The sequence below is a fragment of the Balaenoptera acutorostrata genome, chromosome 5 (assembly GCF_949987535.1).
Source record: "Balaenoptera acutorostrata chromosome 5, mBalAcu1.1, whole genome shotgun sequence".
Classification (NCBI taxonomy): domain Eukaryota; kingdom Metazoa; phylum Chordata; class Mammalia; order Artiodactyla; family Balaenopteridae; genus Balaenoptera; species Balaenoptera acutorostrata.
In genome coordinates, this window is record NC_080068.1 from 47,224,123 (window position 1) to 47,368,301 (window position 144,179).

General features: G+C 36.4%; 1 protein-coding gene across 1 annotated transcript; it reads left to right on the forward strand.

The window, feature by feature from the left end:
• The first annotated feature begins 136,358 nt into the window (after positions 1–136,358).
• On the forward strand, positions 136,359–138,020 carry GK2 (glycerol kinase 2). Its single transcript, XM_007165602.1, has one exon. It carries the CDS (start codon positions 136,359–136,361, stop codon positions 138,018–138,020), a length of 1,662 nt encoding a protein of 553 aa, XP_007165664.1.
• Positions 138,021–144,179: the final 6,159 nt, after the last annotated feature.

A 144,179-nucleotide genomic window follows, 5' to 3' on the forward strand; every position in this document is an offset into this window, starting at 1 on the left:
CAATCTGTATTGCTTTGCTGTCCATTCTACCAGAATATTAAGAGGGAAACTCCAAGTTGTTATTCAATTGACTGCTGATTGTTCACTTTCATATCTTCAGGGAATTTCACTTTTAATGTCACTTTTATGATAAGCAGCATATGGCCTACTACGTGAGCTTTGGAAGAGGGAAGACATCAAGAAAAGTCAATAAGGGCTAGAGGGCCGAGCCTCTGCAGGAAGTGAGTAGGAAAGGGAAGAACATATTTTGACTCCTCTTCATACCACACTGGCTCTGTTCCTTTGTTTCTGGGTGACAGAACAATTAAAATGGAAACTTTAGCTCCAAAGGATCCAACAGGGATAGGTCACTACGTATCACTCTGAATATTCAGACACCAGTTCTGTGAGACTCATTTATCCACAGTGTGAAACCAGAATCCAGAGGGCTGAAGTTCTCACACATCTCTAAATGACAATTTGTTTTATACTAAAAGGCTAGTATTAGAGCAGCTATATTAATTATCAAGCATACCGAAGTTTATATATTACTCTGTTTTCATTTTGATTGGCAAAGGGGGTATGTGTGGGGTTCTTTCTGTGTTAGCAACCAGGAAAGACCAAGGTGACTTTGGTGAGGAAGTTGCCTTGTGATACTATCATTATCAGTAATTAGCCACAGTTAGTAATCTTCTATTAATCAAATCCACATCTGGAAAGACTTTCACTAATTCTGTGAGATGAACAGTGATGTTTGCAAAATTTAAAGCATGAGAGGTAACACTGCATAACTTTGAAAGCCAACACAAAGGAAAGGAGAGAAAACCTTATCATTAATGTTTAGATAATCTTATTTAATTAAATCTATTCTCTATTAAATTATATTTAACATTTATATATATGAAAGAGAATGATTACAACTATTCTCTTTGACAAAATTGGAAGCTCCAAAATAAAAATTTTAAGTTATTTTATATCCATTTTCTCTCATATGCTAGTTAACAAGATACAATCTAGTAAATGCCTAAGCATATTGTAAATCAATAGGCAAAGATGAAAATCTCAGTTGCAAGGCCTGTGGGTATAATCATTAGCATTTCTAGGAAAGGGAAAAATTTCCAAGCTCTGAAGAAGAATGGAAGTTATATTATTATTACTGACCTAGGAAAGGGGAGATAAAACGTCTTGTAAAGAAGAAGCTGAGTAGCTCCTATTCTCCAGTGCCCCCAGTCAAATATTCTGGGGATATAGGCACCTCTGTAGGGATCCACTATAGGCTAGAAGATATAGAATTCTCCACTGATAATGAGAGAGAAAGGATTAGAACATGACAGCAATCTCTTCAGCTCTAAAGAGACTAAGACTGGCAGAAAAAGAAAAAGATTCCAAGAGGTAGCAGTTCATTAAAAAAAAGTCTAGGATTAGAAATATGCACTTTCAAACATAGATCACTTTCATCCCCTGGAATAAATCTGGCCTTTTGAATCATTGGGTTTTTTTGAGGTATAATTGATATAATATTATATTAGTTTCACGTGTGCAACATAATGATTCAATATTTGTGTATAGTGCAAAATGATCACCATAAGTCTAGTTAATAGCCATCAACATACATAGTTACACAAAAAATTTTTTTCTTGTGATGAGGATTTTTAAGATTTATTTTCTTAGCAACTTTCAAATATGCATGACTGTATTATTAACTGTAGTCATCATGCTGTACATTGCATCCTATGACTTATTTTACAACTGGAAGTTTGTTCCTTTTGAGAACCTTCACCCATTTCACCAAACCCCAATCCCCCACCTCTGGCAACCACCAAACTGTTCTCTGCATCCAAAGCTTGGTTTGTTGTTGTTTAAGTTCCACATATAATTGCGATTATATGGCATTTGTCTTTCTCTGTCTGACTTATTTCACTTAGCATAATGTCCTCAAGGTCCATCCATGTTGTCACAAATGGCAGGATTTCATTCCTTTTTATGGCTGAACAGTATATACACACACACTTCAGCTTTATCCATTCATCCACTTGTGGACACTTAGATTACTTCCATATCTTGGTTATTGTAAATAATGATACAATGAACGTGGGGAGGGGGCATATATCTTTTTGAATTAATGTTTTCATTTTCTTCAGATAAATATCCAGAGGTGTACTGCTGGATCATATGGCAGTTCTATTGTTAGCTTTTTGAGTAACCTCCATACTACTTTCCATAGTAGCTTCACCAATTTACTTTCCCACCAACAGTATACAAGGGTTCCCTTTTCTCCACCGCCTCACCAACATTTGTTATTTCTTGTCTTTTTGATAATAGCCATTCTAACAGGTGCGAGGTGATATCTCATTGTGGTCTTGATTTGCATTTGCCTGGTGATTAGTGATATTGAGCATCTCTTCATGTACCTGTTAGCCAACTATGTTTTCTTTGGAAAAATGATGACTCACTTAATATTAGCCAACCGCACTACCCCATGCTTTATTTAATTATACTAGCTCCTGATCCAAATCTCCCCCAAAAAACTACATTTAGACCTAAATTTAGCACAGCACCTACAGTCTATATGCTTCTATTCTAAATATAGTGGAAAGAGCACCACACTTAACTCAGTTGACCTGGATAAAAATCTTAAGTCAAATCATTTTCTAATCAGGGAACTTTGGGCAATTAATTAAACCTCACTAAGTCTTGTTTTTCTCCTCTGGGTCTTCTGCAAAGGTCAAGTCATTTGATGCTTTTTAAGTTTCTCTACAAATGAAAGAATGATGTTCTTATAAAATGAAATAAAGGTCTGAAAATTCCTCCGACAATCCTAGTAATGCATTACCTATCATTTCATTCTCTTTTTAGTCTATTGCTGTTTCTTTTTCCTGTGGGAACACATCTCAGTTATTAAAGTTAATGACAACATTGGATTGAATATTTCTATTTTTTCTTCATTAACTAATACTCTTATTAAACTATCCATGGAACTATCCATTCCAAAAGATTATCAATGCTAATGTTATTGTTATTATTATTTTATGATAAATACATCAATGTACTTAAACTATATTCTTTGTTTTACTCAAAAATTCAATAGGGGTTTAAAAATATCAACCTTGGGAATTCACTGGCCATCCAGTGGTTAGGACTTTGCGCTCTCACTGCTGAGGGCCTGGGTTCAATCCCTGGTCAGGGAACTAAGATCCTGCAAGCTGCACAGCACGGCCAAAAAAAAAAAAGAAAAAGAAAAAATCAACCTGGTTTCCTAGCCAGCTGACATCATTGTAAGCCATTCCATTCCTGGTATTAAAATATGTATAATGGTTTCAAATCATTTAATGTAGTAAATGCACACAGTAAGATGTGTAGTATCTTTCCAGAGCAGCCTTCATTATAAACCACACTTGGCAATAAAAAGAAAGTACCTCTTCCCATATGCCCGTGGTTGACAAACACAGCTCCTGAAGTGTCCACTAACTTCAAACACTTGCTCCCAATCTCACTATCTACAATTTGTGCTTTCATCTCATCCATTTAGCTCAGTAGTCCAGTATTTCTTAGGACCATCTACTTTTCACTTAAATATTCCTTTGCCTCACTCTCATGTCTTGGCATATATACAAGGAACCCTTAATATAACACTACTCCCAAATCGCTCCCATTGTTGCCTCAACTCATTCAACAAATATTTAAGAGCTTAATGCTTTAAGGGGTAGGGATACAGTAGTGAACAAAGCAACAAAGATCCCTGCCCTTATAGAGGTTACAGTCTCTGGAGGAAGTGGGGAGAGAGACAATAAACAATAACCTAATAAATAAGTAACTATTTAATATGTTGAATGATAAAAGTGATGAAAAAATAAAATAGACTAAGAATTGGGAGTACCAATTTTGGTGGTGTTAGGAGGAAACAGAGTGGTCAGGGTAGGCTTTGTTGAGATGCTGCAGCCTGTGCAAAGCTTTGAAGCAGTGAGGAAGTAGATGTCACAGATATTTGGAGTGAGTGTTTCTCCAAGGAAGTATAATGTTGAGTACAATGAAGGGAGAATGGACAAGGTAATTGGGAGTACACACAAAGGGGACAATTTTAGTGATTTGCCAATAAATATTAACTAGATAAAGAGGGAAGTAAATACATGAGACATGAGAAATAATAAAAAGTTGGTAAAACAATTAATTGTACATCACACTGGGAATGAAAGACTATAGAAGTTGGAATTCTTGAAAATAGAGACTGGAAATACAGGAGTGATCAGAAAGTGACATGCTTAAAACCAAGAGAGTAGATGGGTGCATTTCTTGGCACTGATAGGATCTAGGATATGACCATGAGCAAAAAGTCCTAAGGTGAGGGCACGCCAGGCTTGTTCAAGAAAAATCAGAAGCCAAAGGGAACTTAAGAAAGGAAATAAAATCTTTAGGGACAAAGTGTCTAGCACAGTGGCTATCTGGGTTTAGATTTGTAATGAGTAATTTATGGCTTGCTTTTTCTCAGAGTGAGGAACAAGACAAACTGGGTCCTGACTTCTCAAATATTCTCTTCTCTATATCTAAATATTTGCCTATACTATTTTTCTCTTACTATTCCCTTCCCCTACTAACTCTAACTGAAACTTGGCTCTCTCCTGAAGACACACATTTCATCAGAGCATTCTTTCCCTTACCCCTCATCACCATGGCCATGGAGGTGTGGTATGTGTCCTCCTTGCTCCTAGTGGCTAGTTCCAGACTACTGTCTATTAATAAAGTCTACTTAAAATAAAGTCTAATAAATATTTTAAAAACTTAGTGGTTACATCAAGATTAAAAACATCTTGTCTCTGAAAGATACCATCGAGAGAATGAAATAACAAGCCACAGAGTGAAAGAATATATACATACTAATAGCCACAATACACAATATATAAACAAAGCTCTTAAAACTAAATAAGAAAAATAACCCAATAAAAATAAGCAAACCACCTGAACAGACACATCATAAAAGAAGACATACAAGCTTCCCATAAGCACACAAAAAGAAGTTCAACATCAGTAGTCATCAGGAAATAAAAATTTAAACTACAATGAAATAACACTACACACCTTAGAATGGCTAAAATTTAAAATATTAACTATATTGAGTGTCTGCAAGAATGAGGAGAGTTCAAACCTTCATACATTGCTGCTGGGGATGTAAAATAGTACATTGCTTTAGAAACAGTTTAGCAGTTTCTTATAAAGTTAACCATACATGTATATTACCCAGCAATACCATTTCTAGGTATTTACCCAGGAGAAATGAAAACACATGTCTCCACAAAGACTTATAAACTAATGCTCATGACAGCTTTATTCAAAAAAGCCCCCAAATGGAAACAATCCAAACGTTCAATAAATGAGTGGATAAACAAATTGTGGCATATAATATAATAGAACATTACTCAGCAATAAAAAGGCATGAACTAATAATACATGCAGCAACATGGATGAATCTCAAAAACATGCTGAGTGCAAGAATCCAAACACAAAAGAGTATATATTGTGTGATTTCATTTATATGAAGCCCTAGAAAAAACAAATCTATTCTATGATGACAGAAAGCAGATCAGTGGTTGCCCATGTCTGGGAGCTGGGCAGATTGCCTGGGCAGGGGAATAGGGGAGTATTTCAGGGCATTGTGTCTTTTTCTTGATTCCCTTCTCTATATTTTGTGTATCTACTATAGGTTTTTGCTTTGTTGTTATCATGAGGCTTACATAAAACATCATATAGCTACAACAGTTTATTTTAAGCTGTTAACAATTTAACTTTGATCACGTACAAAACTCTACCTTTTTACTTCCCTCCTCCCCAAATTTTATGTTTTTGATGTCACAATTTACCTCTTTTTAATGGATATTGTATATCCATTAACAAATTACAGTTATTCTTAATACTTTGTCTTTAACCTTTATACTAAAGTGACTAACACACCACAATATTACAGTATTAGAGTATTCTGAATTTGATCACATACTTACTTTTACCAGTGTGTTTTATATTTTCATATGTTTTAATGTTACTAATTAGCATCCTTTTATTTCAGCTTGAAGAACTCCTTTCAGCATTTCTTGTAAGGCAGATCCAGTGATGATGAACTCCCTTAGCTTTTGTTTGGAAAAGGTTTTTATCTCTTTCAGTTTTGAAAGACAACTTTGCTGGGTAAAGTGTTCTTGGTTGGAAGTTTTTTATCTTTCAGCACTTTGAATATATCATTCCACTCTCTTCTGGCCTGCAAGATTCCTGCTGAGAAATCTGCTCAAAGCCTTATGGGGATTCCCTAATATGCCAGGAATTTTATTTTCTCTGTTGCTTTAAAATTTTTCTTTGTCTTTGATTTTAGAGAGTTTTATTATAATGCACCTTGAAGAAGATCACTTTGGTGAAATTATGGGTGGATCTATGAACTTCATGAACTTGTATATCAAAATGTCTCCCCATATTTGGGAAATTCTCAGCCATTATTTATTTAAATAAGCTTTCTGTCCCTTTCTCCCTCTCTTCTTTTGGGACTCCAATAATATACTGATTATTTCTCTTAATGGTATCTCATAGTTCACTTAGGCTGACTTCACTCTTTTTTCATTCTTTTTTGTTGTTGTTCTCTTCAGACTAGATAATTCCAAATGGTCTGTCTTCAACTTCACAAATTCTTTCTTCTATTTGATCCAGTCTGCTACTGGTGCTCTCTACTGCATTTTTCATTTTATTTATTGTATTCCTCAGCTCTGGAATTTCTGTTTGGTTCTTTTTTATTATTTCTATCTCTCTGTTAAACTTCTCATTTTGTTCACATATTACATTCCTGATTTTGTTGAACTGTTTTTCTGTATTTGAGTGTAGCTCATTGAGCTCTGTAAAACAATTATTTTGAAATCTTTATTGGGAAAATAAAGATGTGTCATGTTTCCTTAACTTTTCACGGTGTCATGTTTCCTTAACTTTTCAAGTTCCTCAAAGCCTTGCATTGCTGTCTTTACATCTGAAGAAGCCATCAACTCCTCCAGTCTTTACTGACTGGCTTTGGGAGAGAAATACCTCTTTTCAGCCTTGTTGAGGATTCTGAGGCTTTCTCAGATCTTTACTATGGATACACCTGCTCTATACTTCTTGTTCCCTTATGCGGGGGATTTCATAAGATTCTGTGCCTGCAAAGTCAGGCCAAGTGTTGACAGCTTCCCTTTTGCTTACCCTAGAGTGGTGCTGAATGCTCAGTTTGTGCACTTTCTGCAGAGTCAGGCCAGCTTTCTGTGCATGCTCACCAGCTATCTGCAAAGGCTTGCTCTTGCCACCCTTAGGGACATGCGCAGAGAGCAGCCATGAGGTAGGGGAATATGTGGGTGAAGCACATGAAGCACTGGGGCTGCCTGTGGGACAGTTGAGGGGATCTTCAGGCAAGGCATCCCCTGGCTTGTGGGCAGGCTTCCTGATGGGGGTCTTCGATGAACTTAGTAGTATCCACCTCCCCTTGATATGTTTCACTCAGAGCCCTGGCTGCTGTTCTCCCAGCCGCTCACTGCTCCCCAGTCATGCAGCTCACAACTCAATACTCTGGCTTGTGTGAGAAAGAAAAGGGCTTCTTTGGCAGAGTCCTGCACCAAGAAACCAGGCGTTCTCACTTTTCCCTGTCAGAGAAATCATGGGCCAAGAAGGTCTCTCTTGGCACTAAGCTGTGCCATCTTGGGGAAGGAGTGATGTGAGTAAAGTGACCCTGTTCTTCTTATCTTCTTCAACGCATTCAATCTCAGACTGTTTTTGCTCCAATGGTGTGTTGTAACATCTCCACTGGACTCCTGGACTTCCGCAAAGGCCCTCTCCTATGTGGGTGATAGTCAAACTACATGTTCTTTGTGGGGAAGATGGTAGAAAATGATTTAACCATGTTGATGATGTTGCAACACCATATATTTTCTATATTTTAATTGTGGTGAGGGCTACATGGGTATATAAACCAGTTAAGCTCATTAATATATACACTTAAAGTATATACATCTTATTGTATTTAAATTATACCACAACAAATTGATTAGAAAAAGACTCCTCAATGGTTGTATTAATAAGACTGATGCTTTCAAGTGACTAAATGCTTAGTCTTAAACTTGAGCCAGAAAGGACTTTATTGGTTCATATGACCAAATATATAAGTCATAGAACCAAACTATATATATAAGAAAGGCAGAAGGTAAGCCAACCTCAAATAAAACAAGAACCAGGAATTTAAATGCTGACAAGGCTCTTCATTTCTCCTTTCAGGAGTATCTCTATTTGCTGTCCTGGATTTCCCAAGCTGGCATAAACAATACAGCTGACATCTCCTGAACTTAAATTGTTACAGCTTCATGACCAGGAAAAATATCTTTCCTACTCATTCAAATTTGAAAAATCTGGAAAAGGACCTTGATTGGCTCAGCTTGGGCCATGTGGCCAGTTCTCGACCAATCACTGTGGCTAAGGATTTAGAATACTATGACTGGCTCAGATTGAGGTGATTCCTTAACCAAATACTCTCATGAGAAAGGCAAAGTTATACAAAGAGAAAAATGGGTATTTTTAGAATGCACATTAAAGTCAGAGGCAGGGGAAAGGAAATGTTTTCAAAGATAAAAATAGCACAAACAAGGTTGCTGAATCATTTAAAACTAAAAATCTACTTCTATTTATTTATCCCATAGTGAGCATTAAGGAAAAATATTTAAAATTCTCTAAATTAGTGTCCAACTGGGACAGCCAATTCATAATGTATTTATTTTCCATCTCTAAACTTCTTATCTACCAAGAATGTGAACATTTTAATTTGCCACAAGTTGGTCAGGTTTTTCTACACATGTTGTGAAGGAAGAGAACAATTATTCCTATAACTGTATAATTGCTTGGTTCAAATAAAGAGATGAACCAAGTCCCTTCTTACTTGCATATAGTAATATTGCTACACTGCTGGATTCCTTTTCATCAGCTGGGTTACATTCACTGCAGATGATACATCTGACTTTAGAGCAGGTGTTGCAGCAGGCCTGGCCCAAAGCATCCTGATGCTTATCATCTGGACAGTTTCCAGCCACAGATTGGACTTTGAGTTTTTGAGGAGATTGTCAGGGAGATTGATAGTGTGAGCCATATTGGAATTACCTATGATAAATGACACAATTTCCTCCACTCTTCTCAAAAGACAAGCTGTGAATCACAGGACTGTTCAGTTAAACTTGATGAGTATCTCCTTCCATGTGGAAGATGCCTAAAAACACATTTGCATCCAGACTGGGGTCAGTTAAACAAATCAGAGCACCTAAGCTTCACTGACTCACTATTGGGGTACGGAAACCAGCTAACTGAGTACAATCCAAGATTTGCAAACCTGAAGGATATTTGTGGTAAAATTTTTTTCTGTGATTTAATTTGACAACTGTTACCTCTTTCATGCTCATCACTGTCTCAGGTTTTATTAGTTAGCTTAGGCTAGGCTGCAGTAACAAAGTCTGAAGTCTCAGTAGTTCAATACAATAAAATTTCAGCGCTTAACTTATTTAACATCCCAATGATATTGGTGATGTGGGGAGGGGAGGGACAGTGGTAGAATCTGCAAGCAGTCATTCAGACACACAAGACTTTTCTATCTCAGTGCCTCCAAATTTAACAGGTCCCCAGAATCACTGTGGAAGAAGAAAATGATAGATTAAATTGGGGAAATTTTAATGGGACAGACCTAGGAATAATATCTATCAGTTATACCATATTCTTTGTGTAAAATGGTATTATATATACCTAAACTAACTGCAAGGGGGAAGAAAATGTAATTTAGCTGTATGCCAAGAAAAAAAGAAGGAAAAGGAAATGGATATTGGTTCTTATTAGCAATCTTTGCCACGGAGGTACTACAGGAATACAAATGAGAAAACAGCAAGCCAACTGAAAATTAAAATCTCCTAGAATGACGTCATTGATTTTTCATCCACAAAGAAGTTTGATGCTTCAATTTGTTTCTTTTCTGCTAGTGGATAAAGTTCCCTTCTAGAATGGGTAAGACTATTTCTCAAACCACAAAGGAAAAATATATTAAAATCTCTAAAATTCAATATTACCAGCTCAACTACCATAGAGAACAATTAAGTAATTTGCCACCGTTAAGTATTCTTAAGCTAGAAGGCAAGTAAAATGCAGTTAATAGATTTGTCAAGCAAGAAAGGGTTCATTATAAAATTTTCAGTACATTCGAGAAAAGAAACCAGTAATACCATCCATTAACTATTTTCTGGCTATCTTGGTGGGGTTATAGATAATCCTGTTTTCTCTTAGGTCATTCATTATAAATTGTTTTTCTTAGTGAAATTTCACTAAGAAATTGTCCTCTGCCCCCTCAACCGTCTGAAATTTAGAAGCGTAAGTGATCTTTTTATGGCCAAGTGCAGTGGGAAGCTGGGAAAGCAGCTTACTCCTACTACTGCTTCTGGAATGTCAGAGGAGGCATTTGTCATGATTGTTGGGGCTTCAGTAGGAAGGGCAGTAATGTTCATGCTGGCCCTGACTTTTCCCACCATAGTTTTCCATGACTAAGGATGTGAATTGTTGTACCACATCATCTAACCTTATAGCAATATACTTTTCCTGGCCATATTGATGGGTTTATAGATAATCCTGCTTTCTCTTAGTTCATTCATGATAATTTTTAAGTGAAATTTTACTAGGAAAAAGAAGGAAGAGGGAATAAGAGACATACTAAAGAGAAATAACATTTGAGGGAAAGCAAATATATATATATCTCAATGCTCCTGCAGACTTAGATTTGTTATACACATTCAATCCACAGCTAGAAAAATATAATATAGTATTATGCCATATTTGCTAAGTGCCTGCTTTTCACCAGGCATTATTCTAAATATGTGTCTAATGTATACTTGACACCACTAGGCCACAAGGTCTCCTCTGTATTGCAGAAGTGAAGCTGGGAAATTTGTTTCCCAGAATCCTCCTTTTGCAAGATTTCTGGTTCAAGTTTGCAAACAATAGAAAACTGAAGGCAATTAGGAAGATTGAAGTAAAGAAGTTCTTATTCTCCAGAGGCAGTTTCAGCCAAACTTTCGGGTCTTCTGGTGAGCCCTTGAAAGTCACCTGCATTGCTGCTGCAGACAGAGAAAACTGATGAAAAATCCTCAAAGAGTCTTAAGAATTGCAGCAATTTCCCTGAGAACTTCCTTCAGAACCATGTATTTTGATACTTTAGTCTAAGATCCCCAATGATAGCTTCCCTGACCTTAGAGGCAGTTTCCTTGACTTATAATGGGGGCTTGTGGGCCAATAGCCTTGAAAGCCTCTACTTTGATAGTAAAACCTTTATATCTGGGATACGTATGATGACTTCTGTTTTACTGATCCCATCCGACTGATACAAATAATTAAAACCACCTTGTAAAATAGACATACAAGCACATCACCTTTATTTTTTCAGATGAAATAAAAGCTTAAAGGATGTAAATATCCTGTCAAGGGTTGCATGATCAGAATTCAAACCAAGTATGTTGACTCCAGAGATCATGTTCTTCATTCTAATGCTATACTCTGTCAAGTCAGTACCAATGAGGGACAGAAACCACTTTATAATAGAGCAATAACTCAATAATTTCCAATGTGCATCTTCCTAATCAGGCACTATGCTTCTCCTATTTTTTCTGAAAATAAAGCAAAACAAAACAAAATAAAACAAAAAAACCCTTCCCTTGAGTTTCTCTCCTACAGTATCAATACAAACAGTTTGAATTAATTTCTTTACCATGGCTACAATCCACCAAATTTATTGGTAACTATTGAACTTTCTAGGTTTATGGACTTGCTCTCTATCACCTTGCACTGTTGGATGCTCAAGCATGGTAGTTTCTGCTCAGCTGGTGGTTACAACTCTGTACACACACACACACACACACACGTCATTTTTTTTTCAATAATTCTTTATCATAGAAAATTAAAATGTGATTAGCAATTGCACATGATGACATTGCAAAAGAACTTGGAATATTTTCACCAGTGGAAGAAATGGTTCAAAAGTCAAAAAGAGAAAAAGAAAAAAAAATCTTATGATGCAAAGTAATCAGGATAAAAAAAACCAGGGTTCTCAGCTTAGAAAAGGTATTAATATTTGGGGAGTCTCTTTAAACTACAGTTTCTTAAGAGAATTCATCTCTAATTTTCTACTTACTTGCAGAATGAAAAATAAAGCATATGTGCAAACCTGAATTGTGTGCAAGAAAACCTGATTCATCACAAGTCTGCGATCATGTATTTGGGTATATAATCTATAATAACACATTTAACTTTGTCTGCTTACTAAATCTCTTAGAAGAAATAAACACATGACTGAAAAACTCTTTTCTCTGAGTCTCATAATTAAAACCAAGTTATAATTTTAAATTCTAAAAAAATTGTACTTTAAATGTTTTGAATAATAGCTTCTAGTATTCTTATGACAAACCCCAATTAAAGACAAGGTAAAATCTTCATTCCAGATGAGATAAAGAGATAATCAGTTATTCCAATTTCTTTCCTTGTGCTTTTCAATATTTTTCCTTGAATTTTCATAGGGGTCTTCATTAATATCCTCATTTAAGAAAAATGAGGACATTGAAACAATACAAATTTACTCAGAATCATCGAGAAATCTAGAATGGAAGCATATCCAGTTTCATTCCTCTTTCCCCACCGATAAAACCACAGGAATTCTGAGCTTACAGGATATAGCCATACACAAGGGTAAAAACTTTGCCATAAACTTAGACAGAAAAATAGAAATATTTACTTATTCACAAGTTTATCTGTTGTTCTCTGTATATAATCACGTATTCAATATTTTCCAGCTCTTTCCAACAATATACTTAAGGTGGCAACTGGGCTAACATCACTCCATTAAAGTCCTGGATGGGCTGATGTTAATTCCATCCCATGTTCATTAGATCATACCGTTATCACCTTGTCCTAAAATTGATTCTGATGGCAAATGTTTTAAGGCATTTGTAATGTGAATGCAAAACTTCAGATGTTAGCGTTTAGTTGTTAAACTTGAAGTAGGGCTCCCACGCCCTCGCATACAGGGAGGGTTGTTGCTAGCCCATACTGTGCCTTTGGGAGAATAAGAAGAAGACCTCCTCTCTAGCGGAAGGCAGCCCTGTAGCTGCACGCCTTGGCAGGCAGTCAAAGCCATGGTGAAAGTAAGAAAAATATGTCCCTTGTTCCCAGCAGATGCAGGCCCATATCAAGCACGTGGCTTGGCAAGCAGAGTATGAGCTGTGTTGCAGCTCCCATTGGCTCCCTGCATGGAATAGTTGCACAAGGTGTAAACAGCACAACTATAAGCAGTGGTTTTGAGTAAGCACCCTCTCTTACTACCAAAGTCAGTAACCAGAGTATCCCCCTAAACAGCCTCACATCCCCACTCTAGACCCCAGACCTTCTGACTCTGCATCACAAAGCATTCAATGTCTCTTCCTTAAAAGAATAAAATCAGTTGTTAACTTTAATTATTGCCTTGTAAAATATCAATACTTATTCGTAATATTTTCAATTTTCAATTAGCTTATCTTATAAATCAGAGAGCAATTCCATTGCAAATAAATAACTTTTACCCTTACCTGTGCCCTTTGATTCTGATCAGGAATTTATTGATTGATTGATTCAATTAGTTAGCTCATCTCTCGTCATCTCTCTACCTAGTTTCCTTAGATAATTATTCCAGGTATTATCTACTTTCAGTTTACTCTCAAACCCAAACTCTTCCATCCTTGTCACTGTGAGTTGCCTCATATTTTGCTTAAATGAGACAATAGTACAATCATATACGAATCAATTTTGTTCTCTTTTAATTAAGAATACCTCTACATTACTAGTGTTTTATGCATTCCTTTTCTTTCTGTGTTAAAATTTTTGAAGTTGACATTTGAAGACTGAACCTCAGTGTTTACTGTTTGAACACAATTGTATTTAAGTGCTCATATATGCCAGGTCCTGTGCTATGTGATGGGAAATGTTGGTGAAAGGTTTTGACAGGCTCCTTCAGGAGTATACAGTTTGATGGGGAAGTAGACAAGTCCCAGGCAACTAATGATAATATCAGTACAATGCGAAAACTGCTCTGACAGAAGGTATGGGATGTTGTGGAAGGACAAATCATAAGTATCCACACCAGATTTGGTGAATCAGGAGACTCTTTAGAGAAAGTGTTGGGACTTGCCTAGCAGTCCAGTGGTTAGGACTCCACACTCCCAATGCAGGGGATGTGGGTTCCATCCCTGATTGGGGAACTAAGATCCCACAGGCCACACGCACAGCTGAGCAAAAAAAAAAAGCATTATAGGAAAGTGTTGATCTCTGAAGGATGGGGAGGAGTTGGCTAGGCAGAGGGGATGGAGGAAGAAGAGTAGGTTGGAGATTCCTAAGGAAGGGAAAAATATGTATAAAGACCTGGATAATTGTGATTATCTCTGGATATAATTCTACAACTGAGAGATTCATAGAGCTAAAGCGAGTTCAGTATAATTGCAGTATGGAATACCATGGAGGAATAGTAAAAGAAGAGAAATTAGAAGTAAACAGGGGTAGATGGCTCAAGGTCTTGCAAGTTATGTTTTTTTACTTTTAGGTTTTTACTTCACAACTTGATTTCAAAATTATAATTTTTCATTGTTCATTTAGCAAATATTTTTCAATCATACTATGTGCAGATTCTACTATGCATTAGACATTTAAGATATCGATACATTTACCATACGGTAGACTTTGAAGATTCATTAGTGAACAACAGAGCAAAAATCCCTGCATTGGTGGAATGTATATTTAAGAAGAAAGCAGTATGTCTTAGAAATAAGTAAATTATATAGAATGATAGAAGCATGGCAAAAAGAAAAAAGTAGAATAGAGGCAGGGGATTGCGAGAGGCTGGGAGCTGCATTTTATGCACAGTGGTGTGGGTGGACTTCATTGAGTGTCTCTTCCCTCCCTTTCCGTCCTCCCTAATTTAGTTGAGAGCGTCATTGCCCACACTGACAGTCAAATTGAAATGCATAGGCTGGTAAAGCCTTTGAGATCTTTTCCCTCTTTTGTATTCCACCGCCCTAAACCACAGCCTACTTACCTCTCATTCAGATTATTCAACAAACTCCTACAGTTTCTTCTTCTTTATGCTTTCTTGATTATAAATTCTTCTTCACCCTTAATCAGAGTTTTCACTACAAATGACAAATGTAGACTTGCCACTCCTTTGTTCAAAAACCTCTGCCACTTCTGTATTGTCTGCAGATGAACATCCTGACACTAAGTATGGCATTCAAAGTCCCTCCAGTCTGCCATCTGGCTAGCTGTAGGACCTCATTTTCTAAAATTTTTGTTGTGTAGGTTGTGATTTAAGCCCACCAGACTAATAAAGCTCTAAACAAAGCATCGACTTTGTCTTCTTTTGGATCTTGTTCCATAATGTTCGTGATTGATGACTCCATCTTTCTCCTCACCATAGTTTCCGCTGTTAAATTCTCATCTATCTCTAAGGCCAGCTGAAATTCCCCTTCGTTAGGGAAGAGTTTCCTGCTTCCTCCCGGTCATTCCAAATAAGTGTTCCATTTTATGTTCTCCCATGGGATTTTGTTTAATCCTCTTTTTTGGCATCCAGGTTTTGTATTTGCATTCTGAAAAATTCTGTCCGTGATTATTACAGACAGAAGACATGAGAGATATCGGACTGTAAGCATCCTCAGGACAGGAACCGTCCTGTTACTCTTTGCCCCATGCTACCCTGCTTTTTACCTGGTTCAATATTTTCTACTTTGAGTGAAGGCTAAATAAGTGTTGGATTTATATTATTTTCTTAAACTCTAGTTTAGAAAGGAAGAGGTTTTTTTTTTTATGGAGGTCAATGTATTAGCAATCTTATTCATAGAATTGACATGATGGGTAAGAGCATTTTTAACAAGCATCTTTTAATAATTATAAATGCCAGATTTCATCAGAAGCCTAGAGCAAGTATTATCACTGTGAGACAAACTAAATGCTACATGTGTCAATATTTACACAAGCAGATTACAACAGTGTGGTCTCATCAGTTCAGCTATTGTGTCTTGTAAGCTTAACTAAATTTTAAACTCTGTAAGGAACTGCATTTTCCCATGAAGTTATTAAAAGGTAGATTTCTTTTAATTAAACTCATTTGCATGACTAAATTAGATTTAATTACTCTCATTCATTTCACTAATACCTTTCTTTGATTGGAGAAGGAGAACTTTTATAATTGATTAAAATAGGATGCTCTGGCCTTCTCTGTTGATCCTGGAGAATAGTTCTCATTTATGCTTTTAAACGACCAGTGGAACAGAGATTTCTTTGATCTAGTTCTACTACAAACACCCTCCTTGAACCTGCGGTGGCCAGGTGGCCACACAATCACGCTGCTCCTCAGTTTCTCCATCAAATATGCACTGTAGTACCAAATGCAATGGTATCTGTTTCGGCCTCCAATGCAAAGACAAATGGTGCTTTTGATGTGAAAGTGCTTGAAACATTTGTATACGTTCTAAACTATGAATATTGGTAAAATTATTAATATCAGCAGTTACAGCTTTTCCTTTAAATTTTGCCTAAAAATGAAATTCCTCATTACCTTTTGGGTAGTAGTCATTGTTTTCATAATCTCAGATTATTGAATACTATCACATTCATTGATTCACTTATGCCTGCATGCATTCACTCAATGCAAATTTGTTTTCATACAATATTCCAGACGTGATTATCCTTGGATATAATTCAACAAACCCATAAGAAGTCCAACAACTCTAATAAAGCATGTTCCTCCCTCAGGAGTTCAGACATGAGAGAGAGACCAGTAATGTACAAAAAATGCATTTCAATAAGCACGGTAATAAAATCACATACAAGGTTCATGGTTGAAAAGGGGAGATTTTCAACTCAGCCTGGAGGTATTTAAAATAGCTCTAGTGAGATAAATTTTAAAAGATGGGAAAGGAAGGTTATTCTAGGACAAAGGAATTCTGTGTTCAAAGATATCAAGCAAAAATAGAATGACACATTTGGAAAACTCTAGCGTAGTTTGGCTTACGTTTTGGATTTGAGTGCGAAGTGAGAGAGAACAAGTTTGGAGAAAAATTCATCCGGTGGATGAGTTGGCTTAAAGCAGATGAGTAAAATAACTATATTTACCATATTTATGTATTAGAAAGATAATGAGGTAGCAATATGGAAAATAGATTAGAGGGAGGTAAGCCCAGTTAGGAGGTTCTTTAGTTTAAAAATAATATATTTCTGGGACTTCCCTGGTGGCACAGTGGTTAAGAATCCACCTGCCAATGCAGGGGACACAGGTTCGATCCCTGGTCTGGGAAGATCCCACATGCCGTGGAGCAACTAAGCCCCTGAGCCACAACTACTGAGCCTGCGCTCTAGATCCTGCGAGCTACAACTACTGAGCCCATGTGCCACAACTACTGAAGCTCACGCGCTCTAGAGCCCATGCTCCGCAACAAGAGAAGCCACGGCAATGAGAAGCCCGCGCACCATAACGAAGAGTAGCCCCTGCTCACCACAACTAAAGAAAGCCCATGCGTAGCAATGAAGACCCAAAACAGCCAAGAAAAATAAAATAAAATAAAATAAAATAAATAAAAATAATATATTTCTGAAATGACGTAATAGCAATATATTTGGAGAAGAAAAAACAAATATAAATATATTTCATGGGTTTTTACAAGATAGAACTGAAAAGCAGAAGTTTAAAATTTTCTATGTTTCCACTTTGGATGATTTTTTAGGTAGTGGTGGCATTACTGAAAACAATAAAAGAAACATTTTGGGGTAGGAGTATAAGGAATCCTGATTTAAGTTTGGGGCATGTGATTTTGAAATACCTATATTCATGAAGACAAATATATTTGTCTGGATCTTAGAATAGTGATACAGAAGCAAGATATAGATTTGGGAGTTCAAATAGAGGTTTTCTGTTTGTTTGTTTGTCTGTTTGCTTTAAATCTGTTCTTTACTTCCTTTTGTGAACATATCCCTTTCCTACGTTACTGATTCTGGTTTGACTATCGGTCAAGGGCATTTGCCTCCCTTCTCAGGGTTGAGTGTACGTGACCCAAGCCAAGCCAACCAGAAAACAAAACTAAGTACTGGTAAGGATGCTGGGGGAGAGGGACTAGTGTTCTTTTCAGCAGGATCATTAGCTGTAAGAACAAGCAAGTCCAGAGTAATTAAATAGCCAGCTTTGTCCTCATACAGGTAAAGTCTGCAAACAAAGCCAATACAGAAGGAAAAAAAGGTAACAGATTAAGAAAGACAGAGGTTTGCTTATATTTTTGAACCACTGGGTCCAGCCAAGCCTTTAGGTAACCTTCCCCTGAATGTTTTAGTCATGTGAGCCAATAAATTTGGAGTTTTATGCCTTATGCTTGTTTATGTTTTATTTCTGTGATTTGTATCCAAAAGAGTCTTAACTAATTCAGGGGTTTTCACCAAGAGAGTCATAATTCACACTGTGGGAATGAGTGCCCTAGCTCAGATCAGAGCACAGCAAGTGAGAAGAGAAAAAGATCAAGGTAGTGTAATCAGGAGGAACATGAAAATTAAAAGGTAGATGGAGGGGAAGAATCCCATACAGAAAGCTGGGAAAGATCAATTAAGAGGCCAAGAAGAGAGTAGTATAACAGAAGCCAAGGAAGCAAAGCCAGTGTCAAGAATAACGCAACAGGGAGAGGTAAGGTCACATTAAATAGGACAAGACAGATCAACATGTGTGTAGGATTCAGCAATCTAAAGGTTTTAGAGGACTTTGTCTGAATTGTCTCAGTAGAGTGGTAAGTGCAAGACAGATGGAATAGACATGTGAAAGTGAAGTCAGCGAACTGGATTTATCTTCCAAAAAGATTGTCTGTAAAGGGGAGTGAGAAACTGAACCATCTACATGGGAACACGGGCTAGAAAGAGGGTTTCTTTTTAAGTCGGGAGAGATGGCACCTCTGCATATGCTAAGAGAAAACACTATTTTCTCCTGTTCCCTATTGTTTAAATACAGTACTTTTTTACTGTAGTAGGAGACTTATGGAGGTTGAACACACATAAAATGCCAGGTAGATAAGAACGGTTGATAAATACGAATTAGAGGTGTGTTGGTCTCTTTCATTCACTTATTTAAGTCCTAGAGGTTCCCATATTTTGATACTTCATTTTTCTTTCATGCTAAAAAGTAGAATAGCTTGTTTTTCACCATACATACTATGCCGTGGCAAGGCATATTTTCTCTCTTCCATCCATAACAGAAGTAGGAGCTAATGGCTGACTCATTCATACATATTTAAAACAATACAGTTTATTTGAAAAACTGTTTTATTACTGAACAGAACTGTATTTCCAGCAGAAGGTTGTCATGACCCATTTTAATATATCTGTCTTAGCTTGAGTTAATTTGATTTATTTCAATACTAAGCTCAAAGCTTTGCATTAGTTGGTGACAGTTCTACTGATTAGATGTCATTTTTTTCACCCTTTTATTACAGTGTTCAAGTTACATCTAATGAGCCACTTGGACATGTATTTACCTGTCAGTTTCATCTTTTTCTAAAGACAATGACAACAAATATGGAAAAGAAAATTCATAAGGGAAAGCGCAACACTGCTTCTTAAGTATTCAGTTTTTAATAAGTGGCCTATTATTCATTAAAAATAGAAAGAGCCTCAAACCTTGCTTGAAATAACAATGTTCTAAGAGGCTTTTCTGACTCTGACTAGGAAGCACGTGGAGGTGGGCACCTTCCCTTCCATCTGCATTTGGGTATTAGGCTTGGGGGTATACAGTCATAAAAGGGAATGTGTCATGAAAAGAAATGGAAACAAACAAATCACAATACCAAAAGGAAGAAAAAAAATCCCTCAAACCACACTTTCACAGTCCTCTATTTATACTAGCACATTCTGGGAAAATCACTCAAAAACCTGTTACTAATCATTTAAACCTTAGGCTGTCGACACTTTTCTGCTTTGCTAGCCAAATAGTCATGTGCAGCAGCCAGAGGGTTAAAGAGCCAGATTTCCTGTCCCATGCTGTAGCTTTGTGTGAGCAATATGGAGGACCTCATCATCACCGCAGAGGTTCCTGTTGAACATGAAGGGGTCTATCCAGGCAAAAATATGTGCAGCCTTCTGGGCCAGATTTGCTCCGGAAGGGCTTCTAAAGTTGGCTGTGCAGTGGGCTAGGCTGTCCAGACCTGCTGTTCTACAAAGGCCAAGATTCTCCCTCTGTGTGCCTAGATCTCCAGCCAGCAGACCATACACAGCCTGCTTCGCCTGGGTCCAGACACACTCCAGATCTATGAGAAAGTCTTTGTGTTGTTTTTGGAAATACAATATTCAATCTAATATAAATTAGATGATTTGGATTTGGATAGACCCAAACCGTAAACGTTTCAATTTTCGCATAGAAATAAAATAAATGAAACAGAACACAGAATTAGTCCTAAGATTTAGACTGTAGAAGACAACACAATTTTCTATTTCTTGACTTAAAAAAAACTTACAGTCCGTCAACTGTACAACAAATTATGTCTCCAGTGGCCTAGGTGCAGTAATTTAATTGTATTATTTTAATGGAAGATTTTTGATATGCTGATTGTTAAGTGCTGTATTCAATTTCTTTAATAAATATGTTAGGAGGGTTCCATGGCAAGGGAATGAGAAAATAACCCTCCTGAGATCTCAGTCAACCACACCTGTTGTACTTTGTGATCTAGAGTGCAGAATTCTTGATTTTAATTTTCTTTACCTCTGTTCATTTGACTCATTGTCATCCATGCTTGATTAACAAAATAAGGACAAAAATACTGAAAGTGGTAATATCTTGTGGACAGTTATTAGTATTTTCACTCCATTAAAAAAAATCAAACTTCAAATTCTGTTTGTTGAGAAATCTGCCCACACTATTTCCTTCTATAAAGTTCCCCAGTGAAAGTCCAGATTTTGAAAATCTAGTCTCTGACAGAACAAAAGGAACAGAAACCTATAAAAACAAGCAAGAGAAAAAGCTCAAGGTTTGTTTCACACACCACCTATGCCTGAGGATGGTTCTCTTCAATACCCATTGTGGTTCAGTCACCGTGACAAGAAATTTGAAAATAAGCTTTGCAGGTAAAAACAAAACCAGTGAAACATTTGATTCATCTTCGCCAGCTGAACATCGTACCTTGTTTGCTCAGAAATCTGACTGAATTAGATCAATATGTGTCACTGAGTCTCTTGCTGTCATACTCAATGCTCAGTCATCTAGTGGAGACGAAATCTGACCCAGGATTAATATAAACTACTGTGGGTCCTTGGAGTCAGACTCAAAAACTTAGATTCCATCATGCCCTCAATTTTCAAATGTGTTTCCTGTGAAGAAAGGAGTACTGTTTAAAATGTTTGATAATCTGACAAGGCCATAAGGCTTAATGGAATTGATGATTACACACAGATGGACGATTAACTCTCGAGGTTTAACGTTGGAAAAAAAAAAAGTAACTGTGCTGGATTGCTACTTAATGGAATTACACTGCCCATATGGAAAAGAACTATACCCTAAATATACCCAGAATGATGGAACAGGTGGCAGAATCTGGGCAAGACTGCTTGGAATGCACAAAAGCATTCTGAACTTGTAACTGCCAGAAAAGATTTCTGAAGGAAAAAAAAAAGAGGGGGATCTTTGAAACCATGTTAACTTTCCTACATTTTGGAAATGTAAATTGCAAAAATAATTAGAAAACTGAACCCCAAAGTATAATTATTCCAGTAGTAATGTTTTTTAACATTATCTTTTGGAAACCTGCAAACTATGCTGTTTGTGACTGAGGTAAATGTTGATGTATGGATTATTAATTAGGTCCAACATAAACTCAGTGAGGGCAGAAACCATATCTGCCTTGATAACAGCTATATCCTCCAGAAGATACAATTGGGAGAATGAGATTAAAACTATTAACTAAAGGAAGGATTAAGCGTAATTTCTAGATTTCATATTCTTTAATAATGATTTACGTCCCCAACTTCATGGATAAACAAGAACTGCATATGGGAAAATGATGGCGGGATATGAACACTAGTAAGCATTTACACGTAAATAAGCAAATGATAAGGTAGCATAATTCCAATTAAGAAACAATTGCTGAAAGAAGGTGACTTATTTGTGATTTTTTGCTCCAACTCAGGAGGGGATTTATTTTAAATATTAATAAACTTTCAAATAACAGAAGGCTCTGTCTTCTGGGCATACAGGGTGTGGGGATAGAATGTGGAAGGCCTTCGTAGTGATAAACTTAGTAGGTAATCTGCACTGAGTACTTACTCTGTGCCAAGAATGAACTGCTTTATGTACATCAGTTTACTTAATTCTTAATATGACCCTTTAAGTTATTTCCCATTTTACAGATGAGGAATCTGACTGAAGGGCATTAGGTAGGCTTCCCAAGGTCACAGAACTAGTAGTTGATGAAGTTGGTACTAAAAAAGAGATTGGTCTTGCCAGAGTTCTTTCGCATATTAGCATTTTGGTCAATGCCCATTTACCATGATCTCTCCCTGCTTCTGTGACTCATTTCTCTAGTTTTGCACATGTCTGAGCATTCTTGGACTCCTCTTTGTACCTGATGCCTTCCATAAGGCTTATGGATCCACACTGTTTACCAGGGTGATATTAGGACCTTTAGAAAAGCATAAGGATGGAAGAGACGAAGAAGGAGAACTACCTAACACAAAATAGTTAAGAAATTAATACTAAATGATAAAATGAGGGTGAAGAAGTTCCTCAGCACTCTGTTTCTCCCCATAAGCTTCTAATTTTTCTTTTCTTTTTGAAATATTAAATTCTTAAAAAACTTCTTTTTTGGTGCCTCTGCTTTGTTGATGTCTTAAGCACATGCTTGTTAGACCCACTGGGAAATTTGGCCAAACTCTATTTTGGGGACTACTGAACAATTCTGAAAAATTATGAAAGAATCATCTTGATTAAATCAATTGTGGCATTTTATTACATCATTTCAATGATTAATACTTTCAGATCTCTGTTATGACTCTACCATAAAAATGGGACACACTTATGTGTCTACACGAAAAATAATTTTGGTACAACTACCTAGACCAGTTGCTTACTGGGTATGTAGACAGAGCTGCTTCTAGCTGCTTGTTCTTAAGCTTTCCACACACGAGGCTTTTATACATTTTGATATATGTATATTCAAAATAAATTTTTTTATACTTTGTTCTCTACCCAGAGAAATTTTATCACTGATGAGAGACAAGATAAAACAGTGGAAAAAAAATCCTAGCCCAGTGAGGCAATCTCCTTTCGGTTTTTAATACTTTATTTTCTGCTAATTAGTTGTAAACCTTGATGTTTTAACTGTTCTGGGTATCAATTCCTCTCTTAAGATATTTATCCTACTTACATCATAGGAATTCTGAAACAAATTAAAGAATGAAATCTGTGAAATTGTTTGAAAAAGTAAGAACAGTACATGAGCTGTTGAAGATTGGGGCCTATGTGCTTTCCTTCCCTAGATAATCCTGTATAACAGAGGTGCTCTATTGACCTCTATTAGTGATCAATGAAGAAAATTCTTGGCCAAATAGATTTTAAGATGTTTGAGGGCAGGGGGCATACTTTATAGTGGGGCCTCAAAGAATGCTGACTTTGATAAAGCATTCAAAAAACAATTGAATAGTGTACAGAATGATGAAATGCAAGTAATTTAGGTAGAAAATACATATGTAACTTCTCTTCCAGTTGCACTATTAGCATAATAGTCTGTGTTATTATGGAGATATCTTCATGGAAAATAAAGAGCATCTGTATCAAAGGAATCTAGATTATTCTTTACCTGTATGACTGATCTTTCTCATTCTGTGCCTATATAGAATTCTTAAATTGACTGAACACCAATTATAGTGTTTTTCAAAAAAATATTATTATAGCTTCTAGTTCTACATCAGGTACTTCTTCCATGCCCTAACAAATAGCCTACTGCTATTACGGTGCAGAATAAGGGAAATATGTTGATGGAGACTAGTGTTGAATCATGTCTTTATCCTTTTGGCAACTGATAGTTGTACTTTTAGTAAGATATCTAGAATCACTCTTTAATATCCTTAAGTTATTTAATATGTAATCAAATTGGACACGCTTTATTAAATATCCTATTAGTTGTTTTTAAATGGCAGGTTTGTTTGATTTATTCATTTTTGATGTAATATTTTTTTGCCTGATAGAGATTCAATCTGGTGATTGTAACGGAATCATTACCAGACATGGCTTTCTTATCGAAGCAGAGGGAAGAGCATTTGTACCTTCCTGTCCAATCAGAACTCAATGTGGCAAATTAGGAATATGTGCTGTGGGGAGATTGGGGGTGGAGAAAAAGGCAAGAGATTGAACATATTGGCTATTAATGCTTTTGAACCAATTCTCATGGTAGTTTACACCATAGCCTTCAAAACCCAATGATGAGATGAATATGGACATGGCATGTCAGATGTTTCCTGTGTAGAACAAGACTTTCCTGACAGTAAAATTGCTTCAAATCACATGCCACAAATGTGACTTGGTCTTGATTGCTCTTTCCTCATAAGACAACCAGGTCAGACCAAAGCAGGATAGCCATAATTAAGTTAGAAACAGCCATAATTGTCAGTAACTGTTTTCACCCCACCCTCCATGTAAATGTTGCTTTACACTGGGTAATTTTCTGCTTTCTCCCCTTCCTGGTTCTACTATCCTCCCTACACTCCAAAAACACCACTCCAACCATGCATTATTTACCTCTTCATGCTTTGGTTCTAAATCTCCTAAAAGTACATTCTGAAATTGCATGCTTATATCTGCATGTTATGCATACATATATGAAGATTGGGGCCTACATGCTTTCCTTCCCTAGAGAATCCTGTATAACAGAGGTGCTCATTTGACCTAAGTGATCAATGAAGAAAATTCTTGCCCAAATAGATTTTAAGATGTTTGAGGGCAGGGAAGTACTTTATAATGGGGCCTCAAAGAATGCTGACTTTGATAAGAAAGCATTCAAAAAACAGTTGAGTAGTGTAGAGAATGATGAAATGTGTGTATATATATTTATATAGTCTCACTGGGCACTCACCAGTGTTACACACACACACACAGAGTACAGAAAAAGGAAGGAAGAATATCTCAAATCATGACAGGCAACCTCCCCAAAACAAAACTGTGAATGTCAGGCCCAGGGAACCTAGCGAAACAAAGTGCTCCCAATTTTAGTTTCCTTTGAAGGTCAGCAATCTGTGGCTAAAGACTAACACTCTTCTCTAATCAAAATCTTCAAGACAGTTTTTGTTCAGGTATGCTTAGTCCTTTTTCTGTAGATGATTTTAGAATTATTTTAAGGTCCATAAAAGTCAGAGTCTATGGAACCTCCTGTTTCTGAACCCACAGCAGCAGTTTGAATAATAACTCTTCATACAATAATCAATACCTATAAAATTCCAACATGGTTTAATTCAAATTCTGGAGTTCCCCCCTCATGTGGCTCTAGTGGATCTGGTGTTTCACAATAATCTGCCTGAGTCGTATGTGCAATGCCACTCTTTTAATCTGTGTGATTTGTTCTAAAACTACGGGGGATACGTGGAGTGCATTGATACAGAGAAGCAAGAACTGTGAGTCCTATCACCTCTCTGGGGTCCAGTTGTGGGCATGTTAAAGGTTTTATATATTAAGAATATTCATTATATTTTTACTAATTTACCATCAGAATTTCTTACTGGTCTCATAACTTCTGGGAACAAACTGCATAAAACTCAGCACAAAACTGTGGTACAAAGTTTCTTTGTGCTTCTATTGTCACATGTCCTGTTGGTATCCTAAACCCAATATGCTATATAAAAAGTATACTACTATAAGGACGATATTAGGCAAATTGTTATGCCAATATAATGTCACCAGTATGTTGCTATGTACCTGTATTTGAAAATAGAACAGGATGGACATACCAAGGCCCATGACATGCCCAAGAGCAAGAAGGAAGTAAGGTCTTCTAAATACTAATCCAAGTTTAAATATACTACTTGAGGTCTGTTCATTTTAATTTTTAACTAAAAGTTATTCTGGGATTTATTTTGTTATTTTTTTGGCTTCTTTTTCTTAGTTAAATCATTTACTTGGAGATTTAAAAAACTTATTTTCCTTTGCCAGTTATTGATTATTAAATTGTAGTTCTCAGCTTGTGACTGCAATAACAGATGTCTCCTAGTTGGAGTGATATCACAAGATTCCTTTTGAATGAATGTAAGGAAAATATACCACTATAGCAGAGCAAAAGTTGTGTGTCTGCTAGACAGCTGAAGAAGTCTATTCAGGATACAACCTAAACTAGAGATTGGTCTTGTGTTTCACTTTAAATCGTTGAATGACTGGATTAGAAATCCAGGAAACAGACATGGAGAGTTGATAATTTCATCCATGTACTTTTCTTTTGAGATTTTTAACTCACTCACATTAGTAAAAAATAAAACGTAAAGCACTTATCTTTAATATCCCTTAAAAATTGTTATTGTACAAGTATTTATTTATTAGGAAAATTGAAGCTGTCACCTCAGATCTCATTCATTATTTTTCACATAGCTCACCTTCTGAGGTGAAACGATATTTAGGTCTGTCTAAGCTCAATCCTCTTCAATATTTACCTATTTAACTTAATACTTATTGAGCACCTTTTTATGATATAAAATGTATTATAACATAGCATCAGCCTTGTATATTGAGTATGCTATATAGAGAGATAAATAATATAGATAGATAGATAGATAGATAGATAGATAGATAGATAGAGAAATAGATTTATAAAACACAGAAATGAATATATAAAAATAAATATGATAAGGTGATAATACAGTGTAGGTATTAAGATAATAGAGAATTTATTTTAAAATGCTTTTTATTTTAATACATTTATCTTGTTATTTAACAACCATTTATTTGTGAGCTTGGCAATAAAGTTGTCATAATTCACAAATATTGTGGAAACTTCAGAATATAAATTATTCCTAGATTCTATTCGGTAGTTGAATGCCAATTAATGTCCTATGTAACAGCTCCATTTTAAGCAAGTCACAAAAATATCTCCACCAACCAAATCCTCAAGAAGATCCAATCATTCATTTTTTTCATTTTGAACAAACTTGTCCAGTTTTAAGCTTTTCATACTGTATTTTTTTATTCTCCAATTTCAGATAATTTCTATTATCCCTTTCTCCAAACATGGTCCTTTTCTTTCTTTTTCTTTTCTGAAATGGTTATATTTTCTTTTGGACACTCTGAAAGCTAATGCAAGTTCTATACTGATAAATAAAAAGGCCAAAATTTCCAGATTTCCCCATGAACTTCTCCACTGTTGTCCATATTGTTCTAATATAGTTCTCTAACAAACAAACAAAAAAACCAACCAATCCCAGAACATAGTACAAAAAGAGGGAAGAAAGAGGTTGACCCTCTCTTACCATTTGTGATAAAATCTCTGCGCAAAACAAAGCTCCCAGAAGTTATTATTTCTAGTCCATCAGAAGTCATATTATCGGATACTATCTTGTTTGAAAATTCCCAACTTCTTTGTTACTTAGTGAAGGTCCTACAGCCACTTCACAATGAACTATATGACAAGCCATTAATAGCTTCATTCTGAACCCACCAAATAACTTCATGTCCTGTCACAATTCCATCAGCTCTCATTAAAAATGCAAATTTGAAACTGTTTGCAAGGAAAATATGTGATCCATTTTTAGTATGCCAGAGTGTTCGACAAGGTGCTGAAAAACTAGAAATGGAACACTGATTAAAATTTAACATAATATTTTCTTAAGCCAGTACTAGATTCAATACACTGTAAACAAACACACACACACACACACACACACACACGAATAAGAGAAGCCTAACTCTCAAAGATGGAGAAGATTTCAAAATGGTAACATGGGCTGTGTTTTTAAGATGGATGCATAAATAAAACAGTAAAGTATTTTGGTGAAAGGAGACAGAAGGACTGAGGGGTTAGGAGAGACATGCAATTAAAGGAAGCTTTAGGACATAGATGACATTTGGGTTTGGTCTTCAGGGGAAGGCAGTGGGTGGAGAATATTTCAGGCAGCAGAAATGAAATGAGCAACAGAAGTAGAAAAGTGCAAATGCCTAACAAATATTTACTGAACAAAATAATCCTAATGACAGTCAAATCTCTTTATTTAAAAAAATTTTTTGGCAATGAGTTGGATCTCCCCACTATAAAGTCTCCTGAACCTTTTGTGTGTTGAGTGTATTTTGTCACCTTTTTATAATTGATTTCTGCAGATAAAGTGGATGTTTCCATATCCACCCATCTGCTAATCAGGGACCACTTTGAAACTGAGTATAAGGAAAAAGAAAAATAAAAGAGGCCATGAAGCTGTGTTACATCTTGAAGTGCATTAAAATATAAAAACACAAAATAAGAACATACTCCAAATGACTCATTTGTTTTTCAGGATTCCGCAACTCAGTGACAACAACTGGCAGTATGATAATTTCACAGTGTCATCCTGGTGAAACATAGGGTTCCCGTAAGAATACATTTCTATCTCCTTCAACATCACCATTAAAATGACTTATTTGTTTCTGATTAATTAGGACCCAGTTTCTTCCTTCTTGGCATTTCATTTTTCCTCCTGTTCAGTCTATCTGGACAGGCTAGATCTGCGTGGGCACGCACCAGTTTGTGAGATTCTGGATCAGAACTCAGTGGCTTTGCAACAGTGATAAACCTAACTTCTGGTAACTGAGAATTTGTGTTCCAAAGTGCCACAAACCACACGGTAAGATGCCACAAAAAGGAGCAATAACTAGGTCATGTTTTTGGCAGTCTTCATGAAGCAGTAGTTCCAATGCTGGCTTGCCAGTGATTAAATAGAGCTGAGAAACATTTTATTTCCTTATCTTCCTTTAGCAGAACAAAAAAGCTCAGATTAACTGATGGAGAGTGAAGAGAGAAAAGGAAAGCTCTTTGGAAAGGAGGAGTTGAATTGCCAACTACCTAAAGTCCAATTATTTGTGTCCTGTAAGAATAGAACTCGAATAAGGGTACACGCCATGGGTGTAGATAGAATGGTGTGTGTGTGTGCATGTGTGTGTTGGGGGAAGTGTTTTGTTGGGATGAGGTGGAGGTGAGAGTCTTCTTTCACGTCTCCACAATCCTGCCATTGTGCAATGGTTGACTGTCAACAAAGTCTCCAGAAAGATGCCATTTCCTAGGACTTTTCATTAAATAATTGTTAGGTAATTAGTAATATACTTGTTATTCTGGAAAAGCAAAACAATATGCTAGATTTGGTGGTATAACATTAAACTCCAGGAAAGGCTAAGCCTTTTCTGGGCAGAAATTACTCTCTCGGAGGCATGATCGAAAGTTCAGCTTAGCATACCCCAGGCATAAGTGAAACTGCTGTTCAAATTTGCCCTGTGCAAAGACATAACCAACTTTTTAGTTCTGAATATATTCTTTCCAGTGAGTTCATGATTCCCAACAACTAAACAATGAATATGCAAGAAGGCGAAAGGCTAAGATAAAACTGAAGAACAAACATTTGGGAGAGAGCATTAAGGAAGCTAATTGACATGCTTTGTAAAATGTCAGAATGATTACCTTTCTAGGTGTTTAGAAAAGAAATTATCTTAAAATATAACACTTCTTTCTCTCCTCATCCTAGTAAATCCAGTCGACAGGATTTAGCACTGGGAAGAAGCCCAGAAGGTTTGAAATTCTGTAAGAAAAAATGTGTATTTTTAGAATTATGGTAACAGCTGCTAAGAAATGTATTTCTATTTTGTAGTAAGTCTAAGCTGCCTAACATAAATGTATGGTAGAGAAAGATAACATAGATAAGGCAAGTGAAGAGAATTATAGCAAAGTGAACACTATCTTTGGTTGTTGTGGAAAGAAAAATTGAATACTAAAGATGGCATTTTCTCAAAATAAAACTATAAATTGTATATCTATGAGCTAAAATTAGATAGCTAGCCCCCCCCCCCCTCTCTCTCTCTCTCTCTCTCTCTGTGTCTCTCCCCCTACCATCCTATTTCTTATCTATTTTTAAAATTTTTTCCTAACAGAATCTTAGGGAACATTAACATAATAGTATAGATCTTAGTAAAAATCACCTTCTGAAGTCCCCAAATATGCTACCACCCTGTCAAATATACAATATGCTATCAAATTATCACATTAAAAATCTCATTTAAGTATCCGTTTAAAGGTGTTTAGATAAAGCTCTGACTTAATAAGTGAACCATTTTACAAGTGACTAAATAAGGTAACTATTATTTTCTTATGATGCAATTTTTGTTTCAAGTTTATTATTAAAGAATAGAGTAAAAAATAAGAGGAAACACGTATGCATGTCAATCCTTTCACATATAGGTATAATTCTTTAGATTTTGTTTCACGTGTGATTGGATTTGTTGAAAAATAATAAGATCGCGTACTTGGGAAATGGTTATCTATCATCGAACATAATATTTGTGTTATGTTTCTAAACCCTGGGCTTCTTTTACTCTTAGAATTGGTGGCAGGAGCCACTCCTCCCAACAAAAGCATACAGGCTCTTTTTCTTTGGGGACTTTTTCATTCGATCTTTACTGGGAAACAGCCTGGGGTTGGCATCAAACTGAGATACTGGGCATGTGGTTTGTGACCTAGGGACTGCTATAAAAATTTAATGTGTTATTTCATTAATTATATTAATAACACATTGTCATTATGATTAATAACAATTACTAAATGAACACTTGGAAGGCTCAATGTTTTAGAAAGTTCAAGAAACCTCAAAAATGCTCTTAATAATTATTCAGTGGTTTAGAATAACTCACTTTAGTTAGCTCTAAACTTTGCTTTCCTAGATTTTCTTGGAAATGTTCTGTAGTTTTCTCTGAAGTTGATATACACATATAAAAGTCAGCACACTATATTTCTCTCATTCATATTCCAGAAGATAGAACACATTTCCATCATCAGCTACCCCTCCTTCTACTCCCTTCCCAACTTTAATTCAAATGTTTACTTTCACTCTCTTTCTCTCCCACTGTCCTTCTGGCTAACTGGCTGGTACTCTTTCTCACTCTTAAATCCCTTCTCTTCATTGTCATGTACCACAGATATTTGGGAAAGCATTCCTCAAAGGATCCACAAAGTTACTTGCAATCTGTTTAAACACACAGCCCACCTCCAGCTCCCAGGATACAACCTATCCCAGATTTTATAACATCATCTTTGGCCCCTACTGGCAACAGGAAAAAAGTAATTTAAAATAGTGTTGTTCATATATGGCCATAAAATACGCCCAGGAACCACTCTAAAAAGAAATACTGTGCTCAATCTGGTACCCTGGGAAAAGATGAGTATGGGGAATCTTTTCTGCTCCTTTAGAGCAGGGACCATGTCTCACTTCTCCTTATATCAGCAGCATCTATCACAAGGACTAACACAACAGGAAATGGTCAGGTATCTGTTACACCAAATTTAATTTAATTGTTTCCAATTCAATTCTGAAATATAAATTGAACATTTTATGAGTCTTATTTTCCCAATCAGTACTGTTTTCTGAATTCCAAAACATTTCTTCCCCCAATGCGTTACATTCTTCTACAGAAATCACAAAATATAGGATAAGGGATGACAAGCTGATAGGCAACAATAGTCCTTTGGTTAATAATCCAAATAATATCTTTCATATATTGAGTATTTCTATATGTCAGGCACTGTTCTAAGTGTTTTACATATTTACCTAATTTAATTCCTAAAACAAAAGCATAAGGCAAATACTATTATTGTCCATTTTAAAGATGAGTAAATTCAGACATAAAAAGGATAAGAAACTTGCCCAAAATCATGCAGGTAATAAGTGATGGAGTGGCATGTGAATCAATGAAACCGAAATTGAGAGTGAACAGGTTTAAAACTACAGTTTCAGGTTTATACGACAAATTTTACTTCCACATTATATAGTAACATGTGTTTATTACCTCAAAAAGGTCACAAAACTTATTTATTTAAACTTTCTTATTATGTACTCTTATGACTGCCATAATATTCACAAGGAAAATATAAGTTAATAACATAGAGATCTCTGAAATACTAAAAATAATAAATGATACATCTGCAGGCACAAAATATCTATTTTCAGAGATACACTTTATGAATGAGATGGAGAGAAGAGGTAGGAAAAGAATATTCATGAAAAACTTGAAAACTGAAAGGTTGTTTGGGAGATCAGACTTAATTGAAAAGAGCAGATTGAACAAATGGCCACAATTCTTCCCCTCCTTGAACTGAGTCCCTTACAAAATAACTTTGCCACTCCTTCCATAGAGAGGACTCTATTTCTCCATCCCTTATGTCTGAGCTGTCAGACTTGTAACTTGTAACTGAGCTTGTAACTTGATTTGGCCAATAGAACGTGGAGGAAATTAAGGGTCAGTTCTAAGATTAGGTTTCAAGGGATTTTCCATGATTTCACTCTTGCCCTTCAAGTCCAGCAACTGCCACATGAGCAAGCCCTGTCTAGGCTGCTGAATGTTAAGAGAGCAGCACAGTAGTGTCATTTGCCCCACCCAACAATCAGCCAATTTCCGGAAGTCGATCCACCTACTGACATGTCCTTTTAACATAGATGCATGGGAGATTAACCAGGCCTGTCCCAGATCAACACAACAGCCCGTGTGATGCACAGACTTGTGAAAAATAATAAACTGTTATTGTCTTAAGCATCTAAGTTTTGGAGTGGTTTGTTATATAGTAATAGATAACTGATTTAGCACATATTATAATTACTTAGATATTAAGAGTGCTGCTTTAATATAAAAGTGTACCTGCTATTTATCTGGACCGACATGACAATCTCACTCTTTTGTAACTGCTAAAACTTTCCTAAAAAACATCAAAATAAGAAGAAAATTTGCTTATATGACAAATTTCATCTTTGCTGTCTACGGCAGTGGCATTGCCCATAATGATTTGTCATGCAATTTTATTTTCAAAGCTCAAAATTAATTACAAACATGAAACAAATCATGGTGTTAAGACATACATTAAATACAAATTAGAATCTCAAAATGGATAATTTACAGCTTGGAAAATTAATTGATTAAACCCAAAGTGCATAAAAATAATTGAAAAAACTGAGGAGTGAACAAACCAATGACAATGTTATCCAACAAAATAAAAAAGAAAATATAATGAGCAAAACCGCATCCAAAAAAATCAGTAGTTATAATTAAACCATAAGACCCTAAGTGGAGATAAGTTGAAATCCCAATTTGGGGAGCATTACTATTATATTACAGGGTTAAGCAGATGACACAAGAAATCAAAACTTGTCTCTTCAGCAAAGTCAAAGTAAAAACCATAATGGTGGCATGAAAATCAGTCATAAGTTTAAGAAATACAAAATATGTAATAGACATTATACCTTAAAGCATTAAAGCAGCACTACATATATATAAGTAATTCAATATGTGCTATATCTGTTATCTATTACTGTCAATTCTATTCCTTTCAATGTTCTTTTAGCCTGGCTTTTGTGAAAGGCTATATCTATAGAATTTGTTCAAGATATTGTCTATGACCCAGAACTAATACGAGAAATAATGCAAATAACAACATAGCATTTTCACACTGAAGAGAATTTTGTCCTAAATCTAATCATTTTTAGTCTCATTTTTTATTGAGTACTTAACAATTTTTCTCTTTTTATTAGAGTATAGTTGATGTGCAATATTATATAGGATACAGGTGTACAATATAGTGATTCACAATTTTGAAAGGTTATATTCCATTTATAGTTATTATAAAATATTGGCTATATTTATACTATTTTAAGGCTAGAGAAGATTTGGAACAAATATTACAAAGAATTTAAACATGGTTGTTACAAAGAGTCACATAAAGAATCCAATACAGATAAAACATTTTAAGCACCATAGTTTGAATAACAAACTATTTTCAATTTTGTCTAAAATCAATATTACAAAATTGAAGTAAGCTAGGTTTTCATCAGTTTGCCAAAGAATTAAATACTTCATTCCATAGTCAGGGTTTGGCAGCTTTTCAAAAGAATTGTGCCAGTAATTCATCCATGAATTTTGGGTTGATCCAAAACAGATCCTAAGACCAGAACTTACATTCAGATAGTTTACTTTGGACTGATCCAGGAAGCAAAACTGAAGGAATAGGGAAAATGAGCAAGGAAGGGTAAAATAAATCCATAAATATATACTAATTAGTTTTTTGTCATTGTTGGCAACCAGGACTCAATCCTGCGGGGACAGTCTTAGGAACATGGTAAAACGTGAAGTCAAAAATTACAAAGAAAGTGGTCAAATTCTATAGAATCCTTAGACTCTCAGTCCCTGTGGAAAAACATGATGACTACAAGTACCATGTCAAATGAAACAAGCAGTTGTAAGACGATAAAAGAAAGGAATTACTGGCTTAGACGGCAGAACTAAGAAAAATGACCTACACATTCTACTAGGCTAAATATTTGTGCATTTATTCATTCACTTTTTTTAAAAAGCAATTTATTTATTTATTTATTTTTAACATCTTTACTGGAGTATTATTGCTTTACCATGGTGTGTTAGTTTCTGCTTTATAACAAAGTGAATGAGCTATACATATACATATATCCCATATCTCCTCCCTCTTAGGTCTCCCTCTCACCCTCCATATCCCACCCTTTCTAGGGTGACACAAAGCACCAAGCTGATCTCCATGTGCTATGCGGCTGCTTCCCACTAGTTACCTATTTTACATTTGGTAGTGAATATATGTCCCATTCGCTCCCTCACTTCATCCCAGCTTACCCTTCCCCCTCCCCATGTCCTCAAGTCCATTCTCTATGTCTGCATCTTTTATCCTGTCCTGCCCCTAGGTTCTTCAGAAGCATTTTTTTTTTAATTCCATATATATGTGTTAGCATACAGTATTTGTTTATCCCTTTCTGACTTACTTCACTCTGTATGACAGACTCTAGGTCCATCCACCTCACTACAAATAATGCAATTTTGTTTCTTTTTATGACTGAGTAATATTCCGTTGTATATATGTGCCACATCTTCTTTATCCATTCATCTGTCGATGGACACTTAGGTTGATTCCATGTCCTGGTTATTATAATTAGTGCGGCAATGAACATTGTGGTACATGACTCTAGTTTGAATTATGTTTTTTTTCAGGGTATATGCCCAGTAGTGGGATTGCTGGGTCATATGGTAGTTCTATTTTTAGGTTTTTAAGGAACCTCCATACTGTTCTCCATACTGGCTGTATCAATTTACATTCCCACCAACAGTGCAAGAGGGTTCCCTTTTCACCACACCCTCTCCATCATTTATTGTTTGTAGATTTTTTGAGGATGGCCATTCTGACCGGTGTGAGGTGATACCTCATTGTAATTTTAATTTGCATTTCTCTAATGATTAGTGATGTTGACCATCCTTTCATGTGTTTGTTGGCAATCTGTATATCTTCTTTGAAGAAATGTCTATTTAGGTCTTCTGCCCATTTTTGGATCGGGTTGTTTGTTTTTTTGATATTGAGCTGCATGAGCTGCTTGTAAATTTGGGAGATTAGTCCTTTGTCAGTTGCTTCATTTGCAAATATTTTCTCCCATTCTGAGGGTTGTCTTTTTATCTTGTTTATGGTTTCCTGTGCTGTGCAAAAGCTTTTAAGTTTCATTAGGTCTCATTTGTTTATTTTTGCTTTTATTTCCATTTTTCTAGGAGGTGGGTCAAAAAGGGCCTTGCTGTGATTTATGTCATAGAGTGTTCTGCCTGTTTTTTCTCTAAGAGTTTGATAGTGTCTGGCCTTACATTTAGGTCTTTAATCCATTTTGAGTTTATTTTTGTGTATGGTGTTAGGGAGTGTGCTAACATGTACCTGTCCAGTTTTCCCAGCACCACTTATTGAAGAGGCTGCCTTTTTTCCATTGTATATTCTTGCCTCTTTTATCAAAGATAAGTTGACCATACGTGCATGGGTTTATCTCTGGGCTTTCTATCCTGTTCCATTGCTCTATATTTCCATTTTTCTGCCAGTACCATACTGTCTTGATTTGTAGCTTTGTAGTATAGTCTGAAATCAGAAAGCCTGATTCCTCCAGCTCCATTTTTCTTTCTCAAGATTGCTTTGGCTATTCGGGGTCTTTTGTGTTTCCATACAAATTGTGAAATTTTTTGTTCTAGTTCTATGAAAACTGCCAGTGGTAGTTTGATAGGGATTGCATTGAATCTGTACATTGCTTTGGGTAGTATAGTCATTTGAACAATGTTGATTCTTCCAATCCAGGAACATGTCTCTCCATCTCTTTTTATCAGCTTTAATTTCTTTCATCAATGTCTTATGTTTTCTGCATACAGGTCTTTGGTCTCCTTAGGTAGGTTTATTCCTAGGTATTTTATTCTTTTTCTTGCAATGGTAAATGGGAGTGTTTCCTTAATTTCTCTTTCAGATTTTTCATCATTAGTGTATAGGAAGGAATGCAAGAGATTTCTGTGCATTAATTTTGTATCCTGCTACTTTACCAAATTCATTGATTAGCTCTAGCAGTTTCCTGGTAGCACCTTTACGATTCTCTATGTATAGTATCATGTCATCTGCACACAGTCACAGTTTTAGTTTTTTCTTTTCTGATTTGGATTCCTTTTATTTCTTTTTCTTCTCTGATTGCTCTGGCCAAAACTTCCAAAACTATATTGAATAATAGTGGTGAGAGTGGGCAACCTTGCCTTGCTCCTGATCTTAGAGGAAATGGTTTCAGTTTTTCACCATTGAAAATGATGTTGGCTGTGGGTTTGTCATATATGGCCTTTATTATGTTGAGGTAGGTTCCCTCTATGCCTACTTTCTGGAGGGTTTTTATCATAAATGGGTGTTGAATTTTTTTGAAAGCTTTTCCTGCACCTATTCAGATGATCACATGGTTTCTCTCCTTCAATTTGTTAATATGGTTTATCACATTGATTGATTTGCATATATTGAAGAATCCATGGATTCCTGGGATAAACACCACTTGATCATGGGGTATGATCCTTTTAATGTGCTGTGGAGATCGTTTAGGTGGTTATCTGAATCCCCTCTCCTTGCGCACCCTGAAACAATGGTCTCTTGCCTCTTAGACAGCTCCAGACTTTTTCCCAGACTCTTTCCTGGCTAGCTGTGGCATCCTAGCTAATGGGTGGTGTTGTGTTCCTGGCTTGCTAGTTGTTTGGCATAGGGTGTCCAGCACTGTAGCTTGCTGGTGGTTGAGTGGAGCTGGGTCTTAGCATTGAGATGGAGAACCTGGAAGAGCTTTGGTCATTTGATATTACATGGAGCCGGGAGGTCTCTGGCGGTCCAATGTCCTGAACTGGGCTCTCCCACCTCAGAGCCTCAGTCCTGACACCTGGCTGGAGCACCCAGACCCTGTCAGCCACATGACGCAGAAAAAAAGGGAGAAAAAAGAGAAGAAAGAAAGAAAAGAAAGAAAGAAAGAAAGAAAGAAAGGAAAAAAGAAAGAAGGAAGGAAGGAAGGAAGAAAGAAAGAACAAAATAACATAAAGTTATTAAAATAAAAAAAATTTTAAATTATTAAAAAACAAATCCACCAATCCACAAGGGCTAAAAACTATACTAAAAAAAAAAAAAAAAAAAACAACGGACAGACAGAACCCTAGGACAAATGGTAAAAGCAAAGCTACACTGACAAAATCACAAAGAGAAGTATACACATACACACTCACTAAAAGAGAAAAAGGAGAAAATATATATATATATATATATAAAGGAAGAGAGCAACCAAATCAATAAACAAATCTACCAATGATAAGAAGCTCTAAATACTAAATTAAGATAAACATAAAACCAGGAACTGATTAGATGCAGAAAGCAAACCCCAAGTCTATAGTTGCTCCCAAAGTCCACTGCCTCAATTTTTTTTTTTAACATTTTTATTGGAGTATAATTGCTTTACAATGGTGTGTTAGTTTCTGCTTTATAACAAAGTGAATCAGTTATACATATACATATGTTCCCATATCTGTTCCCTCTTGCGTCTCCCTCTCTCCCACCCTCCCTATCCCACCCTTCTAGCTGGTCACAAAGCACCAAACTGATCTCACTGTGCTATGCAACTGCTTCCCACTAGCTATCTATTTTATATTTGGTAGTGTATATATGTCCACATATACACTACCACTCTCTCACTTTGTCCCATCTTACCCTTCCCCCTCCCCGTGTCCTCAAGTCCATTCTCTAGTAGGTCTGCATCTTTATTCGCTTCTTGTACTGCCTCAATTTTGGGATTATTCATTGTCTATTCAGGTATTCCACAGATGCAGGGTACATCAAGTTGACTGTGGAAATTTAATCCACTGCTCCAGAGGCTGCTGGGAGAAATTTCCCTTTCTCTTCTTTGTTCACAAAGGTCCTGAGGTTCAGCTTTGGATTTTGCCCTGCCTCTGCGTGTAGGTTGCCTGAAGGTGTCTGTTCCCCACCCAGACAGGACGGGGTTAAAGTAGCAGCTGATTAGGGGCCTCTGGCTCACTCAGGCCAGGAGGAATGAGGGGTACGGAATGCGGGGCGAGCCTGCTGCGGCAGAGGCCAGTGTGACGTTGCAGCAGCCTGAGGCGCACCGTGCGTTCTCCTGGGGAAGTTGTCCCCGGATCACGGGACCCTGGCAGTGGCGGGCTGCACAGGCTCCTGGGAGGGGCGGTGTGGAGAGTGACCTGTGCTCGCACACAGGCTTCTTGGTGGCAGCAGCAGCCTTAGCGTCTCCTGCCCGTCTCTGGGGTCTGCGCTGATAGTCATGGCTCGCGCCTGTCTCTGGAGCTCGTTTAGCTGGTGCTCTGAATCCCCTCTCCTTGCGCACCCCCAAAGCAATGGTCTCTTGCCTCTTCGGCAGGTCCAGACTTTTTCCCAGACTCTCTCCCGGCTAGCTGTGGCACACTAGCCCTCTTCAGGCTGTGTTCACCCAGCCAACCCCAGTCCTCTCCCTGGGATCCGACCTCCGAAGCCCAAGCCTCAGCTCCCAGCCCCCACCCATCCTGCCGGGTGAGCAGACAAGCCTCTCAGGCTGGTGAGTGCTGGTCGGCACTGATCTCTGTGTGGGAATCTCTCCGCTTTGCCCTCTGCACCCCTGTTGCTGCGCTCTCCTCCGTGGCTCCGAAGCTTCCCCCCCGCCACCCCCCATCTCCACCAGTGAAGGGGCTTCCTAGTGTGTGGAAACTTTTCCTCCTTCACAGCTCCCTCCCACTGGTGCAGGTCCCATTCTGATTCTTTTGTCTCTGTTTTTTCTTTTTTCTTTTGCCCAAACTAGGTACGTGGGGAGTTTCTTGCCTTTTGGGAGGTCTGAGGTCTTCTGCCAGCGTTCAGTAGGTGTTCTGTAGGAGCTGTTCCACATGTAGATGTATTTTTGATTTATTTGTGGAGAGGAAGGTGATCTCCACGTCTTACTCCTCCGCCATCTTGAAGGTCCCCAGCTCATTCACTTTTTCACAAACATTTTCCAAGTGCTGATTATGCTAGAGGACATTTATCAAAGTCCTTAGTGGTCAATTTAAACTTATTCTTGCACAGTAGACCTATAAACACTTCTTTTACACTCTATTTAAAACTAATGTGATTTCTGAACTTATTTATGCTATCATTCAGATATTGTTTAGTGAATATCTTTCTGGCAGTGAGTTCTCATTAAAAACTCTGCTACGAAGGAAATTCAGGGAAGAAAGGACAGTCTTTTTGTCAAGTGGTATTGATACAGACATCCATACGCAAAAGAAAAAAAAACCTTCAAGCTGTACCTCATACCACACACACAAATTAACTAAAAACAAATCACGGACTTAAATGTAAATCTGCAAATGATAAAACTTTGAGAAGAAAACTTAAGTGAAAAACCTTTGTGCCTTTGGGGTGAGCAAAGTTTTTTCAATATGATGCAAAAAGAATGATCCATAAAAATTAAATTGATACATTGGGCTTCATCACAATTAACAACTTCTGCTCTTCAGAAGATAACTTTAAGAGAACAAAGAGCAAGCCAGAGAATGAAATATTTGCAAAGCATATATCTGATAAAGGACGTGTCCAGAATATATAAAGAACCCTCAAAACTCAACAATAAGAAAACAACCCAATTTAAAACTGGGAAACAGATTTAACAGCCATATTACTAAAGAAAATATTAGGATGTCAAATAAGAACATGAAAAGATGTTCAACACGATTAATCCATGGGAAAATACAAGTTACAGCAACACTGAACTACTACCACACACCAATTAAAATGGCTAAAATTTTAAAAACTAATCATACTAAGTCTTGGAGAAGATATGGAGGAATTAGAGCTTCCATACACCGCTGATGGGAATGAAAAATGGTAAAAACCACTTTGGAAAACATTTTGTCAGTTTCTTAAAAAGTTAAAAATATAACTACTGTGCAATCCAATCATTCCACTTCTATTTTCCCAAGAGAATAGAAAGCACACATCAATAGAAAGAATTGTACATGAATGTTTATAGCAGTTTTATTTTTAAAAGCCCCAAACTGGAAACTACTGAAATATCCATTGACAGATGAATAGATGGACAAACTATAGTATTTCTGTATAATGAAATGCTACTCAATAAAAAGGAATGAGCAATAATACACACAACAAAATGGATAAATATCAAAATAATTCTGTTGACCGAAAGAATCCAGACAAGAAAAGAGTGTCCACTGTATGGTACTGTTTATATAAAACTCTAGAAATGACAAACTAATCTATAGTGATAAAGGTTTCCTCAGTGGCTTCCTGGTGAGAGGGAGTGAAAAGAATGGAAAGAAAGGATTTGAAGGAGACACCAGGAGAAATTTTGAGGGTGATGATATGTTCTTTCTTGATTGTAGTGATTATTTCACAGGTGTAAACATTTGTCAAAACTTTTTAAATTGTACATTTAAAATATGGGCAATTTATTGCATGTTAGTCATATGTCAATAAAGCTGTTAAAAAAAAAAAACCCAACTCTGTCCTGGTCTAGGTTACATCAAACACATATGAAAATTAGTGACCTTACTAGTCATAAAACTATTGACAAGGCCAAGCTGAGAAAATTTGGTTGTGACTTGAGTCTCTGCAGGGCTGAAAAAAGTATGCCCTGAGAAGGGGATATTGAATGACACAGTTAAAAGAAACCCAAAGATAGAAGATAATAGTGGACTAGAGATGACAGAATAGGTAGGAAGCCCCAAGGAAAAATAATATCTATCAGAAACACAAAGAGATTGGCTCCTGTCCTGACATTTAAAATTATGCTCTGTGCCCTCTTTGACCGCTGTCTCCTGCCCCACGTTGCTGCTATCGAAATGGTAAATATTGCCATTTCAAGAGAACAGTTGTTGTGGTTTTTTTCCCAATGTACAAAGGAATATAGTGGCAATATGAAAATGCCTAGATTTGCAGAAAATGACTTCTTTGTTTTAGAATTTGAAATGGGATTTGGTGAATAAACTTGTAAATGTTCAGGGAACTTTATCCCTGAGATGATTCTAAACATCACATTTGATAGCTCAGCTGTCAGACTGGGTGCGTCATGTCCTATTTTCCAAAACCAGTAAGGTAAACCTATTTAAATGATTTACTGAAACACTGTGGTCAGTGGTTGCCTCCGGAGAGAGTGTTCATTTCTTACATAGGGCTGTAAAACTTTAAAACCAATCCGTGCTTCTTCCTGACATATAGCTTCAACACCCATTTCTCTTTCAGCTAAAGCTCTTTCTTCAATTTAATCCTCCTTCAGACTCTTTTAAACAGAGTGTAATACCATATTTTGCTGTTAAATCATGAAAAATAATAGAATCTCTACCCTTTTTCAAGAGTCATTGTCAGATAGGTAATAGGTAATATACCACTTGAGTCAGTAATTTCGACTATTTGTATGCATTTCAGGTTTGCCAATTACCCTTCCAAGCTGTAAATTGCCTATTTTGAGAGCATAATTTGATTTTTAATGTTTGTCTTAACAGCCTGATTTGTTTTGTATTTTGATTTGTTTCACATTTTAGTAATTAATTTTGAGCTGACAATGTCTCTTCTAAAAGGAAGGTGGGGATTGAAAACCTTTTATAGCTACAGCAGTTTCATACTAATGTAAATTTCTGTCTAGTGCCATAGACCTTAAGCAAAAAATGTCAGGCTCCCTCTTCTTTTCTTTGGAAAGGAGTCATCACTTCTTTTCCAGGAGATATGCTAGCTTGAATTTCAAATACACACTGCATAAAACCCAAGTTTAAACACATATGAATAAGCAAAATTGGCCATAAGAAGTATATTCAAAACAGAAGTGATATTTTTCAAGTCATCAGTCTAAAAATAAATACCAAAATGTGTCTTGGGGTTATGTAAATGTATTTGGCCTCAGATGTTCTCTGATATTCATTCTCCATCTTTAGCCTACTGGCATAAACTGTATGGAGAAAGCAAATCTCTCATTCTGAGACACATCTTGTAAAACTTCTCCTTAAAATTACTTGGGAAACACAGCACTTCTGACTTAGATCTATGGCCTTTAATGCCCTCAGGGGCATTCTGAGTTATTTCTGTGGGATCCGACAAGTCTTTTCCTTTGACAAAGTTTTGAGAAAATGAATGTCAATGAAGAAAAATTAAGAAGGGTAAAAGTAAAAGAAAGAGAAGGAAATAGTACTTGAGAGGAAAGGGTGAAATAAGGGATACTCAGGAATAGAACTGGAAAGAAAACTGAATAGTAAAACTTTCCATTATTTGTAAAACATGTGAGGGAAATCTCCCCAAATTATTTAATAATTCCCTAATGAAACCAAATTACCAAACTTTGAAAAAGTCGGAATTCTGCTCTAATTTTTTGCCAGAGCATAGAAAAGCTTACGTCTTTTAACTGGCAGGCAAAAGAGGATTTGAATTGTCACTTTTAAAAACATTCACTATCAATTTAGGACATAATATATGTGAGAAAAACATGTAGAATTTCATCCTGTTTACAATACAAAAAATATGCATAAATCACAAAGAGAGAGTGATGTCTGAATGTAATGGGTGTTCCAGAGGCTGAACATTTTTAAAATTTCAAGTATTATTTAGAAGTATTGGACAATGTAGACAGAACAGAAGAGCAATGTTAATGAACAGTCTAGAACGCAAATGTTCTCTGAGAACTATCTGTTGGATAGTTAACATTTTACCTCAATTTACCAATGCAAACATCTCATAGAAAAAGTGCTTGTGTTTTAGGAGTGGAGAGTGAACTTGAGATCTGTTGGAAACTAGCTTTTTGTTTTAACTAAACTTTTTATTTTGAAATAATTATAGATTCACATGCAGTTCTAAGAAATAATTTAGAGAAATTGCATTTACCTTTCCCCAGGTTTTCCCAAAGATAATATCTTGAAAAACTACAATATCACAACCAGGATATTGACACTGATCCAGTCAAGATACTACAGAAACTTTCATCACCACAGGATTCCTCATGTTGCCCTTTCATACCCACACTCACTTCTCTGCCACCAGACCCCCTCTGTAATCCCTGGTAACCACTAATCTGCTCTATATTTCTCTAATTTTATCATTTCAACAATATTATATAAATGGTGTCATAAAATAAGGAGCATTTTGGAATTGGCTTTCTTTTCACTCATCATCATTCTCTGGAGAGGTGTCAAGGTTGTCGTAACGTCATGGCTGAGTCATATGCCATGTTATGGATCTGCCACAGTTTAGTTAACCATTCATCCATTGAAGGGCATCTGGGTTAGTTCTGCTTTTACGGTATCATGGATCAAGCTGTTATAAACATCAGTGTACAGACTTTTATCTTAGTTTACATTTCCCTGGAATAAATGCCCAAGAGTATAATTGCCGGGTTTTATGGCAATTGCATGTTTAGTTTTTAAGAAACTTTCAAACTGTTTTCCAGAGTGGCTCTACCATTTTACATTTACACAAGTAAATATGAGTGATCTACTTTGTCCACAACTCTGCCAGCATTTAGTGTTGCCACAATTTTTTTATTGTAACCATTCTAATTGGTTTGCAAGGATATCTCCTTGTGGTTTTGATCTGCATTTCCCTAACAGCTAACGAAGTTGAATATATTTTCATGTACTTATTTGTCAATAGTATATCCTCTTCAGGGAAATGACTGTTCACATCTTTTTCCTGTTTCTATATAAATTACCCATTTTCTGACTTTTGAGTTCTGAGAATTCTTTATATGCTTTAGATGCAACTCCTTTGTGAGATATGTGGCTTTCAAATATTTCTCCTAGTCTGTTGCTTGTATTTTTATCCTCTTAACAGGGTCTTCCACAGAGCAAAAGTTCATAATTTTGAGGAAGTTCAATTTATCAGTTTTTTCCTTTTAGGAATCATGATTTTGGCGTCAAGTCTAAGAATTTTTTGCCTGGCCCCAGATCTAAAAGATTTTCTCCTGTTTTTTTGTTTGTTTGTTTGTTTTTTTAAGCTTTATAGTTTTATATTTTACATTTAAATCCATGGTCTATTTTGAGTTAAGTGGCAGTTTAGGTATGAGGTTTAGTTACCAGTAAAGTTTATTTTTTTGTCTAGGGATTTTCAATTGCTGCAGTACTATTTATTGAGAGTTATCTTTCTTCCATTGAATTGTACTACAGAATGAATGTCTGTGTCCCCCCAAAATTCATTTGTTGAGACTTAATCTTGAATGTGATCATATTTGGAGAAGGGTCTTTGGGAGGTGATTAGGTCGTGAGTGCAGAACACTCCTGCATGGCATTAATGCTCTTATAAAAAAGGCCCCAGGGAACTACTTTGCCCCTTCTGCCAAGTGAAGACACAGAAGACACCTGTCTATGAACCAAGAAGTTAGTCTCACCAGACACTGAGTCTCCTGGCACCTTGAACCTGAACTTCACAGCCTCCAGAACAGTGAGAAACAAATATTTATTAAGTCACTCAGTCCATGGTATTTTTGATATAGCAGCCCAAATAGATGAAGATGGAAATTGGTGGGGTACTGCTGTAACAAATAGCTAAAAATGTGGAAGCAGTTTTGGAACTGGGTAAAGGCTGGAAGAGTTTGGAGGTGCATACCAGAAAAAGCCTACATTCCTGTGAATGGACCTTTAAAAGCGATTCTGGTGAGAGCTCAGAAAGAAAACAGGAGAGCTGTGGAAAGCCTCAGTCTTCTGAGAGAACACCTAAGTAATCATGAGAAGAATATTGGTAGAAATACGAAAGGTAAAGGCCATTCTGATGAGGTCTCAAATGGAAATGAAGAACATATTATTGGAAAATAGAGGAAAGCTGATCCTTTTCATAAAGTGGCAAAGAACTTGACTGAGTTGTGTTCGTGTTTTAGTGTTTTGCAGAAGGTAGAACTTGGGAGCACTGAAATTGGACATTTAGCTAAAGCTATTTCTAAGCAAAGTGTTGAAGGTACAGCTTGGTTCCTCCTGATTCCCTACAGTTAAATGCAAGAAGAGAGAAATGTTTCAAAGATGGAATTGTTAAAAAAAAAAAAAGAAAGCAGGCATAAGGATTTGGAAAATTCTCAGCCTATCCATATCTCAAAAAATGAGAACACCAAGGGTATGGCCAAGTAACTGTTTGATAAGATTAGAATGAATCGGCCATCTCAACAGAAGCCAAGAGCTATTCTCCAAAATGATGGAAGAATGATCCTGAGAGTGATTCAGACATAATCAGAGCTGCCACTGTCATCACATGCCCAGAGTGCAAGGGCCCAGGGGCCAACACATGAGACCTCAGCAGGTGCTGCCTCACATCATGGGCTCTGCTCCTTCACCCCAGTTCCTCAGTTGCCCAGGTGTGGCTCTAGTAGGCCTCAGTGCAGAGGAGGTCATGGTGGCCACTCCTGCGAAGAACACAGACAGCAACCTTTGGCAGCGTCCTCAGGACACTATTTCTACCAGCATATATAGGGCATGGACTTGAGGGGCACGGTTGCCTCCACCTAGGTGGAGGGGTGAGGTCCCATCAAAGAGCCACCGCGAGGCTGGGGCACAGGTACAGAGCCACTACGTGGCTATCCTGCCAAGCTATTATTGGTGTGGCGTTGTCACCCGAGTGGGTCTGGAAGGCAGAGCATCAAGCCAAGGAGGATCATTTTCAAGGATAAGGCTTAATGTTGCTTGCCCTGTTAGATTTTGAACTAATTTAGGACCCGTTACCCATTTCTTCTTTCCTATTTTTTCCTTTCGGGAAATGTCCGTCCAGTGCCTGACCCACACCACTGTATTTTGGAAGCACGTAACTTGTTTGGTTTCACAGGTGCACAGCTGGAGAGGAATTTGCCTCAGCATGAACACTTTGAATCTTGCATTCTCTTTACCTTAGATAAAATGAGACAGATGATAATAATAACAATAACCAAAACAATAACTGCTACAAAAACAATGGTCTGCCTGCCTTATAAGCTTTGGTTCTCAATTTCTAGTCAGTGGGCCACTTTTAAGAGCACTCCATAGGTAGTTCTCTTATTTGTTAGATGTTTCTAAAACAGCATCTTGATCCTTAAAAAAAAGCCTCATAAAAGCATTGTCATTAATACATTGTTAATTCATATTCCTGGTTATAACAGTTGGATATCCTGTCTTCAAGTAGCTGGATCTCCATTTTTCCTTCCTTGTGCATTCCTACCCTCATTTTCATAAGGTAAACACATTCTTTGTTTCTCAGAATGATCCTTGTGCCTCTTCTCCTTGTAAACAAACAGCTCTTGGAAGATAATTGCTAGGGAGTGAATGTTTGTGCTCCTACCCCCACCAAATTTACATGTTGAAACCTAATTCCCATTGTGATGGTACTTGGAGGTGGGACCTCTGGGAGGTGATTAAGTCATGAGGCTGGAGCCCTCATGAATTCGATTAGTGCCCTTATAAAAGCCACTCCAGAGAAATCCCTCCCTGCTTCCTCCGTGTGAGGTTACAGTGTCTAGGAAGCAGGTCTTCACCAGATACTGAATCTGCCAATGTTATGATCTCGGACTTCCCATCCTCCAGAACTGTGAGAACTAAATGTTACTTGTGCATAAGCCACCCAGTCTATGGTATTTTGTTATAGCAGCCCAAATGGACTAAGACAATAATAGACACTGGAGAAATGTTTGTTAAATTGAACTAAATCAGGGTCCACAGTAGTATAAGATGGTATTATGAGTATATCAAAATGACTAAGTTAAACACAAAATAAACTACAAAACTTCCCTTATGACTAAATCTATTTTCCTTTTCACTCACCCCTCCTTCTCACAAAAATATTTTGAGAATGAGACAAATCAGAAATCTAAAACAAATTATTTACCTAAAATTTTTTATTTTCCTATCATTATGGAGAAATTAGGCCAAAGCAAATAACTGGCAGCATTTTTTAACTTGCTACGTCCTAAATGCTTTGTTATTTCTGTATGTCTGTATTTAGAAATTTATTAAATTCCTGTATTTTAAGAGAAAAAAGATATGTCATGATTCAAGCTAGCAATGTTGTAGAGGTCAAGATGCCCCCAAACTTAACACTCATTGATTATTCTAAGCATGTCAGTGATTGTATCTATATGGCCTTGTGGACTCACAATACTTGTATTCAATAAAATAACATAAGGATTCAGTTTAGGTGTTTGTTTTTAGCCTGTATTTACTAAGTATGGGAAGAAAAACTCATCTTTTTTATCTCTGAGTAAATTCATTTTCTTTCTTTCTTTGACATTTTGTTACAAAAAGGGATTTCAACTCAACAGAGGAATATGCTTACCACTGATATTATGCCTAGTTAATCATTTCTCTAGAACAAAATGAACTGTGTATCCAAGTCTCCTCAAACTTTCAAGCTTATTTCAATGTGTGTCACTATAAGATGAGAGAGCCTGTCAACATTAACTTCTTCTTCCTAAACAGGAACACTAGGATACTCGTTTCTGGTTGAAAATTTGGGTTTCTGAGCTGTCTTCCTTCAGCCCCCACCCTCCAACACAGAACATGCCTGACATGAAACCTTTACTCCTGAGTCTTTTCCCACCTCATTCACCTGACAGCCTTCTCCACAACAGACATCTTATCAGACGTGACTGATTGCTGTAATCTGTACTCTGGGCAGCCATTAAGCAAATTACCTGAATCATTGCAAGGATTAGTCTCATTAACACATGATTAGCATCAAATTAAAATAATGAGTGTTTAACTTCTGATGTCTTCCAGTTGTTTGAACAGCTTGATCAGCCACACCAGGCTGGCAGGGAGGTGAAGGTGTCAAAGAGCCACAGACAAAAAGGGAGGCTACATTGTGCAAGACATAGTACAGCTAGCCAGCAGAAGGAAGAAGATCAGACTCAAACTGTTTGGTTGAAAGGTTTCCTCCAAACAGCAAAAATGCTGGGTCCAAAAGAAGGTTTTTTTCCCTCTCTTTCTCACTGACACTGCCAGCCATTTATCTGGAGCAAGGCTTTACATACTAATGATGCACTACCTTACCCCTCCCACATCCCGGATATCATTTCTGTAGGGCTTCCCTTTCCCAGAAAGCATGAAATGCAGCTTCTCTTCTTCCTTTCCCAAATTTTATCAGACTTAAAAATAAGACCCCAAAAGTGCTAGAATTACAGTAGACTGAGGATCTGAGCACAGTTCCCACAATTTTTTCCTTGGAAAAAACTAAACAAATATCAGAACAAGAGAAAGCTTGCATCATCTCTGGAAACTATGAAGAGCACCACTCTCTTAGTTTCTCACTCTGTAGAGAATTAAAAGAATCTCTGCTAGATCTTATACTCACATGGAAGTTTTGTTGGAAGCCTAGAGAACCAACTCACTATTTTCCTCGCCATAAAAGATCAGCATTTGAGAAAAGCAGTGGACAGGTTACAACGGCCTTTCAATTCCAAGACTAATGGCAAATTATCTGTCAGGTAGATAGGCAAGACAACCAGAGAGCCTGCATGGTCATCAGGCTTCCTGCATGAGCAGGTGAATGAAATAAGCAAAGAGCTGCTGTGATAAATTTCTTAACATGAGAAAGACAATATTATGAAAGGCACTGAAGAAATCCAGAATGTCACCCCAAAACATACCTCTTTGACATAAAAATTATTTTAAGTTGAAGGCAATTAAGAAATGGCAAATGCAGGAAAAGCTCTCTCTACCCTCCCCTTTTTATTGCCTAAAGACAGGATATAAATTTTCCTTTACTGGGCAGGCCTTGACTGTAAACGCAGAGATGACACCAGAGAAATCAGCAAACATATCTTACTCCTTTAGTTTCCTCCCATACAGTTACCTTCCCATAACTTGCCACCCTTAGAAGCCTGGAACTACTTTCCTTTGTCCTGTCATTTCTCTACAGATTTATTGTTCTTTGTTGAAGATTCTATATAAGCCAGAATTCTAAGCCACCTCTTTGAGTTACTCATCTCTGTGTACTCTCATGTGTTACACGCATGATACACATTAATAAACTTGTTTTTCTCTTGTTAATTTGTCTTTGTTACATGGACCGTATGATAAGTAGAGGAAAATTTCTTCCTCCCCTACAGAATAATCTAAGATCAAGAAAAAGTATGAAAATTACTACTGCTAATGTAAACATCTGCAGTTAGGTATACATTTCTCAGTCATATGGCCCCATAACCCCATGAACCATAAAGAGACAAAAAGCAGAATGAATTCAGATTAGACTTTTTCTTTCCAAAACTAAATGCTAAGAAAATTGCTTACAGAGTTTTGAGGGGGAAAGACTGAGATTCAAGGCTCATATGCCCATAAAAGTTGTTTTCAGATATGTTAGAATCACAGGCAATGTCACTCAAAATTCTTTGTGGAAAAAAAATTATTTAACTATATACTTAAATCAGCTAAGAAATAAATACCAATAAGAAAATAGTCATTATTTAGAATTTAAACATAGTACTATCAAAATAAAATACATAATATTGAACTAATAATTAATAAACTAGACCTGAAACCTGAGATATATAAGCAAAACCATAATGTGAGGGATAAATAGAAACCAGAAAAGCATGCTAAATGTATCATCTGAGCTGGAGGGGTGTGAATGATAATAGTTACTGTTTTACTCTTTTCATTGATGATAAGAGAAAAATGGATTCAAGTAAGTTTTAAAACACTTAGAATTTAGGAAACTATGCTTTCTGTGCATGCTTCCCAAATCTCTATAGAAAAAATAAATTTAAATGCAGTATATACAATAGACAACAGGTGGAAAGGAAATAGAAACAAAATAGAAATCTCTGACAAGATAAAAAGTAAAAATAATAACATCATCATAATTAATGTAAAAGGCTTTAGCAGCTCAATTAAAAGTAAAGACACTCAAACTGAAAGTTTTTGGGTTTTTTTAAGTCTTTATTTAACAGAAAAGGACCAAAGGGTAAATGGCACAGAAGTGCTAACTGAAGTTTTTAAATGGCAAAAGTATATCATATAAATACAAAGAAAGCAAGAGTAGCAATAAAATACTTATTATAAAATATAATAAAATTCACGATAAAAATTGGCAGAATGGAAAAAATAAAAGCTGAATAATAAGGTAGCAAAAAGTATAAAGCAAAAACTTATTGTGAATGTTTAGTACAAATTAGATGAGACATGAGAAAAGTTTAATATTAAAATTTGAGCCAGGTAAATTAAAATAAGCATTAATATGTTCCAAAGGGACATTTATACAAATCACTGCCACAGAGTACAATTTAATTAAATTACAAATTAATTTTTTAAAATTTAAATGAAAATACAAAACCATTTCAAGATTTCAAAAAGGTACACTCCTACCTAAAGAACTCTTAGGTAGAAGAGACGTACAATGAAGTTATTAAACACAGTTCAAAAAAAAAGTCTACTCTAATGACATATAGCTAAAGCTATATTCATAGTAAAATTCCTAGTCATAAATGATTATAATATTGTTCAAGAAAGACTAGAAACAAATGGAAAACTCAACATCAAAAACTAGACAAATAATAAGACAGGTCTCAATAATGCGGAAACAAACCTTAATACTCAATAAAGGTGAAATTTTAAAAACTCAATAAAGCTGAAATTAAAAAATTAACAAACATAAAAATAATAGATAAGAAAAAAGAAAAAAGTAGGCTTTATCTATAAACCCAGGAGCAATATCCTTTAAGAGTCAGTAAAGCAGACTGACATAAGGTTACAAAAGAGAGAATGAGAGAAGCAATATAACAATCCACAAAACCTGGAATAATAATTGAAATATAAGTGTAAGCATAATAGAGATTTAAAAATTAAAAAGATAACTTTTTATAACACTATGCAAGTAAACATAAATTTCTAGATAAAACAGATTATTTTCTAGGAAAAATATAAAACAAAATTAATTCAGGGGAACAAAAATATGGAAATAAATAGGTAGAGAAAAAAACTGGAAAACTTATTCAAAAATTCACCAAATACTCAAACTTACTAACAATTAAAGAAGGTTAAGTAAAAGCATGTTATATTATTTTCATCCATAAAATGTCACAGTTTTTTTGTTTTTAATTGTTAATGTCCAGTAATTATGAGCAGCAAATACAGAAAGTGATCCCTACCTTCCTGGAGCATCTTACTGATTTAACAGATGATGAAAATAGATAGATGATAAGTAGACAGATAGATAATAGACATATACATACATACAGGGACATATAGATGTGGAGTATATACAGAAGACTATCATCTCTGATGAAGTATCTCAGAAATTCTTTCCCAGTAACTTTTGATATCTCCACATTATAACTCCCACATAGAAGCTGAGGCAGCTACGGCTTCCTTTGAAGGCAAAGACATAGCAGAGAGAAAAAAACTCATTGCTAAACCTTGGCTTTCCGAACACGTTTGTAAGAAGCATTAGTCCTGAAAACCAGATTTCCAATAGCAAGCACCTCCTGCACCTAAGGAATCAATGGTTTTTATTTTTAGTTCCTCCAATTCTCATTTAATATTGCTAACCAGATCTAGAAGAGCTGAAACCACTAAGGTTTATTTTTTACTTGTTAACCATAGCCAAAGAAAAATTGCAGGATGAGTAACATGATTAAGAAAAAAAAAAATTTCTGTATTCAGGCAAGGAAATGGATAAGGAAGAGACAAGCCAGAGCATTTACATCCTAGTATGGGTCCTTCTCCTTGGTATGCTCCTGGGGACAAAAATGTGTCTGTGTGTGTGTGCACACACGTGAAAGCACACATATGTGAATAAAGGAAGACACCCAAATAAATCTGGAAATCTCAGAGCATAAGGGACTTGGGCCCTATCGTCCATCTTGGAGATTAAATGAGAGAGGGCCTTCTGTAGAATAAAAATAGTGCCATGGCTATTTTTACACAAGCTGAAGGCAGTTCCTGACCTTAGGAAACATGAAAGAGATATGAAAAATGTCCTATCCTCTTGAATAGTGGTGCAGAAAGTATTTGAGAATTAACTACCAGTAGGTATGTCACAAGCATGTTGCATCATGGCAGCATGAGTATCACCCAGTGACAGAGGCCATGGGGTGGACAGCCCAGAGTTGGGTTTCAGTGGCATTTCTAACTGATCTCAAAGGATAAGTACAACAATAAAAAGAAGAGTAGTAGTCACATCAGAAGAGGGGCACCATGCAGAGAGAGCCAAGAGCAAATCACACCAGCCACAGATATTCCAAAGCAAAATCCAGCAAGATTCATGGAACAGCACATAAAATGGTCACTTCCCATGTCTCATATCAAATACCATAATGATACATATATAGTTTAGGTGCTCAGACACCTTCTCAGAAATGCAAAAAGAAATAAAACAACCTATGAACCGAAGGAAAGCTCTGATAAAGAGTTTCAACTTTGAATTAACTGAATTTTCAAGTACTGAGCTTAGTAACTTCCTGAAAGAGACAAAAAAGATAAACTTGAAAGGATTGAATTATGTTTGATTGACAAGATTAATTTTCTGTGAATATTACCCTCACCAGACCATAGCAGAAGTGGGGGCTCGTGAGCAAATCAAATTCAGTTACAGAAAAAATAAGAAAATTACATTTCTACACTCCAATGATTATAAACAATATATGTTAAAGATACAGATATTCCCAGAATGCTATTAACTTTCTATTTCAATTGCTGAAATTGACAAGATTCCATGGCACCAGCGAAGAATAATTCCCAGGAATCTGTAAGCTGAAAAGGGATTCTGGAGCCTACACATGCCTGGGGACAATCAAATTTCAACAAGCCAGAAAAGAAAGACCTTGTTGATCACCACAGGCATTCAGTTGTCATCACAGAAAGGCCATGCCTTATATTACAACCTCTCTACCCCTGCATTATCCTACAGATCACACCAGCCCCAGCCCTACCCTAATAAATCTTAAAAATTAGACTCAAAAGTACAAATCTGATCAAAAAGTAAAGAGAAAATTAATCATGTGCCAGAACAAAAAAGCACTAATTAAAGAAATATAGCAAACTACTGAATCAAAAATTCTAAGCCTGCCAAGAAACTATAACCAGTAGAAACATCAGTCAATAGAAACAGAACCAGCAGTAACAGAGATAATACAATTAGCAATAAGGACTTTAAAGTAGCCATTACAAAGAATTTAAAAGATAATTTTAATGAAGGTACAGATGAGGACTCTCAATATGGAAATAGAAACTTAAAAAGTATATACAGAAGTTCCAGAACTGCAAATATTAATATTTGAAATGAAAAATTCACTGTTTTGTCTTAGCAGCATATTAGACACTGCAGAAAATAAGATCAGTGAACTTGTAGACAGGATATTAGAAATTATTCAAACTGAAGTACAGATAGAAAAAAATCCTGAAAAGGATGGGAGCCCACTGACCTTTGGGACAATGAGACAGTTAACATACATATAATTCTATTTCCATGAAAAGATGAGAGAGATTGGGGCATGAAAATTATTTGAGGGAAAAATGTCCATATATTTTCAAGATTTGGTTATTTAAAAAAAAAAAAAACACCACATATCCAAGAAGCTCAATGAATTGCAAGTGGGACAGATGCAAAGAAAACCATACCAAGGAATAGCATAATCAAAGTGATAAGCAAGAATAAGAGAAAAATATTAAAAGCAATCAGATAAAATATATTATTACCACAATAATACAAAAAGCATGTGGAAATAAGTACAGTTAAAATCTATCATTTAAAAAATAAATGTTGGACTTCCAGTTTCCAGCTCCACATGTAAGAAACTTGGAAGTTGCCACTCCATCCTAACAGCAAGTAAAAAGCTGAACAGACTGAAAAGTCAACGACTCTTTTTGGATCCATAAGAGAGGTAAGAACACAGTGAAACACTGTCCCCAAGATCGAAGAGACAGGTGAATACAGGGAGTCAAGGCTTACAAGAACAGAGATTCACATGTGGAAATTATAAGGGCACTGCTACAGCAGGAAAATCTGAACTGTGATTGATGAATTACTGGAGGCTCAGTTTGGACAACTCTGAGAATTAAAAACTCTAGGAGGATCTGGTCATATGAGGTTTCCCACAGTTTTCTGAGTTTTACCTCCAGAAGCTCAACAGGTTCTCCCAGTAAATACCGGGGGAAAAAAATCCCCTGGGGCTTCTGACAGGAGGGAGGGGAAGAAAAAGCATTTTGAAATACATCAGAACAGTCTGTTCTTCTTAACAAGTCCTGCCTTCAGGAGAAACTAGTTAACCAGCCAGAGCCTAACTTGCTGTGGTATTATCAGAGCACAACTGACCTGGGGAAAAGGAAATACCCAACTCCAGTTAGCTCTAGTCTTCCACATGGGAGAATGAAAATATTCAACTCCAGCCCATGTGAGACATCCTGTCCCACCTAAAGAGGGCAAAACCCCCCTGAAAAATACTTGTGAAGTTACCAGTTCAGAAGAGACTCACTAAAGGACTAAGACTTAATCATAGGATTATAGAATGCTCCCCCACCTCCCATACCCTACCACCACCTCACTGTAAGGAGTTTCTTTTACCTGGTACATCACGTCTGACTATCAAGAAAAAAACTATGATTATATATCAATAAAATAAATGACAGAAATGATACAAGGGATAAAAGAGAAGAATTAGGATTATTTCCTCATGATAAGATACTCCTACTGCCTATGAAGAGGTTCAGTGCTATTTAAAAGTGGACTTGGGTTAGTTGTAAATATATATTGCAAACTCTAGGGCAACCACTATCAAAAGTGAGAAAAGAAGTATAATTGATATGCTAAGAAAGGAGAGAAAATGGAATCATATAAAATGCTCAATTAAAACCACAAAAGGCAGAAAAGAATGGAAAACAAAATAGCAACCAAAAACAGGGGCAACAACAACAAAAATGGTAAATAATGTGGTAAACATTAATCCAACTATATCAACAGTCACTTTGAATATCAGTGGTCTAAATGCGCCAATTAAAAGACAGAGATTGTGAGAGTGAATCAAAATACGACCCAACTATATGTTGTCTCTAAGAAACCCACTTTAAACATAAAGACACATATAGATGAAAAGTAAATGGATGGAGAAAAATGTGTCATGATAACACTATTCAAAAGAAAGAAGGAGTAGCTATGCTAATTTCAGACAAAGCTGACTTCAATACAAGGAAAGTTATTCCTATTTATCTCATACAATTCTGACATTAATTCCAGTGTGTGTGTTTTTCCACATCGCCAAGCAATTCTGTGACACCAGCTGGGAGTCCCACAATTCAACTCAGTTCTGACACTATCTACCTGGCATAGCATCAGATCCACAGTTTAAGGGTTCAGTCCTACATGACTGCCTCCCACCCTAATTCAGACACCAATCACCAGTCCCGGTTGTCACCTGGGCTTCTGACCAACTGGCTATAGATTGGAGGCTCACATGACCTCCTTGGGTTGGATTAATTTGCTAGAGCAGCTCACAGAACTCAGAGAAACATTTTACTTACTAGATTACCAGTTTATTATGAAAGGACAGAACCCAAAAACAGCAAAGTATATGGGAAGGGGCATGGAGCATCTATTCTGCCTCTGAGCACACCACTCTCCCATCACCTCCATGTGTTCACTAGACTGGATGCTCTCCAAACCCTGTCCTTTGGGGGTTTTATGGAGGCTTCAGTACAGAGACATGATTGATGAAATCACTGGTCATTGGTGACTAACTCAATCTCCAGCCCCTCTTCTCCTCCTGGAGGTCTGGGGGTGGGACTGAAATATCCAACTCTCTAATCACAAGGTTGGTTCCTCTGGTGAACAGCTCCCATCCTTAGGTGACCCATCTTTCCAAAAGTCACCTCATTAACATAACAAAAGACACCTTTATTTCATCACCTAGTAATGATAGAATTCAAAGGGTTTAAGAACTCTTGTGCCAGGAACAGTGACAAAAACCAAATATATATTTCTTATTATAAATTATAATATCACACATGAAATATCCAGAACAGTCAAATACATAGAGATAGAGAGTAGACAGGGGTTTCCAGGGACTGGGGTGGGAGGAGAATATGAGGAGTGATTTGTAATGGGTAGAGTTTTGGAGGTGATGAAAATGTTCTAAAATTAGATAGTGGTGATGGTTGCACAAGATTGTGAACATACTAAAAATCACTGAAGTTATGCAACTTTAGAGGTAGACCGTATGTTATGTAAATTATATCTCAATATGGCTATTATAATAAATATAAATAAGTAGAGGTATGCATCATAATCATGGGTTAGATGACTATTTTAAAGATGTCAGTGTTCCCAAATTAATTTATATATTCAATGAAATCAAAATACAAGACTTTAGTGAGAATGGATGAGCTAATTCTAAAATTTATAAGAAATTGCAAAGTATCAAGAATAGCCTTGACAGGGGCTTCCCTGGTGGTGCAGTGGTTGAGAGTCCGCCTGCCAATGCAGGGGACAGAGGTTCAAGCCCTGGTCTGGGAAGATCCCACATGCCGCGGAGCAACTGGGCCCGTGAGCCACAACTGCTGAGCCTGCGCGTCTGGAGCCTGTGCTCCGCAACAAGAGAGGCCGCGATAGTGAGAGGCCCGCGCACCACGATGAAGAGTGGCCCCCGCTCGCCGCAACTGGAGAAAGCCCTCGCACAGAAACGAAGACCCAACCCAGCCAAAAATAAATAAATAAATAAATAAATAAATTTATTAAAAAAAAAAAAAGAATAGCCTTGACAATCTTAAGATGAATAAAGTGAATGAATTACATTACCAGATATCAAGACTTATTAAGAATTCACAGTAAGTAAGACAGTGTGGCATACAGGTATAAACAAACAGATCAATAAAATTGAATAGAAAGTCAAGAAACAGACCTACATATGTTTAGTTACTGGCTTTACGGCAAATGTAAAACTGCAGTGCAGTAGGGAAATAATAATGTTTTGTCAATAAATGGGTCAATCAGATATTTATATAAACAAATTTTGACCCTACATTACATCATACATAAAATCTATTCCATATGGACTCTACATCTAACTTTGAAAGTATGACAATTTTAAAATCTATGGGAAAAAACATAGAATAATTTCTTGATCTTAGGGTATGCAAAGTTTCCCTAAACTGGAAACTAAGCACAAAAGGAAACAGAAAAATAACATTAATCACAAGTGAAAAAAAGTTTCCATTGGAATGCATTGAAACTAAGAACTTTTGCTCATCACAAGACAAAGGGAACAAAAATACCAGCCACAGAATGAAAGATAGTATTTTTAATAAATCTGACAACAAATTTGCATCAGAATATATAAACATTTCTACAGATCAATGATGCAGGCAACCTAACAGAAAAAAATAAATGGCAAAGGACTTGAACAGGCACTTTACAAAATAGGACATAAAAATGGCAAATAAACATATGAAAATGTACCTAATTTCATTAGTCATGAGGAAAATGCAAATTAAACCTACCATGAGGAATTTTCACTTCTGGTGTGGAAAAATGAGAATCTAATAAACTGATCCTTCTACAAATATTATCAATAAACTTCTGGACAATATAAAAAAGATAAAACACTAACTGAAGGCTCTGGAGACTAAACACAAGCAATCAGATTTTAGAAATTATAACTGAGAGTAAGTGTCCGGCATAGAGTCAGTTAAAATTTATTGTAACTTTTCCCTGAGAGAAGCTGAAGTTGAAGTGGGGCATACAGGAAGGCCAAAATGGCCATAAAAAGCCTGTAGTCTTTCTGGCTAGAATAAGGTACCTTCCCTGGCAATCAGAGCCACCAACAGGCAAGAGGAAGCCATGGGGAAGAAAAAAATATCGGAGAAAAAGAAGTCCAAGATATGTGTTTAAACTCAGCCCCAGTCTCTGGCTGATCTCTAAACTATGTATGCATAGGGTAAACAAAAAGCAGCTTGCAGCTAAGACCCAAAGAACTGAACTGAGAGCTGAACTGCTGTCCCCACAGTCATCACACTGTACCGTTAATTCATACTAAAACAAAAATGTCAACAGTCTTTAGAGCAATACAACAAAACCCAGAGTCTTCACAGCATAAGATTCAAAATGTTCAGGACACAATCCAAAAGTACTCAACATATTACGAGCAGGAAAATATGTCTCAGTCTCAAAGGAAACAACTGTCAATAGACAGAAAGTCTACTGTACAAATGTTGGAATTATCAGACAAAATCTTTGAAGAAACTATATAATTATGCTTAGTGAGGTAGGAGAAAATATCATGAATTAAAACAGAGGAAAACTCAGAAATAGAACATATAATAAAGAACTGAATGAAAATTTCAGATCTGAAAAATATAAAATCTGAAGGCTGAAAAATACACCAGATTGGCTTAAGAGTAAATTGGACATGACAGGTGAAAGTTAGTAAACTTGAAGCAAAATCAATAGAAATTAGACATTTTTAAATAAGATAATTTCAAAGATAAAATATACAGTTAAGCGAATCCCAGAAGGAGAGGAGTGGGAAAATGAGCCATAATATTTTTTTGAGGAAATACTAGTAGACTCCCCAAATTTGGTGAAAGATATGAATGAACAGAATCAAGAAGCTCAAAAAATGCCAATCAGAGTATAGTGTTAAGAAATTTATTCTTAGATGCAAAATAAACCTAATTTGTAAAAACTGAAGAGAGAAAATCTGGAAAGTATATAGGGAAAAAAGGATACACTATATGCAAGGGAAGAACAATTGAAAAATTGTAGATTTCTCATCATAAAAAATAGAACAACACCTTCAAGTTTTTGATACTAAACAAAACAAAACAAAAATACAATGCCAACCTAGAATTTTATATGCAGCAAAATATAAGTGAAATAAAGACGTAATGAGCTAAAGCAAAAAACAAAAAAATCCTACAATAAATACTAAGGCAAGTTTTCACCAGAAGTAAAATGATACCAGACAGAAACTGGACTCCTAAGAATGAATGAAGAGCATCAGAATATATGAATATGGGCATAAAGGATAGTGAGGCATGTGTGGAGTTAAGGGCCAATACAGTTGATATGTTTCTAAATTTTACATAAAGTGGTAAAAATCTTATCTAACATGACTGTAAAAACATAGGCATTTATATTGTAATCCCTAAAGCAATCAATAAAAATATAATGCAAAAAAATAGCTAAAAAAACCCAAATTTAAATGGAATTCTGAAAAATATTTAAATAACCAAAAGCAAGCAAGAAAGGTATAAGAAAGGAAAAAAAACAAAAGAGAGAAATAGAAAAATGACAATAATGAAATTATAAACCAAAACTCATATCAATAATTACATTAAGTTTAATGGACTAAATATTTTAGTCAAGAGATGGAGAATGTCAAAATGGATAAAACAGCAAAACCAACCATACGCAATAAAAAGATGACCTTTAAAATTAAGATTAAGATATACTGAGTGCAAATGGATGGGAAAAAAATGCTACGTGGTAAGCACAGGAAGGACGCCCACATTAATATGGTGCAAAATGTCCCAGTTCAGTTTCACCCCACCCAGACCAGCAAAGCTGAGATGTATAGACACAGCTAGGAACAAAGAAGAAAAGCTGGAGCTATTAATAGCAGACACAGAGCAGGAGCAATCAAGGTCCACAGAGATCTGCTCTGAAGATAAACTCAGCAGATTTTGCCACTAAAGAAGGGCCAGCACAGCCACCGTGGAGCCCTACATATTTCACCAGCTTTCGCCCCGTGGGTATTCATATTAGTGGACACCTGAGCCTCTCTGTTCCCTCCCCTTCCGCTCCTGCCAGAGCGTCGGAATCACACCAGCGGCCACCTCAGGCCTCTGTGGCTGCAGAATGCAGGACACCAACCTAGACAACTCCAGCTGACACTCACTGCTGTGCACGGGCTCCGGGTTAGCCACTCCAGCTGTGCAGCTGCATGCCACCAGGGTGATGCCTGTCATCAGCTCCCCCTGCAGTGCACACTGTCAGGAGATAAGTGAGCCACCACAGGAGAGCACGCTGATAGCCAGAGCCCCTGCAGCTGCCACAGTGAGCCTGTGGTTGGCCCTGGCCCTTGATGTCTGCTCTGGCTGCCTAAGTGTGTGTCTGCAACCATCCCTTGCCATTACATAGGCCCACGCAGTGGTCCCCACATCTGAATGTGTGCACAACACCGGCTCTGCCCACCACTGCGGCCTGCCCTTGTCCCTTGCTACTGGAGCCAGAGGCGCTGCCGAAGACCCTAACAGCCCTTGCAGTCACTGTGGACCACCTGCAGTTCTCACCAAGGACCTCACAGTTGTCCAGTGGTCTGAGCAGACAAGACATCATGTCCCCCTGGAACCAGTACTGTCACGTGTCCCCACATTTGGCACCCTGCACTGGTAGACCCGGGGTTAAAACATGCTCAGCGTGCCCCTCATCTGTGGTGAAAGTCTTCCCTTACAGAAGTCGGTCTATAAAGCCTGGAAGAGATAACTGCTTCTTCCAATGTGCAGACACCTACATAAGGCAATAGGGAAAAAAAAGAATCAGGGGAAACATGAGTCTATCAAAGGCATAAAGTAAACCTGCTGTCACTGTCCTCAAAGAAATGGAGATACAGAAATTACAAGACAAAGAATTCAAAATAAGTGTTCTAATGATGCCCAGAGAGCTACAAGAGAACACAGATAAACAATTTAATGGTACCAGGAAAACAATACAATAAAATGAGAAGTTAAACAAAGATATAGAAAACATAGAGAAGAAACAAACAGAAATTTTGGAGCTGAAAAATAAAATGACAGAACTAAAGAATTCAGTAGAGAGATCCAATATCAGCCTTGACCACACAGAAGAAAAGAAATCAGTGCACTAGAAGACAGATCAATACAACTATTCAATCAGAGGAGCAAAAAGAAAAAGGAATGAAAAAAGCCTACAGTGGAATTTTAAGGAAAGAAATCTTGTCACATGCTACAACATGGATGAACCCTGAGGTCATCAAGAGAAATAATGTATGGTCATTGGAGTCCCAGAAGAAGAGAAGAGAAGGGTTGGAAAGCTTATCTAAATAATGGCTGAGACCTTCCTGAACCTGGGGAGAGAACTGGACATAAAGTTCATGAAGCTAATACTTACTACTAAATAGTGCACTTAAAAATGATTACGATGGTAGATTTTATGTTACGTGTTTTTTACCACAATAAAAAAAATGCAAAAACAATCTGTGGTAATTAATCACATGTGTTTGCTTTGGGAATTAGGAATGCCTGTGAGGAGGGCCCCACAGGTGCTGACATTGTTGTATATCTTCATGGAGGTGTTGGTTACACAAAGAGCACATTAACATTTTCATTTCTTATTTGTGCACTTTTCTGTGTATATTAAAATTCACTAAAATTCAATAGAAAACTAAAAGTCAAAAGTTTGCTTAAAATAAAATATGTAAGAAATGGACTTATTTGAACCAGTGCATCATATTAATAAATTTGCATGTTTTCCATTTTTCCCTCTAGGACAAAAGACAACATGAAGCCATACAATTACCCACTGGTTAAAACATCACTGAATAACTCAAGTTTCATTTTTATTTAAACGAATGCCTCATATCCCTCATGCCTACATCCTTTCTGATTCAGTTTCTCCAGAAAACATACCATCTGTTTCCATAGAGGTGGGTGAGGGTTAACTGCCTGACTACTTGGCTGGGGAGAGAAGGAAGGAGCAAGGAGCAAAAACCTAGATTTCTTATTACTTCTTAGATGGACTTTCAAATAGTATCTTTGATTTTATCTCTTTTCTCCACTCTTGCCTCCCCTGGTATCACGTTCTTCCAATATCTGAGCTTATTCTGGCCTAATTCTGGGAAAATTACTTGCATTTTGGCAAGTGCCTCACCTGTGAGGGGCACTGAGGATGGATGTTCCCCAGTTCTGCTCAGTTCTCACTCTTCCAATCTGCTTGGGCTACAAATGCCCCTCACTTCTGTATATTGTTTTCCTTGTGGTTTTAGACAAGTTTCAAGAGAAGAGGATATAAAATTACTTTCAAAATGGAGGTTTCCTATTATATCATTTAAAAAATGAATCTCTAAAGCATTGAAACAAAGATTCGGTTTATCAAAACTCAATTTAAAAACAATGTTTTCAGAACATATATGATATCTTTCCTGGAAGTGTTCAAGGCAGGCAATGTTTCAGGAATATTTGTGGTTCAGATTTTTAAGAATTTTTTTCCCTTAATACCAACAAGGGGTGGAAATCAAAGTATAGAATTAGATGTCTCCAAAATCATATGATTTGGGGCCCTGTTAGCTGTAAATAAAGGTGACAGCTACACATAGGCTGGTCACTAATTCATAGTTTAAATGGCTTTCTACGATTTAGCCATAATCTGTTATAGATCATAATTTGTTTTGTCTTCATGAGAATCAAAAAAAAAGCCTGAGTAAATAATACACAGGTGTTTTATAAAACCTCTTCATCCTAAAACATATTTAAGTTAGCCAAGCAAATTATTCTATATCTCTTGTCCATAAATTGTGTTAAGATAAAGATTCCACTTTGCTTAAAGGAGAAAGCGGTGGGGTCAATATGATGAGGTAAATTGCTTATCATGTTAATTCTTTCTGATTTCTTTCACTTCCCTCTTTCTTTGGGAGTACTGATATCCAGTTGGTCAGATTTTTAAGACTATAAGTTTCTACTAGGCTAACATTCATAGTCATTCTACCTTTTTATTCAAAAGCAAGTCTAATCAGACCATTTGAGATTAACAGAAATTGTGTGAATAATTTGATGATTTGGGTATCCCCTAAAATTGGAAAAATAGCGAAGCTCTCTTTCAAATATGGACAAAGATAGTCATAGGCAAAATGTCTTATGAACAGAATTGTAGTCACGTGGGCACATGTAGGCAAATCATTTAAATCACCATAACAACATACCAGTCACATTAAATAATGACCAGAAACAATCTCCAAATCATAGGTAAAATATTTTTTAAGTAGTAGAGTTTGCTGTTCTATTAAATTTTCATTGGCATGAACATAAAAACATTTCAATGTAAGAACATATAAAAGTAACTGAAAACAAACTAACAAGCAGTGAACACTCTCTCTCCATCTCAAAAAGATACAGTGGTTCGTTGGTCCTTAAACATATTCAAATTCAATGAATATTTATTGAGTTGGTTTTATGTGCCAGGCATTGTGCTAAACACTAAATATCCAAAGATTAGGAACCTAATCTTGATCTAGAGAATCATGTAAACTGTAGGATAAAGTATTAAGCCTTGGGAATGCTTTGCTCAGTCGTGGGGAGCCAGGAAACTTCTTGGATAAAATGATCCAAATCATTCAAACTTCTGAAGGATGAGTGTTAGCCAAATAAAGAAATTCAAGAAAAAAGAAATTATGAACAGAACTACAGAAGCATATAGCAATGAGAAGTGTGTGGAACAAGGGTATTTGATAAAATTACCTATTGTATTTTATTTCATTGAACTAGTACTTTTATTTGCTTACTGTGTGCCAGATCCTGTACTAGGCAGTGAGAATCTGACAGTGAATAGGATAAACATCTTCCTACCCTCATGGGGCTTCCTATCTACCTAACTTAGGACATCTTATTTTAAGGAATTTTCGTTTCTTGATTACTTTAACATTCACAAGTCCACTCTTTCAGGTATAAGTTGACATTTGTTTAATAAGTTAACATATTGAGGAGAGGATATAATTATCATCACATAAAATTGGAAATATGATTTAATTAGAGTTGTCACTGCAATTTTAAAAAATTGATCTAATGAAAGGGTTGGCCCTGAGTAGAGAAGAATCAGGAAACTTCGGAAGAATTGTTTTGTTTTCAATGAAATATCACATTTTCTCAGCTCTAACTCCAAAACAAATCAACATAAGGTATTTAGTATTATTTATAATTAATTACTATAAATAACTTTCTATAAGGACTGAAGAAATTCCTATATTGGACAATCTCCTTAATTATGATCGTGTCTTATTACCACATTTAATTCGGTTATAACCAATTTGGCAAAACAATGTGATTATGAATAGTTGGAATCAAATGGTAATTAGAATTGTAGTCACTCCTTTTGAGACAAACAGGAAAATTGACAAGGTTGACAGACATTTTATTAATGCATATTTACAAATCACATATTGATATGCACAAATCAGTACAGAGCTTGTCACTTTACATTTGTGAGTTTTAATTTCAAAATAGTTTCTGTGGAGCAAATGTATATAGCTTTTATTTACAACAACTATACCAAACATCCTTAGGAGTTTTGTTTGACTAAGCCAAATCTGGTCTCTAGAATCAGGTTTAAATGCTATATGGTAGAGATGAGAGAAACGATTGCATGAATTGTAATATGTTTATGTTAATAGAGATACCTTAGATAAAAGAAGTATATCAGATTAGAAAGAGATCACTATTAAAAGGTAAACTGATTTCAGATTTAAATTGAGTTAGTAAAAGGGAACAACCATTTTTAAAAGTCACAAAATGTTCTTATAAAAGTAAAAAGTTGCTCCTCATCTCAGCCTAATTGAAAGCAGCATTTATTGAGGCACAAAGACGCTTTAAGCCACAAAACAGTAAGCCTCATAACAGAAAAATGTATGAACGTTTAACTATGATGGCATGTACAGCAAATGATTGCAATAAGCAGGGAGAAGTGTTCTGTGTGATGCTCCTGTGATAAATATTCATGGAATGGAAGATACTAAAACCACAGCAGTAAACTCTCTTGTCACCACTTGAGTTTTGATCTGTCTCCATTGTCTAGAAATGTACATGCTGCAAAATTCAGGGAACGGTGTTTAAAAAAGAAATGTGGTTCTGTCATCTGTCCACCCTCTGTCTTCCCCATTACGGCATATATTACCACATCATTTGCTTATCAGTTCTTCTCATCTCCTCTTCATTATCTCTTTTGAATACAAATGTCATATATTATGTGCCTATATTAAATTTCAACCTGAAAGAATTTTCAGTGTTTATCAGACTGCAGGTAAACGAGACTTCTGTGCTTTAGTTAAAGAAGAGATGTGATGTCATTACATAAATTGCAATCTGAAGTTACTTATGGACGGCGCTTTTTTTACTATTATTATTGTTCCTGATTTACTGACTCCGTAAAACATACTAACATATTTATCACCCAGAGGAAAGTGCCCTTGCTGATTAGAAACATTGTATAAAAAAATCAATCCCTCAGATAACAGAAAGTACATTTAAAATTTTGTTTTGCTCTCAAGAATTCTGTAAAGAGTTTTGAGAAGAGACTGGTATGAGTCAACATAAAACTTGCTCAAAAGGGCTCAAGAACCTTTGGTTAATTGTGATGCCAAAATGTGGTATAACTAGTTAACCATCACTAAGACAGATGAGCAATCTCAAAGATAACCAACATAGATGCATTTCTCTACTGTGCAAGGTCACCTAATGTCCCCTAATATAAGATCAATATCATCCTTATCTATACAGTTGTGAAACAGATGTTCCCTTCACCAAGAATCACTTCCAACTGGGGATTAGTAACAGAGGTCGAGAAAAGAAATCTAAAAATCCTGTTAAGAATGCACCCATTTTATAGATGGAGAAACTGAGGTTAAACAGAACTATAAAATTTAAGAGGTAAGAGGGAGTTTAGGGATAAGTTAGTGTAAGCTCCTCATTTAACTAAATGAAAATAATATTGACCAGGGAAGTTAAATATTTCATCCAAAGACATGTGTTAACTAAACTGAAATTAATCAGAAGAGGACTAATAAAAGCCTTTGGTAACTTAGTATATTATTAAATTCCACATAATTATAGGCATACCTTGGAGACATTGTGGATTTGGTTCCAGACCACTGTAATAAAGCAAGTCACAAATTTTTTTTGGTTTCCCAGGGCATATAAAAGTAATGTTTACACCATACTTCAGTCTTCAGTATGCAATAGCATTATGTCTAAGATTGTCTTAATTTAAAAATACTTTATTGCTAAAAAATGCTAACCATCTTCTGAACCTTTAGTGAGTTAGAGTAGTAATACCAAAGATCATTGATCACAGGTCACCATAATAAATATAATAATAATTAAAAAGTTGATATATTGTGAGAATTACCAAAATGTGACACAAAGACGTGAAGTGAGCAAATGCTGTTGGAAAAATGATGCCAAAACACTTGTTCAACACAGGGTTGCCACAAGCCTTGAATCTGTAAAAAACGCAGTATCTGCTAAGCACAATAAAGTGAAGCACAATAAAGTGAAGTGCAAAAAAACAAGGTATGCCTGTATCTAGTTTATCCTGAATATTTCGACCTATGTATGAGATCCTTTACTAGCTTAGGACCATTTTCTTAAATACTAAAAATATGGTTAAATCAACTATTAGGTGGTGAGGTCACAAATCAAACAGGCAAGTTAAGATTTTAATTCCAGAATCAAGGCTCCATCCAGCTCAGTAGGACACATGGATCTACTGAAAACATTTGACACCCTGAACACACTTTCTGTGCTTCATTTCATTTAGTCTAGAATTCTCCTACTTCTGGCTCTGATTAGAGAAAGCATGTAGAGGGGCATCTGGAGAGTTCAATTGAGAAATGAAAAACATAATTCTCGTTCTCCACTAACTTTGTTTTTTGTTTTTTTTTTTTTTTTATTTATTTTTGGCTGTGTTGGGTCTTCGTTTCTGTGTGAGGGCTTTCTCCAGTTGCGGCAAGCGGGGGCCACTCTTCATCGCGGTGCACGGGCCTCTCACTATCGCGGCCTCTCTTGTTGCGGAGCATAGGCTCCAGACGCGCAGGCTCAGTAATCATGGCTCACGGGCCCAGCCGCTCCGCGGCATGTGGGATCTTCCCAGACCAGGGCTCGAACCCGTGTCCCCTGCATTGGCAGGCAGACTCTCAACCACTGCGCCACCAGGGAAGCCCCTCCACTAACTTTGTTTTTAATGTTAGATCAAATTAAGTTTCAATTGTTGAGTACAAGGAGGATTCAGTAAATAACTACAATACAGATTTTTTATTCTTTTTTGACACAAATTTCTCTATTATCATAGAAGAAAACAAGTAATGCCTAATGAAGCATGGTCTTCTCCCTTTGTTTCATATCTCAATTTTATTTGTCAACCTTGCCAAGTTATGGTAGTGATTCCAGAAGCTACTTGAAAGGCACCAAATTATTCCACAAAAGAATGGAACTCCTTGTGTATTTTGCCTTCTTGTTCCTTTCTTCACTAAAAGACAGAGAATTGCTTCAATCAGGTTTCCATGCCCTATTTTCTTGGAATTTCCCCTTTCTCCACCACTCACTTCCAACTGTTCCCCAAGTCTTGAGTACATTATAACTTGACCAAAAACTATGTCAATCTTCAGAGATGTATTTCTATCCACCGGGAAGTAAAGGGTTTTTGTTCTGACCCAAACATTCATTTATGAAAATTTTACTTTAAACATCTCATTGTACAAACACATGTGCTATCTTCATGCCCCACACTTTAAGGTTAGGCCCTGAGAAAAGCAAGAAACTTGCTGAATGGAACCTTACAAAGAGGATTAGAAAAAAAATCTTAAAAAATAATTTTAAGGGGAATAAAGAGAACTAGGAAAGTTCAGTCAGTTTCTGTCATTTGATGTTTTTATATAATTTGTACATGATGGAGCCCAGATGTTACGTTACAACAGTCTAAGTGCTAAGTGCTAATATCACTTGGGCTGTTCAAATACTCGATTTGCATTTTTTAAAAATCTCTGAAACTAAATCTGGTGCTTATTGGTGATATTATCTAAAATCCATTTGAATAACTTAAACTTATTCCTACCAAACCTGTACAATTCTGTATGTTTTATTAACTAGAATACTAATTCTTTTAAAAATAGAGCGTGTTTAGTATGGCAATGCTCTTACCAACATTATTTAGAATAGCCAGAAGTTGGATACAACCCAAATGCCGTTGATGGATGAATGGATAAACAAAATGTGGTATATACATACAATGGAAATTATTTTCTTAAAGAAATGAAATTCTGATCCATGCTACAGTATGGATAGATCTTGAAGACATTGTGCCAAGTGAAATAAGCCAGACACCAAAGGACAAATACGGTTTGATTCCATTTATACGAGGTACCTAGAGTGGTCAAACTCATAGAGACTAAAAGTAGAATGGTGGTTGCCGGGGATAGGGGAGGGAGAAATGAGAAGTTACTGTTTAATGGGGACAGAGTTCCAGTTCAGAAAAATGGAAAAGTTCTGGAAATGGATGTGGTGATGGTTGCACAACAATGCGAATATATTTAATGCCACTGGACTGGACACTTAAAAATTGTTAAAATGGTAAATTTTATGTTATGTATATTTTGCCACCATTTTTAAAAGTGTGTTTAATTATTAATAGAGCTTTGTATTTTAAAACTCACTGATTCTAATAATAACAGCTGTAGTTACATGTCACCCTTTAGCAAGGTAGATAATATAAGTTATCTTATTTTCACAGATGGGGGAAATGAGATGCAGGATAAAAAGATCCATAAAACCTCAGAGGCCAACCCTTTAGCAAGGTAGATAATATAAGTTATCTTATTTTCACAGATGGGGGAAATGAGATGCAGGATAAAAAGATCCATAAAACCTCAGAGGCCATTAGAGTCTAGATTAGAACATAGTTCTCTGATCCCTTTTTTCTTCCCAGCATAAAAAATTATGCTCATAACCCAAAATATGACTCATTTTTTTGTGAAATTGAAGTTCTTTCTTGACTCTTCCCTCTGGGCTACAACCCTACCTCTAATGACTAATCCCTTATAATTCAATTCATGCATTACCTCAAAGCCAGGGCCCATTCCAACTTCTTCCCCATGCTCAGCCCAGTGTCCTGAAAATTCTTCCATACCCTCTCCAACACTGGGGTGAACCATGGATCACTCCTGATCTCTCCCTCAGTATTGGCCATACTCTTCAAACCAAATTGGCCTGGCCTTCTTCTGCCTAGATTAACCTAATAAATTAAACTGGGTTCAATTATGAATGAATGACATGATAATATAGTGATTCCTTCCAGAAAATGTATTTATTATTTTTCCAGGGTTCTCAATTCTTTGATCTAAAGAGCCAGTTAATTTGGGGATCTCCACATTGAGTTAATCCTTTGTAGGTATAACTTTTTGTGCATAAGCAGCATTTGGTATCACCTTTCAATTCCACTAAACCTTAGGCTCAAAGTCCAGTTTACACACTGATCTCTTAGTCTTTAATGATCTCTTGTAGTTCATTCAGTATCATTATTGAGGGCCCATAAAGATAAAGGGGGGCCCATGCTGGGTAATGTGGAAGCTTCTCTGCCTCCTAGAATCCTACAGCTGTAAGAGACAGGACACATGCATTAGAAATGAGAACTATCAGAAGAAGGATGCAGATAGAGTGTTACCAGAAAGGAGAGTATTTTTATATTATAAATCCAGAAAGAATTTATGAAGTAGGTGACTCTCAGATACCCTGTGGTCTCAAAATGATTTCGTGTTTTATATGTACTAAGGTAATTGTCTTAGTCCATTTGGGCTGATATAAAAAAATACCATAAACTGGATTATAAACAACAAACGTTTATTTCTCATAGTTCTGGAGGCTAGGAAGTCCAAGATCAAAGCACCAGTAGATTCAGCGTCTGGTAAGAATCGGTTTTGTGGTTCGTAGATGACTATCTGCTCCCTGTGTCCTCACATGGCAGAAGAGGCAAGGGAGCTTTCTGGGGTCTCTTTTATAAGGGCGCTAATCCCATTCCTGAGGGCTTCATCCTCATGACCTAATCACCTCCTCAAAGCCCCACCTCCTAATACTAACACATTGAGGATTAGATTTCAACATAACTTTGGGGGGATATAAAAGTCAGCCTAACAGCAGTACTTTATGTCAAGAATACTTTTGCAAAATGAAATAACTTTTTTTCTTCTTTTTAAATATATTTATTGCTTAAAGATACATAGTTGACACTTGATATTTAAAATGGCATCTCCCTGGGCTTCCCTGGTGGCGCAGTGGTTAGGAGTCCGCCTGCCAGTGCAGGGGACACGGGTTCGAGCCCTGGTCTGGGAAGATCCCACATGCCGCGGAGCAACTAAGACCGTGTGCCACAACTACTGAGCCTGCGCGTCTGGAGCCTGTGCTCCGCAACGGGAGAGGCCGCGACAGTGAGAGGCCCGCGCACCGTGATGAAGAGTGGCCCCCACTCGCCACAACTGGAGAAAGCCCTCGCACAGAAACGAAGACCCAACACAGCCAAAAATAAATAATAAATAAATAAATTTATTAAAATAAATAAATAAAATGGCATCTCCCTAATGGTTTATTTTGCATTTCTTTAGTCACAAGTAACAAGGAGCATCTTTTTATAATTGATAAGCCATTTGTACTTCCTTTTTTGTGAACTATCCAATCAAGTCCTTTACTAAGTTTTTTTTTTAAGAGAAAAGAGAATCTAGAAGCTGCAGGAAACTCACCAAAAATCTAATTGACATCTGTTTAGTGAATGTCCCAGCTTGATGATACATACCTAAGAAATAATTCATCTTTAAGAAATTCCAAAAAAAAAAATTTCTATAATTTTGCATCTACTTATTCATCCATTTGAAGATCAGAATTCTTGGTATGAAGTAGGGCTCTAAGAGGAAGGAATGAGTCTTTGGGGAAGAGGAAGGAAAGGGTAATAGAGAAGGGGATCAGAGAAGTGAAGAAGGAGTGAGGAAAATATGAAAGAGAAGGAAGAGGACGGGATAAAAGGAAGAGGAGGATGGGGAGAAAGGACAGGTTCATGGAGAAGACAAGGGAAGGAAGAAAAGTATACCTCTGTCTGAACTAATTTCTGCCCCACTAGAGTAGTGATGTTAATAATGTATAAAATTATTTTATGTATAGTCTTCCTGAATTTTGCTTTTCAAGCTATAGGTAGAAATATCGGGAGTTTTAGTATATACTCAAAACATGTATATCCTTTCTTCTAAGGTTAATATCTACAAGCTTATAGTTTTCTGGGATGTTTAATTGTTATCGCTTTCTTATTTGGCATAGAATCATGAATAAGCAAATACAATTTAGATCTCGTAAGGTAAGTCATTTTAATACTCTTCACCAGATTCCTTCTGTGTTCTTGTATTCAAATCCTTATGGATGGGGTTAAAGGACAACTCATATTGCACTCTGGCCAATAACAAAGAATGTGCTAAAAAAAAAGTCCAGTGCATTATTATCATTAGTGTGAGCATACTTTGAATTAAAGCAGGAATTTAGTCATTTTTATATAACTCACAAAGCTTACTAAGTTTTATAAACTTCTTATAATTTTAATTATTCATCTTTATTTGATGGGGTTTTTTTTCTAGTTGCTGTATTTAGTGTTTCTCTTTAAGTTCAGTGACAGAAGCAGCAGCAGCATGAGGTCCACACTTTATCCACCTGTGCTTTGCAAAAACCCATGACTATTCCAAGAACAATCCATTTCTGAAAGAACAAGATTAACCAGTTATTAGGCTGTAAGTGCGAAAGAGAAGATAATTAGAGTCCTTGAGAAAGAAAAGTTCATAAATTAAGAAGAAAAATTTTAATTGGCAAAAATAAAAGTATTTAAGGGTTTTGAAATAATTCTTTTTAGAGAAAACATCCAAGGAATTAAATTATCAACCTTTACGAAACAGAGGCAAGGAAATGTAACAATTTTTGTGCGTGATAAATAAATGTTGGTAAGATTTATGAAAGTATGAAGCGACTTAGAAGCCTCACTGAAAGAACTGAGAAATCATGATCGTATTAAAGATGACAAAGGCAGGTGATCTGTGAAGTAAAGTATTTTATTTTTCAGATATCATTTTAATATTTTGTAAGTATTGTATTGATGAACAAAGACTGTGGGTGGTTAAGTTCACACATCAGTGTTTTAGTTGACTGTCCTGCCTTGTTGAAATATAAAGGTTTTTTTGTTTTACCTGGAAATGAAAAGCTAAATGATTTTCCTTGCCTTCTTTTCGAACCAACACCCACTGGCCTACCTCCAGCATTCTGTGTACTACAGAAAGGTCATATGGCACTGCTCCAGCCTACAAACCTGTCAATATGTGTCAAACACTTGTTCCTGCAAATGAGATGATTAAGACGGCATTGCTCTTCGAGCAGATGTTTGTATTTAAGAATATAACGGAACTGTATTATTACAGATTCAGTTGAAAGGGGAAAAGCACAAAAAAGAGAAGTATTTTAAAGGCATTTTATTATTTATATATTTATGGCACCTTAATTTCCTTTAACTTTTTAGAAAAGCCTTACGTATATATTATTTAAACCAAGTCTCTCATGACTCATCTCATAAAAATAAATCATCTCCTTAAAAAATAATTCATCTCCTTTTGTCATGAAAAGCTGCTTATTTAAGCTCTATTTTATGACAAAAAATAATTTGAAATGAGCATGGTAGATGTGTCATCTAAAAGGAAACCCATGACTTGATACTGACGTCTGAATTTCAAAGAGATTTAACCCGAACGACTAATTTAGAAGATTAGTATACATTTATCAAAAGATATTGTTTATTAGAATGTTTGTTTGAGAGATCCATTCTTAGCGTGGAAGAGCAAGATAGCAGAGACGAAAGTCAAACTCTGTTGTGACGCATTTTGCATCTGTCACTAAGTTGATACGTGGCCCTGTGAAGATCATTTTGCCTTCCAGGGCTTTAGTTACTGTAAACTATAGGAATTGAACAAATATTGTTTTCCAAATGAGTTCCATGCAGGGATCTGTGTGGATGAATGTTTGATAAAGTAGCCCTCTTTTTGATATACAATATATGGTAACATTAATGATTCGGAAAAATCATTCAGAAAAGAGACATGCAGAACTTTGCTTAACAATAAAATTCTCTTCAAGAAAAGGCTACAAGCATCCTAAAAAATATGTTTTGATAAAAACACAGAGAAAGGTAACTTCCAGTATTTTTTACCTCTAAAATTTATAATTTAGTAGCTACACAACTGAAATATCAAATTCCTGATATGTAAATTCCTGTGTGTAAAGTCCAAATAAGTTATAACAAAATTAACTCTAATTATACATCCCCAGTTTTGATAATTCAAACTTGGAGGGTTTTGACGTAATGCGTTCCTAGAATAGCTCAGTAATGACCTGAGCCAGACATTAACACACATCTACTTAAAATGCGTAATTTTTAAATGATCAAGTGCATTTTATTGTTCTGCTTTTCAAAGCAACAAAATGAAGACATTTTTCATGTAGTCCCAAAGTCAGACATTAAATTTTATATAATAATAATAAAAGAGCTTTTTTTCAAGAAAAACTCACTAGATATTCAAAATCTCAAATCCTTTCTTAAATGCTGATAACTTGCCCTTTGTGATTGTGTTGCTGGTACATGAATCAAAATTCTCTATTAGACATTTATACTACTGGGTCTTAATTACAGAGCACAAATTCCACTGAGAAGAGATCTCTGGGTACTAAAAGCTAATCAGATAATCTCAGAAAGTCCCTCTGACTGCCATTTAACGCTTAATCATGCGTTAACCATAAATTAAGCATTCAATCTCTGGCAGCCTTAGAGAAGTTTGGAGGTGCAGGCTTGCTATTTACAATTTTGACCTGCCACCAAGCAGTCCAGCCCACTTACAGAAAATGAAAGCTTAAACGGTTGATACTTAAATGTAGGTTAATGCAAATTTAAATTAGTCTTGCAGATACCTATGGATTGTAAATTTCTCTATATTTTCATTTAGCATCTTTCAATGATCCTAACCTTCTTCCTAATCTATTAAAAATCAAAACTACCCTACTCATGTTCCATTCTTGTTGTGTCCTGGACTAGGCTAGAACATTCAACCACGCTTAAGTGATAATGGGCAAAGGGGTTTCATAATGAGTTGAACTCTTAGTTCACAGGTATCACGGCAGGCTGGTTGGCCCTCTTAGAGCATCACTCAGGAAATATTCAATTTTCCCCTTACCCTGAGACAGTCTCACATTTAAGGACATTCGGGTAACCTGACTTTTATGATACCTGCACATTCCAAAAAAATTCCCTTACTTATTGGTGAATGAACTTTATCTCTTGAATTGCAGTTTGTGTGTACTTTTTGCTTTATTAGAGTAACAGTTGATTGAGGTAGTAGAATAAGACAGCTGAAGGATGTCAGGATCTCTAACATCAACAAAGGTACTTGTTTAGAGACATAAAGCTCAGTTCTTAGGCACTGACTACTTATCATTCCAATCTATCAAAATATACCTCCTCCTTCTCATCCTCATTCTATTCTCATGATCATCTATCTCATTCCAGTGTTATAATGACATTTTTTGTTTAACCATCCCTTTTCTTAACCCTCCCATCTGGGTTTGGAAACTTACTGCTTCCTGCCTGAATTACAGCCACAGGTACTTCAGTATTCTTCATAAGGCCATGGTCTCCCATCTCTAACTCAACTATTTACAGCATGACCAAGTTATTCTTTAAACAGGTTTTTCATCACGCCATTCTCATAATCAAAAAGGTTAAAGGCTTATTGACTATTACACATTACAGACAGCTTATACATAGGAAACATACTCAGATGTAATTATGTACCACCTTCAGTTATTCCTATCTTCTCCCATCCAGCTCACCTGCTATTCCTTTTTATTATTATTTATTTTGGGGGCTGCCTTGGGTCTTCGTTGCTGCAGGTGGGCTTTCTCTAGTTGTGGCGAGCGGGGGCTACTCTTCATTGCGGTGCATGGGCTTATTGCGGTGGCTTCTCTTGTTGCGGAGCACGGGCTCTAGGTGCGTGGGCCTCACTAGTTGCAGCACGTGGGCTCAGTAGTTGCAGCATGTGGGCTCAGTAGTTGTGGCTCGCGAGCTTAGTTGCTCCATGGCATGTGGGATCTTCCCAGACCAGGGATCGAACCCATGTCCCCTGAACTGGCAGGTGGATTCTTAACCACTGCAGCACCAGGGAAGTCCTCAGCTGCTATTCTTAACTGTTACCCTCCTCAACTCTATGCTTGCCTCTGAACCTTAGACCAAAACAGATTATTTCTCACCTCTCTTTCCACCTCAGCAGGAAACTTGAAGTTACCAGGTGTGAGTTAGGTCAAAGTTCTCCCCTTACAAACTTACCTACATTGACTACAATTATTTTCTTGTTTTCCATCACTAAAGAAAAGATGCTCCTCTACCTGTTTATTGCTAACCCTTCTCTTTTTCTGAGCTGTGAGTCATATCCTACACTCTCTCAAGTAACGTGCTCTCTCAGTTATCCCCTCCATCTTCTCTTGTTTCTTCTCCTCTTTCTGATGGTTCCTTCTCCTCACTAATAGACCCATTCAATTCTCTTTCATCCTTAGAAAGCCTTTCCTTGTTCCAATCTCCTGACTTTCTCCCTCCTTTCTCAGTCAGGCTTCTTAAGACAGGTGTCTCACAAAACTCCACTTGACATTTGTTTCTCAACCATTGGGATCGGGTTTCTGCCTCTAGTATTCCACTGAAACTCTTCTAAACACTGTCCTGGAAAAGGTCACCAACTGTGGTAAACAGATTTGTAAGATGCCCCACCCCCAGTGATCCCCACCATCTTGTATTCATGCCCTTGTGTGATCTCCTCCCCCATGGGTGACATCGTTCTACCCAACGATGCAGGTTACTGCAAAGGTAATAGGATGTCACTTCCATAATTAGGATTCAAAAGACTGTGCCTTCTGTCTTGCTAGCAAACTCTCTGTATTGCTTTTTTGGCTTCCATGATTTGATGAAACAAGCAGCAATGCAGCAAGGAACTGAGAGCAGTTTCTGGCTAACAGTCAAAAAAGAAGTGGAGTCCTCATTCCAATAACCCATGAGGAGCTAAATCCTGCCAACAACCATGTGCACTTGGAAGTAAATTCTTCCCCGGTTGAGCTTTCATATGAAGCCCAGTCCTGGCTGACACATTGACAGCAACTGTGTTAGCCCCTATGAAGAAGATCCAGAGAAGCCAAGCTCATATTCCCTGAACCACAAAAACTGTGAGAAAATAATTGGGCTATTTTGAGTTGATTTTTCACTGTCATTCTTTATGCTTCTCTTTCTTCATCTCCAAACATCCTGCACTTCCTCCACTAGATTCCCTTCTGTATACACAATAAATTGAGACAACATTTAGTTTAGAGTTTGTCTTCTGCTTCTTCTCCTCTTTTCTACGTTTTCTCTATTTAGGATCTCAGACTCCTATTATTTGAACTAACATTTTCATTCTGAATACAAAACTCAGGTATCTAATTGCTTACTATACATCTCTGCTTCAAACTCAACATGTGCAAAATGAAATGCATTATCCCCTGACAATTTCTCTTCTTTAAGAATCATAACTGACTAGTCATCAAAGCCTTGACAATTCTGTCTCTTGGATCCAAACTCTGTCCATCATTCTATTGTCTCTGTCCTAGTTATAGCCCACATTACCTCTTGCCTGAATTATTTCAATACCTCCGGACCAAATTCCTACTTCCATAATTACCCTCCTAATGTCATTCTTCAGGAAAGTGAATTATCCAAAAGACAAATCTGATCATGTTACAGCATTGCCTAAAATTCTTCAATGACTCCTAGCACTTATAGGTTTAAAAAAAAAATAGCCTTCTTAAAAGAAAGACCCTCCTTGTATACTCTCCAGTTTTGTCTCTTCCAATTATCTTCCTCCCTCTACTCCTGCCCCATGCCCTTGACACTATCAAATTATTTATGGTGGTCTGAACACAGTTTGTTATTTCAGGACCAACAGTTCTCTCTGCTATAAGTTCTATTCTCCCCAAACCCAACTGAAAAGCTCCTTGACTATCCATTTTGCTACCATTTCTATTCAGTTTAGTTAAAGTAAGTAAATATATGTGGATCAATTTCCTTAGGTCAGGCATGGAATTTTGTCCTGGAGGAATTAATAATCTAATGGAGTATTGTAAAATCAAAAATTCTGTGGCAGCACCATGAACAGAATTCTGCGAGAAGGGCCATTGGCCCAGATAAAGGATTCAAGGAAGATGTTCTGGAAGCGGTTTGTCAAAAGTAATACATGAATGAGTGAGATGATTTACATACTACAAGAAGTTTAAATCTTTTCTACCTACATGTCTCTCTCTTCAGTCTTCCAAAAATCACTTGAACACTCATTATATACCACATCCTCCTCCTTTAACACGCTTCCATTGTTGCATTTTGTACTGCCAAGTCGTTACCTTTCGTATGAATTACTATATTCTTTATTTGATGGTGAGTTTTTGAAAATTGGGACTAAATCCGAGTCATCACTCTAGCTCCAGTGACCAGCATGATTTTGATCATTTTATAGATGCTCAATTGCTTCTTCTCTTATTTAAAGTCAGGTTATTGAGGTATAATTTATATATAGTAAAATGAAATTTACATACAGTAAAATGCATGTAAATTAACTGTACAATTCAATGAGTTTAATAGTTGCTTCTTGATTAAATTAATTTTGTAAGCTTTTGTCATCTATGATTTTATAGATAATATTCTATGCAACAAAGAGTAAGTCCAAATCACTCATATAGTTGTTTATACATTGTAGGGGTTCAATACATAGTTTTTAAAAAAATAAATAAGCCCACAAAAATGTTTCCATGCTGTCACTTCATTGTTAACAAAAGAAGAGAAATAATAAAACTTCTTTACATCTGAAGTAAAAATTGCAGCATTGTTACAGTATACTGGAAACATCTTAAATACTCAAAAAGTTTTCCTATGTCCCAGAACATAGAAAAATCAAAAATATTTTAAAATTAAAATTAAACTCATTGGCATTTTAATTTTATGTAGTAATTCGTAAGCTAATTTAGAATCAAAATATTACTTACCTTCTGCTAACCACAATTTTTAAAATTATTCACAAGTAGACAATTACCTGTGCCAAAAATCACCTACAAAAACTTGGGCTGGGTTTTTGCCAATCAGTATGCCAATTAATTACCCCACAAAGACTGGCTGGCCCTGGATCAAGTAAAGCCTCATTGATATGCAAGGCCACTCCTATCAGAGAGAAGACAGGAAATAAAACAATAAGACACTTAGATCAAAAAAAGCTGGTGGGAAAAGAAAAGCTACTTCTTTAATGTTTCTTAGAATCTTAAAAGTGTCTAAAGAGTCTAGTCCCACCTGAATAATCAGAATTGGCACACAGACTCATCTTGCAGATGGATCAGGCAGAGACCGTAGCTGCCACACAGGTGTTTGGTACTGGGTTTGCCCTCAAACAGAAGGTAGTCTTGGGTGATGGTAGTGGAAGGAAAACAATGAACTAGGGGCATAAATCATAATTTTTCAAAGTGATATGTGTGTCAATTTCCCATTCAAGATAAACGAATACCAGGAACTGTTATACTCTGGGGTTGATCACTCTTTGATTTTGCAATTCATTTTTGTTATAATGGAAGTTTTGAGAAACAACGGTACGGCACTTTGATTTTATGTAGTGTGTTTTTGGGGAAAAAAATCGAAGTGGTTCATTTTGCCTGTTTCTCTTGCTGTATCAAGTTGTCTCATTCTTGGAGAGCAGTATTGTTGACTTGCACTGTTCATGTTTATGACCCATTTTTACCAGAGCCTCAATATCTAAGCATTCCCTTGGTATTTTGTAAAGGCATTTCATTTTAATATAGTCATTGGAAACCAGAAATAATTCAGCAACTCTGGCCTTTAAATCCAAGTTACTCCAGGATAAGAACTAGAAAGGATATTTAAATGGGTACAATTATATAGATAACTATTATATCCTACCCATTATAATTACATAGAAATCAATATAAGGAGGATTTTTTTATGCATGGCATAACTTATTTTTAAGAAACAAGAATATGTAATTTTCCATTATCAGCTACTGATTCTAAAAAAGTAGCTTTTAGGAATGTTATAGACTCCTCCACTAGACTGAAAGCTTCTCAAAAGAAGAGAAATTGTGTCCCCAGTAATTTCACCGTGGTTGTCACATAATAGATGCTAAAAAATGTGAAAGAATGAATGCTGTATAAGTGAGTATTAAAACAAAAAGCAGTTTGTGCTTCATTGTACGTGAGAAGTTGAAATTGATAATATGCCGTATGAATCAAAGACAAATTAAACAAAGTTCAGTATTTTTTCTGAAAATTATATTTTATCACCTGAAGATGTTCTTTGCTTTATATTTGCATGACTAAATGTCCTGTACAGGTGATTTTCTCAAAACACACACACACACACACACACACACACACACACACACACTCTGCCCCCAAATCATATTCAAGTCACCTATCTCTCACAACACAGACACTTGTTTGCAGCTTCAGAAAAAATACATTTCTTAGCTTCTACTTTTAACATAAAGGTTTCAAAGATTTGGGAGCCAGAGTTCATCAAGGTGCCAGCTCAAATTTCCATAGGTTTCCTTATATCTTTTGCTTCTGCTTGAAGGAAACTTCTCCCAGACATATGACCCAAGAATAGGAATTCCACTCTGAGATGGTGACTGAAGTCTATATCCATTCCACATCTTGCTCTAGGGATAACCTGCCTTTTCACTTTTTATATTAGTTTTTAGAGTACACAAAATTGTGTAGAATACACAAAATATTATATACTCTAAAGGAAAACTCTGTAGTAAAAACTTAGGTGAGAATTTATGAAAACATATCCATAAAACACAATGATATATGAATTAGTCAGTGTCATATAAAGACAGAATTATCAGGCAATTAGAGAAGGAAGAACACTCAGGATTAATTCTTTCACACAGCTCAGGAGAACAAGAGCCAAAATCAAGCCACCTGTTATTAGGAGTTTGGGATTAACAGATACACATCACAATATATAAAATAGATAAACAACAAAGGCCTATAGCACAGGGAACTATATTCAATATCTTGTAATAACCTATAATGGAAAAGAATCTGAAAATATATATATATGTATGTATAACTGAATCACTTTGCTGTACTACTGAAACTAACACAACATTGTAAATTAACTACATGCCTATAAAAAAATAAAATAAAATAATAAGAAAAAAACTAAGTGGGCAAGTCAGTCCAAAGACATGCAAGAGTGAGGATGAGAGAAATCAGAAGCTCATAAAGTAAGGCACACACACAACAACCAAAATGCGCTTAATATCATGTGGCAGAACAATGAGGGAAATCACAGATTCAAGTAACATCAGAGCACGGCAAAGCAAGAACCCAGATTAAGGCACTGGTAAGAAAACCAGTGAAAATTCAGTCCAAGAGTCTTTATTTACTTCCGTAAGGAAAGTAGCTAGCTTGAATCACAAATGTAAGTGGAAGACCACAGCTAGCATGAGAATGAGCCAGTGACTATGGAGACAATGTAAAAGAAGCAGGAACTGACAGGCTGGAGCAGAAAACACTAACTCAGTCAACCAGGGAAGAAAAGGTGGCATAGGCTCAGAAAAACACCCTGCCCAAGGTGACACAAGAGCTGAGAGGAGACCTTTCAGCATTCTGTCCAGAGATCACACCATCTTACTTGAATAATCCTTTCCCAATAAAGACTCCTGTTTTTTTTTTTTTTTATTTTAGGAAAAGCTGAAAGTCAGATTTCAATGAGAATTTCTTCATGACTAAGGACAACTGCCCTCCTTTGTCATAAATAGAAATGTGCATTTCGCTGAAATGGGACTGAGAATTTATTTGATGGCAGTTTTAAGAACTATTTCTTGAAATTGTTACTATCTTCTGATGTAGTCTGAGAAAGATATATTGAAGCTATAATCTCTGACACTTGGGTGATTAGCAGCCATTACAGGCTGTTTTGGAGCGTTCATAGGGGATATTATTTCACACAAAACAATCTGCAAACAAAATCACTAATAAGGATGATCTATTACTGAATACCTGACAAAAAATAGCCTCATGCTGACATTTCCATTCAATGATTTATTTTAAAAGTTTCAAGAGCCTTTAAAACCTATTTCTTTTATATTTTAAAACATGAAATACCACTGAAAGAAATAGACTCCATAAAAAAAAATCTGACTTTGAAATTAAATAACTTTATTTGGAATTTCCACTCTGCAGCAAAATAAAGTCAGTAAAATTTAGTAACAAATGAGCAAACCTCACCCCTATGTTTTTCTTGTATAGTCTGACCGTGTAAGCAATAGTGCTATTGAAAATAATATTATTCCAGTCCTGTAAAATAAATGGACTTATTTGTAGTGAGGTGGATGGAACTAGAGTCTGTCATACAGAGTGAAGTAAGTCAGAAAGAGAAAAACAAATACCGTATGCTAACACATATATATGGAATCTAAAAATAAAAATGGTTCTGAAGAACCTAGGGGCAGGACAGGAATAAAGACGCAGATGTAGAGAATGGACTTAAGGACACGGGGAGGGGGAACAGTAAGCTGGGACGAGGTGAGAGAGTGGCACTGACATATATACACTACCAAATGTAAAATAGATAGCTAGTGGGAAGCAGCCGCATAGCACAGGGAGGTCAGCTCGGTGCTTTGTCACCACTTAGAAGGGAGGGATAGGGAGGGTGAAAGGGAGATGCTAGAGGGAGGGGATATGGGGATATATGTATATGTATAGCTGATTCACTTTGCTATTCAGCAGAAAGTAACACACAATTGTAAAGCAATTATACTCCAATAAAGATGTTTTAAAAAATGATAAAAAAAAAGAAAATAATATTATTCCAGTCCTGTAAGATAAATGGAGGGGATTGGGGTGTGACAATTTTTCAATAATTTAATTTTAAAATATTTTATTTAAAAATAAAAATGAACATATTAATTTTTTTATTTCTAGATTGCACTCTTGGTAACATTAAGGTGTCTCCCAAATGAGGCCATTTCCCCCATCTCTCTCTCATCTTTTTCTTTTTATCTATAAGGGCCATCAAATATCTACATCTATAAAGTCTGGCAAATATCATCAGCATCCCACCCTCAGGTTTTCTGTCTGAGCGTACTCTGCTGTCTTTTAAGAAACAATATCTGCATCTGCGATTCTAAATGCTTTTTCCTAGAATGATAGAAAGCCTCAATGCCCATGTGTATAGCAGATTGAAAGTGTCAAGAAATTAACACTCCTACCAACAACCTTCAACTAAAGATTCTTGGGAGTTGGTATGAAACTACCACAGCTCCCTTGTCCATGGGTGGACTAATTTTGAAGCATTGGTTTTATAGTTTTCCAAAGGCTGCCTGTGGGATTAAGCTTCAAATGCTGACTGTGTTAGTTGGCTTAATAATGCATCTTTTATTGTATACACTTCCTTCCCTACTGGTGTAACACGTACTTTCTAAATAGGATCTGAGCACTCAGTGCTAGTCTCAGGGTCTGCTTCTGGGAAAATCCAAACTCTAAGGCAATCAGTTTGGGGGAACATAGTGATTATAAGGAATATGTGTGTGGGTTACTGCTTTTGCTGACGCTGAATGTCTTGTTAAAAAAAAACACAAAACTATATAAAACAGTTAACCATCAGTAAGGCACATTGGAAAAGCCTAAGGGCATCTATGGTAGCCCGTCTTTTTCAGGCTGGAGTTGATAGGGATGATACCATGGAACGGGGCTCCCTAATATCTAAACTCTTACTTATCATAACACTAATAAATACACACAGTGCTCAGTGGGCTTCTTTGACTCTTAATGGTAGCATAAATCACACATGGGAAAACTGATCCAATTTATTTACTGGATAACTTGAAAGGCTCCCAGTTTCAAATGGGTCCAGAGAAAGAGAGGGCTTTTTACTTTGTACAAGCTTTATTGCAAGCTTCCCTGTTGTTCAGACCATGTGATCTAGCATTTCCAATATACTAGAGGAATCTATGATGACTAGGAAGTAAGCTGAAATCTGGCAAGCCCCAATAGGTAAAGTGCAACACAGACATAAAGAGTTCTAGAGGAAGGCCATGATTTCTATGGCAGAAAATTCTCCATTTCACAAATAGTTTGCTAATGGCTTGCTAATGAATTTAAATAGAACCTGAGCCCCTGAAAATGGGATACCAAAAACTATGAAAATATAGCTGCCCATCATGACTGGATGTTATCAGATTCACCCTGTCATAGCAGAAATTCATTATATAATGGAACTGATACACTCAGTTTTTAATCTAGGCACTTCCAGATAGCATGAGCAATTCATATAATTAGGTGCAATGCAATGCCCATTCTCCTACCTCTATTATTCCAGCACCTCTTCTTCAACTGATATCTTTATTTTCATTAAATGTTTCTGTGATAGAGGAGAGCCTGGTTCATAGTTAGGCAATATACATTTGCACTAGCTGCAAATAAACCACTATTTCAATAAAATCTCACAAAGAGGTGGTCCAAAGACCAAGGTAAAAGGAAATTTTCCCATTCTCCTATTCATCAGAGTTGTGAGCAGTACACTTAATTGTTCATTTTATATGAAGGGAGAATTGGCTGGAAGTATATTCAGCTATTACTAAAAACCTAACCTTCCATCACAGAGACCACCACTAAGTCTTACATGGGACCATTCCTTGGGGACACAAGCCAACCACCTGTCAGGTCAATTATATAAGACCTCTTGCACCTAGTAAGGGGTAACAACTTGTCTTCACTGGAGTCAGTAAACTCAGAGATGAGTTTGCCTTTCCTGTCCATAGTGCCTCATCCATAACTGCCATCTGAAGGCCTATAAAATACCTGATCAATTGACATCATATCTCACACAATAATCCCCTGGACCAAGGGATTAATGGACTAAGGGATATGAGATCATGGTATCCACTGCCCTAGCATTGTCCATCATCTAGAAGATGCCAGTATGATATGATGCTGAAATAGCCTATGAAAGGCTCAGCTAAGGTACTGGTTCAGGGGCAACACATGGCCAGTTAGGGTGCTGACCTCCAGGATTAGGTTTATGTATTTTTTTACTGACCAATATATACTTAACACTAAAGTATATAAGTACCAAGAAATTGAAGTAAGATTGGTCCCATGTCCTTATTACTCCCATTGTCCTACTTGCAGAATTTGTGTTTCTTGCCACCAAAGCTTAGGTTCTGTCTGCTTAGAGATTTTGGTTCCTGGGAATATTCCTTCTGCTAGGAGTCACACACAGGAAGGGTTCCACTGAAATGGAAGCTTCAAATTATTTTGGCCATTCTGGGCTCTATTTGCTGGTAGCAGACTGGCAGGCAAAGAAAGGAATTATTGTACTGGTGGGGATAATCTACTCTGGTTATCATAATAACCTAAGTTTGCTGCTACACAATGGAGACAAGGAGGAGTATGACCAAAACTTAAGGGGTTTTAAAACGTTTTGCTGTTTCATTGCCCAGTGGTTAACAGTAAATGAGTAACTGTAGCAACCAAAGCTAGACCAGGATAGTATAACAAAAAGGTCAGACTTCTGAGAATAAAAATTTGGGTTTATTCCCCCAGACAAGTAACTCTGGCTCACTGAAGTGCTGGCCTGGAGTAAGACAACCTTTGATGGGCACTCTAAGAGGGAGGTAATAATACCAGTTATGTATTCAGGGTCAGAAGCAACAGTGGAAATAACAACTTGGTTTGCTAACTCTTTCTAAATATTTTGAGGAGTCAGGAAATGACTACCTTCTTGAAGGATTGGATTATACTTCAGGAGCTGGACTTGAAGGATTGGACTTCAATGATGGAAAAAGGGAGGTCATCCTGATTCTAGACATGACTCAGATATCATTAGAGGTCAAGCGGATCTGAGTGGCTTAGGAAACAGACTGCACCAGACTGAGTCCTTCAACTTAACACTGGCCTTGCGTTCTGGTTAGGGCAATCCGAAGAACAGCTCACGCTATTCCCACAGTCTTGGAGTGAGATGGTTGGCGCCTCTGACACAATTATAAACTAAGGGACATTCCATGGAGGCTGATCCATGTCTCTTAGCTGGGTTGTAGACACACGGTTGTCTCTTACTCAGAACACAACAATATGCACTTACGTGTGTAAGTGTGTGGATAATGTAAATTTTTGTTTATTTGTTTGATTTTACTCTGGGTTTCAGTTGACAAAAGTCTGAAATCCATTCATCTGTTGTGCACCAGTTCTCAACCAAGAGAGGAGTATCAGAATCATGGGGGACCATTTCAAGCTATACTTCTCCCATGTACCTCTTGTCTCCTACATCACTCATCTGTTAAAATTCTTGCTATAGCACTTGGTAATTGCAGATTGTGATAATGCAGGCTGAAGTAGCTTCTGTTCAGATATATAAATGAAAATAATTGTGCTAGAGCTTATTTTAAATTTTTCTTCAAAATGTTCTTCAAGGTGGTTTTCATACTGCTTCTATAATAGGCATAGGAACAAAAAAATTAAAGAGTGATAAACACTGCTGAAAGAGAAGACATAAAGACAGTATGGTCCACATGTTATAAGTCAGAAGTTGGGGTTGCTTTATGGAATTTAAGTTATGACCCCAAAACATAACTCCCAATGGGTACAGGTTCAGGGAGAAATGAGCCAGGAAAGGCACTGCTCTGTCAATTCTGCCTCCTCTGCCCCAGATTCTTATGACTTCTGCTCCACAACTTCCTCCCTGTAATCTTCCTTTCTACAAATGAGGACAGTTCCGATGCCTCACAAAAAACAGAAAGGTGAGTAGAAGGTTGGGGTTTTCTACTCAGCACTGCCAGCAGTCTGTGTTACTTCTGCGATTTGTAAGCTAGAGTAATAATTACAGCCGTGGCACAACGAGGTCATACAGAGCAGAAACGCAAATGTTTCCAAACTATCAAGTTGTACAAAGGTCCATTAAAGCATTGGCCCTAATCGTAAAGACTTTGCAGTCTAGAGAAAAGAGTATTGTGACAGATATCATGAATATGTTTGACTCCGAGAAAGCAATTTGATTCTCTAGCTTCGCTTACCTGCTCTGCTAATTCCAGGGTTATAAAGAATATTAAAGGAGATACTGAAGAGACTCTGAGTAAAATAATAGAAATGTAAAGTTTTATTATCACTATAGATCCATACTTTCTACAATGAAGAAAGGTCTCAGATACCCCTAGATTCTGGGTAATAGGTCTGATTTCCTTATGCATTTATTATTGACCTTTACTTTTATCCCTCCCATCCTTCCTTACTCTCTTCCTTTCTTCTCTCCCTCCTAGTTCTTCCCATTGAATGAAAACAAAAAAAGCATATTTACCACTGACTTATTGATACCTAATTTATTTCCAATATGTTTTCTCCATTGGTAATATTTATTCTTAAAGGGAGAAGGAGAAGGACAGAGACAAAACAAAAGATTCAAAAGCAAACACAGAACAGACCTCATCTCTGTCACTTCCCTTTTGGGAATGCTGGGGAGGAAAAACTATTTCCTTTTCAAGGTCACTCAATGTTTGTTATCATTGGATTGAAGCATGATAGCCTCCTGCTCCGTGATGCTTTTTTAAGTTGAAATTAGTTTCCAATAAAGATGCTCTTGCACCTTGCAGGAGGAAAGCATTGTTTTTAATACACTGGTAACTAATGCTTCCGGTCCTTGGGGAGTTTCAAAGGACCTCAAAGGCGGTAGTTCTCCACCGGGGAGCAAAGAAGACATTACAGCTTGTACTGGAAGATTTAATAGGTGTCATAATTTATCATGTAAACTGAAAAGTGTTTCTTAATTAAGTGCGTACGTTAATGAATTTTTTAATTTGATCCCTGTAAGTACCTTGCTATACTAATTGCAATATTCTACACATTAGTCATCCGCTGTTGCCCTTGGCTATTTTCTACTCTGAGAGGAAGAGAAAGAGAGCTTTTCAGTTAAAGTTCATTTAACTCTTTCCACCCAACAAATTAGATTTAGTCTTACACAGGAGTGACAGCTGTGGTTCAATTTCACTGAGCTTTCAGAGTTCTTGTATGTAGGAACCAGCTTAAATTCTGTTATTTTTCAAATAATAGGAAGCTGGGATAACTGCTCAGTAACTGAGGCCCTGCACTTCCCCAAGGGGGCACTCTCTTTGGTTCTCCCAAGATTGAAGAGGTTTATATGAGCTAAGGTGAAGAGAGGGGCCACATTTTCTTCTGTTTTGCTGTGAGTCCTCTACAGTGTGATTAATGCAGGGCTGGAATTTGTACAATACTTCCCAAACTCAGAAAAATTGAGGGGAAAAATAAAACTTGGGCATATCTACTCAACTGGATATTAATTGATGATGAATGAAGCATTATTTGTAATAATAAGAAAAGTGCTTATGATATAATATGAAGTCCAAAAGCACAACATAGCATTATGGTACAGTATTATTACAACTATGAAAAACAAATGAAAAATATTTACAGGGAAAACTATTTGGCAAATAATATGCTCAGTCATTACAGTGATTGTCTTCTGGTCATATGGTTATGGCTAATTAACTTTTTTTCTTTTTCTACATTTCTGTACTTTCCAAATGTAACGCTCATGTGTTAGCTAATATGGAAAATCCCTTTATTTTCAAAGGACTGGTATAATAGTATTCTGTGAGAGGACTTTAGGCTTCAGACTTTATTTTAGTGAAAAAAACTCTTTATTTAAATAGATATTATATAGATTTTTAAATTTTTTTATGTTCAAATTTATCCACAGTTGAGTTAACAGAAAACCTCCAGTTACAAGGTGTTATTAAAGAAAGATTAAAAATAACAAACCTCTAGTACTTGGCATTTCTCTTTAAATTAAACTATTGGATTATTCAGGAGGAAGTAACCATACTGTAAGAAATTTTATTTGGTTTTCTTGAATTTAGAGGCACACTTTTCTCTTTTATGTGCTATCTACAATAGCTGATTTATAATATTGGGCTGCATAAGACTATCAACAAATTAAGAACATGAAGAAAATGTCATTTAATTGACACAGGTATCAGTGCCTTATTTTTTATACATTTATAGTTGACAAAGAACTCTTGTACTCAGGAGACCTCAGCTTGAGTCCTAGCTCTTATATGTTTAGTGATGGACTTTTTATAAAAGGCATTTAGGGACTTCCCTGGAGGTCCAGTGGTTAAGACTTCATCTTCCAATGCAGGGGGTGCAGGTTCAATCCCTGGCTGGAGAGAGCTAAGATCCCACATGCCTCGCGACCAAAAAACCAAAACATAAAACATAAGCAATATTGTAATAAATTCAATAAAAACTTTAAAAATGGTCCACATCAAAAAAAAAAAGGAATTTAAACTGGAACTCTGCTAATATGTCAAATGAACAAAGCTGCCAAATGAAATGCAGGATGCTGAGTTAAATTTGAATTTCAGATAAATGGCAAATAATTTTTTAATGTACGTATGTTGTATTATTTGCCGAATCTGGCAACCCTTACAAATGAAGGAATTAGAATCAACTAGACAATTTTTGTTTGTTTGTTTAATACCCATGTTCCTAATCCAGAATTTTATTATCCAGGGGTTGGGGCCCAGTTAGCTAAAAATAAAAAAATCCTTACTCCAAGGGATTGCCCATAAGGACTGCAAAATCTAGGATTTGGAAATTACTGTTCTAGAGCAGTACCACTCACACTTTAACGTGTCTAAAAATCAATCACCTTAGGATCTTGTTCCAGTGTAAATTCTCATTTGAGAGGGAGGGTTGGGAATTGAGGTTCTACTTTCTTCCAAGCTCCAGGGTGATGGCTGATGCTGCTACTCCTTGGACCAAATTTCAATTAGCAAGAGAGTTTAGATGATTTCTGGTGTTTCTGTTAGGTTTCAAATTTGTTGATTCTATGATTCTTTTTTTACATGTATTACATCATTTTATTAAAATTTCGTTTTCAAAAAAGTGACAAATTTTAATGTAGTGTAATTCTTACTTAGTAGATTGGAACTCAGACAATTCAGTATGGTATCGTAACGTCAGATTTGCATTGCTATTCTTGTCTTGACCAGAATGGTCAGTTTGTAACAATGTAAGTCCATCAGGAACTTCAGAACTATATATCATTTTCACTTAAGAGAGTTGTTTCTTATCCATTTATTCATTTAATGAGTATTTATTGAAACCCTACTATGTGCCAGCACTGTTGTTCAACAAGGAAAATTCTTCAGAAAAGTCTATGAGTTTAAGGTGGGAATTTGTCTATGTTTCTGACCTTGTAATCCCATCACTCTTTCCCATCATCTTGATGGTCATCTTGGTCTCTCCTCAGAGCCTTTGTGTTGGAGCTTCCTTTTCCTCTGGATCTTTTTATGGTTGGCTCCTTCTCATCACTGACATCTCAGGTTACAATGTCAGCTTTTTAGAGAGGGTTTCTCTGACTTTTTTTAAAAAAGTCAATCCCATACCCCTCACTTTTTTATATTACCATGTTTTATGATCTGAAATTCTCCTATTTACTTATTTATGCATGTGTATATTTATGTATCCATGTATATATGTATGTATTATTTCCTGCACCCCACCCTGCTAGCATGTGACACTTGTGAATAGCAACTTTGTATGCTTTGTACATGTGATACTCCACAAGTGCTTGTGGATTAGATGAGTTCCTTTTCTTTAAACCCCAAATTAACTGAAATTTACATTTATGTAAATAGAAGTAAAACCTTCAATAACAATAAGGCAATTTTTGTGAGAGTTTTGTTTCTTTACTCAAATCCATCTGGAACATCCAATAAGCATCTAATTCATTGCCTCACATTGGGAATTTGGATATATATTATTATTAGGGCCATATACAAATAGAATTTATATTACATTGGCCTTCTATATTCCTAATGCCATTCCAATTATTTTCTGATATTTTTCTAAATATTTCTAGAAATAGTGAGGAAATTTCAATGTAAGCCAACATAGACGTAAAATTTTTTCTTTATACCAAAATGACTATAATTAGATGTGGTAGAACAGAGAAATGGAGAGAGAAAGAGCAAGAGAGCAACAGAGAGAGATAAAGATAGCAGTCCAACATCATTGACACTCTCATTTTTAAATGGCAAAAATGAAAAAGTAAAAAAAGCAGTCTCAGTAAGTGCAGTAAAGCAATGCATAGCCTAATTTTCATTTGGGAGTTTGCTCAACAGTTACATATATGTTTTACAGAATGTAAAACGTCACCTTACACTTTCTATGTCATGCATTTGGACATTAATTAGTATCTCTGGAATTAAGGCTATGGGTTTCGTAATTAACTGACTAGACTAGAAGATCCCCTCATTATAATTTAGGCTGTAATATATGGCAGTCAGATTCCTAATTCACTCCCACTGTCACTTAATCAGAATCTCAAATCCTGACCAGCAAGCTCCAGAAGCTATTGGCCTAATTATTGACCAGGCCACCAAGACTCACAAGTGAATCAGCCAGCATACTCTGGACAGCTGAAACCTCCATTATCAGTGTCTTCCAACTGTGCTCTGAATACATTATTGATTCTTTTTGCTGGAAGTTCTCCTAACAAGCTTATGTGTGCAATTAAGTGGATTACATGGAACGTGTTAAACAGCCTAAGAACTTCTTAGGCTGGAAAGTCTTTGAGCATCAACACTGATTCACTCACTCAACTCACCCACTCACAGTCAGGACATAGGAAATTAACAGCAACCCATACAACATCTTGTACTTCGTGGGAGAGAAGTACTTCATGTGGGTGGTTATCTCTTGCTTTGAAAATAATTCAAACAGTTTTGCTTATAACCCTCTGTTGTAATAGATAAAAAATAACCTGACACCATTGTCTATTGTACTAGTATATATGAAAAAAGCATGCACCAACTAAATCCTTACTATTTTTGCTTTCATTTTAAAAGTTTATACGATCCAGGTATTTGATGCTCAGCATGGTGCCTGCTCAAAAACCTTTTTTCTCTTTGCTTTCTAAATATTTTAATAAATACTTTCACCCATTTCTGTAGGTAATCACACAGTATATATCAGTAGACTAATACAATTAGGCAGTATCAACATTAGAATTATGTGAAGAAAGCCTCGCTGACACACATATGTAAGTCTTTAACAGGATCCATATAAAGTATAAGATTTTTCAGCATTTTCAGGAACAATAACAATGCCTAGGAAAACAGAACCTTGATGCATACCCTAAGCTGCTGTTGTTATTAAATGTAATTATAAGACAGAAAAGAAGCCACTGAGAATACAATGAGGTAGTTATTAGTGCTATGTTAATGCACTGCTACTCTTTTCATGAGCTTTGCTGAAAGAGTAAGAAGCATAGTAACTGTAGCTGACTTGAAGCTCCTTAGAAAAAAAGAAGTCCTGAGAAAAATCTTGTAACTTCTTTTTAGTTTACTTTTAGTTATAAGTGAAATGGCATGATACGTGATGAAAAACCAAGAAGATATTAGAATGATAAATAATAACAGTGTCAACCATATTACAGTCCAATATCTAAGATCTACTACTTGAGCACTAGTTGCTATTGGAAAACACAGGATTGAGAGACAAACCCGACTATAGTCTTATGATTTAATGTTGTAACTAGGGGGTAGCCCTTTCTCTTACTACCAGACCACATAAAGACTGACTATGCTATTGGTGACTAATAGCTTCCCTTCCCTGGTTCTCTGAACAATCAAGTATTAAGAGAGTAAAAGAATCAGATCCTTCCCTCACCTATTCAGAAAATTCTTAGTTGGTATTCCTTTAGTTATCTTCAGTACCTGGTGTAAATATGCTCTGTTTAGAAAACCAGGATTAAGGATAAAAATTAATATCAAATAGGCTTTTCTTGATAATCACCTTTGTATAAAAGTCTAATAGCATAACTGGTCTTGATAACTCATCTCAATAGATGCAGAGAAAGCTTTCGACAAAATTCAACACACATTTATGATAAGAATGCTCCAGAAAGTAGGCATAGAGGGAACTTTCCTCAACATAATAAAAGCCATATATGACAAACCCACAGCCAATATCGTCCTCAATGGTGAAAAACTGAAACCATTTCCACTAAGATCCGGAACAAGACAAGGTTGCCCACTCTCACCACTATTATTGAACATAGTATTGGAAGTTTTAGCCACAGCAATCAGAGAAGAAAAAGAAATAAAAGGAATCCAAATCGGAAAAGAAGAAGTAAAGCTGTCACTGTTTGCAGATGACATGATAATATACATAGAGAATATTAAAGATGCTACGAGAAAACTACTAGAGCTAATCAATGAATTTCGTAAAGTAGCAGAATATAAAATTAATGCACAGAAAGCTCTTGCATTCCTACACACTAATGATGAAAAATCTGAAAGTGAAATTAAGAAAACACTCCCATTTACCACTGCAACAAGAAGAATAAAATACCTAGGAATAAGCCTACCAAAGGAGACAAAAGACCTGTATGCAGAAAATTATAAGACACTGATGAAAGAAATTAAACATCATACAAATAGATGGAGAAATATACCATGTTCTTGGATTGGAAGAATCAACATTGTGAAAATGACTATACTACCCAAAGCAATCTACAGATTCAATGCAATCCCTATCAAACTACCACTGACATTTTTCACAGAACTAGAACAAAAAGTTTCACAATTTGTATGGAAACACAAAAGACCCCCAATAGCCAAAGCAATCTTGAGAAAGAAAATGGAGCTGGAGGAATCAGGCTCCCAGACTTCAGACTATACTACAAAGCTACAGTAATCAAGACAGTATGGTACTGGCACAAAAACAGAAATATACATCAATGGAACAGGATAGAAAGCCCAGAGATGAACCCACACACCTATGGTCACCTTATCTTTGATAAAGGAGGTAAAAATATACAGTGGAGAAAAGACAGCCTCTTCAATAAGTGGTGCTGGGAAAACTGGACAGCTACATGTAAAAGAATGAAATTAGAACACTCCCTAACACAATACACAAAAATAAACTCAAAATGGATTAAAGACCTAAATGTAAGCCCAGACACTATCAAACTGTTAGAAGAAAACATAGGCAGAACACTCCATGACATAAATCACAGCAAGATCCCTTTTGACCCACCTCCTAGAGAAATGGAAATAAAAACACAAATAAACAAATGGGACCTAATGAAACTTAAAAGCTTTTGCACAGCAAAGGAAACCATAAACAAGATGAGAAGACAACTCTCTGAATGGGGGAAAATATTTGTAAATGAAGCAACTGACAAAGGATTAATCTCCAAAATTTACAAGCAGCTCATGCAGCTCAATATCAAAAAAAACAAACAACCCAATCCAAAAATAGGCAGAAGACCTAAATAGACATTTCTCCAAAGAAGATATACAGATTGCCAACAAACACATGAAAGAATGCTCAACATCATTAATCATTTGAGAAATGCAAATCAAAACTACAATGACATATCATCTCACACAGCTCAGAATGGCCATCATCAAAAAATCTGCAAACAATAATTGCTGGAGAGGGTGTGGAGAAAAGGGAACCCTCTTGCACTGTTGGTGGGAATGTAAATTGATACAGCCACTATGGAGAATAGTATGGAGGTTCATTAAAAAACTAAAAATAGAACTACCATATGACCCAGCAATCCCACTACTGGGCATATACCCTCAGAAAACCATAATTCAAAAAGAGACATGTACCACAATGTTTTTTGCAGCACTATTTACAATAGCCAGGACATGCAAGCAACTTAATGTCCATCGATAGAGGAATGGATAAAGAAGATGTGGTATATACATACAATGGAATATTACTCAGCCATAAAAAAGAATGAAATAATGCCATTTGCAGCAACAGGGATGGACTTAGAGATTATCACACTAAGTGAAATAAGTCACACAGAGAAAGACAAATATCATATGATATCACTCATATGTGGAATCTAATAAAAAATGAAACAAATGAACTTATTTACAAAAAGAAACAGACTCACAGATCTTGAAATCAAACTTATGGTTACCAAAGGGGAAACGTGGGACGTGATTAATTGGGAGACTGGGATTGGCATATGCACACTACTGTGTATAAAATAGATAACTAATAAGGATCTACTGTATAGCACAGGGAACTCTACTCAATATTCTGTAATGACCTGTGTGGGAGGAGAGTCTGGGAGGAATGGAGATATATATATATATATATCTGATTCACTTTGCTGTATACCTGAAACTAACACATCATTGTAAGTCAACTATTCTCCAATAAAAATTTTTTAACATAAAATAAAATAAATCAGAGAAACAAAATCCAAATCGATCAATCTATCCATTTTAAAAAAGGGTGAGAGATGATACCTTTAGAGATTTAAAAAGCACTAAGTACATATCAAAATAATTTATATATGTTTTCATTTCGGGAAAGGTATGATGGACCTGTAGCTATTTTTTTTAAATGATTGAGGATAATCTAATTAATGAAAAAAAGGATTTAAAACATAAAACTTTTCTTTGAAATAATAGGTTCTGAAATTAAAGAAAAATGCTATCCGTTTCAAAGTCCAAACAAAAATAACAGATGTTAGCATTCTAAGGAGTCTAAGAGCAGAAGAAACCTTAACTTTAGTCCCATAGTTTATAGTACAAATGCAATGAAGCAGGGCTGGAACAAAGGTGAGGTGAGTGATTAGCCAAATCTAAGCAATATATAATAACTTAGGGGTGAAAGGAGTATGACTTTGAAAGCAATGTAGTATGAACACAGTACTGAGATGATTAAGTAGCTTTGATGAACTTAAGATACTCATAAGTAAGATAAAATTAAGTTTATAGGGCTGTAGTAAGTCATTTTAAAACTAAAATTCTTAGATACGTACTTACCCAAAAATCATTTTTCCCAATTAAATGGCGGTTCCAAAATGCATTGTATATAAATTATATTAGTAGAATAAATTTTAAATATAAGAACAGTCTTGTTATTCTAATAAAATGGATTTTAAATTACTCTTTAATCTGTTATCTATTTTTCAGAAATTTTCTTTTCAGAAGGAAAAACAGTTTTGAAGTTGTCATTTGTTCTTCCAGATGCCAAGCAAGAAAGTTTTCTTTCAGATTTCCAAGCAAGACACTTTTGAACACAAAGGACAAGCATATTACTTTACTTACATATTTTTTCAAAGATTTCCTATAACACTTTCTTTACTATAAAGAAATTTTAAACTGAGATAAATTAAAATTTGGAAATCAGTACCCACACACCCCTTGATTCCCTGGCCATCTGAGTGTTCGAGGAGCTTTCAATACAACTGCTCAACTCTGGGATCTCCTCCATCTCCACCAATAATGCATAATGGGTACAATGTCTTTTAGACAAGTGAAGGCTCCTGCAGTTAATGCTTTTGCTCTACCTACATATTTTGTAAACCTGAGCATTTTTCCAGATATACTTGACTAGTGACTTATATCACAGTGGTGACAGTCAGACTTCTTTCATTACAAATCTTTATCACTACTAAATTCAAAAAATGTAAATGACTAAGTATATATAATTCTCACTCATTTTCCTTCTTAATTTTTGCTTTAATTCCATTAAATTTTCCACTGATTTGGTGGTGTCATTGTAAGCTAAATCCCTCATTTTAGGCAGATGAATTTATGCAGATGTATTTGCTGAAGATGCATCTTATAACTGTATAAGGTGGACTGAGATATGTGATAACAAATCAATAAAACTAAAAAATATCAATTTAATTGACAGTTTTATGTGACAACTATTATTTTATTGCAGGATCAGTTGCTTGTTTCATTACATATTACCAAATAAGCTGAGGACACACTGATCTCGTTAAAAACTTATGTCTTAAAACATTTCCTTCTTTATTATTCCAAATATTTAATTTAGAAATTGAATACTTTTCAGGAATAAACTATGAATTCATAAGTAGAAATATTTATTATCTTTTCTTTTTGCTCTGATTTCCAGAAACTCCAGAAATTTGCTTTTAATCACAGATGAACGACTTGGCTTTTAATAGAAATTGTTGTCTTACAAGAAATAAAGTATTTTCAACTGTGAATTTCACATAAATTTAATTTTTCACTTTATTTTGAGAGAACAGATGATAATTTAGCAGCAGATTTTTGCCCAGAAAGCAATCATTTTAAGTATATTTCACCTCTTTCAAGCTTTTAAAATTTTCCAGAATTTTTATTTCAATTATAAATTCCTTATGCTTTTATTTATTTTTCTCCACAATTAAATTTTTGTCTGAAGCAAGATAATGTCTTATCCTTTAGATGGCCATATGTTTCCATTTTCCTGGGACAGTCCCAGATTATATATATTGTCCAGGCATCCATCTAGGTTAGTAGTTTTTCCTGAATTTTATATTTTTAAAAATAAGGGGCTTCCCTGGTGGCGCAGTGGTTGAGAGTCTGCCTGCCGATGCAGGGGACACGGGTTCGAGTCCTGGTCTGGGAAGATCCCACATGCCGCAGAGCGACTGGGCCCGTGCGCCACAACTACTGAGCCTGCACGTCTGGAGCCTGTGCTCCGCAACAAGAGAGGCCGCGATAGTGAGAGGCCCGCGCACCGCGATGAAGAGTGGCCCCCGCTTGCCGCAACTAGAGAAAGCCCTCGCACAGAAACGAAGACCCAACACAGCCATAAAAAAAAAAGTATTGTTATCAATAGATGCATAAAATGAAGCAAGATGGCTTATATCTCTACCTAATTCTAGCTCTTGCTATGACAGCTTGTGAGAGGCATGTGCAGCAACATTGTGGTTAAATCTAAAAGGTGATCAACAGTAACTAGAATCTCCAATATTTTCTACATGCAATACGGCAAACAGTTCCCTTTCAAGGACAACATATTGAGCACTCACAGAAAAGGAGTTTAAGTTGAAACTCTAAAAGCCAGGGACAGCTAATGCCTTCTGGTCTTGGATGGTAGTGGGGAAAGTATTTGACATGGCTGTACCAGATGTTCACTTAGAGTTCTATCCGGTTGTTCTGTGGCCCACATCACAGCCTGGAAGATGCATGAGTTATCAGGTCAACAGTAGGCGAAGTGAGAGGAAAGGTACGGGTTAGCTATGCATGCAACTAGCCTGTAACTATAAGGTTTGTAGGAAATAAAGGCTGAGTAAGCCTGTTGTTGAGAGTATAGAGTTGTGCTGTCCAATAGGTATTCATTAAACATGATTAAACTTAAATTAATTAAAATTAAATTAAATTAAGAATTCAGTTTCTCAACCACACTAGCCCCATCCCAAGTGCCACATTTGGCTAGCAATCTACAGTATTGGACAGTGTGGATATGGAACATTTCCATCACTGCCCAAGTTTCTATTAAACAACATGGATATAGTGTGTACTCTTTTGCTACAGTAGTTTTATAACTATTGTATGTTTAAGTCTACAAATATTTTTATTTTTTTGGTAAGCATTTGTATTCCGTATTAAACTCTTCAGCAGTAATGGACTCAATAAAACCAGAATCCATTGCAATGAAAAATCAAGAACTACATTTCTAAGTAAGGTCGATAAAGGAACATGTAATTTTCACAAAAAAATGTTGACGTTTGTCATTCACCTTGGGAGCCATGGCAATATCACTGACCTCTGAAAACCATAAGAAACAAATCTTGGGAAAAGTATTGTTAGTAGTTATTTTTAAAGTAATGTATCTGAAGACTAATATATGTAGCTGCAAAAGTTGCGTTTCATGTAACTTTATTCAGCATGATTTTTCATTTAGGTTAAACAGCTGTGTGTCTAAACTAATGTAGCTCATTTTCAATTTTAAGTTTTCTTTTATATGTACTAAAAAGTGAAGAGTGGTTGCCATTAATACATTAGTTCCAATTTCAGAAGAACTTCACAAACAGGTAAATAATGCCAGGGCCTGATTAGTCTATATGACGCATGTATCAGCATTATTTATTTTTACTGCTAAGTAGTGATCTGTATACCACAATTTGTTTATCCATTTGACTACTGATGAACATCTGTGTTGTTTCCCAATTTTGGACTTTATGAATAAGAATATTCTTATTGAAATCTTTTGTAGACATATATTTTTATATTTCTTAAATAAGTACCTAAGAGTGGAGTTGTGATGCTATAGGGCAAATGTGTTTTACAATTTGACACTCTCACTGTCAATGTATGAAAGTCCCGGGCCGCCCATATCTGTAACAACATTTATTGGTATTCTAGAGGATGTGAAGTGGTATCTCATTGTGACTTTGCATTTATTTTATGAATAATGATGTTAAGCACTTTTTCATGCATTTATTGGCTATTTGTATATCTTCTCTGTCAAGTGTGTGTTCAAGTCTTTTGCTCTTTTTTAATTGGATTATTTGAATTTTTATTTCTGACTTAGAGAAGTTCTTTATATATTCTGAATATGAGACATTTTATATTCATTTTCTTACTGGTATATTTGAATAAACAGAAAATTTTAATTGTGATAAAGCTCAATTTAACATTTTTTTTCTTTCATGGTTTGTGCTTTTTGTGTCTTCTCCAAGAAATTTTTGCCAATGTTGGGGTTATAAATATATTACATTATGTTTTCTTCTAGAAGCTTTATGATCCTGGATTTTACACTTAACTCTACGATCCATTTCAAATGACTTTTTTGGTGTGTAAGTAGTGACATAGGAGTTTTTCATATAGATGTCTAATTGTTCCAGCAGCATTTGTTAAAAAGATCTTTCTTTCTTGATTCAAATTCCCTTTGCATTTTTTTTCAAAATCGATTAATCCTATATATGTGCATCTATTTTGAAACCTTCTATTTTGTTCCATTTACTTATTTGTCTGTATTCCAAAACCACACTGTATTCTTCTAGCTTTATATTAATTCTTGAAATCAGGTGGTAGAAGTCTATAATTTTTAAAACTGGGCATTCTGCATACTTTCCATCTCCATATAAATTTTAGAAATAGCTGTCTATTTCTTCAAAATAATCTACAGGAATCTCTATATAAATTTAGGGAAAATAATGATATTGAACCATCTAATCTATGAATAGGATACATCTCTCCATTTATTTGGAAACCAACAGTGGCTGCTGTACAATTTACATTGTTATATATACACTGCCTTCAGCCTTTTCTCTGGGAGATATAAACCCTGGAGGGCAATAACCCATAACTACAGTACAATGAATAGTTCACAGTTAGCATTTAAATAGCACAAACTCCTGGGTTAAACTCCAAACTTTGCCACTGGTTAGCTGTATCTATTTGGGCAAATTACTTAAACATTCTGTGTTCTGGTTTTCATATCTGTAAAATGGGTATAATGAAAGCCTCATAAATGTGTTTTGAGGATTAAATGAGTAATCCACATGAAGCTCTTAGAATACTGTCTGACATAGAACAAGCCCACAGCGAACGATAGCTGTTATTCTTGCTAGTATTTTTATTTTAAGACTAATAATTACTAAATAATTAATCCTTCTTTCATTTTATAGGTGTGGCAACATTTTAACCATCCTAGAGATATTTATCTCAGAATCTTAAAAATCGCCAAAAAAGGTATTCCTTAACACTGAAGTGATAACAGCTTTAGAACTGTTCTCATTATGTCTTATTTTCTTAAAAGTGACAAAGTAACTGTTTTCAAAAGCTCTCTCAGTACCTCATATTGAAAAAGATGAAGATTATCATTTAATATCACAACTCACACTTTCCTGCTTTTCAGTCATTGCTAAAATAAAATCCTTCTTTTGATGTATTAAATTCAGTGAATCCAGGCTAGGACCTTGCATCAGATCCAGCTGAATAAGAAATATTTCCTCTTTTAAGCCACATGGCCTCAACGAGGCCCATTCAGCTTGAGATAAAATAACATCTATGCTAATAAAGAGTAATAGATGCAAAAACATTGGGAAGAAATGACGAACATCTGAAAAGTTGCCAAAACCAAAAATCCTGCCTCGAGTAAAGAGAAACCAGTGAATTTGTAAACACAGAAGTTGTCAACATTACTCCATACTGCTTTGTAAATTGTAAAACGCCTGTGAGGAAGTTGAGCCAAAAGCAAGCATTTCGAAGTAACAGTTTACATTGTGTCTCTCCATGCATTGCCTGTATTTACTCTATCATGCAAGTAAGTATCCCAGAAATACCAGTGGGTTAGATTCTCCCAGCTGTACATCTCCCTATGCGAAATAGCTTATATTTTTTTCTTGTCAGGGTACTTCAAGGAGAGCATTATGAAAAATGACCATCCAAGTGAGTTGAATGACAGCACGTCTACTAATAGATGCATGATGGAACTGAAGAATTTTCCAAAAGGTTCATCACGTTTTCAGAAAAGAAGGAAGTAAGTTAGAATATTGCTTTAAAAAAAAAAACTCTAAACACTTACTTGTTTTGTAGACGTGTTACAATTCCTTTTATCAGATTTGCTTAATGTAGGCAATTCCACATATGTCTAATGTACATTTCCCTATGGGTTTTAATCTCTTAATGCCTAATCTTTAATGTGCTTAGTGAAAAGAAGACTCACATAGGATGTCTGAAGTCTTAACCTCAGTGCTAGTCTGCACTGAACTTGAACAAGTCACCAGAACTTCTCTGAGCTTCTGTTAATTCATTTTTGCGATAAGAATAATAATGCTTCCTTTAGCATCTTCACAGAGTAATCATGAGTTTTGGCTAAGAAGTGCAAGTATGTGAAAAGTAAGAAATGCAGATGCAGAAAGCATTCCATTCCTTGCACCTGGAAGCATGAGCCACACTTAGACAGTCTAAGTAGCCACTCAATAAGTATTTGCCAATAAATAATTTACTACTAAGATTTGAGAAAATATGAAGTGAAATGACTTCTATGTTGTGCTGTTTGATGATATTTTGGAAAAGTCAACAAACCAGGGAAAATTATTTAAATAATGCAGGCTTGAAAGTGAGCTCTCAACCAGAAAAGGAGTCTTCTGTCTTTGGATCAAGTTTTCTGCATAGATTTAATCTGTAATAATTTGACAAGCCAGTTACTTTTTCAGTAACTGTAAGATCAATATAACTGCAACTCAGACAACAAGAAATTTGGTCCAATAAAATAAGGCCAGCAATAATCTCTCCCAGTAGATTATAGAATCAGTTAACAAGAGTATCAACAAAGAAGCAAGGCTGGGATCAGTCATACTGGTGTCGAACAGATGAAAATAACAAGAAGGAAGGAGAACTAGGAGGCTAGTTCAGAGACAGAGGGGCAAAAGGCAATTGGTTGAATGCCTTTAGCAAAAATTCTAAAACACAGTAAAAACTAGGTAGAATATTTCCCAAGCAGGGTAGGAAGCTGATGGTGACTTAATTATAGGTTCTCCTAGCTGTGATCACCCAAGCAAACAGCAGCAGTTAACTAAAAATGAAAAGTTGTAACCAGATGTTCTGACCAGGAAATTCAATTCCTGTAAGATCTGGGGACAACATGGGAGCCAAGAATGAAGAAATGAGGGTATGCAGCAAGTAAGCCTCGAAATGAGGCCCAAGACAATAACCCACCCTAGGAAAATGGGAACAAAATTCACTATTGAACTGACTCAAGGCTGGCCAATGCATCACTGCCAAGAACACCTTATTATACCCTTTCAATGTAGGGCTTTGAACCGAGGAGAAGCAAGGACCACGGAGGAGAGTTAGTCAACCCACTTACTAAGAATAGTAGGCCACAGGCCATTACACAGTCTTTTCCAAATGATTTCTAAAAAAGAGAACTTGTACAAAAGCCTGGCTACTATCATGATAGAATGATGAGGCCAGAACAGGAAAATAATCATGAGTTTTCTCTCAAATATAGGAGGAAAAATCAAGAATAAATATCTTCTAATAGGTAAATTTAAAAATTACTCATTCTAAAATTCATGCTGAAGAATAAAAACAAATTTACTACAATCTAGTAATGACATCTATATGTTCAAATACCCCAAAGCATAATTAATCAATAACATGTTAACTGACTACTTATATCACAGAAATGTATTTTGAATTCATTTATCCAGTAAATATTAAGTAAATACCTTTGGAGAGTCACTTTAATTAGATGACTAAGTACATGGGCTCTGGAATGAGATTGCCCAGGTTCTAATATAAGCTCCACTTACCAACTATGTGACCTTGAACAAGTTCCTTAACCTCTCTGTGTCTCAGTTTCTTCACTTGTAAAATGGGGATAACAATAGTACTTACCTCAAAATTATAACAATATAATAATATATTTATATTAATATATGTTATTATACAATATTGTTATTATAGGTATAATACATATAAGATACCTAGAATAGTGCCTGGCACATAGTAAGCATTTTATATGTTGATTAGCATTGTTGTTATGTGTCTACGATATACTCAAGAAATATTTATTGAGTCTCCAATAGGCTAGATGTCACAGGCAGGATTCTTAAGGACATATGCTGAGACAGTGTTTGGTATGTCAGATATTTACTAGGACTCAACACAGTTGGAAAGAAGGAGGAAACAGAAATAGGAAGAAGGAGAAGTTGAACTTCAGTGCAGGTCCAACAAAGCCTTGGCCAACGTAACAGGAAGCTCTAAAATGTACACAGCCCATGAAAATTATTTCACCATGAGCTGAAATGGTCAGACCTTAATGCCTCAACTGTGACCAGTTAACAGATGAGGAAACAAGTCCTTAATTAAAGGGAGATCTTGGTAGTGCATCTCCATGCCCACTACACTATGTCATGAAGAAATCAAAATGGAACATTTGACCTCAAATGGCTCATAGCTAATGGAACATAGAGTATGAAACTTTAATAGAAATATGTATAAAAATACATAATACATATAAGGGCAACCTTCTTAATTTTCTTTGCCTCTGTATAATAAGACATAAAAATTATATCACTTTCATATATACTATTCATAGATACTATACAAAAGAATTCCAAATATTAATCTTTTATCTTTTATCAGATAAAAGATAAATGTTTATTACCCCTCTGATGTAAAAAAAAGTACTATGGGGGGTTATGCAAGATAAAAAGCTGTACATGAAATTGTGCCTTCAGACAGGGAGATGAAGATCTACTAAGAAAAATAAAACATCCAAATATCTGCAATACAAGGTTGATTATAAGTGCCATCTAAATGGTACAATGGCTGATTACTGATTGAGTAGGGTGGTGTTTCCCAAACCAGACTTGCCTGAGCATAAAATTGTCCTGGAGCCTTCATTAAATTCTTGGGCGCTAACCCAAACCACTGATTGGGAATCACTGAAGGAGAAAGAGGAACCTACATTTTAGCCAGCTTCTAGCACCCTAATGATTCTTATGATCAGTCAAGTTTGTGAAACATTGGTGCCACAGAAACATCACATTAAAACATGAAACACCTGGATAGAGTCTTGGTCTATCCCTGGTGACTTGGTGACTTGGGGCATAGGCCAGTCTCTAAGATTATGGGAGCAAAGGCAAAAGAACAAATGGAGGCCTCATACCATATATCTGAATATTTAAAATTATAAATCAAATTAATGAAATGCTAAATAAAATATGATCTACCCTATTCCACCTTGACAATAAATATTAAAACAACCTAGAAGGTTCAAATTTAGAATTCTCAGATTCCTCAGATTTTCTTCTAAAGCATGGAGGCATGGGGAAAATTGACCTCTGGATCCCAGCCCACAGCCCCTCTGTTTCCATCCTTAGCTCCTGTCCAAAATGTGAAGGCCTTCAGGGCACAGGTGTGGATTCCTGGTCCATGTCCAAGATCAGTTCACCTTCCTTGAAAATAGCTCTGCTTTGGCCACATCTGGCTTAGGGTTGCAAATAACAGCTGTCCTGTCTGCCCTGAGGAGGATACAGCCAGGAAAGAAGACCCAAGCAGGCCTTGAGAATGGGCTCAGGGCTATACAGGTAAAGAATTCAAGAGTCCCTGGAACAGAAAGGCAGGGGGCACAGGCTCCTCTTGGCCTATTACAGTCCTCACCCTTTGGGAGGAACATAGCCAGATGAAGGCCAGACTGAAGTCTTAGAGTGTAGGGGCCATGGAAGGTGAATCTTTTGCTCACGTCCAAGGAGGTGCTGTTGTGGCCAACAGGACTATCAGTTTGACCTTCAAGTTCTTCACCATAAAGTGGATCTTATAATGCCTCTTCACAAGATACCTTGTCAGTCTAAAATAGGGTGGTGTTTTTAACAGCACCATCAAAATTTATAGTATTTATAATATTCAAATGTTAGTTATTGCTGTTACAGTCTAGATATAGAAGAAAGAGGAAACATTTCCAGTTAGAGATCAGTAAAGTCCCTCTATAGGAGTTGGCATGTAATTCAGATTTCAAAAAAGGAAAAGATACTGCATCTAAAATGTGAACTGTGCCTGGGATAGTTAGAATTTCAGGCCAAAGGAATGGCAGGAACCAAGGCATGGAGATGAGAGATTACTGTGTGTTCTGAAAACAGGGAGTGGTCCAGATTGCCGGGCTTGGAGAGATTTTTTTTTTTTTTTAACATCTTTATTGGAGTATAATTGCTTTAAAATGGTGTATTAGTTTCTGCTGTTTAACAAAGTGAATCAGCTATACGTATACATATATCACCATACCTTCTCCCTCTTGCATCTCCCTCCGACCCTCCCTATCCCACAGCTCTTAGGTGGACACAAAGCACCAAGCTGATCTCCCTGTGCTATGTGGCTGCTTCCCACTAGCTACCTATTTTACATTTGGTAGTGCATATATGTCCATGACACTCTCATGTCGTCCCAGCTTACCCTTCCCCCTCCCCGTGTCCTCAAGTCCATTCTCTACGTCTGCGTCTTTATTCCTGTCCTGCCCCTAGGTTCTTCAGAAATATTTTTTTTTGTTTTTTTAGATTCCATATATATGTGTTAGCATATGTTATTTGTTTTTCTCTTTCTCACGTACTTCACTCTGTATGACAGCCTCTAGGTCCATAAACCTCATTACAAATAACTCAATTTCGTTTCTTTTTATGACTGAGTAATATTCCATTGTATATATGTGCCACATCTTCTTTATCCATTCATCTGTTGATGGACACTTGCTTCCATGTGCTGGCTATTGTAAATAGAGCTGCAATGAACATTGTGGTACATGACTCTTTTGGAATTACGGTTTTCTCAGGGTATATGCCCAGTAGTGGGATTCCTGGGTCGTATGGTAGTTCTATTTGTAGTTTATTAAGGAGCCTCCATACTGGTCTCCATAGTGGCTGTATCAATTTACATTCCCACCAACAGTGCAAGAGGGTTCCCTTTTCTCCACACCCTCTCCAGCATTTATTGTTTGTAGACTTTTGATGATGGCCATTCTGACTGGTGTGAGGTGATACCTCATTGTAGTTTTCATTTGCATTTCTCTGATGACTAGTGATGTTGAGAATCTTTTCATGTGTTCGTTGGCAATCTGTACATCTTCTTTAGAGAAATGTCTATTTAGGCCTTCTGCCCATTTTTGGATTGGGTTGTTTTTTTGATATTGAGCTGCATGAGCTGCTTGTAAATTTTGGAGACTAATCCTTTGTCAGTTGCTTCGTTTGCAAATATTTTCTCCCATTCTGAGGGTTGCCTTTTCATCTTATTTATGGTTTCCTTTGCTGTGCAAAAGTTTTTAAGTTTCATTAGGTCCCGTTTCTTTATTTTTGTTTTTATTTCCATTTCTCTAGAACGTGGGTCAAAGGGGATCTTGCTGTGATTTATGTCATAGAGTGTTCTGCCTATATTTTCTGACAGTTTTATACTATCTGGCCTTACATTTAGGTCTTTAATCCATTTTGAGTTTATTTTTGTGTATGGTGTTAGGGAGTGTACTAACATGTAGCTGTCCAGTTTTACCAGCAACACTAATGAAGAGGCTGTCTTTTCTCCATTGTATATTCTTGCCTCTTTTATCAAAGATAAGTTGACTATTTGTGTGTGGGTTTATCTCTGGGCGTTCTATCCTGTTCCATTGATCTACATTTCTGTTTTTGTGCCAGTACCATACTGTCTTGATTACTGTAGCTTTGTAGTATAGTCTGAAGTCCGGGAGCCTCATTCCTCCAACTCCGATTTTCTTCCTCAAGATGGCTTTGGCTATTTGGGGTCTTTTGTGTTTCCATACAAATTGTTAATTTTTTTGTTCTACTTCTGTGAAAAATGCCATTGGTTGCTTGATAGGGATTGCATTGAATCTGAAGATTGCTTTGGGTAGTATAGTCATTTCAACAATGTTGATTCTTCCAATGCAAGAACATGGTATCTCTCCATCTGTTTGTATCATCTTTAATTTCCTTCATCAGTGTCTTATGTTTTCTGCATACAGGTCTTTTGTTTTCTCAGGTAGATTTATTCCTAGGTATTTTATTCTTTTGTTGCAATGGTAAATGGGAGTGTTTCCTTAATTTCTCTTTCAGATTTTTCCTCATTAGTGTATAGGAATGCAAGTGATTTCTGTGCATTAATTTTGTATCCTGCTACTTTACCAAATTCATTGATTAGCTCTAGTAGTTTTCTGGTAGCATCTTTAGGATTCTCTATGTATAGTATCATGTCATCTGCAAACAGTGACAGCTTTACTTCTTCTTTTATGCTTTGGATTCCTTTTATTTCTTTTTCTTCTCTGATTGCTCAGGCTAAAACTTCCAAAACTATGTTGAATAATGGTGGTGAGAGTGGGCAACCTTGTCTTTTTCCTGATCTTAGTGAAAATGGTTTCAGGTTTTCACCACTGAGAACAATGTTGGCTGTGCATTTGTCATATGTGGCCTTTATTATGTTGAGGCAGGTTCCCTCTATGCCTACTTTCTGGAACGTTTTTATCATAAATGGGTGTTGAATTTTGTCGCAAGCTTTTTCTTCATCTATTGAGATTATCATATGGTTTTTCTGCTTCAGTTTGTTAATATGGTGTATCACATTGATTGATTTGCATATATTGAAGAAACCTTGCATTCCTGAGATACACCCCTCTTGATCATGGTGTATGATCCTTTTAATGTGCTGTTGGATTCTGTTTGCTAGTATTTTGTTGAGGATTTTTGCATTTATGTTGATCAGTGATATTGGCCTGTAGTTTTCTTTTTTTGTGACATCTTTGTCTGGTTTTGGTATCAGGGTGATGGTGGTCTTGTAGAATGAGTTGGGGAGTGTTCCTTCTTCCACAACTTTTTGGAAGAGTTTCAGAAGGATGGGTGTTAGCTCTTCTCTAAATGTTTGATAGAATTCACCTCTGAAGCTACCTGGTCCTGGGCTTTTGTTTGTTGGAAGATTTTTAATCACAGTCTCAATATCAGTGCTTGTGATTGGTCTGTTCATATTTTCTATTTCTGTTTGGTTCAGTCTTGGAAGGTTGTGCTTTTCTAAGAATTTGCCCATTTCTACTAGGTTGTCCATTTTATTGGCATATAGTTGCTTGTAGTAATCTCTCATGATCCTTTGTATTTCTGAACTGTCAGTTGTTACATCTCCTTTTTCATTTCTAATTCTATTGATTGGAGTCTTCTCCCTTTGTTTCTTGATGAGTCTGGCTAATGGTTTATACATTTTGTTTATCTTCTCAAAGAACCAGGTTTTAGTTTTATTAATTTTTGCTATCATTTCCTTCATTTCTCTTTCATGAATTTCTGATCTGATCTTTATGATTTCTTTCCTTCTGCTAACTTTGAGGTTTTTTTGTTCTTCTTTCTCTAATTGCTTTAGGTGTAAGACTAGGTTGTTTACCTGAGATGTTTTTGTTTCTTGAGGTAGGATTGTATTGCTATAAACTTCCCTCTTAGAACTGTTTTTGCTGCATCCCATAGGTTTTGGGTGGTCGTGTTTTCATTGTCATTTGTTTCTCAGTATTTTTTTATTTCCTCTTTGATTTCTTCAGTGATCTCTTGGTTATTAAGTAGTGTATTGTTTAGCCTCCATGTGTTTGTATTTTTTACAGATTTTTTCTTGTAATTGATATCTAGTCTCATAGCGTTGTGGTCAGAAACGATACTTGATACAATTTCAATTTTCTTAAACTTACCAAGGCTTGATTTGTGACCTGAGATATGATCTATCCTGGAGAATGTTCCATGAGCACTTGAGAACAAAGTGTATTCTGTTGTTTTTGGATGGAATGTCCTATAAATATCAGTTAAGTCCATCTTGTTTAATGTATCATTTAAAGCTTGTGTTTCCTTATTTATTTTCATTTTGGATGATCTGTCCATTGGTGAAAGTGGGGTGTTAAAGTCCCCTACTATTATTGTGTTACTGTCAATTTCCCATTTTATGGCTGTTAGCATTTGCCTTATGTATTGAGGTGCTCCTATGTTGGGTGCATAAATATTTACAATTGTTATATCTTCTTCTTGGATTGACCCCTTGATCATTATGTAGTGTCCTTCTTCGTCTCTTGTAATAGTCTTTATTTTAAAGTCTATTTTGTCTTTGGAGAGCTTTTGTAGTGTGATTACAATGGGAAAGGTGGGCGGGCCTAGATAGGGGTGGGGTGCGACTGGGGACTGTGTGGAGGGAAGAGTGGCTGATATCAATCTCAGAAATATTACCAAGATACACCCAAATTAAGACAGCCTTTATATTTTCAGTTTCTAATTTTATATGCCCACACACATCAAACATAAAGTTAATTATTTTAAACACCACTGTAAACTTTCTCGACATTTTGCAGAAGAAGGACTTCTCATGACTACTGACAGTGACAAGTTTTTTCTCATATTTTCTCTTCTTTTCATCCTTTTCTTTTCTTGCTTTGTGGCTCTATGTTCAGCTCTGAAGATACTAGATGTGTAAACTTAGGTAATTTATTTTTCAATGCCGAGCCTCAATATCCTTATCCATAAAATGGAGATAATTATACCTACCTTAGCTATTTCATGGAGCTGTATTATTATTGCTCTTTTTTAAATTTATTTGGGCACCTTTTCTACTGCCAGTCATCCTCATTTTTCTCATTCTGTCACTTTCCTACCTCCTTGTGGAAAATGGCATTTATGTTTTTGTTTTCTTATCATTTTTCTCAAATTCTTGGAGAAAAATGTAAAGATGAAGAAATAATTTTTTTTTAAAGATTTGTAAATGAATAATGGGCAAGGGGTTGTGGAATAGAAGGAAACTCATGATGGCAAAGAAATTGGCATCAGAGACACAACTGGTCAAACAACAGGTGTGAGGCTGTGCAACACGAGCTGTATTTGCCCTGAAGTTTTAGTAGCAACGTGATCACAGATCATAACTCTTCAGTTGAACTGGTATAATGTCAAAATATTTGGGTTAGTGCTCTGAATATCTGGCAAAATATGCCATATGGAATTAATCTCTATCTCACGTGAACTCTTTCAATGCTTAATCTTCACTACTGTTCTGTACTTACCACTTTCTACCTTGTTCTATCTTGTAAATTAGTTAACTCTCTGTTTGTCACATTGCTTCCACTTCACCATCTGCCCTTAAAAGGAAGATTTATCTCTTATTTACCCCTGTACATCCCAGCACTTAGCCCTTTACGTTGTAAGTAACACTTAAATAAAATTAGGTCTTGAATAAACCCTTCCATGATTCTTTCCACAAAAAAAAAAAAACAATTTTTAAGAGATATGAAATGCCAATTCATTTCCAAATACTGTTATATAATTATAATACAACATAAAATGCAATGTCTAAAACAGAAGGAAATATAAAAAAGAGCCGAATCTAGACTGGGGAGACCTACTGGGGGAGAGCGCCTTAGCTGACTCTAACTGATGCAGAAGCACTTGGTTATGTGGAGGAAAGATGGAGGAAGGATGTTATAGAAGACAGCAAGAGCAAAGCCCAGAGAGAAAAAAAGAGCTTGATGATCCTTACTTCTGAACCCTCAGTTTAGTGTTGCAAAAATATAAAATACGATTTTAGACCAGCAGGACATGAGGCTAGAAAGGAAGACAGTTTCCCCAATTCAGAGGATGTTATATGGAACGTGAAAAAGCTTAGAGTTTAACATACACTCACTGAGGAGTCTTTGAGGGGTTTATGTAGGAGGTCAGCATGAGCAGATATACATAGAGACAGAGCTGGCTGTTGTGTGGAATTTGGATTTGACAGAGGCAAAATTGAAGGTAGAGAGGCTTTCAGTTAGAGGCTGCTACTGTGGCATAGTTTGGAGACGATGAAGTTTAAAGAGAAGAGCCATAGTGTAAGTCCTCACACTAGAAAATAGCGTGAGATATTTATGAGTAAAAATTGGCTAGACTTTGAGATTCATTGAATTTGGAGTGTATGGGAAAAAGAAGAGTCAAGAATGACTCAGAGCTCTCTGACTGAGTGATTATAGCCATGACTGTGTCAAAAAATGAAGAAAGAGAATCAGGTTTAGAAAGAACATGAGTCTTTGGATATACTGAAGTTAAAAGTAGATCATACTGATATGAATGTACAAAAGGCAGGCAGTTATATTATGCTTAAACTTGGAAAAGATCTGGGTTGTAGTTTTGTATGCATATGAATATCAATTTGAAACCTTGGGACTGGAGAAAATCACCCAGTAAATACATGATATGACATGAGCAGTGAGGACAGATAAAACCTCAATCATGGATAGATGAAGAAACACCCAAGAAAGAGAAAAGAAAAAACAGCTGAGAAATCAGAAAACTGTAATGTGTTGGAAGCCAGGGATAGGAATCTTTCAAAAGGAGTGAGCAGTTAACAAGATTGAATGCTGCAGAGAGATAAAATGATATAAAGACGGGAGTATGAGTGGATTTGTGAATTAGGACATCACTGTTGACCTTTTCAAGAGCATTTTCAGAAGATCAGTTAAAGGAGAAAATCCAATTGTAATGCATTAAAGAATAAAATGAAAGGAGAGTAAAATAGTGAGATAATAAGACTACTTGGTGGAGGGGGGGGAGGGTTTGAATGAAAAGGTGAGGTTTAAAACAGTAGTAACCAAAGGTGGCACAGGATTGAAGGGACTGCTTTTTTTCTCTTTAGGTTGAGAGATGATTGAATATTTTTAGAGGTTGAAGTGCTGGTGGTAAAAATTTAGTGATACTTTGAAAATACCTAAACTATATTAAACACGCTACATGCTAGGCACCACACTAAGTGTTTACATGTAGGATTTTATTTGATGCTTACAAAAATTCTCTGAACAATTATTTTTAGAGAGAAGGATGCTAAGGGTAATAAAGATGAAAATAAACTGCTAATGGTTATGTAATTAGTAAGTAGTGAAGGTAGAATCAGAGCCTAGCTGGCCAAATTTAAAAGTTCCTGGCTACTACTCTGTAATGTCTTTAGAAGGGAGACAGAGATTGATGATACGAGTTGGACTGATGGTGAAGGAAAAGGTGGGATGGGCTGAGGTCAAGAAAGAGATGAAAGAGATACCTGAGATACCTCATTCTCCAGAACGGGAAGGAAAAAAGAAAGGCAGACTTTACAAATATATATGTTTGTAGCTTTCAAGCAGGAAATAAGAAAACGCACTTTCTTTTTATCCCAATTTTATCACTGAAGTGATAGAACATAGTCCATGGCTTAGAGTAAAGGGGGGAGTGTTGAGTAGAGACTTGAAGATCTGTTAAAGATGCTGAGAATTGACCAAGTTCAAGTATAAGAAAAACTGATGGCCTTAAAAGTGAATATTGAATTGGGACCAAGATGGCGGAGTAGAAGGACGTGCTCTCACTACCTCTTGTGAGAACACCAGAATCACAACTAGCTGCTGGACAATCATTCGCAGGAAGACACTGGATCTCACCAAAAAAGATACCCCAGATCCAAATACAAAGGAGGAGCCACAATGAGACGGTAGGAGGGGCACAGTCACAGTAAAATCAAATCCCATAACTGCTGGGTGGGTGACTCACAGACTGGAGAACACTTATACCACAGAAGTCCACCCACTGGAGTGAAGGTTCTGAGCCCCACGTCAGGCTTCCCAACCTGGGGGTCTGACAACAGGAGGAGGAATTCCTAGAGAATCAGACTTTGAAGTCTACTGGGATTAGATTGCAGGACTTCGACAGAACTGGGGGAAACAGAGACTCCACTCTTGGAGGGCACACACAAAGTAGTGTGCACATCAGGACCCAGGGAAAGGAGCAGTGACCCCAGGGGAGACTGAACCAGACTTACCTGTTAGTGCTGGAGGGTCTCCTGCAGAGGTGGGGGCTGGCTGTGGCTCACTGTGGGGACAAGGACACTGGCAGCAAAAGTTCTGGGAAGTACTCCTTGGTGTGAGCCCTCCCAGAGTCCACCATTAGCCCCAACAAAGAGCCCAGGTAGGCTCCAGTGTTGGGTTGCCTCAGGCCAAACAACCAACAGGGAGGGAACCCAGCCCCACCCATCATCAGTCAAGCAGATTAAAGTTTTACTGAGCTCCGCCCACCAGAGCAAAAGTCAGCTCTACTCACCACCAGTCCCTCCCATCAGGAAACTTGCATAAGCCTCTTAGATAGCCTCGTCCACCAGAGGGCAGACAGCAGAAGCAAGAAGAACTAGAATCCTGCAGCTGGTGGAACAGAAACCACATTCACAGAAAGATAGATAAGATGAAGAGGCAGAGGGCTATGTACCAGATGAAGAAACAAGATAAAACCCCAGAAAAACAACTAAATGAAGTGGAGATAGGCAACCTTCCAGAAAAAGAATTCAGAATAATGATAGTGAAGATGATCCAGGACCTTGGAAAAAGAATGGAGGCAAAGATCGAGAAGATGCAAGAAATGTTTAACAAAGATCTAGAAGACATAAAGAACAAACAAACAGAGATGAACAATACAATAACTGAAATGAAAACTACACTAGAAGGAATCAATAGCAGAATAACTGAGGCAGAAGAACGGATAAGTGACCTGGAAGACAGAATGGTGGAATTCACTGCTGTGGAACAGAATAAAGAAAAAAGAATGAAAAGAAATGAAGACAGCCTAACAGACCTCTGGGACAACATTAAACACAACAACATTTGCATTATAGGGGTCCCAGAAGGAGAAGAGAGAGAGAAAGAACCCAAGAAAATATTTGAACAGATTATAGTCGAAAACTTCCCTAACATGGGAAAGGAAATAGCCACCCAAGTCCAGGAAGCACAGAGAGTCCCATACAGTATAAACCCAAGGAGAAACACGCCGAAACACACAGTAATCAAATTGGCAAAAATTAAAGACAAAGAAAAATTATTGAAAGCAGCAAGGGAAAAACGACAAATAACATACAAGGGAACTCCCTATAAGGTTAACAGTTGATTTCTCAGCAGAAACCCTACAAGCCAGAAGGGAGTGGCATAATATACTTAAAGTGATGAAAGGAAAGAACCTACAACCAAGATTACTCTACCCAGCAAGGATCGCATTCAGATTCGATGGAGAAATCAAAAGCTTTACAGACAAGCAAAAGCTAAGAGAATTCAGCACCACCAAACTAGCTCTACAACAAATGCTAAAGGAACTTCTCTAAGTGGGAAACACAAGAGAAGAAAAGGACCTACAAAAACAAACCCAAAACAATTAAGAAAACGGTCATAGGAACATACATATCGATAATTACCTTAAAAGTGAATGGATTAAATGCTCCAACCAAAAGGCACAGGCTTGCCGAATGGATACAAAAACAAGACCCATATATATGCTTTCTACAAGAGACCCACTTCAGAACTAGGGATACATACAGACTGAAAGTGAGGGGATGGAAAAAGATACTCCATGCAAATGGAAATCAAAAGAAAGCTGGAGTAGCAATACTCATATCAGATAAAATAGACTTTAAGATAAAGACTATTATAAGAAACAAAGAGGGACACTACATAATGATCAAGGGATCAATCCATGAAGAAGATATAACAATTATAAATATATATGCACCCAATATAGGAGCACCATAATACATAAAGCAACTGCTAACAGCTATAAAAGAGGAAATCAACAGTAACACAATAATGGTGGGGGACTTTAACACCTCACTTACACCAATGGACAGATTATCCAAAATGAAAATAAATAAGGGAACAGAAGCTTTAAATGACACAATAGACCAGATAGATTTAATTGATATTTATAGGACATTCCATCCAAAAACAGCAGATTACACTTTCTTCACAAGTGCGCATGGAACATTCTCCAGGATAGATCACATCTTGGGTCACAAATCAAGCCTCAGTAAATTTAAGAAAATTGAAATCATATCAAGCATCCTTTCTGACCACAATGCTATGAGATTAGAAATCAATTACAGGGAAAAAAACGTAAAGAACACAAGCACATGGAAGCTAAACAATACGTGACTAAATAACCAAGAGATCACTGAAGAAATCAAAGAGGAAATCAAAAAATACCTAGAGACAAATGACAACGAAAACACGACGATCCAAAACCTATGGGATGCAGCAAAAGCAGTTCTAAGAGGGAAGTTTACAGCTATACAAGCCTACCTCAAGAAACAGGAAGGGCTTCCCTGGTGGCGCAGTGGTTGAGAATCTGCCTGCTAATGCAGGGGACACGGGTTCGAGCCCTGGTCTGGGAAGATCCCACATGCCACGGAGCAGCTGGGCCCGTGAGCCACAATTGCTGAGCCTGCGCGTCTGGAGCCTGTGCCCCGCAACGGGAGGGGCCGCGATGGAGAAAGGCCCGCGCACCGCGATGAAGAGCGGTCCCCGCACCGCGATGAAGAGTGGCCCCCGCTTGCCGCAACTGGAGAAAGCCCTCGCACGAACCGAAGACCCAATACAGACAAAAATAAATTAATTAATTAATTAAAAAAAAAAAAAGAAACAGGAAAAATCTCAAATAAACAATCTAACCTTACACCTAAAGGAACTAGAGAAAGAAGAACAAACAGAACCCAAAGTTAGCAGAAGGAAAGAAATCATAAAGATCAGAGCAGAAATAATAGAAATAGAAACAAAGAAAACAATAGCAGAGATCAATAAAACTAAAAGCTGGTTCTTTGAGAAGATAAACCAAATTGATAAACCATTAGCCAGACTCATCAAGAAAAAGAGGGAGAGGACTCAAATCAATAAAATTAGAAATGAAAAAGAAGTTACAACAGACACCACAGAAATACAAGGCATCCTAAGAGACTACTACAAGCAACTCTATGCCAAAAAAATGGACATCCTGGAAGAAATGGACAAATTCTTAGAAAGGTACAACCTTCCAAGACTGAACCAGGAAGAAAAAGAAAATATGAACAGACCAATCACAAATAATGAAATTGAAACTATGATTAAAAATCTTCCAACAAACAAAAGTCCAGGAACAGATGGCTTCACAGGTGAATTCTATCATTTACAGAAGAGCTAACACCCATCCTTCTTAAACTCTTCCAAAAAATTGCAGAGGAAGGAATACTCCCAAACTCATTCTATGAGGCCACCATCACCCTGATACCAAAACCAGACAAAGACACTACAAAAAAAGAAAATTACAGACCAATATCACTGATGAATATAGATGCAAAAATCCTCAACAAAATACTAGCAAACAGAATCCAACAACACATTAAAAGGATCATACACCATGATCAAGTGGGATTTATCCCATCGATGCAAGGATTCTTCAATATACACAAATCAATCAATGTGATACACCATATTAACAAATTGAAGAATAAAAACAATATAATCATCTCAATAGATGCAGAAAAAGCTTTTGACAAAATTCAACACCCATTTATGATAAAAACTCTCCAGAAAGTGGGCATAGAGGGAACCTACCTCAACATAATAAAGGCCATATATGACAAACCCAGAGCAAACATCATTCTCAATGGTGAAAAACTGAAAGCATTTCCTCTAAGATCAGGAACAAGACAAGGATGTCCACTCTCGCCACTATTATTCAACATAGTTTTGGAAGTCCTAGCCATGGCAATCAGAGAAGAAAAAGAAATAAAAGTAACACAAATTGGAAAGGAAGAAGTAAAACTGTCACTGTTTGCAGATGACATGATATTATGCATAGAGAATCCTAAAGATGCCACCAGAAAACTACTAGAAGGGATGCCACCAGAAAACTGCTAGAGCTATCAATGAATTTGGTAAAGTTGCAGGATACAAAATTAATGCACAGAACTCTCTTGCATTCCTATACACTAATGATAAAAACTCTGAAAGAGAAATTAAGGAAGCACTTCCATTTACCACTGCAACAAAAATAATAAAATACCTAGGAATAAACCTACCTAGGGAGACAAAAGACCTGTATGCAGAAAACTATAAGACACTGATGAAAGACGTTAAAGATGATACCAACAGATGGAGAGATATACCATGTTCTTGGATTGGAGGAATCAATATTGTGAAAATGACTATACTACCCAAAGCAATCTACAGATTCAATGCAATCCCTATCAAATTACCAATAGCCTTTTTTTTATAGAACTAGAACAAAAAAATCTTAAAATTTGTATGGAGACACAAAAGACCCTGAATAGCCAAAGCAGTCTTGAGGGAAAAAAACAGAGCTGGAGGAATCAGATGCCCTGACTTCAGACTATACTATAAAGCTACAGTAATCAAGACAATATGGTACTGGAACAAAAACAGAAACATAGATCAATGGAACAAGATAGAAAGCCCAACGATAAACCCACGCACCTCTGGTCAACTAATCTATGACAAAGGAGGCAAGGATATACAATGGAGAAAAGACAGTCTCTTCAGTAAGTGGTGCTGGGAAAATTGGACAGCTACATGTAAAAGAATGAAATTAGAACACTCCCTAACACAATACAGAAAAATTAACTCAAAATGGATTAGAGACCTAAATGTAAGACTGGACACTATAAAACTCTTATAGGAAAACATAGGAAGAACACTCTTTGACATAAATCACAGCAAGATCTTTTTTGATCCACCTCCTAGAGTAATGGAAATAAAAACAAAAATAAACAAATGGGACCTAATGAAACTTCAAAGCTTTTGCACAGCAAAGGAAACCATAAACAAGATGAAAAGACAACCCTCAGAATGGGAGAAAATATTTGCAAACAAATCAACAGACAAAGGATTAATCTCCAAAATATATAAACAGCTCATGCAGCTCAATATTAAAAAAACAAACAACCCAATCCAAAAATGTGCAGAAGACCTAAATAGACATTTCTCCAAAGAAGACATACAGATGGCCAAGATGCACATGAAAAGATGCTCAACATCACTAATTATTAGAGAAATGCAAATCAAAACTACTATGAGGTATCACCTCACACCAGTTAGAATGGGCACCATCAGAAAATCTACAAACAACAAATGCTGGAGAGGGTGTGGAGAAAAGGGAACCCTCTTGCACTGTTGGTGGGAATGTAAATTAATACAGCCACTATGGAGAACAGTATGGAGGTTCCCTAAAAAACTAAAAATAGAATTACCATATGATCCAGCAATCCCACTACTGGGCATATACCCAGAGAAAACCATAATTCAAAAAGACACATGCACCCCAATGTTCATTGCAGCACTATTTACAATAGCCAGGTCATGGAAGCAACCTAAATGCCCATCAACAGACGAATGGATAAAGAAGATGTGGTACATATATACAATGGAATATTACTCAGCCATAAAAGGGAACGAAATTGGGTCATTTGTTGAGACATGGATGGATCTAGAGACTGTCATACAGAGTAAAGTAAGTCAGAAAGAAGAAAACAAATATATATTAACGCATATATGTGGAACCTAGAAAAATGGTACAGATGAACCGGTTTGCAGGGCAGAAATTGAAACACAGCTGTAGAGAACAAACGTATGGACACCAAGAGGGGAAAGCGGTGGGGGGTGGGGTGGTGGGGGGATGAACTGGGCGATTGGGATTGACATGTATACACTGATGTGTATAAAATGGATGACTAATAAGAACCTGCTCTATAAAAAAGTAAATAAAATAAAATTAAAAAAATTTTTAAAAAGTGAATATTAATCAGCATGGCTGTATGATTTCTACCAGTATGATTTCTCTCTGGGTGTAAAGCGGAGGTGGGCAAACTTTTTCTATGATTAGCCAAATAGTAAATAGCAGAGACTGTGTGGTCTGTCTGGTCTGTATTACAACTACTCAACTCTGCTTTTGTAATGTGGAAGCAGCCATAGACAACTTTTAAATTTAAAATCATGGCTGTGCTCCAATAAAGCTTTATCTATGAACACTTATCTGAGAATTCCAGGTTCCTTATTCACAGCTCTGCCTATGACTCAGTGGACCTTTCTTACTAATCAGTTGTATTCTAAAGGCTTGTCTTGCCGTACCCTGTTCATTCACTCAATAAATATTGTGTACCTGTGAATGATGATGATAATAAGAATCTCTGTGGTTTTCCTTTTTCTAACTAGATTCAATGATAGATACACCAGGGCTATTTAACCCCTGTTTCTCTGCTTAACTGGTCTTTCTGAAAACAGTTATATCTCCTCCAGCTGTCTTTGCGCATACTATCCCTTACTGATACCAGTGCCCACCAAGCGGCCCTCACCATAGTTCTAGCTCCCTTCAGTAAGCCTCTGCCTCTGGACTATGGGAGTGCTACCTTTTCAAGCTTTCTCTTCAGCCCTGGGGCTGGTAGCAACTTCCTATTTTTGCGAATCTTTGAATTTTCTCACCATCCCCTGTTAGGTTTTCAGTTCATCCGTCACATGTCATTAATTATTTATATTAAATTCAACGTGTTTTAAATATATAGTGTGGCTCTGTTTTCTTAGCTGAACCCAGACTGACACAGCCAGTGAAAGTATGGTTCAGACGATCAGTCATGAGATTCAGGCTGGATAGGAAAGAGAGAGACAAGGAGGGGTCCGTTTGACTTTGAGAACATACAGAAATCACAGAAATTACAATCTGTCAAATAATGGTGCCTTTGGAATAAAGAATAAGTAATCTGTGGACAATAGAAAGTTTCAGTAAGAAAGTGAGATAGTTGAGGATTTGTTTTAGAATGATGAAATATAATTTAACATGTTTTCTATCAAACTTATTTAAGGAAATTTTAGTCTGAAGTGAGGAAACCAACTCAAGCAGTTAGAGCAAACAGAAATAAAATTGCTTCTTTGCAAAGTCAATTTTAAAGGAACATTAAAATTGTTATTTTCCAGCTTTATCATACTGCCATTTAAAACATATTGAAAAGGAAACTGCTGCTACCTGATCTTACCAGATGTTCTGCAAATATTCAGCATGGCTTGCTATGTATTAAGTCACTATGCAAAAACAGCAGTGGATCTCAAACATATTTCTCTTGCCAATAGTTTTTAACTGAAAACAAATTTTGCCGATCAAGATTACTAAGACTATTTTTAATTACCTTTCTTAAGGTTTAAGAATTTTCCATTTTGTTTTAAAACTCATTATAGTGTATTACTAGATACTGCTAATAAACTCTAAAATCAGAAGTGCAGATCTCCTGATTTTTCTCATTTTTTAATGGAAAAGTCTAATAGCAATTTTGCATTGATTGATACTGTGTTATTGTCACACAGTAACACTAGCTATTTTGTTAAGAGAATTCCATTTCTGAGTTTACTGAAGTGTTTACCAAACTGCATTTTATTTATCTTTACTGTCCTTTCCGCAGTATTAGACAAAGTAGATGACCTGCTTTTCACTGCACTTCCAGGATAGTACGCTCTCATGGTTTTTTCCCTAACTTTCTAAATCTACTTCCTTGTTCCTTCTCTTTTCCCAAATCTATTCCTATTGAAGGTCCCAAGGTTCAGTCTTTGGATCCTTTCTCTCCCCCACCTACATTTATTCTCTGGAAGGTCTCATTTAGCTCCAGGACTTTACCCACTGTCTCTGTACCTCTCACCAGGCCAAAGCACATTTTCATCCCATGCCTCCCTTCTGAACATTGCACTCGTAAACCCAGCTGCCTACTTTCATGTCTAACTATTATCACACCTGAAATGGAATGTTTCTAGAATGGAGCTCCCACAACTGCTTACCTGCTGTCTACCCTCCCTCTCTTGATGATGACAACCCCTTCCTTCCAGTTCCTCAGCCCAAAAATCTGAGTCATCCTTGACTCCTCTCTTTTCCTCATATTTCACACCTAATCCATCAACATATCCTACCAGTTCTACCTTCAACATATATCTAAAGGTTGACCACATCCTACCACCTTGATCAAGGTGAGTCCCCAACAGGAATGCAAAGTCCATTCGAAAGTAACTGCAGTTATTTAAGAATGAAAAATATATATATATTACTTATCTATAATGTATGTATATTAGTTTTCCAAATGACTATTAAATTTTGACAAAAACACTTATTAAGTTGTCTGTGACAAACAACTTAATGAATAGAACTGTTAGGTATTTCTTTTGGTCTAGAGACACTGTGGAAAAAAAAATTAGACACTGTGAGCTCCATGAAATTAAAAAGCTTGGGAATGTCTGTTCTAGGCATTTTACCACCGTAGGGCCTTTATAGCCTATTCTCTTTGCCTGGAAAGCTCCTTTTCCAGATACCGGTATTGCCAACTTTATCACTTCCTTTAAGTCTCTGCTCAAATGTCACCTTTACTGATGCTCACCATCCTATTTAAATGGCAGTCAGCTCCCTACCTCCATCCTGACACTTCCAATCTTACTAACCTCAAACTAATTCTAGTTTTTTCCTCATATTACACATCGCCTTCAGTGAACTTACAATTTACTTTTTATGTTTTTTGTTATTCTTGCTAGAATACAAGGGACAAATAGTCTGTTTTGTTTCCTGACATATTTTAAAAGCCTAGAGCATGCCTGGCTCATAGTCAATAAATGTCAGTGGAAGGAAGAGATTTATTTCAAGATCTACAAAAGTGATCATGCAAAAAAGGGGGGAAAATAATAGAAAAGACCTACTAACTTAGAATACACATTCAAAATTTCATGTGCCTTTTGATATTTAGATGGGACAAGAGGGTAATTTCTCTGAATCCCATGTTAAGGATTCTCATCTACATAACCATAACATGAAATATATCTTCCCTCAAAAAGGAATCAAAAAGAAAAAAAATGCTTGTGTTCTATTAGCTTTGTTATCCAGAATGCTAAAGATGATGGAAAAAATGGTAAGAAAGATAATAAGATTAAAAATACTAAGTGGGAATAAAGTCAATATTATAAGAGTTTTCTTAAGTACAATTATTCATTAGATATATTTATTGATCTTTAATAATATGCAAGCTGCAGTATTAAAAAAAACTATGCGAACTATAAAGACTCCAGGCCCTGATCTTAAAAACTACATATTGGGTATATAAATAGTTGCTCATATAGATGGGAAAGTTCTCAGTGCCCTGAGACCAATATAGACAGAGTGAATGGGATTAAGAAGAGAAGAAAAGAAGAATTTGCGAAACTTCAAGGAGAATTAAAGCAAGGTTTTACACAATGTTTAGAATTTAGAAATGCACAGATTGTGGGGTGGGAGGGGGAATGGATCTTCCAGGCAAAGAAGGAAAGAAATATTTTTAAAGAAATTACAAGAATAAAATAAAGTAAGTCTTGTTTGGGCACTTGTGGGTAGATTTATATAACAGTCACTAACCATAAATATAAATATGTAAATCTGCCTTCATTAATTTGAAGGACCATTTCGTATCACTGTATAATGTTCTATTTTTTAGCACTTGTGCCAGTCTTTGGCTTGTTTGGCCTCAGATTCACTCCTTGCCTTCCTGTTACTTTGTCTGTAACGCAGGACAGACCCCGGCAGCCTGTAATTGCCAGGCTTCTGTCCAGGGTTGGCTATTAAAGGGCCCTGGCAGAAAAATGGAGAGTAAGAAGAAGGGAGAAAACAGAGTATTCTTCCCTCTCTCTCTGCCTTGAGCATTATTTCTGGCAGCACCTGTGTTTCTTTTGGAGCTTCAGTGTTTCCAGGCCCTGTGTGGTTCCAGCTTCTACCAAGTAATCCCATCCTTGTCTCTGCCAGTACTACTTCTTCCTTTTGTCCCTCTATTCTAGGCTTACAAAAAGTTTCCTGGGACTTCCCTGGCAATCCAGTGGTTAGGACTCCACGCTCCGAGTGCAGGGGGCACAGGTTCAATCCCTGATCAGGAAACTAAGATACGACAGGCTGCATGCACAGTGTGGCCAAAAAAAAAAAAACAAGGAAAGAGTTACCGACTTGTTCTTTCATTTTTGAAAAAATGTATAAATTTTTTTTAAATTTTATCGACATATAGTTGATGTACAATATTATATGATACAGGTGTACAATATAGTCATTCACAACTTTTAAAGGTTATACTCCATTTACAGTTATTATAAAATATTGGCTAATTTCTGTGTTGTACAATAATATCTTTGTAGCTTATTTTATACCTAATGCTTTATACCTCAATCTCCTACCCCTATATTGCCCCTCCCCCCTTCCCTCTCCCCATTGGTAACCACCAGTTTGTTTTCTATATCTGTGAGTCTGCTTCATTTTTGTTTTATTCACTAGTTTGCTGTATTTTTTAGATTCCACATATAAGTGATATCATACAGTATTTGTCTTTCTCTGTCTGACTTACTTTACTTAACATAATGCCCTCCAAGTCCATTCATGTTGCTGCAAATGGCAAAATTTCATTCTTTTTTATGGTTGAATAGTATTCCATGGTATATATATACGTCATCTTTTTTTATACATTCATCTGTTGATGGACGCTTAATTGTTCCCATATCTCAGCTGCTGTAAATAATGTTGCTATAACGTTGGGATGCATGTATCTTTTTGAATATGTGTTTTTGGTTTTTTTGGATATATACCCAGGAGTGGAACTGCTGGGTCATATGGTAGTTCTATTTTTAGCTTTTTAAGAAATTTCCATACTGTTTCCACAGTGGCTGCACCAATTTACATTCCCACCAGCAGTGTACAAGGGTTCCCATTTTCCACATCCTTGCCAGTGTTTGTTATTTGTGGTCTTTTTGATGATAGTCATTCTGACAGGTGTGAGGTGATGTCTCATTGTGGTTTTGATTTTCATTTCTCTAATTATCAGCAATATTGAACATCTTTTCATGTGCCTGTTGGTCATCTGCATTTTCTCTTTGGAAAAATGTCTATTCAGTTCTTCTGCCCATTTTTAAATCAGGTTGTTTGTTTTTTTGATGTTGAGTTGTATGAGCTGTTTATACATGTTGAATATTAACCTTTTATTGGTCATACCATTTGTAAATAGTTTCTCCCATTCAGTAGGTTGTCTTTTTGTTTTATGGATGGTTTTGTTTGTTGTGCAAAAGCTTTTAAGTCTAATCAGGTCCCATTTCTTTATTTTTGTTTTATTTCCTTTGTTTTTAGGACATGGATCCAAAAAAATATTGCTACAATTTATGTTAAATAGTGTTCTGCCAATGTTTTCCTCTAGGAATGTCATGGTATCTGGTCTTACATTTAGGTCTTTAATCCATGTTTAGTTTATTTTTGTATATGGTGTTAGAGAATGTTCTAATTTCATTATTTTAGAGAATAGTTAACACCTATCCTTCTCAAACTATTCAAAAAAATTGCAGAGAGAGGAACACTCCTGAACTCATTCTATGAGGCCAGCATTATCCTGATACCAAAACCAGACAAAGATATCACACACACACACAAAATTACAGGACAATATCACTGATGAACATAGATGTAAAAATCCTCAACAAAATATTAGCAAACCACATCCAACAATACATTAAAAGGACCATACACCATGATCAACTGGAATTTATCCCAGGGATGCAAGGATTTTTCAATATCTGCAAATCAATCAATGTGATACACCACATTAACAAATTGAGAACAAAAACCATACGATCTTTTCAGTACTTGCAGAAAAGGCTTTTGACAAAATTCAATGTCCATTTATGATAAAAACTCTCCAAAAAGTGGGCATAGAGGGAACATACCTCAACATAAAGGCCATATATGACAAACTCACAGCTAACAAAATACTCAGGGATAAAAAGCTGAAAGCATTCCCTCTATACCAGGAACAAGACAAGGGTGCCCACTCTCGCCACTTTTATTCAACATAGTTTTGGAAGTTCTAGCCACAGCAATCAGAGAAGAAATAAAAGGAATCCAAATTGAAACAGAAGAAGTAAAACTGTCACTGGTTGCAGATGACATGATACTATATACGGAAAGTCCTAAAGATGTCACCAGAAAGCTACTAGAGCTCATCAGTGAATTCGATAAAGTTGCAGGATACAAAACTAATATGCAGAAATCTGTTGCATTTCTATACACTAACAATGAAATATCTAAAAGAGAAATTAAGGAAACAATCTCATTTACCATTGCACCAAAAAGAAAATACCTAGGAATAAACCTACCTAAGGAGGTAAAACACCTGTATGTGGAAAACTATAAGGCACTGATGAAAGAAACTGAAGACAACACAAAAAGATGGAAAGATATACCATGTTCTTGGATTGGAAGAAATAATATTGTTAAAATGACCATACTACCCAAGGCAATCTACAAATTCAATGCAATCCCTATCAAAATACCAAGGGCATTTTTCACAGAACTAGAACAAATAATCCTAAAATTTGTATGGAACCACAAAAGACCCCCCAAATGGCCAAAACAACCTTAAGAAAGAAGAACAAAGCTGGAGGCATCACATTCCCTCACTTCAGACTAAGCTACAAAGCTACAGTAATCAAAACAGTATGGTATGGGCCCCAAAACAGACACATAGATCAATGGAACAGAACAGAAATTCCAGAAATAAACCCACACACCCATGGTCAATTAATCTATGACAAAGGAAGCAAGAATATACAAAGGAATTTCCTACTTTTTAATCCTTGAGTTGCCTCACTATCTCGTTTGGATTTGCAACACTTCTATCACCTATGAAATCAATATCTTGCTTCAAATTCCCTCTGTTGCAAATAATTGAAGCGGTTTTCATTTTCCTGGTTAGACCCTGGCCCTGACTTACTCAGTAATTGTTATTTTAGTATCTGATATGGGTTTGCGTCCCCCCAAATTCATATGTTGAAGTCCTAACCCGCAGTACATCAGAATGTGACTGTATTTGTAGATAGGGCCTTTAAAGATGTAATTAAGGTAAAATGAAGTCATATGGGTGGGTCTTAATCCAATCTGACTGGTGTCCTCAGAAGAGAAGATTAGGACACAGACACACAGAGGGAAGTCCACGTGAAGACAAAGAGGGGAACACAGTCATCTATAAGCCAAGAAGAGAGACCTCAGAGGAAACAACCCTGCAAACACCTTAATCTCAGGCTTATAATTGTGAGAATATAAGTTTCTGTTGTCTAAGCCACCCAGTCTGTGGTACTTTTTTAGAGACAGCCCTAGTGAACTAACATAGTACCTCTTTCTAAGCTTCTAAGTTCTTCATCTCTATTAGTTTTTGAAGTTCAATTTGTAAACATAGCTCCCTCGAGGGTCTACCTTTTGCAGAATATTAAGGCAGATTACTTGATGGATTTACTGGTATTTACGTACATTCAAGAATCATGTTCCCTCAGTTAGCCATAAACCCATATGCCATATTTGATTTCTTATCACTTCTATAAGGTAACATATTAATTGTTTGCAGCTTAATTTACATAGTAAGCCTGTGTATCTGTTTATTTCCACTGTAAAGCTATATATTAAGACATGTAAGAGGGTGCTTAATGGCATGTATAACTAGTCTTGAACTAGGATAATCAATTAAGGAATAATAATAATTTTCTCCCAGAGTCCATCATTCTTCCCTTCTGTACATACTCATCATAAACCTTCTATGGGCTTTATAAGCATGGCTCTTGGCTTGTAAAAACTATATGCCAATGGGGATATTAATAATAAGAGTACTGTTCTGGGGGCTTCCCTGGTGGCGCAGTGGTTGAGAGTCTGCCTGCCAATGCAGGGGACACGGGTTCGAGCTCTGGTCTGAGAGGATCCCATATGCCGCGGAGCGGCTGGGCCCGCAGGCCACAACTGCTGAGCCTGCGCGTTTGGAGCCTGTGCTCTGCAACAGGAGAGGCCGCGATAGTGAGAGGCCCGTGCACCGCGATGAGGAGTGGCCCCCGCTTGCCACAACTGGAGAGGGCCCTCGCGCAGAAACGAAGACCCAACGCAGCCAAAAATAAATAAATAAATTTATAAAAACAAACAAATAAACAAAAACATTTATTTTAAAAAAAAAAGAGTACTGTTCTGAAAACATGTCTAACTTTTCAGTGTTAGCAAAGCATTTCTTCTGTATTCTAATTTAATCAGAATTATTCTGTACATAGTATCTGTTGTATGTGTGGTACTTGGTAAGGCATACTGCATCTGGCCACTGAAAAGCCATGACCTCTCCTTACTTGTAGGCAATCTGCTTATACACACCCAGGAGAGGTGTAGTGAAAAAAGAAAATAATAACAGTGGTTAGCCTTTCATGGTTCTTATTCTGTAGACATACACCCACCTGAAAGAAGAGATTCGGAGTATTTGACTTGGAAGAGGGGACAGCTAAGATAAAAATGGGAAAAACAAATAGCAAGAAAAACAGAAAATCCAGTCACTTCTACCACCCCCAGTTATACTCAGTTTTAGTCATTTATTCCCTTTTAACACTTATTACAATTTGCAATTTGTTTACCTTCATTTACTCAGTTTTTGCCTGCTTCACCACTATAACCTCACAAGGACAAGGACCGTGTCTGTCTAGTTCACGATTTTATCCCAAAGGCTATTCTAGCAATTATTTAATAGTTGATACTTGGTAAATATTTCTTGAATTAATGAAGGAAGGAAAAAGGAGAAGCGCAAAAGTATAGACTATTATTCTTATGTGCAAGGCATTACTAAGACTATAGAATGACTCAAGCAATCTTGTCCCCCTAGGTAGCTTACACCGTAATCAGAGAAAAAGGGTTACCAGATATTAAAAAGGAATTAATAGTGCTGAATCAAGAGTCACTGCATGCCTCAGAAGTTCGGAGGAAGAAGAGCAAAGGGTACTTATTGATAGATGGAATTACTAAGGATATGTGGTAATAGCCAACAAAAACAGAAAAGAAACAAATACCAGAATGACAAATCCTGCATGATTCCACCAGTATGAGTTATCAAATACGGTCAAACTTATAGAAGCAAAGAACAGAATGGTGGTTGCCAGGGACTGAGGAGAGAGGGAAATGCAGAGTTGCTAATCAGCATGTATAAAATTTCAGTTATGCAAAATGAATAAGTTCTAGAGATCTAAGATATAACATTGTGCCTTAAGATAACAATACTGCATTATACACTTAAAAATCTGTTAAGAAGGGAGATCTCATGTTAAGCATTCTTACCATAATAAAGAGAGAGGGAGAAAAGAAAAACACAAGAATTCTTCATCAGCATCAACCTCTGAATGTTTTCCATTCCTGCAAAACCATCAGAGTTTTTCTAATATGCTATTTCATGTCGAAGCCTGGCTGTCACAGTGAAAGAGCTATACTTTCAACACTCTCTGTGAAACCAGGGGTCGGCCAGGAAGTCTACCAGGCACTTCAATGATGACCACCTGCAAGACCCTCTAGGATATGACTGAATTCCTGGCCTCCGTGGGTCTATTAGCCCGTCTGATGAAAAGAAGGAATCTCATGGCACCCGGTGCTCTGAAGTGTGTTATTCCTGTCCCCTCAGGCTGACTGGAGTGCCCATCTGCCTTGGTTTTCAACAACTGCAAAGAAGCCCAGCATGCAGGGAATGAAATATCTACTGGGTAAGGGGGACTGTCCATTCTGAAAATGCTTGTCAGTTTGTACGACTGCCTCTAAGGGTCTGAGGTAATTTTTATGCATTGTGGCAAAATATTCCCAACCTAAGTCTAAACATTTGGCAACTTTCTAGAGAGTATAACTAAGTATCATTCACTCTGATGATTTCCTAGTTTTATCTACCTTTTTAGATGATTACCACAGACATTTTCATTCCTGGTGGCTGCTTTTTACTAGATTTTCAGTTAATAAAACAATAGAGCAATAATTATGTCTCCTACTACTGGGATTATTTATTACTAATAAACATATTTCAGTAAATATGTATTAAAATAATAAATATAAAATGAGTTAAGCATGTATTTTCCATGTGACATATGTGACTCTATTTATATAACAGTTCTGACAATAACTTTGGGGAGAACACAGGTAACTCATTTTATCATTTCAAGTCATACTTAATTTGATGGCAAATTCATTTCATTCTAAACATTATAGCAAGGTAACACATGAAGAGATATATAGTTCCTACTTGATATTATAAAACATATTCCTTTGCCAGTTTTCATCTCCATAAAATTAAACCTACATGTTTCCCCCAAGCTGAGTAAAATTTAGTTCAATGATGGATTCCAGTCTACTGAAGAATAGTTTGTCCATGTAAGACTTAAATGCTTTGGTAGATTCAGACTCTTGGATCAGCCCCAGGACCAGCTGAGGATTTATTAAGTACATTGTTCAACTTTTTGATAATAGATTTTCAGGCTATTATAAAAATGAATCCAAGAGCCTTGGAAGAGCCATGAACTATTTTGATGTCCATGCTAGGATGTCCCTTAGACATTCTAATTGCTCCAGAAGAACCCTAAAATGGTGTCTAGTTCTATCTGTGCCTCCACAGGAATGATAACCCCTGGAATAGTACCCTCAAGTTCATCAGAGACTTTCAGGATAAATGTAGAATAATGCCAATGCCAAAGACCCATTCTATTTTCCCTGAAACCTGATAAAACCTGACAGTTGGTTTGAGTAACCAACTATCAGTCGATAAAATGATACTTATTAAATGTTTTATATGCCTGGCATTATTGGTGACCATGACAAAGAGACAGGGGGCGGCCTTCATGAGGGTTATAGGCCATCAGAGATGGCATACACCAAACAATTAATTCAAGTGCAATGACGGTTAGAAAAAGGGAGGTATAAGGTACAGTGGGATTAAACTAAGGTTAAGGGGTCAGGAAAGGTTTCCATGAAGAAGAAAAATGAGCTGACATTTTGGTAGATGGTATAAGAGAGAAGGAAGGACATCCAGGAAGGTGAACCAGCATATGATCCAAGACCAGTGGAGAAAATTAAGTGGATTCTGCGTCCAGATAATCTAACTGAAATAACAGAAACTGTATCATTTTTAAGAAACGTTTCTAAAGAATAAAAAAGTCTCTATGCATGAGACACAGTGATGACTTGAGTGAGGTGGCAGAGTCTGCACCTAAGTCAGGAATATATGATAACATTTACCCTTAGTGACAGAATGCCACACATGTAACAGAAGAAAAGTCCACCACCACCTCGTTCCCAGCAAAACAGATCTCTCTCCAAATGCCATCACAACCTGATGAATGAAAGGTAGCAACCCAAATTCACATATTACCTTCCAGGGTCATTCAGGTTTTATGAGTAAATATGTATGACCAAAAATGGCTGCTCATTGCATACCATTTTCCCTCTATTAACTTAAAATAAAAATCAAGTTTCACTGGACAACATTTTCTAAAATCTTTAAATGTTAGAAGGGACAAGTTCCTTTAGAGAGTACCTAAATTTTACCCCTAAGAAAAAAGGGTCTGGGAGATAATTGGACTTGCTAAATATCATACAGCTAGTTAGTCAGAGCTGCAACTAAAATCCTGATTTTCATTCTAATGTTCTTTACACAATTACATACACATATTCTTGAAGTTATCTGTATATTGCCACTTTCTAGCAAATGTGATAATGACTGGATATAGATCAACAACCATAACTGGGGAATAACGGTTGGTCAAGTTATTTATTAGAATTCTATTGTATGACAACTGTAATTCTGTAAACAGTGAGACTGAGATTTTGATATTAATAATACTACTAATGATCTGGATTTGAGTCACAGATTTGTCGTGATAGTCAACAATGACTGCAAGAAACTAGATAGCGCACTGTTACAGCAAAAGGTGTGTAAACATGGCTCTAACAATGATTCAGCAACAATAACCCCAATTTTCCCAAGTTTAGTTTGATCTCCAGCCTCTGTAGCTTCTTTATTTTATTGACATATGTAAACAACACATGCACCAAAAAAAAGTGCAAGAAAACTTTCCCATCCTGATGCTTTAACACGTTTGTTCTCTTGTAAAGTATATGCAGGCATCACACACAAAATCCACTATGACAGTACACATCAGAACAGTTTACTGACCAAAGGCAGAGTGAGATGCCCATTAGACATTCAAGAAAAGGTCACAGCCTCTGATTCTCCTCTCAGGCAGCACTCTGCCACCTCTGAGCCTGTCACAGAAGGGTTTGCAAGCTCTGGGTCTTGTGCAAGGGACATCATCAAAACAACCTGTTTATTGCCTACATGTCTTTTTTTCCATCCAGGTAACAGGCTATAGAGGAACATGATAGATAATAAGCGGCAGAATCAAATAAGTTATTCATTCCATCTGCATGAGAGATTCTTTTGCTCACTTAGTCAGCAATAATGAACAATAGCTAGGCTTTAAAATGAAACACTTTCCTCCCCCCAACTCCACCACACACACACACACACACACAGCAAGATGTAATGTCTATTTTTTTCCAAAAAGAAAAAAAAAAAAGATGGGGTGGGCAAGACAGAGCATTTTCACATTCTACAGTTTCAGAGTAAGTATCCAACACGACTTGCCATGATAACTAAATTTATTATTAACTGTGTATTTCATGATGTTAGTGACAATATGTTAATGTGATTTTTCACGTCCTCCTGCAGTGAACAGATGGCTCCTTTTACTTTACTTTCCACATCAAGTGTGATTATTTCTTGGTGCCAAAAGCCACCTGCCGCTCCTCGGTCTCCAGTCTAATTTTTTATGTTGGTAAAACACAGCAGGACTTGTTATCAGTTGGATGGCATCTTAATAAAAGGAGACATGCCAACATATTGACATCATGTTCAAGGGGAAATTTCAGCCCTTCAATCCCTTAACCCTCTTCCTCTACCCCCCTTCAAAAAGTGAGGGAGAAAAAAAGGAAAAAAATCGATGCAGAGGTCCCACCAGTTTCAAGATGTTCGATTACAATTGTTGGGCCTAGAGCCAGGATGCTGAATAGGCCTCCCTTTGTCCCTAAACCCAAGCACCTCACTCAGGGTTCTGCTCTTTTATTCTGTGTAATGATAATTAGCCATAACATATTCCAAAGTCAAATGTAAGCAGGAATACATTAACATTGAGATCAATGTCAGGGCAATTTTCACTGGGAAAATGACAAAGAAGACACACACACACACACACACACACACAGTCAAAAATTTCAAGATTCAAGCATTCATACAATCACTTTCATAGCTGTGAATATGAAACTCATTGGCCTGTCTGTTATGAGTGCTTACCCAGAATGCCAAGGCCTCCTGATGTGAATGCAGTGACTCCCACAGCCCGCGCTTAAGAGAGAAAATGTGAGTAATAAACCACGGTAGCTCGCTTTAATTTTTCCCTTCTTTATTAGAACAAAGAGGGATAGTATGTTAGGTGATTTGTGGTCCAAGAAGAGGTCTTCCAGGCAATTGGAGGGCATGGCTCTCAACAGCTGGTCCAGCACATTGGGGAACAGCATGTAGAAAAATGCGTCAGCGTTTTGAAGATTACCAACTGTGATGATGCATTGGTTATGACACAATCTTAAAAAAGTTAAATTTCCTAGCCACAAACTATATAATTCAGTGCCCCTACCATCAGGGGGCACACTCTCAAATTCAAGACAAGGTATGTGCAAATTTGGTGAAATCAAGACTTTCAAAATTGATTCCCACTCATTAGAGACTGAAAAGAGTAGCAGCCTTCCTGAACGCCTCATATTTCTTGTTAAAAGCCAAACAAAGGGTTAAACCTGCAGCTGGCTTTCTAAGATTTACAAGGTTTATAAAAAGCAGAAGAAAATTCCTACAATAAAAGTGCAAATACCTTAACAAAAATGATTCACAATTAATGGTTTTCTTGGGATGAACAACTATAAGTAGATTATGCCACCAAAGAATCTCTCAAATTTACATAAACTTGGCATTGACTCTTATTCCTTTCAACTATTCCTCCAAACAAACAAAAGAACCTGTACAAAATAGATCTCTATTAACTGTTTTGCAGCTTTTTTTTTGCATTATATTTTCCCGATATTTTGTTATAAAAATTGGCAAACATAGAAAGATTGAAAGAACCAACACCATTTTATCTACCACACAGATTCTACAATTAATATTTTACTATACTAATTTTACCATATATCTTTTCATTTATCCTTCTTTTTATCTATTCATCAATCTACCTTATTATATTCGATTGTAAAATGAATAACCAATAGCCCATCCAGCAATCAAATTTAAAATTAACTTGACTTTATGATAATTAGTTAAAGTGAGAACCATATATAGTGGTGCTCATTAACTCATTCAATAAATATTTCTTGAGTTTTTGCTTAGGGTCAGGCACTGTTCTAAATGCTGAAGATGCAAGACTGAATAAAACAGCCAAAATACCTGCCCTAATTGAACTTATAATTTAGAGGGCTTGACAGGGGAAAAATAATAATTAAATGAATGGCTCTCTAAAACAAGATGCGCAAAGGAAGATATGCCAATATAGACAAGTAGTTGGGATTGTTCTTAACTTAGATGTTATAATAAGTGCAGGAAGAATGTTTCATGCATCGCTATATTATTGTGTAAAATAGAGCCTATATATAGCAACCTCTCAAAGCATATCTGTCAAATTACTGAATGAACAATTAAATTTTGAACTTTACAGTGTGGACATCATTTAAAAGATTTTATATTATGAAGTAACTGCACTACAGAAGAGTGACCTTAAAGGTAAATAAGTAATAATAGAAAGTCAATTCATTTAACAACTCTAATTTTAGCAATCTTCTATTAAAAGACTTTTTGAAGAAATATCTGATTTGGGGAACTATTCTGAATAGTATGACTATCGTTAAAGGATTTGCATTTGTATGGAATATGACACAAATGAAATAATTTCCTTGTAAAGTATAATGTCTTCAAAAATAAGGTAGTACCAATGATTATTTCAGAGGTGCTTAAATTAAAATATAGGAAGGCTATTAGAGACTAACAATCAAAAGAGTTAATGTTTTTAATTTCTATAATGTAAAAATAGTAGAGTTAGTTTAAGCTTCCTAGTTTAAACAAACAAACAAAACAAAAAAAGCATTGCTAGTCAGTTTTGGTTAAATCCATCAATAGTTTGTAATTACTCTAAGAAAGTTAAATCAATCTGGTCAACTTTCCTTTCTAAACTAAATTGAGACACTTATTATCTGATTATTTAGTGGCTACAACTTACTCACAGTGGAACTAGTATGTAAACGAGTTTATAGACAGAACTGATGACTTTATGTATGTTACTTGTATTAAAAACAAAATGCTTAAAGTATCCCTAGGCTCAAAAACTAATATGATTGGGACATTTGTGTGTATATACTGGGGTGGCAGGGTAGAGGGAAAGTGGAAAACAAACTTTAGGTCAAATCTTTTTATTGAATAATCTGTACACAGAATGTTTACTACTGCCAAATACTTGGGAAGAAAAAAATGTTTTTAATTTTTTTAATCTGTTTCATGAGAATTAAAACATAGTATGGTAAACAGGCATACTGGTAAGTGTTGCCTCTAAATGTTTGCTTAGGAAAGCTCTGGTTGAATTTTAAAACTTAACAAAGATCAGGAAAATCTGTACCATCTTCTGATGATTTCAGTCCCCTACTATTCAAATTAAATCTGGTTGCTAATTTTGTTTTTCTGACTTCCTTTAAAAAGTTTACTTAAAAGGAAAATATGATCCAGTTAAAATAGGAAAATAACAATATTGTTGATTTTTATGGTATTTTCTATCTTGTTCTGTTGGTTTCACTAAGGATAAATGAGCTGCATCCTTGAGCTAACTTAAAAGTATAGCCTATGGCCTAATGCAGAAAATTGCCATTCACTGATTGGACATTTCATGAATTAAAATTAATGAGTAGATAAATATTTATTCACCAACTTTACAATCAATCTGAAAATGTAAGCTTCTATTCAGTGGACTTCTACTCTTACGATGATGGAGTAACAGAGATTAGATTTATCTTCATTTATCATTTGAAACAATTAAAAAATGGACAAAATATATGAGACATTTCACATAAGTCAAAAATTACATAACAGCAGTTTATAAGATGCTGAATATCAGTCCATGAGGGACAGTGATCTCTCAGAGGCAAGAAACAAGTAGCATGAATACTATGACTTCCCTATCCTATTGCCTTGAGAGAGTATTGAGGCCACAGGACTAGGAAGGGAAACCCAGGTGGAGCTCAGTGGAAACCCCATAGTGAGGAGATAAAGCTGAGCATCCAGAGAGACAAAGGCAGCTAGACCGTGCAGAATATGGTACTGGAAAGAAAAGAGTTGTACTGGAAGAGAACTCTGGAGACTTTCAGAGTATCCCCTTTGAGTATTCAGTTCAGTATTGATCAGTGCATGTGTGTGAGGAAACTACATGAGACTGGGGAGAGATGCATATGAAAAGACTAATGATGACAGTACCCAGTATTTACCCACGACTGGGAACAGGGACTATTTCCACCAGCCATGAAAAGCTCATTTTTCATGGGCCTTGGGTAAAGTACACTGAAGGATCTCATCACAGGTAAGGGGAATAATTAGCCCCACATTAAACACTGTCCTATTCCACCTAACAAATCTTAAAGGCAAGACCCAAAAGAATCAAACTGTTTCCATGTAACTTAACTGCATCCCAAGACAAACCTCAAGGTCTTTAGGAACACAAAAATAACCAGCAGTCCAACCAGGTAAAGTTTACAATGTTTGACACCTAATCAAAAATTATCAAGCATGCAAAGAAGCAGAGAAATACAAGCCATAATGAGGAGAAAAATTAATCAGTCAAAACTGAACCAGAACTGACACAGATGCTAGAATTAGCAGAAGATGAAATTAAGTTATTCTAACTGTATCCCATGTGTCCAAAAAGCTAAGTTTATATTTTTAAAAATCCAATTGAACTTCTAGGGATGAAAACTACAATATGTGAGGTGAAAAATACAATAGATGAATTAATAGATTAAACAATGGAGAAGAAAGGATTAGTAAACTTGAAGACATAGCAACAGAAACTATCTAAAATGAACCACAGAAAGAGAAGATAATTATAATAATGAGTAGAGCAGCAGTGAATGCCAATATATGTAATTGGAGTCCCTAAGGCAGAGAAGAGAGGAAAAATAAAACATATTTATAGAAATAATGGCCCAAAGTTTTCCAAATTTGATGAAATCCATAAACCCACAGACCCAAGTAGCTCAATGAGCCCCAAGCACAGAAAATAAGAAAACTACACCAAGTAATATCATCATAAAACTGACCAAAACCATTGATAAAGAGAAAAAAGTCTTAAAGACAGTGAGAGAAAAACAGACATTTAAAAAATAAGTTTGACAGTGAAGTTCACACCTGAAACAACACGAGAGAAAAGGGCGGAGCAAGAGTTTCAAGGCACTGAAATTTAAGGGAAAAAAAGTTAATAAGAATTCTATATCCAGAGAAAATATCTTTAAATAGTAGATGAAATGCTTTTCAGATGTTCAAAAGTTGTAAAAATTCATTTCCAACAGACCACACTACAAGAAATACTGGGGGAAATCTTACAGGCAGAAAGAACGTGATAACTGAAATGTGGATCCACACAACACAATGAAGAGCACAAGTAACAATAATTATGTCGGTAAATATATGATTTTTTTTAAAGCTTAAATCTCCTTAAAAGATAATTGAGTGGTTGGGGGTGGAGCACGAGCCAAAGGAGTGGGGTGAGAAGATGCAGCGCCGGTTAGAGGACAAAGCATGCCCCAGCGAGCTCAGGTTCAGCCTAGGCAGTTACTGAGCCTGCGCGTTATGATCCTGCCGCTCCTGACGTTCTGCGTACCCCACCCCCACCAACACCTCCATCACCAGGGAAACGGCACCACAGCTGCTGAGCCCCGGAGCAGCTGAGCTGAGCACCGGAGCAGCCGAGCCCACCTACTGGTTTCATGGCAGCTCCGAAGACGGCAGTTGTGGGGCCGTTGGTGGGGGCAGTGGTCCAGGGTACTGACTCCACTCATTTTACGGTTTTCAATTCAAAAACAGCGGAACTACTTAGTCACCATCAAGTGGAATTAACCCAAGAGTTCCCAAGAGAAGGATGGGTAGAACAAGACCCTAAGGAAATTCTTCAGTCAGTTTATGAATGTATAGAGAAAACATGTGAGAAACTTCAAGAACTCAGTATTGATATATCCAACATAAAAGCTATTGGTGTCAGCAATCAGAGGGAAACCACTGTTATCTGGGACAAATTAACTGGAGAGCCGCTCTACAATGCTGTGGTGTGGCTTGATCTAAGAACCCAGTCTACTGTTGAGACGCTTAGCAAAAAAATTCCAGGAAGTAATAACTTCGTCAAGTCCAAGACAGGCCTTCCACTTAGCACTTACTTCAGTGCAGTAAAACTTCGTTGGATTCTTGACAATGTGAGAAAAGTTCAAAAGGCTGTTGAAGAAGGTAGAGCTCTTTTTGGTACCATTGATTCATGGCTTATCTGGAGTCTGACAGGAGGAGTTAATGGAGGTATCCATTGTACAGATGTAACAAATGCAAGTAGGACAATGCTCTTCAACATCCATTCTCTAGAATGGGATAAAAAGCTGTGTAACTTTTTTGAAATTCCAATGGACATTCTTCCAAAGGTCTGGAGTTCTTCTGAGATCTATGGCCGAATGAAAACTGGGGCCTTGGAAGGTGTGCCAATATCTGGATGTTTGGGGGACCAGTCTGCTGCATTAGTAGGACAAATGTGCTTCCAGGAAGGACAAGCCAAAAACACGTATGGAACAGGCTGTTTCTTACTATGTAATACAGGTCATAAGTGTGTATTTTCTGAACACGGCCTCCTGACCACAGTGGCTTACAAGCTAGGCAAAGACAAGCCAGTATGTTATGCATTGGAAGGTTCTGTTGCTATAGCCGGTGCTGTTATTCGCTGGCTGAGAGACAATCTTGGAATTATAAAGACCTCAGAAGAAAGTGAAAAACTTGCTAAAGAAGTAGGTACTTCTTATGGCTGCTACTTCATCCCAGCCTTTTCAGGGTTATATGCACCTTATTGGGAGCCCACTGCAAGAGGGATAATCTGCGGTCTCACTCAGTTCACCAATAAAAGTCATATTGCTTTTGCTGCATTAGAAGCTATTTGTTTCCAAACCCGAGAGATTTTGGATGCCATGAACCATGACTGTGGAATTCCACTCACTCATTTGCAGGTGGATGGAGGAATGACCAACAACAAAGTTCTTATGCAACTGCAAGCAGACATTCTGCATATTCCAGTAATAAAAGCCTCCATGCCTGAAACAACTGCCCTGGGAGCTGCCATGGCAGCAGGAGCTGCAGAAGGGGTAGACGTTTGGAGTCTTAAACCCGAGGATTTGTCAATGGTCATGATGGAACGGTTTGAACCACAGATAAAAGCCACAGAAAGTGAAATTCGTTATTCTACATGGAAGAAAGCTGTGATGAAGTCAATGGGTTGGGTTACAACTCAGCCTCCTGAAAGTAGTGAACCTACTACGTTCTCTAGTCTGCCCTTGGGTTTTTTTATAGTGACTAGCATGATAATGTTAATTGGAGCAAGATACATCTCAGGTGTACCATAATAATATCAAACATGGATTCTCAAGATGTGAGCTTTTCACAGAATGAAAAAAATCCAGCAATTCTGTCTCTTAATGTAATGACGCTATAACAGACTGACTTTATTTATAAACCACTTGCTGCATGGCTTATGAGAACCCTACAAGTAGACCTATGGCTAGAAATAAATAAATTACAGCAGAAAACACTGCAGAAACATTTGGTGTGTTTTTTAACATCAGCAGTTAAGGTCAGGCCAACCACTGGGAGTCAACCCCCTCCACTGTCATGAAATCCTGCTCCACTCCCTCTAAAATATAGAATATTCAGATTCTGTCTATGGAATTTTTCATCAAACATTTTCTAATACTTATGGACCAGGATTTGGTTCTCTGTGTTACACGCACTTGATTAAGAGGTGTAACTAACCTGCTAAAACTGACGGACATCTTATTGTAGTTGTTATTTTGAATGGATCCCAAAGTCCTCTTTTGCACATATTAGGGAGACCACAATACCTTCACTGAATGTTTAATGGAAACATAAGTTTTTATAATAGAAATTTAGTATTCTCATAGCTATTTTCCTAGAAGATAGTCATCAAAATTCTTCAGACATTTTACATGTTCTCACTAATTACACTAATTTTCTGTGTAAATCCTATAGGAAGAAGGACATGTTTTCCTTTGTTTTTTCTTTTCATATTTCTATTTTATGTAGTTTACTTGGTATGTGTAACATATATGCTTATATACTTCATATAGAGAGACCATCGATGAAGCTTAGAAGAAGGGTAGTCTTAAGTGGACCAGTACTTACATAAATATTTTAGGGTAAACATTTATATATATATATATATAGAGAGAGAGAGAGAGAGAGAGAGAGAGAGAGCAATGAGCATGCATATTATTTATCAGGAGAAACATTTTTTTTAAAGAGGTGGTATTTAAAATTTAAATGTTTTATATTGATACAAAACAAAGTGTATTATGATGTTAACTGTATTTTATACCTTACTTTTTAATTTAATTGCCTTAGCTGGATATATGCTGGAAGAAAAAGGAAAAAAAACTGTGGAATACTACAGCAAGCATTATTTTCAAGCAGAAAAAAAAGAACTGATTGCTCAAATGAAACTAATTATATAGTATGTAGTTTAAGCATATGCAGAAGAAAACAAAAATAGCAAGAAAGTTGGAAGTAGATAAATGGAAGTGTAATAAATACTGTAAGATCCATATACTATATGGGAATTGGTATAATATCATTTGAAGTTACACTGTTAAGTACTCTAAATCCTAAAATAACAAAACAAAAAGTTAGAATTAATAAGCAAATTTAGTACATAAGCCAGAACTATAAAAATCCAAAACAAGACAGAAAATAGATGAAAAAGGAAAAAAAGAATAGATAAGAAAATAGAAAACAATAGTAGGAAAATACATTTAAACCTAACCATGCCAATAAGCACATTAAATATAAATGGTCCAAATACCTCAATTAAAAAGCAAGATCGTCATATTAGATAAAAAAGAAAGACTCAAATATATACTGCCTCCAAGAAACATATTTCAGAAAAAGAGAAAAAAATAGTCAAAAAGAAAAAGGATTTTAAAAAGATATACCACACTTGGGCTTCCTTGGTGGCGCAGTGGTTGAGAATCTGCCTGCCAATGCAGGGGACACGGGTTCGAGCCCTGGTCTGGGAAGATCCCACATGCCACAGAGAAACTGGGCCTGTGAGCCACAATTACTGAGCCTGCGCGTCTGGAGCCTGTGCTCCGCAACAAGAGAGGCCGCTATAGTGAGAGGCCCGCGCACCGCGATAAAGAGTGGCCCCCACTTGCCACAACTAGAGAAAGCCCTCACACAGAAACGAAGACCCAACACAGCCATAAATAAATAAATAAATAAATGTAAAAAATATATATATATATACCATACTCATATTAATGGAAAGAAAGCTGAAGTGGCTATATTCATATCAGAAGGTAAATTTCAAAGCAAAGAATATTACCAGTGATGGACAAGGTCATTTTGCAATGATAAAAGGGTCAATTCATTAAAGAGATATAACAATCCTAAACATATATATACTTAATAACAGAGCTTCAAAATACATAAAGCAAAATCTGATAGAACTGAAAGAAAAAGGAGGTAAATCTACAATTACAGTAAGAGATTTCAATATCTCTTCCTCAACATTTGATAGAACAAGTAGACAAATTAATGATATAGATTTGAACAATACTATCAAATAACTTAATTGACATTCATATAACATTCCACCCAACAGTAGGAGAATACATACTCTTTTCAAGTGCATATAAAATATTTACCAAGACAGACCTCATTTAGGCTATCAACCAAGCCTCAATAAATTTAAAAGGATTTCATATAAGGTATGCCATCTGAGTACACTGGAATTATAAATCAATAAAAGGTTTTTGGAAATCTCCAAATATTTGGAAACTAAATTTAAAACTTTTAAATAATCCATGAGTTGAAGAGATAAAGAAGGAAAATAGAAAATATTTGGAACATAATGAAAACGAAAACACAACATATCAAAATTTATGAGATATTACTAAAGCAGCACTTAGAAATTTCTAGGACTAAAGGCCTATGTTAGAAGAGAGACAAGGTTTCAAATCAGTGACCTCAGCTTCAATCTTAAGAAACTGGAAATAGGATAACAAATTAAATGCAAAGTAATAGAAGAAAAGAAAAAATAAAGAGGATTGCAATAATCAATGGTATAGAAAATAGAAAAACAATAGCAAAAATCAATATAACCAAAATTTGTTCTTTTAGAATATCAATAAATTGATAACCTTTAAGCCTAGACTGGACTAATAAAAAATGATGACAAAAATTATCAACATCAGGAATGAGAGTGATATCACTATAGATTCTAAGGATATTAAAATGATAATACAGGAATATTATGAAAACTTTATCTCAGTAAATTGACAACTCAGATGAAATGAACAAATTTCTTTGAAAACAAAAGCTACCAAACTCAAGGAAAAAACAGATAACTTGAATAGCCCTATATCTATTAAATAGATTGAATTCCTAGTTTAAAATCTCCTCACAGAGAAAACTCCAAGCCCAAATGGGAGTTATTTCTTCAATGATAAAGAAATAATACCCATTCTACACAAACTCTTCCAGAAAACTGAAAAGAAACACTTCCAAACTCATTCTATGAGGCCAAGATTACAGCATTAATCTGATTCCAACACCAGACAAAGGCATTACAAAAAATAAAACAAAACAAAAAAACTGCAAATCAATATCCTTTATAAACACTGATGCAAAAATTCTAAACAAAGTTTTAGCAAAATTAATCTAACAATGCATAAAAAGGATAAGACATCATGACCAACTGGGGGGAAGCTAGGATAATGAATCAGTGTAACTAGAAAACTCAATCAATATACTTCACCATATTACCAACCAAGAAAGAAAAACTGCATGAGATATAACTACACACTGACTAGAGTGCCTAAAATTAAAAAGAAAACCATATCAAGTTTGGTAAAGATGTAGAGGAACTGAATCTCCCATATGATTCTACTGAAAATGTAAAATGATTACAAACATTTTAGAAAACAGTTTAATGGTTTCTCAAAAAACTAAATATACATCTATCACATTATCCTAGATATTTACCCAAGAGAAATGAAAACATATGTCTATACAGAGATTTTTCCATAGCAGTTTACTTGTTATAGCCAAAAACTGGACATAACTCAAATGTCCACCAGCAGGTGAATGGATAAACAAACCATGGTATATCCATAAAATGAAAAGCTATCCAGCAACTACTGATACACACTACAACATAGATGAATTTCAAAATAATTAAGCTGAGTGGAATAAGCCAGATAAAAAAGAGTAGTATATATGTAATGTTTGATTCTATTCATATACAGTTGTAGGAAATGCAAACTATTACATAATGGCAAAAAGCATATCAGTGGCTGCCAGGGAACTGGGGGGTGGGGACAGGCAGGGGGATGGGAATGAGGAGTGGGCAGCAGGGGGTAGGAGGCATGATTACAAAGGGGCACAAAGAAAAACTGGGAGGAATGAATATGCTCATTATATTAATTATGGTGATGTGTCAAGGGTGAATATTTATGTCAAAATTAATCAAACTGAACACTTTAAATATGTGCAGTTTATTATATGTCAATTATACCTCAATAAAACTGTTTTTAAAAAGAGAAAAAGCTTACCTCAAACTCTGAAGGAATATAACCAAAGTTTGCTCAAGTAGGTTAATTCTTTGCTCTTCTCCATTAAGCATACTGATATATCCTCTGCTTCTACAGTTTGCTAGCATGGGCTGTGCCAGTCCCTATCTCTAGAAGGTCTATGAGCTTTATTTGAAGTCATTTCTGTGATTAGGCTGGCAAAATACATGATAATGTCTAGTATCATTGAAAACAAATATTTCCCATTTCATTTATCTGTTCATAATTCTCAGTCTGGGACCCACCGCAACTGGCTTTATGAAGAGTCACAAACAAAGATGTCATAAGAAAATCAGACTAAAAGTCCTCAAACTCAGTATCTCATTCTTTCTCACTTCTTCAATATTATACTCCTGTGATTATATCTTTTCCTTTTTATATCTTTGCCTTTATAAGTCTCACTTTCATAATTTAACTTACATTATATTGGTAAATTACAGTCCTTTGCCCCAAGGCTATAAAGGAGCTTCTGTATATTCTATTATTAAATTAGCTATTAATAATTTCTCTACATTGCCACTAAGCAGAACTACACAGTTAAATTATGACGATGGCCTCTCATCACATGCACGTTATAAAACAGCAGTCATCACTTAATGTCAGGCATACGTGTGAGTGAGACAGCATGAGCTCAAACACTAACCAGGAGAATGAAAAGTATCTAGTTCTGATACTGTTTTCCAAATATACAGTTCGTGAATTAAAACAAGTCGCGGTTGAGAAGGGTCAGTAAGGAGGAAGAGAGAGAAGAAACAAAGAAGGCCATGAAAGGAAAGGGATGTTAAAGGTATCCAAAGAGAAACAAGCTGTACTATTAAATCTAATCAGAGACACCCTATATGGTATCCATGTAGAAGCAGCTTTAGGAGTGGCGGCCATAGACGTCAGACTTAGAGGGATAAGCTTCTTCCCCTCCTCACCTGGTAGAGAATCCTAAATTATTATCTGTTTGTGCCTGATTTCTGGTGCTTATATTATTATTTTGATATTCATACTCATAAGCTTACAGGGAAGCTACTGATTCACTCACCAGTAAGCCCTTTTCCCAATACATCAGTATAAACGTTACATTAAACAATCCGCGTTTAGGTGGAACATTATAAACCTACTCTATGACTGTTAGATATGGAAAATTTGTTTCCATGCTGTTTTCTTTTTAATCAGAACAAATAAGATTCCCCTAGAGTAATCTTCCAGCAAAGTCTAGAGTAAATACAGTACCATCTCAGACAGTCACCTACTTTAGCCTCCCACGGAAATGACAGCGCCATAGTCCATTCTGATTGTTTCAATCAAAACAAAATGAATAAACTTAATATTTAAATATTCCCCCATAGTTTCCATCAACAACCTTTATGGCCAGATTTATCTGAGCATTGGAGAAATTTCATGTGATCCTTGTCCTCTATGTGTTTAGCATACATTACAGTTCATTATCGTATCAGCCCTCAACAAACTGATTTATTTTACAAAGAGAAAAGAAAAGAAGGCCTTGACCTTTGGTGGGAAAAAAGTAGAGGGTGATAAGACTGTTAATAATCTTATATTCAACTAACTATGAAATTCCGTTCATTGTAAATAATCCACAAATCTTTCTCCTATTCAGTTATTAAAGGATGTTTTTCAAGTGTCATAGGAAATCCAAGCTTGAAAAACATTTGCAAACCCAAAACAGAGAGGAGACATTATATGTCTATACTAGGAGCTTCAAAAGAGAGCTAGGCAGAAACCAAGATAAAAATGTTGTAATGATTGCAAATGAGAATAACTCTGATCTGTCTAGCTTTTACTCTAAACTGAAGTAAGCAACCTGCTTAACTGCATGTCCCCGTTTCCACCTTTGTATGACTTAGCAAAGTGACCAGAGCAGGGGATGAGTAGACACCTTGCAGCAGGAAGCTTTGATTAGGATCTCTC

Coding starts and splice junctions, on each gene's coding strand:
- GK2 (XM_007165602.1), top strand. CDS start 136,359: ATGGCAGCTCCGAAGACGGCAGTTGTGGGGCCGTTGGTGGGGGCAGTG.